Source organism: Esox lucius, chromosome 20 (genome assembly GCF_011004845.1).
Source record: "Esox lucius isolate fEsoLuc1 chromosome 20, fEsoLuc1.pri, whole genome shotgun sequence".
NCBI classification, from domain to species: Eukaryota; Metazoa; Chordata; class Actinopteri; order Esociformes; family Esocidae; genus Esox; species Esox lucius.
Genome location: NC_047588.1, coordinates 1,985,798 through 2,129,976, shown reverse-complemented (window position 1 = coordinate 2,129,976; position 144,179 = coordinate 1,985,798).

Sequence of the window (144,179 nt, the reverse complement as noted above, 5' to 3'; positions counted from 1 at the left end):
TGGGGGAAGACAACATGTCCCTTGTGTCAAGCCCAGGACATGTGAAAGAACAAAGGGTATGTGTTTGATTGACATGAGACCGATGGGCAACAACTTACCACACCCCTTTTTCTGTATGGAGTTAGAGACTCCTCGGATGATTATGTCTGTAAGCATTTGACGCGTCTCTCTCATTTGCAAATGATTTAATAAACTGTTAATTTGTGCCAAGAGTATTTAGCCTTCTTAAAGAGTTCTGATCGATAAAATTGCCATCACACACCTCAGCATCACTGACAACTGGAACACTTTCTTTATCCTGCAGTCAGTAACATCAAGAAGCCAGAAGTGCCAGACTACACTCACCCAATCAACACTTTTCACTGTTGAAATAACTTTTTTTTGTATTTTAACTTGAGTATTGGCTAACTTCATTCCGTCAGTGCTTAACGATTCTTTTATAGTTTGTAAATCCTATTTCATACCTGTTACTTGATATTGCACATTACCTGGTACCAAATATTCTACTTACTCTGTTTTTAACATTAGATTTTTTCATTCCGTCACAGTGCTTAACTTTTATTGTATTGTTTAATATAGCTTGTAAATCTTTGTGCCACAGGTCAGCATTGCAGTTATAATGGTCTGTTCTACTACTGTTTTTACCTCAGTATTTTATACATATATATGTCAAGTTGTTTATCACAGATACAAGAGACATCTTATCACAGCACAGTGTAAATCTTGCGCCCCAGGTCAGCAATGCCATTATAAGGGTCTATTCTACTCCAGAGCTTTACTCTAAATTATTACTACTTATCCTATTGTTAGAAATGGCTTGAAAATGTGATGTTATATCGATTTATTTGGTATCCTGCACATTCTTTGGTACCAAATACCCTTATTACTTGTTATAATGTTTACTGGTAATTCTTTTCATCCCAGAGCTGACATCTTTATATTATTAACAATTATTGTATTTAAGTGTTATAATTTGCTTGTAAGGCAGTTTCTTTTTTTTACCAAAATGTAATTGGAAACCTGCATGTTCTGTGTGTTTATATACACTCACCTAAAGGATTATTAGGAACACCATACAAATACTGTGTTTGACCCCCTTTCGCCTTCAGAACTGCCTTAATTCTCGGTGGCATTGATTCAACAAGGTGCTGAAAGCATTCTTTAGAAATGTTGGCCCATAATGATAGGATAGCATCTTGCAGTTGATGGAGATTTGTGGGCAGCACCAGAAAATTTCCCTCAGTGACTTCAATTCACTGTGCCTAACCTTTAAACACCGAAGCCCTCCTTTAGCGTGTGTCATCGACCCCAGGCTCCTCTCTCAGCTAGCTGGACAGCAGATGAGATGTACCTGGTATGGACCAAATCAGCGTGGCATGATGTCATGCAGCTGGTCTTTCCGCGCCCCCGTAAACGTTGTCCAGAACCGGAGCTTTCCTTAGCCTCCATCCTCTCGGTTGGAGGTTGCCATCACATGGCAGGATCGTCAGGACTAGAATTAGTCCAGCTCACAGGAACCCGGCATCCTGTAGACGTGCGGCGCATAGACGTGCGGCGCCCCAGAGTAGACTCCACTCGTAGCTGTAGGACAGGACAGTCTGTGTGTGTATGAGATCCATCTTATCTCAGCCCACCTCACAGTTGTCCTTTAAGTCAAACTCAGTCTCTCTCTGGGCTCCAACAAGTCCTCTATTGCCGAATCGCTTTCAAGTGTCCTGTACCTGAAGTGTGAATTATCCTTGAGAAGATTAGTTGCAACTGCACAGTACATCATCACGAATAGGGCCATTACAATAGCTTGTTGGATCTTGTTGATGCATTAGAACCAAACACTATTAAACACTCAAACCCTATAGTTCCTATGTCTTTCCACTTCCCCTGTCCAAACAGACCAGAACAGCTGCAATCAGTAACAGTATCGTTAAAACATTAACATTTTTGGTGCTTCTGTTTTGCCACTGTAGCAAAATAACTCCACTCTTTTCTATAGTTGGTTTAACAACCAGAAGAACACAATTTCTCATTTCCCGTTACTGTTTCAATTACTCATCAGTTAAGATAGTTTGCTTACATTAAAGTATCACTCTCAAAGAGTAGTTCATGAACAATTCTCAGTTCACCATCTAACCAGATCACAGATGCTATATAAATGACATCTGATTGTATTGTATCGGAACTACAATCAAATTCACCAATGTTTCACAGAAATGTTCAAATACCTTATTGCAAATCAAAACATTTCACACCATCTTGAAGGTCAGCTAACATAACTTATTTAGCCTAATTTCTCTACAAGATGAAAGTCAGTGTGAACTTCTCCAAATCTCTTCTTATTGTCCTAGCACATCAAAGACACTCTGAAATCCTGTCATAAATCATGACCCCCCCCTTTTACGCCCTATCCCAAGAGCTCAACCTGGAGTGGGGGATGGTCTATTAACCTAAGAACAGATCCAAGCTCATAGGACAGAGTGGTGTTATCTTGAGGCCAGACAATAGTAAACAAACTTTTTTTGTCTCATCATTCACCTCACAGAAACATCTGTCAACCATTAACATTCCAATGATTGCCTACTAGGACAGAAATTAAATTAGAATTAGAATACCAAATTTTGATAGTGTAACTTGGTTTCCTAGAAATATAACTTGATGCAGAATTACTTTCTCAGTATCAATTAAAACATGGCAAAATTTAGTAAACATGTAAGGAATAACAAAATGTACTCCCTGCACGTTTTTACCCACTTATTCCATAATGCATGAGATTATTATGATTAGTTCTAATCAAATATTAAACAAACTGAAAAGTTACACAAAATTAGTTATTTGTTAGCTAAATCAAATTAGTTATTTGTTAGCTAAACCATTTCAAAATGGTAAGGTGTATTCTACTCAACCAGATTTTGTAGAAAACATACTTTTCCAAAACCCAATTAGACAACCACTGTGAATGGACACTTAAGGGATGTTCCAATGCTATAACTATGGAAACAGAAAAACAAAATACTTCATGTAACTCTCTAAATATCTATTTAATTCGCTTTGAACTCTAAGTTCAACTCTTTTTCATCATAGATAATTTCATAAAGTCCCCCCCTGCTTTCATGACTGAGTCAACGTAAAATGACTCCAAGCGGGAAAGCAGAACAATTACAGGAAAGAAAATCGATAGTTGGAAGGAATCTAACATCCATTCAGTAAAAGTCGCAAACTGAACATTTAACAAAAACAAATGTGAAAATGATAAAAACATCCACAAAGAAAATCAAAAAACAACTGTGCCACACGGTCGCTCGTGTGAAGGAAGTATATTGAAACAACTCCCAAATTAGCATATCAAAATTAGGATTTCCACAGGCAACGGCCAAACCAAGGTGAAACAGAACAAGCATCATGACTCAATTTACCTCCTAAAGTCCAGGGAATTATCTCAACTTGAAATGTATGTCTATGTTACACTAAATAGTGGCGGACAGCCGTTCAAGCAATTAACAATGTTGGATGACTTAAGGTCTCCACCCTCACAACAATCTGTCTCAAAACTATAAATTCCAACATTAAAGCTATTGAGAGGAAAATGTATGTGGCTTCCACTTAATGTTTGATTATCCCAAAACGAAACATACTCATGTAGGGGAAATGACCACTTATACAATATATAAGGAGAGCGAAAAACACAATACGTTAACCTTTTGTAAGACAACCATGAGACTATTTTACCAGATTAAAATCATTGTACCAAATTCTAATTCCTCATTAGGTTTCAGACCTACCCACTTGTGCTAGCGAACAACCGGGTACCACGTGGTGGGCCTTGTTGAAGGCCTACCTACATCATCGTGAGACCCCCCTTGAGGCCTTACGGTTTTAACATCATCATCAACGCAATAAATACGTTTGACACAAAATTACATACATAATTACATACTTATTTCCTTGATAAGTTCCAGCTTCATTTAATGGTTAGGCACGATAAATTTTAGGAAATAAACATTTAAGAACTCTGAATCAATGATTATGAAAGCTCACGTCAGTTCCTAGTATCGTCCATGATTCCAGGATTCCATGAGAGACTCCATCTTGAGACTACCGTCTTCCAGCCAGGTCTGTATCCAACTCCATACAAGGAGAGAGAGAACACTATTTGAACCCCCATTACGAGACCATAGTTTACCAAATTAGAGAAGCAGCATTATACCAATTACCAATCTATCCCATTTATAAAATTTAGGACATTACTTTCGCATACACCCCAGTGGACACCAAATAACACAAAACCTTGCGATTTCAAAACTTCCAGGGTAACAACAACCTTGAACAAATACACATATCCCACCTAGGAACACACAATGCAGCCAATCGGAACCCCCGTGCACAGGGATTACCAAAATGGACAAATGCATTTACTAAGTTGACCATAACCAGACAGTGACAAACGCCCGTGACTCGGGCCATAATCACATACAGAACAAACACAATTGGTGCACGCACACATACAAATTCATTAGTACAACTACAGATTTAAACCATAAGCTGACCAACAACTTTGGCAATTTACAGGAGCAATCCCTACTCCTTCCTACAGACTCTGAAATTGGTGGACATAGAGCCTTGACAAAATCTGCGAGGTCCCCCGAGCACAGCAGTAGGCATAGACGCGGAACAGATATAGCCCCTAAGCCATCAGTGCCCTAGCTACGTGGTTGGAAACGAACCCGAGGCCTGCTCACCGCTAGCCCATAGGGCCGATTCTCCCATACCCATAATACAGGTTGCACGGGGAGACATAGGGGCACAATTCCCCTACAGTCGAAAAACAAACGAGACACCCTTCTCACATTCCGCACAGACAGTTGCACAGAAACCAATTCCACCAACAGAGAGCAATTTAGCAATAGGTTAGCTGCATGGGAATGGTTGTCAGGACATGGAACAGAACGACATCTTCCTAACTACAGGCACTATAACCAAAACACCTCAAAAATAACTTTCATTTACCATACTTTCTCAAATCCATCTATCAACTTCCACAAAACCATCAAATCTGACATACAAAAATCAACCACATAGTTTACTAAAGCATATGAAAGCTGTATTTAGGAATGACTTGGATGCCCACGCTCTGGCTGTCTCCTGTCTGACCGTCAGCACCCCTCCCTCAGTCGGTTCAGTGTTCCTGCGTGTTCCTGTGTACCTGTCTCTATTCTTGCAGGAACAATACATATGTACAGCCGATGTCTTGAGACCCAGCGTTCGGTCCGGCTGAACTCCGCGGGGTGGTGACGGGCGGTCAGAGGGAAACGAGCCATCCAACCTGCCAAAAGGACCACAACACATAGATCAATACACCCCACACAACTTACCCAAAGCTTCCATCAGTCAACACTTTCTACACATCGTAGCCTACACCTTCCAAACAACTTCACATTACGCCTTCAGCAACTTCCATACATCACCACGTCCATCTACCTCCAATCAGCCCGGCGGGCCGCGCATCCGCCACCGAACGAAAACGGCAGGCACCGGAAAAACCTAATAACACTCAAAGAAACATTTGTTCGGAAAAATATATACAGAATTATAAGATGAAAATACAAAAATAAAAAACAGATATGAATGATCATGGAATTAAATAAATAGGGAAATAATATTGATTAATATATTTATTATTAAATTTTTTTAAGTATACATATTTATTGATACATTCATTTATTTATTAATTTAATTCTGATTTTGGCAGGTTTGTTCCTCCGTAGTATTGTAGTTCCGTGAGCAGTGACGCAAGAGGGCTACAGTCATAGGTGAAAGTGCAATTCCTGCATATGACCTGTGACAGGTACAAGCTAACTACCTAGATACTGTAGGTTTGCTAGCTAGCTAACACTGCCTCTTCTGAAAGAAATCTGCTATCTTAGTTTGTTTCAAACAGTTGTAATCATACTGCCCCAATATAAAAGTGGCGGCTATCAAATATCAGTGTTTCAGCATGTTATCTACACAAGAGCTTTGTTGTGTTAGCTGTGCAAATTTAGCAGCAGCTGACAGGATTTGTAGCAAGAGCCAGCTACTTTGAGAAAACCTACGTTAGCCAATTACTAACTCAGCAACAGTAGCTGGCTTCTGATGGAACATATTTCACATGTGTCTGCTTCACTGGTTAGCATAATCTCCAACCCTATTTTCTTTCGTTTCATGTGAAGTTTGATTGGTAGGCTCTGCCATTTTTGCTAGCTCAGCTGACGTTAGCTAATTTAGCTAATGTTCACTAATCTAACTTTAGAATAGTGAAAAAAACACCTTCCACATTATGTGCAGTGCTGATTTGCAGCATCCCTACTTCCCTATTCGGTTTGACTAGCTGTCTGGATTAGGCTATTTTAGCAGATGTTAGCTAGCTAAACTATGTTGGAAAATTCAGGGCATGCTACTTTTCATGACTATCAAAGTTTCTGCACATTGGTCCCCAAAACACTTTAGCTAAATGGAAAAGTGAAATTTATTGTCAAGCATGCTTGTTCATATTTTAGTGTCCTGATCAGCTTGGAAACCATGTTTTTGTGAGTGAAAGGCATAGTGGGGAAAGGCAAAGCCATGTTTTTACTAAGCCATGTTGGTACAATGTCCCCGTCACATATATTTACATATTATTTATACTGAAATGTACGGTGGCCGAGAAGTGCAAAGCAACATTACAAGAATAAAACACTTTTACAAAGCCCGACACAAAATTACATTTTGGAAAACATTTTTACCTACCATAAAACACAAATACATGGGCTAAACACTTTTACCAAGGACAAAACAAATTGACATTTAAGAAAACAAATTATCATTTTAGAAACCAAATTAACAAGACGCAAAACACTTTTACCAGTCCCGAAACAAATTTACAAATAATAGATTCTTCACGGAAAGGGAATGTACCACATACCGGAAGTGACTAGGTGAAAGCGGGTGATAGGTGTTGCTGGTGAGCGCGGTCAATTCGTGTTGTCGTATGAAGTTGAATGAAGTTTGTGGTGACCGAACATGGACTCCGGCCGAGGAATGTATTGCCCTTTTTGTGGCAAACACATGAACAGCATAACGCGGTTCTGCTTTGCGTGTGGTCGTTGTTTGGAGTTTTTAAAGGACGTGGACCAGACGGAAACACCAAACATACTGCATCATTGCGTTCACTATTTTAACGAGGGCCACTCGTACGCTGTAATCCTGGACATGATGTCAAGTCTACATGGTGTAAACATCAGCTTGAGGACTCTTAAAAGTAAACTGAACGAAGCAGGGTTGTACCGCAGGTAGGATTATTCCTCTCCAAACGCCATGCGTAACGCTATCAGATCTGAACTTCGTGGACCTGGACAACTGTTTGGTTACCGCTTGATGTGGCAAGTACTTAAACAAAAATACAATCTTCGAGTGAAGAGAGATGATGTGATGAATTTCCTCCGGGAGCTTAATCCTCGAGGGTGTGAGAACAGAGCACTTAGAAGGTTTACAAGAAGAACCTATCACTCAATGGGACCTAACTATATGTGGCACGCAGATGGTTATGACAAACTTAAGCCATTCGGTTTGGCCATTTCGGGATGCATAGATGGATTTTCACGTAAAGTATTGTGGCTAAAATGTGGACCAACAAATAACAACCCAACAGTGATTGCTCACTATTTCATGTCATGTGTGCGAAACCTCTTGTCATCCCCATGAGACTGAGGACTGATTGCGGCACTGAGAATGGCATAATGGCTGCAATTCAATGTACCCTACGCCACCATCACAGTGACTACTACTCTGGAGCGTCCAGCCACATGTACAGCTCCTCTATGAATAACCAGTGTATTGAGTCCTGGTGGTCTATATTTAGAAAGGGAAGGTTGTCTTCATAAAGGGTCATTGTATCTTTAGTCATTCGATTTTTCTTCTCAGGAATGAGTGATGAAAAATGAGCACAATAAAGATCAATACAAAATGTAAAACAAATCCTTCCCTTCAGGAAAAGTAATTGTTTCTGAAAAAGAAAATTGAATGACCAAAAGATGCACAGACCATAAATATCATTACAACTAAACTTTGATTTTATTATTCAAACATGTATATACTTGAAGGTATAACTGAACATTTTATCCATTTCTATAGGTCTCAGTTCTGGTTATTTGCAGACCTTAGAGATGCTGGATACTTCAACGGGAGCCATGAGCATCAGTGCCTATTGAGGTATTGCTTCGGTGACGTTCTTCAGAAGGACCTGGATGAGTGTGTGAAATTGTGGAACAGTCACAGGATTCGCCCTTCCAGAACAGCAGCATGTCCAGGAGGAGTGCCCCATGAACTCTACTACTTACCACACAGGTGATACATTGGTGATAAACAGATCAAAGTATTAATATAACATTAACTTAAATTATGTATTCTATTTAACATAGGTTTGGCTCCAGAGACTGTGGATTTCAAATTGAACAGGCTGAACTGGATGCCCTTACTGAGGCTAGCCTGTCAATGACTCCTTGTGGGGACCCAAACATGCAGGAGTACCTGGACTCTGCCATGGAACACAATCAGTTACAGAAGCCTGAGAACTGGGAGTCTGCATCAGAACTGTACATGAGACTAAAAGAAATGGCTCATCTATGAAATTATCAAAACGTTTTTTTCTTTAGTGGTGAAACACTGAATTGTGTTCAGACAGGCAGCAGTGTATTACATTTAATATAAATATTAAATTTAAGTGTGAAGTAAATGAATCATAGTAAAAAGTATTTATTACACTTTCTAGTATAGAAAACAAAAGTTATTGTTTCTTTATCTAAAACAGCAATTCACAAAGTGAACATGAACACTATATTCATAATATAAAACATATAATATAACATATATAGTATACAGTATACATGTATACTGTAAGATAGAAACAAATTAAGCAACTGCACTTTAAAGTGCATCTTTAACAACTTTTTCAGGATTAGTTCACCTCAAAATGAAAATGTCCTAATAATTTACTCATCCCAATGCCATCCAAGATATCCATGTGTTTCTTTCCTCAGTGGAAGAGAAATTATGTTTTTTGAGGAAAACATGTCTGGATGTTTCTTCGAATAGTGGACTTCAATGGACTCAAACTTTTTGCAGTCCAAATCAATGCCGTTCCAAAGGTCTTTGAAGAGCTTCAAAGGGCTGGTGAACGATCCCAGCTGATCTAGCAAAACGATCGATCATTTTCTAAAAACAATTATAATTCCTATACTTTTTAACTGCAATTGTTCAGATTGAGTATATATATTATAATTTTTTAAAGAAAATGACAGATCGGTTCGCTAGATTTGCAGTCCAAATCAATGCCGTTCTAAAGGTCTTTGAAGAGCTTTGACGGGCTGTGCACTACCCCAGCTGAAGAAGAGGGTCTTATCTAGCGAACCGATCTGTCATTTTCTTTAAAAAATTATAATATATATACTGTAGCCTCTTGAAAAATCAATAGCATAACTACTGACTTTTATTCACATGTCCTCAGGTAGGTAGCCTTTTGCTACACTTAACAAGTGACTCCGGTTTCTCCAATGTTTCCGTCTGGTCCACGTCCTTTAAAAACTCCAAACAACGTCCACACGCAAAGCAGAATCGCGTTATGTGTTTGCCACAAACGGGCAAAACATTCCTCGGCCGGAGTCCATGTTCGGTCACCACAAACTTCATTCAACTTCATACGACAACACGAATTGACCGCGCTCACCAGCAACACCTATCACCCGCTTTCACCTAGTCACTTCCGGTATGTGGTACATTCCCTTTCCGTGAAGAATCTATCATTTGTAAATTTGATTCGGGACTGGTAAAAGTGTTTTGCATCTTGTTAATTTGGTTTCTAAAATGTTAATTTGTTTTCTAAAATGTCAATTTGTTTAGCCCATGTATTTGTGTTTTATGGTAGGTAAAAATGTTTTCCAAAATGTAATTTTGTGTCGGGCTTTGTAAAAGTGTTTCATTCTTGTAATGTTGCTTTGCACTTCTCGGCCACCGTAGAAATGGCATCCAATAAGTTTGCGTGAACAGTTCCTGAAAGACATATTCTGGGTACTGGGTATTATTGTAATAATAAACAATGATTTCTGTTTTTTAATGAGATCCACAAAACAAAATATGCAGAAGTACTTTAAATACATATGTAAAATATTGTCCATCGGTTTTGTCATGTTGACAAGATACACAAAAATAACTCACTATCCCAACCACCATGTTCTGGTGTCCAGCCAAAATGAATCATAGAACCTGATGTTAACACTTCATAGCACTTACATTAGAGTTGCAACTTTTCAAATACTGTCTACAGCAAATATACTAAAAACAAATATATTGTGTTAAGAGTGATTAGCCAGTCTAGTTGTCTCTGCAACACATCTTCCTCAGGCTGCTTCTTCTCACAGATGTCTGGCATCTCAGCAGTTCTATGTCTTAGTGTGGTGCCCGGACCTATATTTATTTATGACCCCTGAAGGAAAGTAATCTGTTCAAATAAACCCTGAGACTGTTCTGCAAATAGGATTTGGGTGTTTCTTAAACAATCTGTTGTTTTATTGGAATTCCTACAGGCTGCTGGGTAAACAAGCTATTATTTTAGCTGGAGTCACTGAATAGGGATGCACAGATGTATGTGTGGGTATTTCTGTGTGTGGGTGCGTTGGGGTATATTCATATGTATGTGTGTTTATATGCTAAATTACCACCTTAAGAGTTTCTAAGAACGGGTGCTTTACATAAGGATTATTTCCCTGCAAACGAAACAATGCAATGGTAAAGTGCATCCCTTAACCTATAGAATTATAATATATCCTCTCCTGTAGAATGCACAGGACATTTAATATAAGCCAAATAAGATAATCCCAACAGAGCTATTGTCTGAAACCTCACCGCTCATGTGTACAATATTACTGACGACACTGGGGGTTTTTAATATCTAGGATATGAAAACCCCCTACTTCCAAATCAAGACCTGCATGGAACCAAAGTCCACAATACATACAGTACATGCATGAGGGAAAAGGTCTTTCACTGTCCATAGAGAATATTCATCTTAAAATCCAGGTCACAGGCTTTGTGTATCCACAGAGGTTGTAATACAATTAATGTTCTTTAGGGTGCAGTGTTGTCATAGACCACAAGAGTTCAGGGTAACTGTGAAAATTGAGACCCAGACTCAGGATCATAGTATTAGTGCACAGCCATTTGTTTTACTGCGGCTATTTGTTTTAGTGCTCAGTTATTGTGTGGCCCCTATAATGCCTTATTCTTCGTTTTGGACCTGAGTTCTGATTACCAGATCACAGTGTTCTGATCCAAAACTTCCCACAGGAGATTAACCAGGGTGACCTTGCTGTCTGCGCTAATCCAACCCATCATTGTGACTTACTGCCCTTAATACAGCCCTGCACCCTCCATCCCCTATGTCCCCTGACCCCACTGACCTAATGTAGAGGGAGGAAGGGGCCAGGGATGGGGCAAATTTCATACACCATGAGAAAGTAGTGCTATTGAGATAAAAGGATGTCACGCCTGCTTTCCTAGGATCTACTTTTGAATACAGTACAATCCACTTCAGCTGAATGTTGGCCTGTTTGGATTACATTTATGTTGTGAAGTTACTGCATTCTTTGCAGCAGAGAGCCATGAGGTCATGGGTATATAAAAGGGTAATGTATTCGGAGTACTGACTATACAAGGCCTTGTGTCACACACAATACAACAACCATGAGGATTTGTATTAATTGACGTTGCTCTCTTTTCCTACATTTGCCGTGTCTTCCTTGAAAGATAACAATGCTGTCCTCTTGCAAGTCTTTTCAATTGATCCTGTATCCATAAATCTCAATAGAAACTGACACTGTTGAGTTTAGATATTGATGTCATGCCGGAGATCAGCATCGCATTTGTATTATCTCGGTAGGGTGAGAAGTGGATGGGGAGTTTTGTGTATTTTGTAAGAAAAGTTTCTATGAGGACATAAGTTCCCTTACAGTAATAACCAGTCAGTGCAACCCAATCCTGGCACCGGAGTCACTGCGAATTTAACTCAGTGATGAAGATGGACACTCCAGACTCGACCGCCGGCACGTACCAATTAACAAACTCAAATGATCCATTACATAAATCAATTACAGCCAACAGTACAATTGTCATGCTTTGGTGGACCCAACTCCAACAACACAGCCACAGTAAATAGTAAGCTGAAATAACTCCATTTTGTTTAACCTCTAAGGGCGGGAGGATGTCACTCTGTGGGTGGCCTGGGTATATCAGATTTGGTTGGAGACGGCTGTCTATCATATACACCTTAGCATACACTCCAGTAGACAACCTCTTCCTTTATGAATGGGTCTTTCAGTTTGCCCAGCAGTCGCTGCTCTTGAGTTGTGGAGACAGCCTTGGTTAACCCAGCCCCCCCCACCTCTCACACCCTAACCAAGCCTTTCCCTGGGCCTGTGTCCAGGCATCTACATGGGCAGCTGCACGTTGCAGCAGCTTAAGTCCCTTGGTGGCGTGGGGCCAGCCCGTCAGCTGCCTTCTAGCTGGTGGGAGTAGGTCAAAGTCTGAGCCACCTGCCATTAAAAGGTTCAGAGAGCAGCTATAGCAGGAAGCAAGTTAGCAAAACCAAACCACACAGCGCATTTTGTAACCCTAGCTGAGAGCATGCTAACAAAATAGTGCACACAGTAGCATGCTTGTAAAGTAGAATCAAACGTGCTGGCAAAACAGTAACCTCCTTGAAATGCAGCAGATCATGCTAGCAGTGCAGCAAAGAGCATGTTAAGAAAAGTTCATGTCCCAGTTTAGTTTTTTATCTTGTTATTGTGATCATGTTTGAAATTTGAAATGATTACCATTTGAAGTATGCAGAACAAGGGGAATAATTTATACACTAATGGAGGATTTGGACGATTCAGATTAAACCCTGTCTGTGTCCGTGAAACCATGCACAGCAAAGTAAACCACTGCTCAGGGCACGCCATGTCTATGTTCCCATTGCAGAAAAAAAATTCTACAGTCACTGGAGGAAAAAGTTAAACTAAATTTATCAAATCCCAAACGTTGATATATAGGCTATCTACAGACTATAGGTCACATGTCACGGCTTCAGGGTTTGGGAACAAGGAGGAGCAGGAGAAGGCGTGGTAGAAGGATATTTAATGGTATCCAGAAGAAATATACAATATATATAGTACGAAGCGTCGCACAGCTCTTTGTCACAGTCGGAGACAATCACACACAAAGACAGGGGGAGCAGAGGGAACATATATGCCGGGGGGTAATAATGATGATGAGGAACAGGTGCACTAAACAGGACACAGGTGAAATGCGGTGGTGTCAGAAGGCCGGTGACGTTGACCGCTGGAGGTATTGACATCAAAACATTACATCTTCAAACATGACACTGTACAGATCAGCAGTTTTAAAAGAGTACTGTAAACTAGCAGCAATGGGTAGTATTACTGAACATTTAGAAATGGCAGGTATGGCAGTAATATACAGTACATACAGTGTGAACTAGCAGCAATTGGTAGAGTTATTGAATATTATAGATACATAGTGCAATAAGCTTATGAATGATGGCATAGCACACTACAACTACGTAGCGAGAATTAAGAAGAAAAATGTACGCACAGCAAAAATATAGCAAGAGGATAAAGCAATAAAATACACTCACCTAAAGGATTATTAGGAACACCATACTAATACTGTGTTTGACCCCCTTTCGAACTGCCTTAATTCTACGTGGCATTGATTCAGCAAGGTGCTGAAAGCATTCTTTAGAAATGTTGGCCCATTTTGATAGGATAGCATCTTGCAGATGGAGATTTGTGGGATGCACATCCAGGGCACGAATCTCCCGTTCCACCACATCCCAAAGATGCTCTATTGGGTTGAGATCTGGTGACTGTGGGGGCCATTTCAGTACAGTGAACTCATTGTCATGTTCAAGAAACCAATTTGAAATGATTCGAGCTTTGTGACATGGTGCATTATCCTGCTGGAAGTAGCCATCAGAGGATGGGTACATGGTGGTCATAAAGGGATGGACATGGTCAGAAACAATGCTCAGGTAGGCCGTGGCATTTAAACAATGCCCAATTGGCACTAAGGGGCCTAAAGTGTGCCAAGAAAACATCCCCCACACCATTACACCACCACCACCAGCCTGCACAGTGGTAACAAGGCATGATGGATCCATGTTCTCATTCTGTTTACGCCAAATTCTGACTCTACCATCTGAATGTTTCAACAGAAATCGAGACTCATCAGACCAGGCAACATTCTTCCAGTCTTCAACTGTCCAATTTTGGTGAGCTTGTGCAAATTGTAGCCTCTTTTTCCTATTTGTAGTAAAGATGAGTGGTACCCGGTGGGGTCTTCTGCTGTTGTAGCCCATCCGCCTCAAGGTTGTGCGTGTTGTGGCTTCACAAATGCTTTGCTGCATACCTTGGTTGTAACGAGTGGTTATTTCAGTCAAAGTTGCTCTTCTATCAGCTTGAATCAGTCAGCCCATTCTCCTCTGACCTCTAGCATCAACAAGGCATTTTCGCCCACAGGACTGCCGCATACTGGATGTTTTTCCCTTTTCTTTGTAAATGCTAGAAATGGTGGAAACCCAATAACTGAGCAGATTGTGAAATACTCAGACCGGCCCGTCTGGCACCAACAACCATGCCACGCTCAAAATTGCTAAATCACCTTTCTTTCCCATTCTGACATTTAGTTTGGAGTTCAGGAGATTGTCTTGACCAGGACCACACCCCTAAATGCATTGAAGCAACTGCCATGTAATTGGTTGATTAGATAATTGCATTAATGAGAAACTGAACAGGTGTTCCTAATAATCCTTTTTTTGGCTATGAATTTTAAAAGAGTACTGTAAACTAGCCACAATATTGGCAGTATTATTGTAATTTTTTTTACATACAAATGTAGACTAGCATCAATTTTGAAAGAGTGAAATAGGGGGATATGAACAGTATGCTAGAAGCATTGAGTATTATAGATGCATATGAGTGTAATATGCTTGTAAATTTGTACATGCAAAGGAATATTCTAATGCACATTATAAGTACCTGAAAGGACATCAGAGCATCTGGGATGTTTGTGTGGAATCAGTATGATCATGGATCAGTGTTGCTGATTGAGGAGCCTTATGGCCTGTTTTTGAGTCTGGAAGTGCGTGCCCCAATACTCCTGTAGCGTCTACAAGACGGCAGCAGTGTGAACAGATCATAGCCTGGGTGGCAGTAATCTTTGATTATCTTCCGTGCTTTCCTCAGGCATTGTGTATAGTAGATGCCTTGCACAGAGAGGAGATGGCAGCTGATGATGTGCCCTGCAGACTAAACCACGATCTGGAGGGACTTGCGCTCTGCAGTGGAGCAGCTGCCGTACCAGGCAGTAATGCAGCCTGAGAGGATGTTTTCAATGGTGCACCTGTAGAAGTTGGTGAGAGTTTTTGCAGACATGCCACATTTCTTGAGGCTCTTCAGGAAGTAGTTGTTTTTGGGCAGTTTTCACTGCAGAGTTCGCTTGTCTGGACCAAGTGAGGTCATACTTGAACACACTGAGAAACTCAGTCAATGTGTATGGGGGCATGACCCCTCCTCTGCCGCTTCCTGAAGTCCACGATTATCTCTTTAGTCTTATAGATGTTGAGAGAGGTTATTCTCCTGGCACCATGTAGCCAGGTTCCTTTCCTCCTCTCTGTAAGTGGTCTCATCGTTGTTGGAGATCAGACTTAGAATGGTAGTGTCAATCCGCGAATATGAGGATGATGTTGGAGCTGTGTGTGGCCACACAGTCATGCATGAACAGGGAGTACAGGAGGGGACTAAGTATGCATCAGGAAGTCCTGGATCCAATTGAAGGTGTTAAGTACCAGGGTCCTGAGCTTAGGAACAAACTTGGAAAAACAAGCAGTATTTCAGAATACAAATAAATTACTAGTTAATTTTTTTTTATATACATAACAGTACAGAAGTTTGGGATCATTTAAAAATGTCCTTGTTTATGAACGAAAAGCACAGCTTTTACAGGTTGAGCAGTCTGTTCGGCCTTCACATGGAGCTCATGCTGGAGACATTGCTTGCATTGCTCCTCTCCCAGCTTGGTGAAGCTGATGTTGCAGTTTTTTACTGCTTTCCGGTATGTTTCGTACGGACATTGGTGGTTTGCAGCAAACTCCTTATACATCAGCTACACAGTTATATAACTTGGGAGATATCTTCGTTTGGGGGCATGTTCTCTTCTATAATGGCTAACTGTTGGATTGAATTATATAATGTGTTTGTAAATTGGAGTCAAATCTTTTTCGTCTTCCATGATGCTCTTAAGGGGGTGTCAAGTTTGATGGGGAGCTGTTCCCAATTAGTGTTTGGATGAGCCTGTCATTCTTTAGATGGTATCCCAGAGTTGTGAGAAAGAAGGTCTTGCACACCTCTTGTGACTGACCCAGGTCATTTGTACAATGGTACGACAAGGACTTGCTACATCTGCTGGGACCAGCAGATGTGAGACGTGCAATCTAGCATTGAGAGACTGATGAAAATAAATGCCCTTTTCCCTTGGTAGGTCATGTTCCAGTACATGGCATGCACTGTCTCCCTCCTTTCTTCCGTACATTTTCCCCAGCACTTCCGACATGTTGGTCCACATGGTTTCCCCATCCTGTGTTTTTGGTTCTGGTGACCTGGTTCCTCCTCCTGAATATGTGCCTGATGAGCTTGGGGATAGGTGTCACCCTCCTGGTCTTCACTAAATTCAGATATACCCCAAGCTCATCAGGCACATCTCCAGGCACATCCTTAGGCTCAAATTCAGCTTCTAGGGATGCAAACAGCTCATTCAATATCTGGCTCGAGGACCTTTTTTGGGAGTACTGTGTACAGCAACTACAGAATAAATATTAAATTATTAGTAATTACAAGTTGACCTACATGACAACATCTTCACTGGTCAATTCATTTCATTTGATAGGTAAGAACCTACAGTACATCAATTAGGCCCATGGCCAAAGTAATTTGTGAATAGGCTAACACTTAGTAATAATAGATAAATAAATGTGCCACGCTACTTTGACTAATAACTTAAAAAGGTGCAGTATGCGATTTCTGACCACTAGTTGGTGTTTAGAGACTCCAGTATGTTACCCTCATTTGACACGGAACAGTTTGTTTATGTTATCAGCATTTATATTTCAGTAAACAAGTTGGGATACTACTGAAATTGGGAACATATGGACATTATCAGCCTGCTGGAAAAGAAAATATTGACGATGATGGGAATTTACAGAGGTGTTAGCTAATGTTATCAAACATTGCAGTTTTCAGTGAGTAGGTAAGCTAATGCTAGCTAGCTAAACATCACCTATCAGTATAGCAAAGCTGATAGGTAATAACTGTATAATGTGATTACTATTTTCTCAATGTTAAATGTTATTGTTAACATACTTTCTTTTCAACACCAGTTCCACTATTGTCTTTCCCCTGGATAGTGCCTCTAGAGATTTATGTTTGATACATTTGAAGAAAGTGAAATTTGAAAAGCAAAGCACAACTATAGATTTCTCCCATACTTCTTATTCTTTTTATTAGGTGTGCTTGCCAAAGGCAAAGCACAATTATAGGTTTCTCCCATTCTTCTCCTTCTTATTCCTCCAGCTCTACAGCCTAAACGGTAAAAGCTATATAAAGGTTTGAGGCTATCCTAAATAAGAATTCTATTACATGTTTATGTAATGTATGTACTATTGGGCATCATCATTCTTGTGATAAGCCTGCCACCTTGTGGTGACATCTAATATGTACGAGTTTGAGTGCAGTTTCGGTTCAGTAAAAATGTACACGTGAAGTACATAGCAGACGCTTGTGTCGAGTCTTTCTTTATTAGTAACAAACACGACAAATTGGCGACAAGGTCTGGATCGACAACCACGGATGTGGGTAATCAATCACGAATAGAGCGTGTGAGTTACATGAAAAGAGTGTGAAAGCCAATTAATGTCTAAAGGAAAGTGCAACTGAGCAAAAATGTCAATGATCGGAACTATCGCCGCATTTGACACTAATGCTGAGGATTGGGGAACTTATGTGGAAAGAGTGGAGCTGTACTGCAAGGCTAACAGTGTTGAAAATGATAAGAAAGTTGCTGTTTTGCTGAGCTTGATGGGAGCGAAAACGTATGGACTGCTTCGTAGTTTGTTAACCCCTGAAAAGCCGGCGGATAAAACTTTCACAGAAATAGTGGACATTCTAAGTGAACATTTGAACCCCAAACCCTTAGTAATTGCGGAAAGATTTAGATTCCATAAACGGAACCAAGCTAAAGGAGAAAGCATTTCTGAATACATAGCTGAGTTGCGCCGATTGTCAGAGCATTGCCAATTCGGAGGGGGACTGGCAGATGCATTAAGAGACAGACTTGTGTGTGGAATGCATAATGAAGGCACACAAAAAAGACTGTTGACAGAAAAAGATTTGACACTTGAGCGTGCACTGAACATATCAATATCCATGGAGACAGCAGCAAAAGATGCATTGGAATTGCAACAAAAATCAGTAGAGTGTGCAGCAAATAAACTGTCACTGAAATCAGAGAGAAAACTGAAATGTCATCGCTGTGGGAAAATGTCTCATGATGGAAATGACTGCTGGTTCAAAGATAAAGAATGTAGAAAATGTCATAAAAAGGGACATATTGAGAGAGTGTGCAAAACAGAGAAAAGGAAAATGCACAAGGACAAAACGTATAAAGTGAAACACAAACCCGCCACTGTACATCAAGTAACTGAAAATGATTCGAACACAAGTTCAGGTACGGATGACCTTTCATGTCTGGAATTGTATAATATTGAGGAGACAGATCGAAGAGTTATTTGGCTCACACCTGAAGTGTCAGGAGTTAAACTCAAAATGGAGTTAGACACTGGATCTGCTTTATCAGTCATCTCAGCAGCTGATTACAAGCGACTGTTTTCAGAAATACCACTGCAAAAGACATCAGTGATATTAAAGACTTATACTGGCGAAAAAGTGTCTCCGAAAGGAAAGTTACCAGTAACTGTGAAGTACGAAGATAATCAGCAGCAGCTGAACCTGTATGTGTTGGAAAACGGAGGACCTGCATTGTTCGGACGTGAGTGGCTGAGTAAAATACCTCTGGATTGGCATGCCATAAAAAACCTGGATGTGTCACAACAAATTGCAAACAAAGAGACACAAATGACTTTAGCGCAAATTATACAAACTGTGGAACCCGTGTTTCAGAAAGGAATAGGGACACTTAAGGGAATAAAAGGGATTCTGGAGTTGAAAGAAGACACCTCTCCAAAATTCTTAAAAGCTCGCCCAGTGCCATACGCAATTTGTCCCAAAGTGGAGGCGGAGCTGGACCATTTGGAAAAATTGGGAATCCTGACCAAGGTCGAAAGAAGTGAATGGGCAACACCCATAGTACCAGTAATAAAAAAAGGGAAAACAGGAGATGTGCGTATTTGCGGGGACTTTAAAGTGACCATTAATCCAGCGCTTCATGCTGTACAGTATCCCTTACCACGCATTGAAGATATTTTCGCATCCTTGTCTGGTGGTGAACACTTCTCAAAAATTGACCTGGCTCAAGCTTACCTCCAAATGGAAATGGATGAAGAATCCAAAAGTTCTTGACCATCAACACACATAAAGGGCTCTATCAGTACAACCGTCTAGTCTTCGGAATCGCCTCAGCTCCTGCGTTGTGGCAGAGAGCGATGGACCAGGTGCTGCAGGGCAATCCGGGAACGCAGTGTTACCTGGACGATATTATTGTAACGGGGAAGGATGATTCAGATCACCTCCAAAACTTACAACGAGTGTTGACTCGATTGTGTGAGTATGGACTGAGAGCTAACAAGGAAAAATGTGAGTTCTTCAAGTCCCGGATTTCTTACTGTGGACATGTGATAGACAAAGATGGTCTTCATAAGTCGCAGGACAAAATTGAAGCTGTGTTAAATGCACCACACCCACAGAATGTGTCCCAGCTCCGATCATATCTCGGACTTGTGAACTATTACCACAAATTCCTTCCGAACCTCTCGACTGTGTTACATCCATTGAACGCACTGTTGCAAACAAGGACACAGTGGAATTGGTCAGACAGTTGTGAACAAGCTTTTCAAAAGACCAAAATGCTTATAACTTCTGAGGTAGTGTTGGCACATTTTAACCCATCCCTGCCCATCAGGTTGGCATGTGATGCGTCGCCGTATGGAATCGGCGCTGTGCTATCACACAAGTTTCCAGACGGCACAGAAAAACCAATCGCCTTCGCATCGAGATCACTGTCGGCAGCAGAACGTAACTACGCACAGATAGATCGAGAAGCACTTAGTCTTGTGTGGGGGGTTAAAAAGTTTCACCATTATCTGTATGGTCAACGGTTTACCCTCATCACAGACCATCAGCCCTTGGTCTCGATCTTCAACGTACGGAAGGGTGTTTCAGTGATGGCCTCAGCACGGCTACAGCGTTGGTCACTCTTCTTGGGTGCTCACCAATATGATATTGAGTACAAGGGCACTAAACTACATGGTAATGCGGAAGGGTTGTCGCGTCTTCCATTGAAGTCTATGGAAGAGTCACATGCTATGGATCCAGCTGATGTGTTTCATACCACAATCGTGAGTCAGCTACCTGTAACAAATGCCACTATTCAGAGAGAGACCCGTAATGACCCAACATTGTCCAAGGTCTATGACATCACAGTACAGGGATGGCCAGCGCATGCTTTATCCAGCATTTTCAGTGAGGAGAGAACAGCTTTCTGTGTGTCAAGGAACTCTGATGTGTGGATTACGAGTTGTAATTCCCTCCAAATTGCACAGTCAGATGTTGGACACATTGCACGAAGGACATTTAGGCACTGTAAAAATGAAGAGTCTTGCACGCAGTTATATGTGGTGGCCGGGAATCGACAAACAGATTGAGGATCTAGCTAAGGCTTGCCCTGGATGTCAAAGGACCCAGAACTCTCCACCATTAGCCCCCTTACATCCCTGGGAATGGCCGTCAACACCATGGCAAAGAGTGCACGTCGATTTTGCTGGGCCATTCAAGGAATCCATGTTTTTGATCGCCGTGGATGCGCATTCGAAATGGCCTGAAGTTATTTCAATGAAGACAACCACATCTGAAAAGACTGTTTCTGGGTTGAGGACAATATTCTCCAGGAACGGGTTGCCAGAGCAGATATGTACGGATAATGGACGGCAGTTCGTCTCAGACGAATTTCAAAAATTCATGAAGCTGAATGGAGTCAAACACATCACTTCCGCACCATACCATCCAGCCACTAACGGCTTGGCGGAAAGGTTTGTACAGACTTTCAAGAAAGCAATCAAGGCAACGGACAATGACAACATCTCACTACAACACAAAATAGACAACTTCCTTTTCATGTACAGAAATGCAACACACGCCACAACTGGCCAAACACCAGCGATGATGTTCCTTAAAAGAAACTTAAGATCTCGCTTGGATCTCATCAAACCAGATGTTCGACGTGATGTGGAAAACAAACAATTCGCGCACATGAATGACAGGCACACAAGAAACTTTCAAGTTGGACAAGAAGTCTTAGCACGCGACTATAGACAAGACAAGTGGCAACCAGGTACTATTACCACTAGAACTGGACCCTTGTCATACACCGTGAAGGTGGGAGATAACACATGGAGACGTCATGTTGATCAATTGGTGGATCGCCAGACAAAATCCTCACCTTTATCTGCCCCTGATCCAAATGACATGGACATTGAGGTTGTTGGAACTACCCCTTCTACCTCAGTAAACGTGAATGACTCTGAATCACACGAAGACAAGCCAAGTGTTACAAGTTCAGTGGCACCAGAACCTCACCCAGGCTTACAGAGACGTTATCCTGAGAGATGTAGAAAACCCCCACAAAAGCTTGATTTGTAGCTATGTTTAATTAGCAACACTGTTTGATTAACTGTAATGTCATGCAGTATGTTAAGTTATGCGTTTAAGTTTTTTTTGTATGAGTAATCTAGTGGGGAAGGAAAGTGTAATGTATGTACTATTGGGCATCATCATTCTTGTGATAAGCCTGCCACCTTGTGGTGACATCTAGTATGTACGAGTTTGAGTGCAGTTCCGGTTTAGTAAAAATGTACACGTGAAGTACATAGCAGACGCTTGTGTCGAGTCTTTCTTTATTAGTAACAAACACGACAGTTTATAAACAATTTATTGTATAATTGCTAATTTACATCGTTAGGATATAACTGAGAATGACACTTGAAGTGTTCGTCCTACAGACACGAAACCAACTTTGTTTCACACGTGTAGCTTATGCCCGGGTCATATGATGGAAGGTTTATTGATTTTACAGATGCAAATTAGCGTAATTAGCATAATTAGTGATGACTAGATATTTGACTGTATCTTTAGCTATGCTGATTAGCGTATTCAGCATTAATTAGTTTTTAGGCTTTTGTTTTGTTTGCTTTGGAAGGACTGTATACTTCAGCTGGTCTTTAAAGGGTTGTGGCCATCAAGGGGGCATCGATCAGAATGCAGACAAGATGTTCCCTTTAGATGATTTATTAGTATAAATGTTTCAACGGGCATTGGTGAGTGTGGTTCTAAAACAAAGATACTGATACAAATCAGTAAATGAAGACTACATAAATGCCAACTAGCCATTACATGCCTAGCAAGTATATAATAAACAAACACAATCAAGAGATTAAATTAGAGAGTTTCGTTATACAACTTAAATGCAGTAGTACACTTTCTGCCTGTTCAAAGCTTAAGTGCTGCAAATTCACTGCAACAATACCCAACATTCTAAATAGCTAAAACATAATGATAAGATTCAGAATTCCTCCTTGATGTAAACAACGTTACACATAGTGCAAGAACAACCTAAATATTTCAAATGTAGAGATATATAATATATATATGCAATTAAACACGTGGGCAGTACGAGGCTCCGCCATTATACAATAAGGAACAGCAACGTGCTGCGAACTCGTTACAGCACAATGAACAAAGCGTCACTTTATAAGGTAAACGAACAACACCCGTTTTACTTACTGGTAGTTGCACGCACACAATTGTAAGGACTTGGATATAATGCCAGTAACACTATATAATAATAACTATAAATCAACCGCACAGTTTTCCAACGTCAGCTCCCTCTTCCTGGTTTTCTTGAAACTGAACTTAAACCATCTTCCTCAGCTAAAAGCCGAGCGCAGTGGCGCTCCTGATTGGCCAATTCTAAAACAGCCAATTTACCTGCCTACAAGGGTCGTCCTTCGTAACAGGCTTTATTTTTTTAACCGTTGGTGCTACAGACATGAAACCAACTTTGTTTCACACATTTAGGTTATACCCACTGCAATTTATGAAACGGTATTTGGTTTTATGTATGCACATTTGCATAATTAGCATAAATTAACTACTAGCCTGTATCTTTTTAGCTCTTTGAGCTACAGACAAGAAACCAACTTTGTGACACCAGTTTAGGCTATCCCTACTTCAAATTACGAAATGTTTAACCTGTCAGGGAGAGGGCAAAAAAACTAAATTTCTGCCTAAAATGATGTACCCAAATCTAAATGCTTGTAGCTCATGACCTGAATATAGTAGAATATAGCATAAGATAAAACAAACCAAAAACATGCGTTTTTTGTAAAAAACTAAATTCTTCATCATGTTTGAGTTGTAGTGGGGAAGGCCAAACATGGATTAGTAACCTGGAAGAACTTTCCACTTGATCTACAAGATGTCAGCAGGATCTGGGAAAAGTTTCATGGCCATTTGATATACAATTCAGTGATCTAATACCCCTTTTGAAAAGCAAGGCCAAAGTGTCCTTTCCAGATTGGCCACTTTGTGCCAAATTGGACAATTTGGACACATTATGAATTTTCAAGTTCATACATACCCAGAACATACAACAGTGCGAAAGTGATTAATATAGGGGTTACACACTCCCAGGAATGTTACACATGATGGAAAATTTGCTTTCCTTCATAAAGGTACTAACAGGAGGCGCCACAAGGAGGCGGGACCAATGATCTAACGTGTGGTGTTTGCATCATATTTGGTGATCTAACAGCATAATTGGTGTTTGCATCATATGTCGTTTTTGCATCATATGTGATCTAACATCATATGTGGTGTTTGCATATTATGTGGTGATCAACCATTATATGGGGTGTTTGCATCATATGTTAGATCACCACATATGATGTTAGATCATATCTGGTATCTATGCCTCCTTAAACACATTGATAGTAAGCAAACAGTTGGCAGGAGTAGAAAGGAAAAGTGTAGAAGGGAATAGGAGAAAGAAGGGGGAGACTTATCGACTTCTGGGACATCTCTGAAATGGCCAGTGAGATGATGACGTCACAGTGGGGGTCAAGAGCCAGAGGGACCTCCTGAATCACTGTTGGTTATTCAGGGAGTAATATGGGGATGAATAGGCTATAAGAAACAGCCACAAAATGTCATAGCCAAATCACAGACAATTGGTTACATATAAGGACATTATGAACTGAAATCTACTATAAATAACATGACCCAATTGACAGTAAATGCTCAGAAACTATATGGCATAGCCTAACATAGCCAAATATGCTAATGGTAATATACTGTATGTATTGGGTAATCTATCTCATTGTACTCACCAAGTTGCTTGACTCACAGTCCATGATTTCTTCCAAAAATCTAGTCCAAATTGGTCTCCTATGTTGCTTTTCCACTTAGGAGTAGCCATTTAAACTTTAAATGCAGAGTATAGTTTTGTGAGCAGCTACAGCTATGCGTCTTGCGCAATAGTCAAGTTTGGTTGAAGATTTGTGGGGGTGGTGTGTCCTTTATGTGCGTCTGACGTGATCGTTCAAAAATTGCCGTAAACCTAGCAAGTTTCAAATCCATTGGTCGTCATTTGAGGGAGCTACATGCTCCCAAAGACATGCGCTCACGCGTAACCGGTGCCAGACTGCATGTCTTTGCTTATGTGGTGCAAAGCATATAGGCAACGCAGAAGGATAAACTATGTCTGGTTAAATGCTAGAGACTCTTCTTTTCAGGAATACCAATTATTGCTGTGTTAAAACCTAATAAGGTTTGAATATCATGAATAGTTTTGTGGATGTTGACTATAATCAAAACCTTGCGAAAAGAGTCAGTCGCCGTAATAGCTACTTTAAATTGTGTACTGCTGTTAGATTCACGAGATTCTAAGCTTTCTGCACATATGTAATATGCCTATAACACACTTTGTGGCATAAACGTTTGGTGTCCTGGCGCTGGGACGGTTGCATCTCAGTGGAGGCAACAGGTTAATGATTTACCATATGCTAATTTACGTCATTAGCATTAATTAGTAATTAGGCTGTATCTTTTCAACCGTTCAAGCTACAGACATGAAACTGATTCCCATTCAACAGTTTTGACTGTTTCTATTTAATGTACTGACAGATTTATTAATTTTACGTTTGTTACTTTGCATAATTAGTGTGAATTAACTATTACGTGTGAATTAACTATTATTATGCTCTTGAACAGTTGGTGCTACAGACATGAAACCAACTTTGTTTCACACATTTAGGCTATAGCCACTGCAAACTATGAAACGATAATTGATTTTACAAATGCCAATTAGCGTAATTACCGTTAATTAACTGTTTTATTCTATCTTTTAAACCGTTCGAGCTACAGCCACGAAACCATCTTTGTGACACCAGTTTAGGCTATCCCTACTTCAAATTTGGAAACGTTTATAGATTTTACATATGCTAATTTGTGTAATTACAGTTAATTAGCAATTAGGCTATATCGTTGCAACCGTTCGAGCTACAGACATGAAACCAACTTTGCTTCAGTGTAATTAGCATTAATTAGTTATTAGGCTACTTCTGTTGAACCATTCGTGCTATAGACACAAAACCAACTTTGTTTCACACGCTTAAGCTATCACCACTGCAAATCAATGAACGTTTAGTGATTTTACATATGCTAATTAGCATAAATAGTGTTAATTAACTACTAGGCTGTATTATTTGAACTGTACGAGCTACAGACATGAAATCTGCTATTGGTAAAACTTTGAGGTTTAACTGTCATGTATGCTAATTTATGCTAATTACCCTCACCTCATCTCTTGAAACTTTAAAAATGCAGACTCCAAACCTTTCGATAGGTAAACACTATTTCAAACCATAAATAATTTTAAACAGCTAGCAAACCCACCACATTTTCATCTGGAAATGAACTTATTATTATTTTTCTTCTCCAGGGCCATTTTCAGAGTCCCCCCTGGTTCAAAACGCTTCAAACTTTGCCTGTATGTAGATGGCCATTATGGTACTCGTTAACGACAACTCCGAGACCGCTGAAAGGATTTGCATGCCGTTTGGTGTGAAGGACCTTTGAACCATTATGTTTAAAAATTATATAAGGGAAGTCGATATCTCAAACAGTATGGCCGAAATCAGCAAATGAAATTGAGCTGGGCGGGTCTATGATTTTAGAAGTCCCTTAATCCCAAATGGAATATCAAAGAGCTACGAAATGAAACATACTCGTATATGTGTCTGCTAGGAATGGACAGAAAAAGTCCCATAAAGAAATACCTCTTGGGGGTGCTATAAACATCACTGATGTTTCTCACGATTTTGCCGTTAATGAAAACATACTTAAACGACATCTTAGAAGAAACCGCTGAATGGATTTGGATGACAATTGGTGTGAAGGACCATTGTCTTTGAAAATCTATCAAAAGGTTTATAACTCAAATGATCTGGCCGCAATCCGCAATTTAATTTGACCTAGTATATATAACATTTTTATAAGGCTATAAAACCTAAAAGGATTATCCATGAAAGATGGTACTTGCTTTACAGATAAACACCAAGGCTAGGAATGAAAAGGTACAAACCGCTAGCTGTCATGGTGGTGCTATAAACCTCACTGATTTTAAGAAATTCCCCTATACACAATGTAACAGCTTTATAGTGGCTATAAATGTCACAGAATTCTGCCATACAAGTTTGACACAATTTGCTGTTGAAACAAGTCAGTACATGATGTTTCTTCGATACTTAATGTAAACTATCTCCACTTTCTCGACACCCTACCCCATACACCCTCCCCACACACTCTATTTTCTCTTTCAACAAACAAAAATACATCACAGTGTCTTAGATACTTGATATCCATCATCTCCTCTGTCTCCACAAGCTCCCAAACACATTCTCATTTACGCCCATACACACTCCTCCCTCCACACTATCACACAAATTATATTCTCTCTTCACACACAATCCACACTCTCTTCCCCCCACTCCTCACCAAGACACACTCCACATAAAATCACACACACATTCCGTTTTCACTCAGCATACAGACATTCCTATTTTTGTCCAAGAAAACACACTCCTCCCTGACAAACACTATGTCCCATATCTCAACACATAAAACATACACACATTCTCCACTCTATACACACATGGTTTTAGCCTGAACGTGTAAGCGAAGCTGAGAAGAGTGAATGTCTCTTACTAAGTAAGTGAGGGAGTGATTGACAGGCTGTCCTTATTTAAATAGCATAGAGGTTAGAGTGTTATGGAAATGTTGAACTAAGGTACATTTGAGAAATGTCTGTCTTTCTATTGGCTGGTATGTAAATCTTTACTTTGATTGTGACACACATGTCTGTATAATATCAGAGGATTATTAGGTATTTGGGCCATGTCCTCCTGCCTAGACAAAGAAGGTGTCAGTCCTTTCTGTTCTTTAGGAACGTAGGAGAGAGGGATCTGGTATATGTCTTAGGGGTCATTCTTGATTTGTCACAGTAGGTTGTAGGGTTAATCATCTGCCGACCTGGAGGTTGTCTAGACGCTTTAAGTTTCCCTTAAGGGTTGAGAAAGTTAACCACATGAGGGAAGACACCATGTCCCTTGTGTCAAGCCCAGGACATGTGATAGAACAAAGGGCATGTGTTTGATTGACATGAGACCGATGGGCAACAACTTACCACACCCCTTCTTCTCTGTAATAAATACGGATTGTTCATGTATGGAGTTAGAGACACCTCAGACGATTATGTGTGTGTAAGCGGTTGACGTGTCTCTCATAATAGTCTCTGTGCATAATAGTTAATAAACGGTTATAATGTACAAAGATAATTTTGTCTCTGTGTCCCTTACTCCGAGTGTCGATACATTGGAATTTCCATCACAAGAGAAAGACTGCTGTGCTGCTGACCAGTGATTGGAGTCATTGTTTTCATTATAATTAGGCTGTATAGCTATGAGCTAGCCATCTACGGTAATCTTTGTACAACAGTTCACTTTAGTTCCGTTAACAAACATTCTGTTGCCCACTTAATCTCAGCAAAAGGTTAATTGCTGGGGTAACATTTCCATTTGGAGAGGATAGAGAGCTGTAGTGACTACCTGCTACCCCTGTGGTGTAGTGGGAACATCCCCAACCTTCAAATCTGTGACTCTGGTTCTATTCCCCTCTCAGACATTCCAAATTCTGTATTTCAGATAGGTTTATCCACTTGGTACTTTTCAGCCTTCACACAAATATATATCCCCTCTGTATGTTGTATCATGATTCTCATATATTTAAGAGAATATTTGTTTTTACGTGACCCTTTTATACTGTTGTTTTTCAAAGAAACAAATCAGCCATAGAGTGATTGGAGTCATTGTTTTCGTTATAAGTAGGCTGTATAGCAATAAGGTATCCATCTACAGCAATCTTTGTACAAGACTACTCTTTAGGTCCGTAAAAAAAAAATCTGGTATTTCAGCAAAAATGTAACGACTGAGGTAAAAGTTGCATTCTGCTGCTTAAATAGCATAATGGTTAAAGAAAGTCTACCACAAAGAAAACCAGTGATTGAAACCTGCCAGTGACAACAATATTCATCTCTTTTAATTGGCTGAACTAGGGTTGCCTGGTTCCTTTTCTAGTTTCAAGGTCTTTTGATTTCCTCTTCTTCGATTGGACATCCTGACTTCTAGCGCTATTGGGCATTTTTAAATAGCAAAAATTATTTCTCTAGTAAAAGCATATAGTGAGATGCTACCTGTGCCCCGCTTGGCACCCTGAAATGCTGCCCGCAAATTTAATTATTATTATTAGGCTTTCAGCAGTTCACTGGTGAAACCCTATTGTGTTCGTTCCGGTTCATTATTATTAGGATTTCAGCAGTTCAGTGGTGAAACCCTATTGTGTTTGTTACGGTTAATTATTAGGGTTTCAGCAATTCACTGGTGAAACCATATTGTGTTTTGTAGCGTTATTATTAGGGTTCAGCAGTTCACGGGAGAAACCCTATTGTGTTTGTTACGGTTAATTATTAGGGTTTCAGCAATTCACTGGTGAAACCATATTGTGTTTTGTAGCGTTATTATTAGGGTTCAGCAGTTCACGGGAGAAACCCTATTGTGTTTTTTCTGGTTCATTAGGGTTTCAGCAGTTCACTGGTGAAACCCTATTGTATTTGTTCTGCTTAATTATTATTAGGGTTTCAGCAGTTCACTGGAGAAACCCTATTGTGTTTGTTCCGGTTCATTATTATAATTATTAGTATATTTATGATAAAAAAGCGTGTTTTTTGCAAATTCCCATGGGATAAAATGGCGTGCATGTCGGCCTCATGGTGACCCTGTCACAAGCCTCCAATTTCGCACTTTTGGCAAAGCTGACCACACCCACCCATTGCAACCTAGAGTCTTGAAAATTGGTACATAGTTGTATCTCCTCATGATGGAAATGTTTGCCTTTGGGACCCATAAAGTCTGCCATGATGGATTTTCCACCATTTTGGATTTTTGGAAAAACACAAAAAATTACAATAATGACTGCAAATATTGCAACCACATGGTGGCGCTATTGAGGTTCCCCACATTTGCAAGCTCACCACGCTCACCATGTTTAAAATAAAATGAAAAGAGGTATATATGTCCATCTCCTCCAAATTAACATATTTGCAATTGGGACCCATTAAGTCGGGCATAATGGTTTTTCAGCAATTCTGAATTTGAAAAATGCTTCAAACACTACTTCTGTTGCATCAAATGACAGATGTAAACCTTTTCACAAGTACATGTTAAAATATCACTCAAGGCCCCTCAGCGTGATTTCTTAATGCATATTATTTCAATATGCACTGACAATTCCAGAATTGTATATTATCACAACAAAAATTGCCACCACAACAGCCCATAAACACCATGTTGTTTATTAGATATGGAGCAGTATTCTGATTTCAACTGGATAACATTTTATTTTGAAATTATTGATAGCAGTAGTACTGTTAAAGAGTATACTGAATATTTATTGAGCAACCTTCTGTGTGTTATTTTCCTGAGGATCACTCCACTTCACTCCACTATCAGTAAAACATATGCTAACCAGCAGACAATGGTTTGTGTTAATAATGCCTTTATTTACGTAATTATTCACCATTTCACTAAAGATAGTGTACATTTTTGATTTCCGATTCTTGCATATTTATTAATGGACAAATACGATCAGTGAAAAACTCCTTTATGAAGGTTATGTGGAGCTTGTTTGAAAAATTACTGTTTACGTGCACAGCCATTTTAGTTTTCATTCCACTGAATTCTGGGACCAAATGTCTCTGCGATCAAAGATGGTTGAATCAATCAATCAATCAATCAATCAAATGTATTTATAAAGCCCTTTTTACAACAGCAGTTGTCACTAAGTGCTTTTACAAAAACACCCGGGCTTAAACCTCGAAGAGCAAACAACAGTAGTGTTTAATTTCAGTGGCTAGGAAAAACTCCCTAAGAAGGCCGAAATTTTGAAAGAAACCTAGAGAGGACCCAGGCTCAGAGGGGAGACCAGTCCTCTTCTGGCTATGCCGGGTGAAATATTAACAGTCCAATTGGAATAAAGAAATGCATGTTGAACAAGACAATTCACCAATCGGAATCAAATCTTGATTACCTTCCTGTCTCTGAGTCACTCATCTTGTCACCTGTAACTGACTTTGTTTGATAAACAATCTTTAGCAGACAATTGGAAATCATGAAATACCACATGTGCGAAAGACCAGACATCATATAATGTAAAGTTGATCCATCTTTTTTCTTTGACGACTTGATAAAGTTATTATTTTGTATACAAGAAGATATTTTTCAAAACTGCTGCTGACCAGGCCTTTTTTGCTGGCCTAGTGATGTTAGATTTAGAAAATTATATTTTTATAATTTAATATATATTTTCATTAACGCTAGATGTATTTTACAAAGTTCGTTCTCATCAGTCTACTGACGTAGTTTCATTGCTTTTCTCTCCCTCAGTTGAGCTGTTTCCAGTGAAGCTGAGATAAATCAGAGCTTTTATCCAATTAGATTTTCCACATGTGCTGTCTCCGTGTGAAAATCCATCCTGAGGCCTATAAAATTTCGAGTTAATCCCATCTTCTGTTGTTGCAAATGGGGAGAAGGTTGTTGTCATATTCTTCAACCAATACGACTGAGTTCCCCATAATGAGCCTGTTCTTTGGCACGTAGCAGTATTCTCGTTTGCCTAGTTGCCTACGTGCGCATTTTTCAGGTGGTGTGATCGGAGAGCCAGCTACGTAACTGAGATACAACTATTTAGGACGTAATGTAGGAACATCTAAGATTTATTTTAACTTTCTGGTGGTGTAGAGAATTTTAGATGTAGTGCTTTCTGTTAGATTTTTTGTTTAGATTTGTACTGAGCCCTGTTGTCTTTTTAACGCACAATGGAGGAGAAGAAATGCATTTGGTGGCGGATTTCTGGCAAATACTTTTTCGAGAAAACATGGAAATTGTGAGGAAGGGTCAACCAAACCCCCAACTAGCAAACGTATAGGGTAAGGATGTAGTAGGATTAGGCAGCCATACAAAATAACCCTCTGAGGAATCTCAGACGTAAATACATGAACAGTCAGTATTTATTACATTTAGAAGGGGTGTGGTAAGTTACTGCCCAGCTGTCTTATGTCACACAGGTTTATCCAAAGAGCAGGCTGTCCCCACCTTATCCTTCCTGCCCTAGATGTTTACTGTTGTGTTTACGCAAAGGGGCCAAATGCCCCAACTTCCCCCAAGGGCCACATTCCTAGGAACAAAGGACAGATACCCTTATTGGTTTAAGCATATAAACAGAAAGTCAGAGTACCTAATAACCATCTGATATTATGCAGATGTGTGTCACAAAGACCAGAGTTACATACCAGGTAATAGAAAAGCAGGCATTTCTCAAATGTACATTAGTTCAAGAATTTCCATAACAATCCATCCTATTGATACCAAATCAACCCTTGGTAACAATCCTTTAACAATTTACTCATTAGGATGTAGACTGCAAAAAAATACTACTCTTTAACAACATGACCATGTTGATATCATTACACTAATGATTAGAGAATGGAAACAAGTCTGAAATGGCTGTCTGAAACATGCTTCTGGATCATTACCTGCATCGTAACTCCAAGACCACACATTTTCATTACACAGAACTATAACAGTACAGCAACAGCTTTTATGTTAAAAACACTGTTCTAAGGAAGTAATTTCAGGTGACACATTTATACTGACAGTATGGGGTAAGTTGCACCGACACATGGGTGTGTAAACACCAATCATACACATCCTTCAATTTGTTGCTGGTACAAAGTCCTCTTATGCCAATTGCTCGATTCACTGAAAAGTCCTCTTGTGGTTCCAATAAGATGTACTTTCAAAGTCATCACAAATGTTCTGCTCCTCCTAACGTCAGACAGTCAGTTATGAACTATTTCTTGGCAGACCGATGTAAAAGTCAGATGTATATTCCAAGGCATTGTCCTTCAATAGTGCAAATGCAAGTAACGATGACACAGCTCTATTTGTCTCCATTCTAGCTGCTTTATCAGCCAGGTCAGGAGAATCTGTGTGCTCTCCCTTTTGAATGCCAAGATGACCAGTTTTATCTAAGAACTCTATAGCTGCAGGCCGGGTCGGAAATGATGGTTACTAGTGCCAAAAAACTCACTTTTCCCTCAGTGACTTCAATTCACTGTGCCAAATTTTTAAACAGCGAAGCCCTCCTGTAGCGTGGGTGGCGTCGTCCCCAGGTTCCTCTCTCAGCTACCTGGACAGCAGATGAGGTGTACCTGGTATGGACCCAACCAACGTGGTATGATGACGTGCAGTTGGTTTTCCGCACCCAAATAAACGCTGTCCAGAACCGGAGCCTTCCTTAGCTCCCCCCATCGGTTGGAGGTTGCCTTCTTAGTTTCGAGGCAGAATCATCAGGACTAGAATTAGCCCAACTGTCAGGAAACAGGCATTACTGTAGACGTGCTGCACCCCGGGAGTAGAATCCGCTTGAAGCTGTGGGACAGTCCGTGTGTGTGTGGGTGTGTGTGTGAGATCCATCTCATCTCAGCCCACCTCACAATTGTCCTTTAAGCCAAACTCAGGCTCTCTGGGCTCCTACCACTCCTTTACTGCTGAATCGCTTTCAAGTGTCCTGTACCTGTCACTGAATTCACGTTGAGAAGATTAGTTGCAACTGCACAGTACACAATAAAAAATATGTCCATTACATTAGCTTGTTGCTTCTTATTAATGCATTAGAACACAGTCCTACCAAACACTTAAACCTGTATATCCAATATCTTTGTTTTCTTTGTCTAAATAGATTAGAACAGTTGTAAACCTGGTGGTGAGTTGGATCCGATGGCGGGAGAGGAAGCTGGACAGACTCGGCAGGCCCAAGCGTACTGTAAGGGTCTGCTGGGAACGTCTGGCCGAGTCTCCTGTCAGAGAGATCTTTAACTCCCACCTCCGGCAGAGCTTCGACTGGATCCCGAGGGAGGTTGGAGATATTGAGTCAGAGTGGAACATGTTCTCCACCGCCATTGTCGAAGCAGCTGCTCTGAGCTGTGGCCGTAAGGTCTCCGGTGCCTGTCGAGGCGGCAATCCCCAAACCCGGTGGTGGACACCGGAAGTAAGGGATGCCGTCAAGCTGAAGAAGGAGTCCTATCAGGCCTGGTTGGCTTGTGGGACTCCTGAGGCAGCTGACAGGTACCGACAGGCCAAGCGGACTGCAGCCCGGGTGGTTGTGGAGGCAAAAACTCGGGCCTGGGAGGAGTTCGGTGAGGCCATGGAGAAGGACTATCGGCTGGCCTCGAAGAGATTCTGGCAAACCATCCGGCGCCTAAGGAGAGGGAAACAGTGCCCTACCAACGCTGTTTACAGTAGAGGTGGGCAGCTGTTGACCTCAACTGGGGATGTCGTCAGGCGGTGGAAGGAGTACTTCGAGGATCTCCTCAATCCCGCCGTCACATCTTCCATTGAGGAAGCAGAGGATGAGGGCTCAGAGGTGGACTCGTCCATCACCCGGGCTGAAGTCACAGAGGTGGTCAAGAAACTCCTCGGTGGCAAGGCACCGGGGGTGGATGAGATCCGCCCTGACTACCTCAAGTCTCTGGATGTTGTGGGGCTGTCTTGGCTGACACGCCTGTGCAACATCGCGTGGCAGTCGGGGACAGTGCCTCTGGGATGGCAGACCGGGGTGGTGGTCCCTCGTTTTAAGAAGGGGGACCGGAGGGTGTGTTCCAACTATAGGGGGATCACACTTCTCAGCCTCCCCGGGAAAGTCTATGCCAGGGTTCTGGAGAGGAGAATACGGCCGATAGAAGAACCTCGGATTCAGGAGGAACAGTGTGGTTTTCATCCAGGCCGTGGAACACTGGACCAGCTCTATACCCTCTACAGGGTGATGGAGGGTTCATGGGAGTTTGCCCAGAAGGCAATTTGGAGAAGGCATTCGTGTCCCTCGCGGCATCCTGTGGAGGGTGCTTCGGGAAAATGGGGTCCTGGGTCCTTTGCTAAGGGCTGTCAGGTCCCTGTACGACCGAAGCAGGAGCTTGGTCCGCATTGCCGGCAGTAAGTCAGACTTGTTTCCTGTGCATGTTCGACTCCGGCAGGGCTGCCCTTTGTCACCGGTTCTGTTCGTAATTTTTATGGACAGAATTTCTAGGCGCAGCCAGGGGCCGGAGGGTGTCAGGTTTGGGGACCACACGATTTCGTCTCTGCTCTTTGCGGATGATGTTGTCGTGTTGGCCCCTTCAAGCCAGGACCTTCAGCATGCACTTGGACGGTTTGCAGCCGAGTGTGAAGCGGTGGGGATGAAAATCAGTACCTCCAAATCCGAGGCCATGGTCCTCAGTCGGAAAAGGGTGGCTTGCCCACTTCAGGTTGGTGGAGAGTGCCTGCCTCAAGTGGAGGAGTTTAAGTATCTAGGGGTCCTGTTCACGAGTGAGGGAAGGAAGGAACGGGAGATTGACAGACAGATCGGTGCAGCTTCTGCAGTAATGCGGTTGATGTATCGGTCTGTCGTGGTGAAGAAAGAGCTGAGCCGCAAGGCGAAGCTCTCGATTTACCGGTCAATCTACGTTCCTACTCTCACCTATGGTCATGAGCTTTGGGTCATGACCGAAAGGACAAGATCCCGGATACAGGCGGCCGAAATGAGCTTTCTCCGCAGGGTGGCTGGGCGAACCCTTAGAGATAGGGTGAGAAGCTCGGTCACCCGGGAGGAGCTCAGAGTAGAGCCGCTGCTCCTCCACATCGAGAGGGGTCAGCTGAGGTGGCTTGGGCATCTGTTTCGGATGCCTCAGGAACGCCTTCCTGGGAAGGTGTTCCGGTCCCGTCCCACCGGGAGGAGACCCCGGGGAAGACCTAGGACACGCTGGAGGGACTATGTCTCCCGGCTGGCCTGGGAACGCCTCAGTGTCCCCCCGGAAGAGCTGGAGTGTCTGGGAAGAGGGAAGTCTGGGAATCCCTGCATAGACTGCTGCCCCCGTGACCCGGCCCCGGATAAGCGGAAGAAGATGGTATGGTATGAGTAGTTAGTGTAGGGTATATTGTATCAGAATGGTGATTTATGGCCCTGGGGGGCGGGACTTCCATATTGATGTGACAGGTGGGCGGGACATCCGGTTTGTATGGTGGGACTTCCGGTATGACGTATGTTAGGGTGGGACTTCCGGTATGACGTATGTTAGGGTGGGACTTCCGGTATGACGTATGTTAGGGTGGGACTTCAGGAGTGACGTATGCATGTCCGGTGACTTTGTTATTTATGATTACATTGATGTGTCAGTGTTTGATGTTTTACAACGCCTGATGAGCAAACCAGACTAGTGTTATAACAGGTGGGCTATGTTTGATGATTAACAAATGGGGCTTAGGGTTCCGGAATGTTAAATTCCCAGGCAGTAAATAAGTGTTGTGTCAGCGGCAAGTTGTTTGGTGTACAGCAAATGGTGTTCGACAAATATAAAACCCTGGTGTTTTATCTTCTGACAAGTGTTGCAACAGCTGGCATACAAACGGTGTTTGTTAACCTTTCATGTTTTATGGGTTGACTGGCGTGGTATGTGTATTTAAACCACGCCGACATCGGGGTTGGTCATTCAGTCTTGCTTGAGCGAACTTACCTACACATTACATAACATGGAGGATTGTGCTGCTATCAATGTTTTGGGTGAAACACCGGTGAAAGCTAACAGCTTAAACGCAGCTCAGCAATTTGGTAAGAAATTGCAAATGGACCGCAGAGATGCAATCAACATGCCAGCCCTGAAGAAACCGATGCAGAGTTTAACCCGAATCCATCAATTACACCCGGATATGGTGGCACAGGAGTGGAAATTGGACGATGGTCGGATCGGGGGATACATCTTCAACCCAGAGCAACCGGAGGTTGCATTTTATGAATTACCCGAAGGCCAAGTGTTTAAGGCTGGTGTGACTGATCAAATGGTTTTTAATGCCAGTTTATGGGCCACTTTTCGAAAAGTGTTTTATTTGGGGCCAAAACAAGGCCCACATAATACAGTAGATGTACTGTTTAAAGTTGTCGAGGGGCTGAAAGAGTATGACTGTCAGATTGGAGTTATTTCCGGAAAATATCGGCGTTAGTTTGTGACTGCGGACTGATCGACTGACCTAAGACCCTGAAGCCCCGCCTTAAGCCAACACCTTCATCAGCACAGCATAAAAACCGACAGACCGCCGGTGACATTCAAGCAGTCGGAAGAATTTACAAAACGTCTCAAGATTACAACCAAGCGGTGATTGAAGAACCCAAGGCTGAGGACTGGCTGTGTGACGCCTGGGATGACAACGCTGAAGCCTTCTACAGAACCCCTGACCCAGACAGCTCGATTCCACTGGCATACCCAACAAGAAACTACCATTGGATTGACAGGGTTGGTGATCAACTAGGTCCTCTTAACCTGTCATACCTTTCAAATGCTAACAAGAGTTATCACAAAATGGACAAACAACTTGCACCAAAAATTTTAAAGATCATCAAAGCAACAATGGGTATGATTCTGGAAAACGTTGTTGGGGCTATTCTACACAAAGCGTGCATCGGATGCGAAGTGGACCACCCGAGCCAGACAAGACATTCATGTCTCGAACCGCCTGAGTATTTTTTTGAGGCCCATTATGATGACATTGTGGCGACAGTTTTAACACCGCGACTGAAACATGTGTTGGTCAAGGCTTTGAACGCATCTGGTTTTCACACACCGATGACTGATATTCACGAGGCCGCTGAGAACTTTCTGCACAAGCTCAAGTTGGAGCCGAACATCACACAGAGACTGAGTGAGAACAGGGATGAATACATGGACAAATTTAATGAGGATGTTGTATGCGACGCAGCGGGGTCATAGTGTGATGAAAGCAAAGAGTCTGTTGTCTAAGGCTAGGGTAGCTTCAGTTCTCATGTTAACATGTATATAAACAAAGACTATGAGAAATCTGAATGTTTGTGTAACTTTTCTGAATATATTGGTTGTGTAATTTCGAAAACTCAAATAAAACATTGTTGAACATGTATTAATTCTCATTATTGCTCGAACACTCTACAATGTATGAACAGGTTATGAAAAGTATTTACTATGACCCGGCAAACCCTGGTGCTTATGTGGGTAGAGAGGGTTTGAAAAGAGCATACTTGGAAAAAACCGGGGAGATCCTCAAAAATGGTGAGGCCGATGACTGGCTGCTCGCCCAGGATACATACACGCTACACAGGCCTGTAGCTATACATTTTAAAAGAAATAGAGTTATTGTTCATGATATAAATTCACAATTTCAGCTGGATTTGGTTGACATGAGTGCTTACAGTGTGGAAAACGATAACATGAAATTTATGTTAACATGCATAGATGTATTAAGCAAATACGCATGGATTCGCGTGCTGAGAAATAAAAGCGCTATAGAGGTAAAGCGAGCATTTGAAGACATATTAAAAGAAGGAAGAACACCACAAAAAGTCCAAACGGACAAGGGGAAGGAGTTTTTTAATTCACATTTTGAAATGTTGATGAAGAAGTACAACATAAAACATTTTGCTACAGGAAATAATGTCAAAGCGAGTATCGTTGAGAGGTTTAATAAAACAATTAAATCACAAATGTGGAGGTATCTGACAGCAGCCAACACTCACCGCTATGTTGAGGTTATTCAAGATTTAGTTTGTGGGTACAACCATAGCTACCATCGGTCTATTAAGATGAAGCCTGCTGACGTTTGTGAAGAAAATGTTAGATTAGTTCTCAAGAACCTGTATGGCACAACATTAACGAGAAATGGTAATCAAAACTACAAGTTCCAGATTGGGGATACTGTGAGACTCTCAAAGCTGAGAGGTGCGTTTACAAAAGGCTATGAAAAAGGGTACACAGATTAATATTTTACAATAACAGAATGCATTCCTCGGGTACCTCCTGTATATAGAATAAAAGATTACGATGGTGATGTGATAGTTGGGACCTTTATGAACAGGAATTGCTGAAAATAATCATGGCTAAGGATAAAACTTTTAAAGAGGAAGCAGTTTTGAATGAGAAAGTACAGAAAGGGAGGAAAATGGGTCTTGTGAAGTGGCTTGGTTGGCCTGAGAAATTCAACAGCTGGATACCATCGGAACAAGTGGTTGACCTAGAAACTGGATAAAACTCCAGGATTTACAGGATCACGTCATTTACATTGACTGCGATCAGCATGGGTGACGGTGGCTTCTACATAACGCTCCCCAGTAACTCATCGAGACATGTCTATCCAAGCAACACAAGTTCGTGCTATACCACTAAATTTGCCAAAGGTATAGATTTGAAAGGCGATTGGGAAGTATCTTTGATAGAGTTCCAATACCTGCATACGTGGAAAACTTTTACACGGGGCGAAAAAGCATTTGAACTACTTGACTTGAAAAAACTTGGAAATATGAACTCGACACCGGTTATTACACCAGCATATTAAAACTACTGATAGAGCTCAACAGTCATATAAAAACACATGGTTTATCAGTGGGGTACGATGAATTTAAAAATAGAGTGTTTCTAAACGATGAGCCCCAGTTTAGTTTGAAATTTAGCGCAAAACTGGAACAGATATTGGGGTTAAAACCAGGCGAGTGGTGGTCCGCCACATGGTACGGAACATACCCCACAGATATTCTGGCGGGGTTTAACACCCTATACATCTACACAGATATAATTGATTATCAACGTGTTGGTGACAGTCATGTCCCACTGCTGCGAACTGTACATATTACAGGGAGAAAGAATGAAGTTGTCACTGTGACGTACGACAAGCCACACTACGTACCTCTTAGTAAGAGACAATTTGATGAGATCTGTATTGAAGTAAAATCTGATCAAAACCAGCTGGTTTCATTTGTAGTGGGGAAGGTGATTGCAAAATTACACTTCAGAATCATCAAACAATCTTTTAGAGTTTAAGATGCAGCCGCAGAAGCTCTATGATGTTCCTCGAAGGTATGTTGAATACTACACAACACAGGCCGGTAACGGTTTACCAGGGTATCATGGTAGCTCAGCAATGTATGGGGCCGGTCTAGGGGGCCTTTTCCGAGGGCTTTTCCGGATGGCAATACCTTTGTTGAAGCGCGGGTTCTCCATAGCAAAACCACATCTGAAGAGTGCGGCTAGGAATATAGTCGGCGATGTTGTCAACAGTGTTATGTCACGACAAACAAAACAGCAGGATGGTTCTGGATTGATGGTTATGTCTCGAGGTGTTAGGAAGAGACCACCTGGTAGGCGGAGCCTACCCAAGAGTAAAAAACGCAAGAATGAGACAAAAACAAGAGCCAAGGTTAAAAGAGGACATACACCCCGGAGGACACTCAAAGGGAACACAACAAATCTGATTAAGAATATATTTTAGAGAGATGGCACTCCTACACCGTATGTATGGCGAATGTATGAAGACAGAGTTGGATTTATTCACAGTTCCATTCACACAGACATCTATTGAGAAAAATACATACATTGAAATACCGACCCTATCAGCAATATCAGACGCAGCCCCTCTGGAGTTCTTTATTGCCGGGAATGGCGAAGACTACGTTGATCTAAACAATACTTTGCTGTACCTACGTGTAAAAATCACTAAACCGGACGGAACTAATATTGATGCCGGAGCACGTGTTGGGGTTATCAACTATCCGATAGCCACCCTATTTTCACAAGTGGATGTCTCCTTGGGTGATCGTTTAATTAGCCAGAGTAGCAACACATACCCCTACAGAGCCGTTATAGAGAGCATTCTGAATTATGGATGTAATACATTAAAGACACAGTTTTCAGCTGGGTTGTTTTACAAGGATGCCGCAGGTCACATGGATGTTACGGACCCTGCAGGCGAGAACGATGGACTTACGAAAAGGGCAGCCTATTCGGCGGATAGTACAACATTTGAAATGATCGGCCCTGTTCATAGCGATATATTCTTTCAAGAGAAACTTATGTTAAACGGCGTTGACATAAAGGTTAGGATGGTGCGCGGTAAAGATGAGTTCTGCCTTATGGGGGTTGGGGATGTGCTTATCGTTTGCATATACTATCAGCATCACTATTTGTCAAGAAAGTGTCTGTATCGCCAGCCGTGAAACTTGGCATTGGTTGAGAGTAGCGCTTGAGCGTGTCCAAATACCCAATTGAAAGAGTGTGTATGAAGACATTTAGTTTACCGGCTGGGGGTCGTGTTTGTAACCAGGAAAACCTATTTTTAGGACCTCTGCCAAAATGTATTGTAATCGGATTGGTGGACAATGACAGTTTTACTGGAAGTTACACAAAGAATCCATTTAATTTCAAACATTATAATTTGGAGTTTATGGCTATGTATGTAGATGGTCAGCAATTTCCTAGCAAACCATTCCAACCAAATTAAACAACAGGGTCAGCAGTGCGTGAATTTTACCAATTGGCCTTAGCTTCAGGAAAACACCTAAAGGACCAAGCCTTGGCTATTGACAGGTCGGACTTCTTACACGGCTATGCCCTTCATGCATTCAACTGCGCGCCAGACGAGGAATGTGGTCAGCACCTATCATTGATCAAGTCAGGGAATGTACGACTTGAAATGAGGTTCAGACAACCACTACCCCACACAATTAATTTGGTTGTTTATTCAATCTATGACTCCATTATCGAAGTGTCAAACCGGCGACAAGTCATTGTTGACTACAATTAGGAGAACTGTGTGGAAATGAATACCGCAGAGTTGACCAGTGTGGTGAACCAATTTTCATCTAGGACCCATTTCTATGGTGTGCTGGCAAGTGACCAACTACCTAGGGTGCCTGTCCGAGATGTTGCATCAATGATGATTGTTAATACACACCCAAGCAATCAACCTGGGGAACACTGGCTGGCTATTTACATAACGGATGATGGCAATGGAAGGTTTTATGACAGTTTTGGAAACCCCCCGGGTTTTTACATATTTTCCCAAGTCAATCAACGCCTTTCTGAAAACCTGTGAGAATGTGGAATACAGTTCAAAACAAGTACAGGACCTGGTTTCAACCACGTGTGGACAGCATTGTTTGTTCTTTTTCTTTCTAATGACAAAAGGTCTGAGTTATAAAGATTTTATGTCTTTTTATGCTGATGATTTACGAGAAAATGATGCCCTAGTCTCAAAGTGTGTAGCTAAGATGTACCAGAGTAAGCGTGATAAGCAAATGTTTAATTGCATACAACATGCTCAATCTTGTGAAATGTTTAATTTGTGCCATGGTTGTTGAAGAAATAGAAAAGCCAATCACGTGTATGTCAACTTTATTATTCAAAAATAAAACCATTTGTAAAACCACGTTAATGTTTAAATATTATTTTTTATACAACATTTATTCAAGATAAAACAAACATACAATGTATCACAAATAAAATAAAAACACATTAAAACGGAAGCCGTTTTTGCGGGGTCCGTGGTATGAGGTTCAAAGAAAGCTTTGGTTGTTTGAAAACCAGTTGCTGGTGTTGTGGCTAAATCATCCATTGTGTCACCAGACTTTTGTTTATACAAATTGATTTTACATCTTACATGCGCATTTGGAATAGTTGTAAAAGGCATGTTGAGACATGCCATGGCCTCTAAAAACACACCCCACCCCAACGGTCTTCTATCGTCAGCAATTTTATTCGTAACTGTCACACTTTTAACAAGATCCAATAGGTGCGAGCCCTTGATTATCTCTCCTTTGAAAACGAATTCACCATTTGAATTCCATGAAGTCAAATCTTTAGACCTGTGCATTCTATTAAGAATATATTCAACATTCTTTCTACGCCTCGCAGGCACATTATCCAAAATTTCATCAACAAGGTGAATATTTCGGTCAACAGTTTGCTTATTCTCAGTCACGTTTACTACATCAGACCCTGTCTCAGACCCTGGTAGACTTAAAGTCAGTGTGTTTGTATCAAGCTCACCCTGGCGCACAACAGTCAAAAATCTTTGTAAAATGGCAGAGTATCTTTTAGCTTTCTCATGTAAATCCATATCAGGCTTCAACAGTATATTTCGAATCGATGAGTCCAAATCATTTTCTACAGAATGTCTTACATCGGTGTTAGTCGTTTTGGATTCCCGCAGTTTTTCTAACTGATGTTAGGAACGTACATCAGTTAGAAAGTTTTTCAAACTTTCTTAGGAACGTACATGACAGGCCAATCCCCTGAAAATAACCCTGTTCTCAGACGGTAGTCTTCTGGTGTTGTAGCTTTAAAGTCAATAAGTAAATAACCAAAAGGAGGATGTGTTGCATCTTTAAAACTCTCCATGAAGAATCGAGAAAGACCGGGGTATATCTGTCTGCCTAAAATACTAATCTGCTGATTGTCGCTGGGGTTTTTGAACAAGATGAGGTAGTTTGTGTTAATAGTTCTACTAGATTTGCCTTTAACAAACATGTTTTGGACGAGGTAAATTGCACTCAGGTTACGGTGGTGTGAATATTGTGTGAAAACTCTCTCCATCTCCAAACTCTCTGATGCACTTTTCATTAAATCGTCAATAATTAAAAGGTTGTTTTTCTGAATCGGTAGCAGATTGTCATCACACAGCGATGTTGGTAGACCTTCTATAAAATGTATCTCCCTTACTTTAAACAGTTCGTCATACAGCGGTTGCCAACATGAATAAACCCAGACAATATTTTGAATTTCTTTGGAGAATACAACCTCTGCATTATCCAACAACATCTTCACAAAATATGTTTTACCAGAGTTACTGGGGCCACTAATGACACAGCTGAACGGGGGTTGTAGTCGCGGGTCAAAACCGCTATCCATCCTAGACTGTGGTTTAGTACCCATACGGCCTTGTGCTGTAATCAGGGAGCAGTACACGCTTGTTGTACACAACTCTGAAACGCTTAGACACTACTCGGTTTTTCATCGTGAATGTTCTTTTATCTCTAGCAATTGTGTCTGCATTAGCAAGGACATGATCATCATCACCATCCTCGCCTCATACAAAGTTATCAACCAGTTGTGTTAGAGTCTCCAAGTTAACAATGGTTGTGTTGTAGCTGTTGAGTGTAATGCCTTTTGCTTTGAGACAGGTCAGCCCTTTAACGGTTTTGTAACCATATGTCTTTGGCCCACCACTAACAAATTGAGCTATGCTGTCACCATCTGGTAACTCATCGGTCAAGTCACCCAAGAACGGGCCCAGTGGGGGCACCCAATCCCCATGGCGTGTGACAAAGATCACGGAATCAGTGTGTGTGTGTGTAGAGTGCACGTCTATCCAACATCTCCAAGAGTGAATACAACTCGAGTCTAGCATAAGCGGTTGTGAACGCGGCAATAAAAATTTTGCCGTTACGTGGTTTGATTGGTGTCTATTTTGTGTAATGCCACTGTACCATCGCAACATTGTCTGAGATGAACGAGAAATAACCAACATCTATTTCACTGGAAAAAAGGTAGTGGCTAAACTCCTCCGGATCTGTAATTAACATTGTGTTCATAAGGTTAGTCCGCTCACCCATCTTTCTGAATCAGTATGTGAACAATCAGTTACCTGGTTTCGGTGGACACACTGTAGCCTTAACAATACCAAAGTAGTTGTCTAGTGGTTTGAAATCTCGAAAGATTATGTCTGGATGCCCAATTGGATAAGTCTTTGTCTTGTTGCAGAATGGGTAAAGACTACAGACATCGTTATACTGAATAGTCTCCCCTTCTCGAGCCGTAAACTTCAGATGAATCGCATTAGTACGACCACCAAAAAGAGCATCCCGAGGGTCAAGGCGCTCTGGAGAACCAAAGGTCTTCAAGAAAGCTTTGACATCTGCGGATGTGTTTTTAAGCCGGTTCCACTCACACTCCCATATGTATTGAACATGTACGTTGTGTTGTTCTTTCAAAGCTTCTAGCTTTGTCAACCATTGCTGGTGCATCAACCCATACTGAATATTTGTCATTGGATTGATGCTTGTTGAACAATGACACTTTGGGTGACTGTGCCAGAAACAACATAGAAATTCATAGACCGTGCTAAAACCATCGCGTTCAGCATATCCATCAACGTAGTAGGCTCAGATTTTCACTTCACCCCTGTTCAGGGCTTGCTGTATTGATATATTCTTATCGGAGGCCACATATTCAAGCCATTGGATTGAGCTGTTTGAGAATGTCTTCTGACAACGGTTGTAGTTGTCTGAGGGGACCAATGCAATGGTGTCCTTGGTGAGGAATCAAAAGACTTTCATGCAAAAGACTTTCATGCAAGCTGAAGCAATCGTTATTGACCGGAATGGGTCAACACCACCACACTCCAGGAACTCCAGTCTGTAGCGCATACAACCTTCTCTCAAGATGACCACATCATTCACGCAGTAAGCCTTTATTTCATCCTGCATGACAAAGGGGTCTGCGGAAACAGTTGCATACCATTGCAGAAACTCATCTTTTTCTTTAACCATCATGGTATTCACACCATAGTAATGCGGTTCCGGATGGGGGCCAACATAGTTCTCATTCTCCTTGATGTTAAACTTGTAAGGAAAGTAGCCTTTTTTCGAATCCTTAAAACCCATAGCACGTGGCAAGGCTGACAGCTTCATAGGTAGAAAGCAATGACTATCAATGTATCTCTGATTGAATGTGCCGTCTGTAAAAATCATGAGCTTGCTACCATTAGCAATAAGTGTCGTGCCAATACCATTGTTAACAAGGTAATGCATCAAGATGTAACCATCGAAACCTTTAGAGTTGTGTGCTATAAATGTGTAGTCATTATATTTCGGTTTCCTAAACTTTTGAAAAAAAGCAGTGACACAACCATCTCCGGCTGAACACCACGTCTTGTTATCAAAGCTTATTGCACACACAAAATTTGCAGTGTGTACACCATTCACCGGATTGGCAATTGTCTCAAAATCATAAAATATGTAGCGCTCACTAGGGTCCTCGGGCTTGGCAGGTTTTATAAAACACTGATGATTCATTTCAAAAGCCAGATCCACATTACAATTGTGGCACATGTTAGCAATGCACCTGTGTGCTTTATAGTTGGCAATACTGACATTGTAATAGCGACCACAGTCGACACAGTATTTCTTCTGGTCACACCTGCTAACCCAACGATCCACACTTTTGTGGTGCTTCAAACGTTTATGCTGGCTATAACAAAAATCTGAATAACATATCCGTTTACAGTCAGGGCACTGCTTTGTGTTACGGTATAGCACCAGTATGACAATCTTCATGAAGACAGACACTACAGCTATGTTTACAACCATAGTGTGTTGAAACCGGTATAGCACCAGTCACAAACATAAGACACACCCAGAAAACCCTTCAGATTCATGATACCGTAGAAATGGTTATCGTGTAAGTACATAAAGACAGTTCTAGGGTGGGTTTCCTCGCTGTTTTGAAACTTGGTAAAGTGACCATCCCGTGTTCGGTGAAAGACAACAATTTTACACCCTGTCATTTCTTCAAACCGAACAATATCTGTGAATGACACACATTCATATAACGCTAAACCAGCCCCCTTATGTAGCTCACGACCACTAACCAGGGCCTCAGGATATGTGTACTGCGGGTTCAACATACCCATCAAACAAACAGAAAAACACGTAGAATCATTATTCACAGCCACATATAAATGTCTTCTTTTTTTATTGATAATCTGATCTATCAACAATGTTTGAGCTTTACGTCGCGGGGCACCACCCTCACGGTTTTTGACAATTTGTACCACCAGTTCTAGTGATTCATCAATCATAATCTCGGCATTACTCTGCATAACACTTTCAAGTAAATTACCAAACGTGCGTTCATTATATTCATCCGCTCTCATGGTCACATGTACGGGGTCTATCAGAGATTCACCAATCAACTCAATCTGCAGACGATCACCAGGCCCGTGTACAAAGTCTGAAGCTCTAACAATCAAAGTATCCAAGCCTGCCATAATACTTGCGTAGAATGTGCCAAAGTCACCAACTTCACCAGTATTTTGTAAATACATCAACTGTCGTAATTCAACATTGTCAAACGCATTACGTTGTATAACTCTAACATCGCCATCACTGCACTGAGTTTGCATCAGAGAGCTCGAAGGAGTGTCAACTAGATCGTGTGAAAAATGGGGGCTACTAAACTCGGTTAACAAGCCTTGTATCTGAGGATTATTGTGCGCATCGCTGTGTAACAAAGTAGCGGTTGGTTCATTTGTATTTTGGGGTATGGTCGATTGATTATTTGTAGAGGTTGTTGGCTGTTCCGTGTCTAGTCTGTTGTTAGCATTATCTTTCGCCATTTCTCTGGTTTAAAATGAAAATTACAATCCACTTTTCAGATTTAAATATTCTAACTCAAACATACATTTACATACAGCTCAGTTTTGAAGAGTTGGCTGTATTACCTTCAGCTTTCAAGCCTGAAAGAAAACAAAACAAAAATGCCCTCACGCTGTGCAGTCACAAGGAAGGGTGTCCGTAACTGACCCCATTGTGGTAATGTACTTTGTATCATCACCCGGCTGTCCTCAATCTGTTGGAATATAGAATGTTGTACCAAGGGTCAGTATGCATAGTCATAATTGTTAATAACACTTTAGAAAAACAAAAAATGTCTGTAAATAATTAAACTTACACAAAGTATCTGCTCAGGTTGTGTAAGATCACAGTCTGACCACCCAGTCCAAATGACGCAGATGCTGGTCACTTGAACTAAATACAAATAGGATTAACAAGCGTATACAGGTAATTAAAGCTGATTAACAATAATGTCAAAAGTCTACTTACCAAGATTTGGAGGTCCAAAAATGTGTTTACCAAACACGGTCGGTGTTCAAATCCGCTCAACCTAAACCGGAGATTTAAACAGGCAATATGAAAGACAGCTAAAAATTAATGGATTGCGCAATCGTAAAATTGATTTACAAAAAAAAAAAAAAAAAAAAGTTGCATCACAATTCAAATAAATTACTTCAAATAAAATAACTTGTACTTACAACAGAAACGATATACTCCACGCTTGATACAACCGCTGCCTTTTGTGGACGCTGCAGGGTTTAATTACTGTCTTCACATCGCAGCCGGGGCTCCTCCAGCAAGTCACGCCTCTTAACTTTGTCATTGGTTACATGTCATCGTTCTTCACGTTAGATTCAAATTGTGTTAGAACTATACATGCTGCAATGATACAAATTCAGGATAAAACTTAACTATTTAGTTCTGATTTTTGTAGCCATTTGGCAACCAAATAAATTGCTATATCCTGTCTGGTAGAACAGCTGTTCTCGTTAATTTTCGCGGCTCAGCCGTGACATCACATCATAGAATTGTATATATTAACGATAAACTCATCTGCTTACATATAAACGCTTGCTATTGTCACCATATCGCCATTAATCAGTTCAACATTTAACATACACAGGACCATAATACAGCAATACAAAATCAGATTTCACAAGTTGGTCATTAAGAGAATGCAGCATCTTCACCCGGAAGTGACAGCATAAGCCCATACTAACACAAATACTATAGTATTTTTTTAACCAACGTTGCCTATTATTAAACATTTCTACCAATGTGTGGAAAACAATCTTGCGTTGATCTCTGTTGTACAATTTCAAAAGACGGCTTTACGAATGTTTTAATTACCTGAAATAACCTATCCTTACCTGTCAACGATTCGCCGTTGTTCATGCAAATTTATACGCGACCTTGCTGGTAACTTTGTAACGTTTTGCCATATAATGCAATTTAGAAGTTAATGCTGACTCAACCATTTTTATTACAAAACTCAACATTGCTCATACATACACTTGCTTTTATTTATAACAATATTTTAAAACCCCAACCGCGACACAATCCACCTTTGCGAAATGTGTGGTTGGCCCTGGGCCATGGATGCTCCTTCAAAATAATAGCATTGCTCATGCGATGTTAGCTTGCTGTAATGCTGTGTTGGACTACAAACCGTGAGACACGGGATGGTTTCTAACCTGCATATACTACAGTTTGTATTAGTGGTTATTTAGGGACCATTACTACTGGGCAGATATAACCTTGAAACCCATCTCTTGTTAAAATGAATGTTGGGCTGAAAACTATCCAAAATCGTAAGTCCCTCCCCAATCCCCTTCTTTATATCTTATAGAAAAACATGTCTCTCACGTGTAACTCTGTGCTTGTGGAAAAACACCATGTTACAACCACATTGTAAAACATGGAAGTTAACATCTGTACCACAAGGCATTGGAACCCTGGCCCCCTTTTGTTTAACACCAAACACCTTACCGCTGACACAACACTTATTTACTGCCTGGGAATTTAACATTCCTGAACCCTAAGCCCCATTTGTTAATCATCAATCATAGCCCACCTGTTATAACACTAGTCTGGTTTGCTCATCAGGCGTTGTAAAACATCAAACACTGACACATCAATGTAATCATAAATCACAAAGTCACCGGACATGCATACGTCACTCCTGAAGTCCCACCCTAACATACGTCATACAGGATGTCCCACCCTAACATACGTCATACTGGAAGTCCCACCCTAACATACGTCATACCGGAAGTCCCACCCTACAAACCGGATGTCCCGCCCACCTGTCACATCAATATGGAAGTCCAGCCCCCCATAAATCACCATTCTGACACAACATACCCTTACACTAACTACTCACAAGCTAAAAACTGAACCAGAACGAGAGATAATTCACTTTCTGTATCACAGTGCTGGCTTGCTAGTAAATGATACATCTAACATTTTGCATATAGAATTGATGAAATGAGGTGTGTATTATATGTTAGTCTCTATGATGTAAATTTATTTTAGAAAAACCAGGTCTGATTATACCTAACTAGCTACCATCAATGTAAAATAAATCTACAAACTAGGCAACATTTACAGTCATCTTCAGTCTCACATGGTTTTGTATCCTGGCATCAGCACTTGACATTAACTTTTTTGCTCACCAGCCACTGTGGCTAGTGGTTTTCCAAAGTTTCTAGCCACTCAGCATTTTCACTAGCCACCATTTTGTTGATGGGGAATTATGTTTTATTTGATCAAATTTGACTATGGTGTGCTACATCTTAGCTTGTCTTGTTCACTGGTTCAGTCAGTATTGGGCAAATGAGGTACCCCACTCTACCAGACACCTCTCTGTGAAATACTTTATTTAATGTGGCTATGCACTTGAAAAATACTATTATAGTGTTAAATCTGACCTGTTGTCCTTGTCCACTTGAGCAGCTAATGCACACTACAATGTCCTCTGTGATGGCAATTTCTAAAATCCAAATAATTCTATGAAAATGGTAGGTAAGACAGGAGAAATCAATTGCGCAATAAACGGTTTTAATGAAACTTGCAAGGAGAAAGTATACAGGTTACAAAGTAACGGTGGATAGTCTCTAAATAAAAACATCATTTCGACAGTATTTATTACATAGGAAAAAGGGGTGTGGTAAGATGCTGCCATCTGTTTCATGTCAATCAAACACCTTTCCCTTTGTTCTATCACACAAGTCAAATGCTATCTTAACAGTGGGACTCAGTCCTTTACTCAGTTAGAATACATTGTGCATAGAAATTTCCACAACACCTCCCTACTATGAACCAAAATATGCAAGCAATATATTTATTCTTAACATAACCTAGAAATATTAACATGTTATTTAAAAATAAATATGAAATCACCCATCAGTTTTATAATTAATGACAGTCAATATTATTGTTGTCTATTTTTGTTATGCTATGTTCTGTTAATATAAACTTGCATAAAAAAATGAAACAGAGCTGTATTTATTACAGCCTTGTCAAGTTTTTTCCTCATCCTTGCTACATCGTTAATCTCCCTCAACTTCATTCAGCTTTACTAGGCTCTGCTGCTGTTGCTGATCCAGCGTCTTCACATTCATATATTTATATTGTTAGTAACTTAAATATGTTAGTAATAATTGTTTTTACTGTATATATTGCATATACAGTGGGGAGAACAAGTATTTGATACATTGCCGATTTTGCAGGTTTTCTTACTTACAAAGCTTGTAGGGGTCTGTAATTTTTATCATAGGTACACTTCAACTGTGAGAGACTGAATCTAAAACAAAAATCCAGAAAATCACATTGTATGATTTTTTTAATAATTAATGAGCATTTTATTTCATGACATAAGTATTTGACCACCTACCAACCAGTAAGAATTCCGGCTCTCACAGACCTGTTAGTTTTTCTTTAAGAAGCCCTTCTCTTCTCTACTCATTACCTGTATTAACTGCACCTGTTTGAACTGGTTACCGGTATAAAAGACACCTGTCCACACACTCAATCAAACAGACTCCAACCTCTTCACAATGGCAAAGACTAGAGAGCTGTGTAAGGACATCAGTGATAAAATTGTAGAACTGCACAAGGCTGGGATGGGCTACAGGACAATAGGCAAGCAGCTTGGTGAGAAGGCAACAAACAGTTTAGCTATCCAACCATCCATCATCTTCCGCTTATCCGGGGCCGGGTCGCGGGGGCAGCAGTCTAAGCAGGGATGCCCAGACTTCCCTCTCCCCAGACGCTTCCTCTAGCTCTTCCAGGGGGACACCGAGGCGTTCCCAGGCCAGCTGGGAGACATAGTCCCTCCAGCGTGTCCTAGGTCTTCCCCGGGGTCGCCTCCCAGTGGGACGGGACCGGAACACCTTCCCAGGAAGGCGTTCCGGAGGCATCTGAAACAGATACCCAAGCCACCTCAGCTGACCCCTCTCGATGTGGAGGAGCAGCGGCTCTACTCTGAGCTCCTCCCGGGTGACCAAGCTTCTCACCCTATCTTTAAGGGATCGCCCAGCCATCCTGCGGAGAAAGCTCATTTCGGCCGCCTGTATCCGGGATCTTGTCCTTTCGGTCATGACCCAAAGCTCATGACCATAGGTGAGAGTAGGAACGTAGATTGACTGGTAAATCGAGAGCTTCGCCTTGCGGCTCAGCTCTTTCTTCACCATGACAGACCGATACATCGACCGCATTACTGCAGAAGCTGCACCGATCCGTCTGTCAATCTCCCGTTCCATCCTTCCCTCACTCGTGAACAAGACCCCTAGATACTTAAACTCCTCCACTTGAGGCAGGCACTCTCCACCAACCTGAAGTGGGCAAGCCACCCTTTTCCGACTGAGGACCATGGCCTCGGATTTGGAGGTACTGATTTTCATCCCCACCGCTTCACACACGGCTGCAAACCGTCCCAGTGCATGCTGAAGGTCCTGGTTAGAAGGGGCCAACACGACAACATCATCCGCAAAGAGCAGAGACGAAATTGTGTGGTCCCCAAACCTGACACCCTCCGGCCCCTGGCTGCGCCTAGAAATTCTGTCCATAAAAATTACGAACAGAACCGGCGACAAAGGGCATCCCTGCCGGAGTCCAACATGCACTGGGAACAAGTCTGACTTACTGCCGGCATTGCGGACCAAGCTCCTGCTTCGGTCGTACAGGGACCTGACAGCCCTTAGCAAAGGACCCAGGACCCCATATTCCCGAAGCACTCTCCACAGGATGCCGCGAGGGACACAGTCGAATGCCTTCTCCAAATCCACAAAACACATGTGGATTGGTTGGGCAAACTCCCATGAACCCTCCAACACCCCGTAGAGGGTATAGAGCTGGTCCAGTGTTCCACGGCCCGGACGAAAACCACACTTTTCCTCCTGAATCCGATGTTCTACTATCGGCCGTATTCTCCTCTCCAGAACCCTGGCATAGACTTTCCCGGGGAGGCTGAGAAGTGTGATCCCCCTATAGTTGGAACATACCCTCCGGTCCCCCTTCTTAAAAAGAGGGATCACCACCCCGGTCTGCAATCCCAGAGGCACTGTCCCCGACAGTGCAGAGTACCCGAAGAAGGTCGGGTACTCTGCACTGCCGTTCGGCCCGTAGGCACAAACAACAGTGAGAGACCTATCCCCGACCCGTAGGCGCAGGGAAACGACCCTCTCTTTCACTGGGGTAAACTACAACACATGGCGGCAGAGCTGGGGAGCTATAAGCAAACCCACACCAGCCCGCCGCCTCTCACCATGGGCAACTCCAGAGTGGTGAAGAGTCCATCCTCTCTCAAGGAGTGTGGTTCCAGAGCCCAAGCCATGCGTAGAGGTGATCCCGACTACCTCTAATCGGAACCTCTCAACCTCACACACGATCTCAGGCTCCTTCCCTGCCAGCGAGGTGACGTTCCACGTCCCTAGAGCTAGTTTCCGTGTCCAGAGATCGGGTTGTCTAGGCCCCTGCCTTCGACTGCCGCCCGATCCTCTTCGCACCGGCCCCTTATGGTCCCTCCTGTGGGTGGTGAGCCCACGGGAAGGCAGCCCCACGTCGCTCGTTCGGGCTGAGCCCGGCCGGGCCCCATGGGGAAAGGCCCGGCCGCCAGGCGCTCGCATACGAGCCCCAACCCCAGGCCTGGCTCCAGGGTGGGGCCCTGGCTGCGCCATACCGGGCGACGTCACGGAACTCAAAATTGTACGCATCATTAAGGGGGTTTTGAACCGCTCTTAGTCTGACCCGTCGCCTAGGACCTGTTTGCCATGGGAGACCCTACCAGGGGCATATAGCCCCAGACAACATAGCTCCTAGGGGTCACTCGGGTACTCAAACCCCTCCACCACGTTAAGGTGGCAGTTCATGGAAGGGAGTTTAGCTATCCTCACTTCAAATTAGAAAAGATTTATCAGTTTATCGACCGTATGCTGATTAGAGTAATTAGCATTAACTAACTACTCGGCTGTATCTTTTTAACCGTTCGAGCTACAGACACGAAACCAACTTTGTTTTACATGTTTAAGCTATCCCCAATGAACATTTTGCATATGCTAATTAGCATAATTAGCGTTAATGAACTATTAGGCTGTATATTTTGAACCGTTCGAGCTACAGACACGAGACCTGTCCTTGGTGAAACGAATGACGTTTAACTATGCCATATATGCTAATCTATGCAAATTACCCTCACCAACAGTATCTCTTGAGCCTACAATACCAAAGCTTTCGATAGATAAACACTTATGAACCATGAATACTTTTAAACAGCTATAAGATCAGATTAGATTCAACTTTATGTATTAAGTATATGTATGTACAAGTGGAATGTATGTATGTACAGTTAATGCAAATGCAATTCTAAATGTGCAGTGTAAAATGTAAAAATGTGCAGGAAATGTACAAGTCTTAGGAATAATGTATGTACAAGTGGGACAAATAGTTGTGAGGGTATAAGTGGCAAATGTCAATGGCATTCTGAATGTGCAATTGAAGCAAACTGAAGAAGTAGGTTAGCTAGCAAGCACACCACATTTTCTTCAGGATATGTACTGCTAGTTTCATGTTGGGTTTTTATATTGTTTGCCAAGGTCTTACTTTTGCTAAAGTACTTATGGCCAACCTTTGGGGGTTACTCTGCAGATGCCTTGTTTATTCCTTCTGTTGTTAATTTTTTTGCCCTTAGTTTTTGCACTGACTTCTCTACTCCCATTTTGGTCCTTTTTTTTTTTTTTTTTACTACTTTCCTATGGTGTGTAATATATTTTAATTTCTATTGTTTTTATTTTGTTACTTACATAAATGTTTTGTCTTTTTTATACAGCTTATACTGTTGTTTATTTTTTTTGCCCTTTCTTAGTTTTTGCACAGACTTCTCAATCTGTTTCATAAACATTTTTGTGTACAGTTTCTATGGTATTCTATGTCCTGTTGTTTTTACTATGTAATTATTTAGTAAATATCTGCTTCCCTCTGTTCTGGGAAATTTTGTCTTTTTTGCAGAAATGCCTTCTTGGAGGTGTGAATTTTTTTTGTGACTTAACAAACTAGTGTGCGAAGTGTAAATACAAATAAAATAAAAAACTCAAAACCTTGTTTAACCAGCGGAAAATACAGGACTTTTGCTAGACATGATTGGCTGAGATAATAGATTTAATAGTTTTTCACTGAAACATGGCTGGAGCCCTCAATCCTAGATGTGGCCATTCTTCCTAAAGGGCTATCCATTCATCGGCAGGATCGAACAGCAGAGTCCAGTAAAAGCGGGAGGGGTGGTGTCTGCTTCATGGTAAACAATCTTTGGTGTCTAGATGTGGAATGTATCTCTTCTGGATGACCTCCTGATCTGGAGCATGTTACAATTAAATGTTGCCCTTATTATTTACGCTGGGAGTTTACATCAGTCATTTTAACAGCTGTGTACACCCCCATTGCTGGGGCTGCGCTCGACAAACTCGAGTTACTGTTGCTGGCGATTTTAACGGCGCCAATCCAAAGAAAGTCCTACCAAAGTTTAAAAAAACACATCAACTTCCCGACACATGGGAAAAACACTCTAAACAATGTCTACTCTCGCAAATCAGACCACACGTCGGTACTGTTGCTCCCTGCTTACAGGCAGAGGCTAAAACAAGAGAAGCCAGTGACAAGGTCCATTCAACGATGGACGGACGAATCGTACGTAACTGTTTCCTCACCACAGACTGGGAAATGTTCCGAGGGGGGTCTGGAGGCAATATCAGTGAATACACAGAGTCAGTGACCGGTTTTATTAGCAAATGTATTGACAACGTTGTACCACATACAACTACAAAATAATTTCCTAATCAAAAACCGTGAGTCAACTAAAGGCACGGACTGCAGCATTCAACTCCGGCAGCAAGGACAATTATAAGAAATCCCGGTATGATCTCAGGAAGGCAATAAAAACTGCAAAAAGTCAATACAGAGTCAAAGTAGAATCTCTCTACCAGGGCTCCAATACCAGAAACATGTGGAGTGGTCTGAGAACCATCACTGAAGATAAAATAAATACAGGTAGTGGGGGGGGGGGGGGGTGCCAGCTTCTCTCCCAGAGGAACTGATCTCTTTCTATGCTTGCTTTGAGAACATCATCCCTGGCATGGATACTCAAATGACCTGGTCAGACGTCTGTAAAGTCCTAAAAAGGATTAACACCCACAAGGCTCCTGGACCAGACAACATTTCAGGCTGTTTTCTCCTGGTCTGTGCTGACCAACTTGCTGATGTCTCTACTGATATCTTCAACCTATCGCTACGTCAGTCAGTGGTCCCCACCTGCTTAAAAAATCCATCATTGTTCCTGTGCCAAATGAGTACCGCCCTGTAGCACTCACACCAATCATCATGAAGTGCTTTGAGCGGCTAGTTAAAATACACATCAGAGACTCCATGCCTGCAACACTTGTCCCGCTACAGTTTGCCTACAGGCTGTAAGGCTGCTGAACTCAGGAAACCCTCTTCCCGTCCATCCATAGTCCATGCATGCCTGTCACCTTTACATTGCACTACAGTTGTATAGTTGTATAGTTATTACTGATGCATGTTTTTGTATAGCGTTATTACTGATTGACTGTTATCTTATTTTTTAAATTATAATTATTGTTACTTTTTAACTTTTAACTGCACTGTCGGGAGTAGGAAAATGCATTTTATTGCTGTAAATTGGTAAAGCGAATGACAAATTAACCTTTGAACCTGAACTGAGTTCTGATTGGTCTGCCAAGTCACAGACTTCTGTCATAACACCCGTACTTGTTCAATAGTATTGCAACCCCGGTTGTGAGATACTACTTTCTGGAATACAATGATGCCATGACTCAGAAGATTAATCGGACAATGACGAGGGAACCCATTCCCAGACTTTAATACTGTTCAAAACATTCAGGCAAAATTGAGGCATTTCATTGCAGTACCATTGGTGGAAAGAAAACGCTGGCTCGTCTTCTATAAAACAACTGTCCACAGATTACATTTACAATAAATGGACAACCATGGTAGTTATGATAGCGACAATGAAAGATGCATTTCGATTCTTGGAGTACTGAACGCCTTGAGTGTGAATGGTAGCAAAAAGATGCGTTGTAAACAAGATCAACAGACTAAATGCAAACAACAAAGGACTTTGTTTGAAATCAGAGGATATTCAGTATGCCGCGAAACATTCCTACATGTATAAGGGTACGTTGAACGTTAGCTAACTAGCTACAGATAATTCATTTTCAAAAAGTTGACAAAGTCGTTGGTATTGCTAGTTATCTAGCTATAGCTACGTTACTGTTAACGTTAGTTAGCTAGAAAACAACATTAACTTACCAGCTAGCTAACATTTCCTGGTTTCTAGCTTGTTCGTTGGTGAGCTAGCTTTTCTTCACAAAAGTGAGCAATTCAGTTAGTTTGATAATAATCTACCTGATTGACTGGTCATCCATCCAGGTATGAGTGATTATGCCTAATCGGCTCAGTGGCTGTCCACCTGCACTCAAACTATCTGCACATTGCTGCTACTATTTTATGAAGCTTGCTGCTATGCTACTTTACCTTTCATTGTAGTGTTTATACCTGATGCATCAAGTCCATGTGAATTTTATCTTATTTGGTTTGAAGTATCTTCATTTTTATACTTAAATAGCTGGGTGGGGTTAAGGCCAAAGAGGGTGTGAACTATACTGAATGGATGTAAACAAAGGCCAGCTCTCTATATACCATTACAAAGCTCTGAATCTGGACCTTTATAAAATAAAATGCCAAACAAAAATTTTGCAAAAGCGCTCCAAATCTCCTGTGCACAGCCCTCTTCAGATCACCCCACAGATGTTCAATTGTATTCAGGTCTGGGCTCTGGCTGGGCCATTCCAAAATGTTAATATTCTTCTGGGGAAGCCATGTTTTTGTGGATTTGGATGTGTGCTTTGGGTCATTGTCATGCTGAAAGGTGAACATCCTCTTAATCTTCAGCTTTCTAACGGATGCCAGAAGGTTTTGTGCCAAAATTGCCTGGTATTTGGAACTGTTCATAATTCCCTCCACCCTGACTAAGGCCCCGGTTCCAGCTGAAGAAAAACCACCCCCAAATCATGATGCTGCCACCACCATGCTTCACTGTGGGTATGGTGTTCTTTGGGTGATATGCAGTGTTGTTTTTGCGCCAAACATACCTTTTGGAATTATGGCCAAAAAGTTCAAACTTGGTTTAATCAGACCAGAAAACATTTCCCCACATACTTTTGGGGGACTTTGTTTTTGCAAACTTCTGCCGGGCTTGGATGTTTTTCTTTGTAAAAAAAAAGGCTTCCGTCTTGCCACTCTACCCCATAGCCCATTCATATGAAAAATATGGGAGATTGTTGTCACAAGTAATTGCCAGAAATTTCTGCAGTTCCTTTAATGTTGTTGTAGTCCTCTTGGAAGCCTCCCTGGCAAGTTTTATTCTTGTCTTTTCATCAATTTTGGAAGGACGTCCGGTAATGTCCTTGGTAATGTCTCTGTTGTGCCATATTTTCTCCACTTGATAATGACTGTCTTCACTGTGTTCCATGGTATATCTAATGCTTTGGAAATTATTTTGTACCCTCCTCCTGACTGATATCTTTCAACAATGAAATCCCCCTGATGCTTTGGATGTTCTTTGTGGACCACGGCTTTTGCTCTGAGATGTAACTAAAAAAATGTCATGAAAATAGCTGAACTTTGTGATTAATCAGAGTCACTTTAAATGATGGCAGGTGTGTAGGGACTTCTATTTAACATGAGTTTGAATGTGATTGGTTAATTCTGAACACAGCAACATCTCCAGTTATAAGAGGTGTTCACACTTATGCAACCAGGTTATTGTAAGGATTTTATTTTTCATTTTTCCCCCTCAAAGATTTCAGTTATTTTTCAATTGAATTGTTCACATTATAGGTCACATTAAAAGTGGAAAAACTTCTGACATTATTTATCTTTGTCTCATTCTTTTAGACTTTTTATATCCACTGTAAGTCTGTAGTGTTCAAACCTAACATGATGAACTTGACTTACATTGACACTAACAGGTTCCATAAAAATATAGCCAGAATCAAGGGCTTGGTGTCCCAGAAAGACCAAGAGAAGCTCATTCATGCTTTTATCTCTAGTAGGGTTGACTACTGTAATGGTCTCTTTACTGGACTACCCAAAAAGACTGTAAATCAACTAGAGCTCATTCAGAATGCTGCTGCTAGAATGTTAACCAGGACCAAGAGAACAGAGTACATCACACTGGTACTTAAATCTTTGCAATGGCTTCCAGTCAGTTACAGAATTGATTTTAATGTGGTGCTTTTAGTCAATGAATCACTGAATAATAATTTAGTTCTACTATTATGTTATGTATTATTATGTTTTATTGTATTTTTATATTTTATATATGTTTTTATGTTTTATTCAGTTATGTTTTATTTAATTTTAATTCTATTTTTAATTCTATATTTTACCAAAACATTTATTTCTGTAATGCAAGTTCTTGTGCTATCAGAGAAATTACCTCTGTGTATATGTAACACTCTGCTGATGACGCATAATGCAAGTTCAAGTGCTGCTGTTCAGACATCGATGCAGGATATTATCTCACAAAAGGACTGATGAGTTTATCTTGAGCGCGAGGTTTGAGATACCGGGGTGGTGCAGTAAACAGTTTTGGGAACTGTAATTAATCGAGGATGAATATAAAATGCTTGTACAAACATGGCATAAATGTCTCCCTGGAGACAGCTGGGTAAGACGTCGATGCAGAGATCTCACGAAGGGACATACGGGTTCATCCTAGCACTGGAGTGCAAGGATTGAGATACTGGAGTGGAGAGTCCCTCTGGAGGGTGGTTAGAGAACTCTAACAATCTGACTGTTTTTTTTCTATTGCATTTTTCTGTTTTTCTTTTAATTGTAAAGCACATTGAATTGTTTATATGTATGAATTGTGCTATATAAATAAACGTCCTTGCTAAAAGAACTTGTCATATCCAGACTCCAAGAAGAATCCACACCTCGAGTTTGATAACTTGCCGCCACTATGATACATTATTACAAATTACTAAATGTAACCCCCTTTACACAGGGGTCATCTAAAGACATTTTCAGGAGGGTTCAAGGAAGCTTTTTCAAGTGGAAAGGTTTAGCTGGTGTGGCATCTAAAAAAGCTTCTCCCAAGCAGCTTATTTCTCAGGACTCGCAGTGGTTCCTGATTTAAACATTGATATTAAATGCACCCTGTGGCATTAGTAGAAATCGAATCCAAAGTAAATGAGTAATGCATTCAACACCTCAATTGGGCTGACGTATATTATTTTAATTATTTCAATGTGTGTCATTATTAATATAAAGCATTTATGCCTTAGACACAATTACATGTTTATCAGTTACCACAGGTTTCTGGTTATCTGATTTAATATTGGCCTTTGTGTGCGTGAGTATGCAAGTGTGGGTGTGATAGTATTTATTTGCACATTTCCATTTCCGTAATCTAAAACCCAATGGTTCTCAGAATTTATGATTGTGCTGACCCATACAAATACTTATAACATTTCTGGTGAACAAACACAAACCCCCACTCTCAGCACACAGACACAGTGTCTGCACACAAAATACATTTTTGTAGATGTATTTTGTTGCCATTTGTATCAGTTTGTTTTATTTTTTGTTTTCTGAGGACATAATGTTATCTGAGCCACTGTTTAGATAGGGGCTAATGGGGATTCAAATAAATTAATATGGTAATTTAAGGCAGTAATAATTGTTCTTAGTCCTGTGACTGGGACCAAAGAGGAAAACACAGCTTGTTGCCCTCTCCCATCATATATCGGCCATATCAGTCACCATGAAGTTGATATCTTCAGACTTTAAACATCAACCAAGCAGCAGCTGCCTTTATCTCAGAGCTCTGGCAGGAATGTGGACTGGGGATTGATACAGCGTTAGGACAATGACCCATGCACTATGTGACACAAGAGGGTATCCAAAGTGGCTCTCACTGAACAACAATCTGCCCTGCATCCCTGCCTTCCACAGTTACAGGGGCGTGTCATTCACTTTCTGTTACACTAACCAATCACTGAACATCCAAACTGGGTTCTCGGTGGAAGGTCGACCAATTACAATTCGACTTCATTAACTGATGACCTTTATGTGTCTTGTCTGGAATTGTCACCATGTTTACTGCCCTTTCCGCAATAATCAACAGGGACACTCCAGTGAAGTTGTTGCATTTGTCAGTATCTGCTGGCCGATCACAAGAATCTTGCACTACAGATACATTGGGCACCAAGGCATTCAAGTGCTTGTGTTCATATATTTTGCATCAGATGTCCACACTAAATGGTGGTGTGTATTTGTAGCCTATGAAACATTTATAGAGAGCAGCTGATCTCTGCCATTGATCTATTGATTAAGGCATCTCCCCACCACATAAATGTACTTGTTAAGCTACTGTATGAAACACATTAGTCCCTCCATATGGACAGTTGCTGAGAATCCAGGCATTTGATTCAACCATAAACCTTTTCAACAAATTGTCCTGTAAATTATAGTTAGGCTTCAATGTTGTTAATGTGAGCAAAAGCCATTGGATCAATCGGCAAACTTAACCACTACACTACAGTCCGTTATATTAAGATAGCGAAAAGAGAATACAGCATAGTGTTTTGGATTGCCCAAGAAATTTTTTGGCATTGACCAATGCAGAAGCCAATTGCAGGGCCCTGTAATGGAATAACGGAATGAAAGTTACTGTGGTTGAATAGTTAGTTTTGTTAATACCGTAGCTCCCCGTTTATAACCTACACCGTGTATAAACCTCACTATAAATGTTATAGCTTTGTGTGTATAAAAACCCAAGTTTGAACCGCACCCATATATAAATCCCCGGAGAATTATGACTCATACATACAGTATCTCACAAAAGTGAGTACACCCCTCACATTTTTGTAAATATTTGAGTATATCTTTTCATGTGACAACACTGAAGAAATGACCCTTTGCTAGAATGTAAAGTAGTTAGTGTACAGCTTGTATAACAATGTATATTTGCTGTCCCCTCAAAATAACTGAACACACAGCCATTAATGTCTAAATCGTTGGCAACAAAAGTGAGTACACCCCTAAATGAAAACGTCCAAATTGGGCTCAAAGTGTCAATATTTTCTGTGGCCACCATTATTTTCCAACACTGCCTTAACCCTCTTGGGAATGGAGTTCACCAGAGATTCACAGGTTGCCACTGGAGTTCTCTTCCACTCCTCCATGACGACATCACAGAGCTGGTGGATGTTAGAGACCTTGCGCTCCACCTTCCATTTGAGGATGCCCCACAGATGCTCAATAGGGTTTAGGTCTGGAGACATGCTTGGCCAGTCCATCACCTTTTCCCTCAGCTTGTTTAGAAAGGCAGTGGACGTCTTGGAGGTGTGTTTGGGTTCGTTATCATGTTGGAATACTGCCCTGCGGCCCAGTCTCCAAAGGGAGGGGATCATGCTCTGCTTCAGTATGTCACAGTACATGTCGGCATTCATGGTTCCCTCAAAACTGTAGCTCCCCAGTGCCGGAAACACTCATGCAGCCCCAGACCATGACACTCCCACCACCATGTTTACGAAACATGTCTCAAGATTACAACCAAGCGGTGAAGAACCCAAGGCTGAGGACTGGCTGTGTGACGCTTGGGATGACAACACTGAAGCCTTCTACGGAACCCTTGACCCCGACAGCTCGATTCCACCGGCATACTCAACAAGAAACTACCATTGGATTGACCCGGATTGGTGATCAGCTAGGACCTCTTAATCTGTCATACCTTTCAAATGCTAACAAGAGTAATCACAAAATCGACAAACACCTAGCACCAAAAGTTTTAAAGACCATCAAAGCAACATTGGGTATGATCCTGGAAAACGTTGTTGGGGCTATTCTCCACAAAGTATGCATCGGATGTGAAGTGGACCACCCGAGCCAGACAAGACATTCTTGTCTCGATCCGCCTGATTATTTTTTTGAGACCCATTATGATGACATTGTGGAGACAGTTTTAACACAGCGACTGAAACATGTGTTGGTCATGGCTTTGAAAGCACCAGGCTTTCATGCACCGATGACTAATGTTCACGAGGCCACTGAGAACTTTCTGCACTAACTCAAGTTGGAGCCAAACATCACACAGAGACTGAGTGAGAACTGGGATGAATACATGGACAAATTTAATGAGGGTGCTGTATTTGACGCAGTGGCGTCATGGTGCGACGAAAGCAAAGAGTCCGTTGTCTAATGACGGGTAACTTCAGTTCTTGTGTTAACATGAATATAAACAAGCCCTATGAAAAATCTGAATGTTTGTGTAACTTTTCTGAATTTCTTGGATGTGTAATTTCTAAAACTCAAATAAAACGATGTTAAACATGTATTACTTTTCATTATTGCTCGAATGCTCTACGATGTCTGAACAGGTTATGAAAAGTATTTACTACGACTTGGCAAACCCTGGTGCTTATGTGGGTAGAAAAGAGCGTACTTGGAGAAAATCGGGGAGATTCTCAAAAATGGTTGGCTGCTCGCCCAGGATACATACACACTACACAGGCCTGTAGCTATAAATTTTCAAAGAAAGAGTTATTGTTCATGATATAAATTCACAATTTCAGTTGGATTTGGATTTGAGTGCTTACAGTGTGGAAAACGATAACATGAAATTCATGTTAACATGCATAGATGTACTAAGCAAAAACTCATGGATTCGTGTGCTGAGAAATAAAAGCACTATCGAGGTAAAGCGAGCATTTGAAGACATATTAAAAGGAGGAAGAACACCACAAAAAGTCCAAACGGACAAGGGGAAGGAGTTTTTTAATTCACATTTTCAAATGTTAATGAAGAAGTACAAAATAAAAAATGTTGCTACAGGAAATGATGTCAAAGCGAGTATCGTTGAGAGGTTTAATAAAACAAATCACGATTGTGGAGGTATCTCACAGCTGCCAACACTCATCGCTATGTTGGGGATATTCAAGATTTAGTTCATGGATATAATCATAGCTACCATCGGTCTATTAAGATGAAGCCTGCTGACGTTTGTGAAGAAAATGTTAGATTAGTTCTCAAGAACCTGTATGGTAGAATATGGAGAAATGGTAATCAATGCTAAAAGTTCCGGGTTGGGTATACTGTAAGACTCTCAAAGTTGAGAGGAGCGCTTACAAAAGGCTATGAATAAGGGTACACAGATGAATATTTTACAATAACTGCAATAAATGCATTCCGCAGGTAACTCCTATTTACAGAATAAAAGATTATGATGGTGATGTGATAAAGTGGAAGCAGTTCTGGATGAGAAAGTACAGAAAGGGAAGAAAATAAGTCTTGTGAAATGGCTTGTCTGTCCAAACAATACGAGTTTGAGCTATACCACAAAATTTGCCAAAGGTATAGATTTGAAATGTGCTTGGGAAGTATCCAATACCATACGTGGAAGACTTTTACATGGGGTGAAAACGCATGTAAAAGTGACTCGAATCACAACAACTTCGGGCATGACTCGAATCATAACAAAACTTGGAAATATGAACTCAACACCGGTTATTACAATGGAATAGTAAAACTAGTGGCAGAGCTCAACAGTTATATAAAACCACATGATGTATGGGTGGGGTATGATGAATTTAAAAATAGAATGTTTCTAAAAGGCGAGCCCATTTCAGTTTGAAATTTAGTGCAAAACTTGAACAGATATTGGGCTTAAAACCAGGTGAGCGGTGGTACACCCCATGGTACTGAACGTTACCCACAGGTATTCTGGCAGGGTTTAACACTCTATACATCTACACAGTTATAATTGATTATCAATGTGTTGGTGACAGTCATGTCCCACTGTTGCGAACTGTACATGTTGCAGGAAATAGAACAAAGTTGTCACAGTGACGTACGACAAGCCACACTACGTAGCTCTTGGTACGAGTCAGTTTGATGAGATCTGTATTGATGTAAAATCTGATCAAAACCCACTGGTTTCATTCATAGTGGGGAAGGTGATTGCAAAATTACACTTCAGACCGGTCAAACAATCTTTTAGACTATAAGATGCAGCCTCAGAAACTCTACGATGATCCTCAAAGGTATGTTGAATACTACACAACACAGGCCGGTAACGGTTTACCGGGGTATCATGGATTGCGCTGCAATGTATGAGGCTGGTCTAGGGTGCCTTTTCCGAGGGCTTTTCCGGATGGCAATACCTTTGTTGAAGCGTGGGTTCTCAATAGGAAAACCACATCTGAAGAATGCGGCTAGGAATATAGTTGGTGATGTTGTCAGCAGTGTTATGTCACGACAAACAAAACAGCAGGACTGTTCTGGATTGATGGTTATGAATCGAGGTGTTAGAAAGAGACCACCTGGTAGGAGGAGCCTACCAAAGAGTAAAAAACACAAGAATGAGATAAAAACAAGAGCCACGGTTAAAAGAAGACATACAGCTCGGAGGACACTCAAAGGGAACACCTCAAAGTTGATTAAGAACATATTTTAGGAAGATGGCACTCCTACACCGTATGTCTGGTGAATGTATGAAAACAGAGTTGAATTTATTCACTGTTCCCTTCACATAGACATCTATTGAGAAAAATACATACATTGAAATACCGACCCTATCAGCAATATCAGACGCAGCCCCTCTGGAGTTCTTTATTCCCGGGAATGGCGAAGACTACATTGATCTTAACAATACTTTGTTGTACCTACGTGTAAAAGTCACTAAACCGGACGGAACTAATATTGATGCCGGAGCATGTGTTGGGGTTATCAACTTTCTGATAGCCACCCTATTTTCACAAGTTGATGTCTCCTTGGGTGATCGTTTAATTAGTCAATGTAGCAACACATACCCCTACAGAGCCATTATAGAGAGCATTCTGAATTACGGATGTAATACATTAAAGACACAGTTTTCACTTGGGTTGTTTTACAAGGATGCCGCAGGTCACATGGATGTTACGGATCCTGCAGGCGAGAACGATGGACTCACGAAAAGGGCTGCCTATTCAGCGGATAGTACAACATTTGAAATGATTGGCCCTGTTCATAGTGATATCTTCTTTCAAGAGAAACTCATGTTAAATGGCGTTGACATAAAGGTTAGGATTGTCTGCAGTAAAGTTGAGTTATGCCTTATGGGGGGCGGGTATGTGCGTTATCGTTTGCATATATTATCAGCGTCACTATTTGTCCAGAAAGTGTCTGTTTCGCTAGCCGTGAAACTTGGACACGCTCAAGCGCTACTCTATACCACTGCCAAGTACCCAATTGAAAGAGTTTGTATGAAGACATTTAGTTTACCGGCTGGGGGTCATGTTTGCAACCAGCAAAACCTATTTTTAGGACCAAAATGTATTGTCATTGGATTGGTAGGCAATGACAGTTTTACAGGAAGTTACATAAAAAACGCATTTAATTTCAAACATTATAATTTGGAGTTTATGTATGTAGATTGTCAGCAATTTCCTAGCAAACCATTCCAACCAAATTACACAACTGGGTCAGCAGTGCATGAATTTTACCAATTGGTCTTAGCTTGAGGAAAACACCTAAAGGACCAAGCCTTGGCTATTGACAGGTCTGATATCTTACACGGCTATGCCCTTGTGTGGAAAAGAATGGTGTGGAAAAGAATACAGCAGAGTTGACCAGTATGGTGAACCAATTTTCTCCTAGGACTCATTTCTATGGTGTGCTGGCATGTGTTAAGAATTTTACGTGTATCAGAATTTCTGAAGAAGGACGAGTCTCCGGTCCAATTGGAAATTTAGCACAAGGATTTATTAATATGAACTGATAAGTCAAAATACATGAAATACACTGCAGCTGTCAAATATTTGCTCAACCCTCGAGCTTCCACAAAATATTCGCCCCGAATCAAGATCGAACATTGGTTTTGATACTCCTGCCACAGGGGCGGTTACTTTTCACTCTCATGAGTAAAACCCATCCTTATTGGCTCTTCGTTGGCATGGTGACATGTTGGACGAATCTCTTTGTTTTCGCTGTCCAATGAAGAAGGACATGCTCTAACTTTTTCCCATTTGGGGGTTACTCTCGGTCATAGATCAACAGGTTCTTTGCATACAGGTGTGAAATCTTAACCAGGTTACAGTAATTTACGTTCTATTGTCCTAACCTAGACTAGAACATCAGGGGGCTGGAGACAGAAGGTCTCTTTGTGCTGTATAGGGGGCAGTTTCATTTGTAAGTTAATTGTGGGGTTTTAATCCTGTCTCTCTATCTGAGCCAGGTGTAAAGTCTGAGTGAGTGTGGCTGAGTGTAATGTAAGGAGTTCTAAACTTTTTATGGTTATTGTATTCAATCATATTTCCTTATCCTGGCTCCAGCATACAGTTTAATGAAACAAAAACATAAGAATACATTGTTATTAAATCAGCATTATTTAAACTTCATTTATCTCAACACATGCAACCAACTACCAAGGGGACCAGTCCGAGATGTTGCATCAATGATGATTGTTAATACACCCGAGCAATCACCCCGGGGAGCACTGGCTGGCTATTTACATAACAGATGATGGTATTGGAAGGTTTTATGACAGTTTTGGAAACCCCATGGATTACATATTTCCCAAGTCAATCAGTGCCTTTCTGCAAACCTGTGAGAATGTGGAACAGTTCAAAACAAGTGATTTCAACCACGTGTGGACAACATTGTGTGTTCTTTCTCTCTCTAATGACAAGAGGTCTGAGTTATAAAGATGTTATGTCTTTTTATATTTATTTATATATGCCTTAGTCTCAAAGTTTGTAGCTAAGATGTACCAGAGTAATAGCATACATGCTCAATCTTGTGAATCATTTAATTTGTCTCATGGTTGTTGAAGAAATTGAAAACTAAATAATGTGTATGTCAACTTTATTATTCAAAAATTAAACCATTTGTAAAACCACTTCAATGTTTAAATAGTATTTTTCAATTAGTACAGGAAAATCACCAGTATATAAGGAAGGAAAAAGGGGTGTGGTAAGATGCTACCCATCTGTCCCATGTCAAGAAAACACATGACCTTTGTTCTATCACATGTCCTAGGCTTGACACAAGGGACATGTTGTCTTCCCCCATCTGGTTAACTTTCTCAATTAAAGCATCTGGGCAACCTACCTATAGGTAGATGATTAACCCTATAATCTACTGTGACCAATCAAGAATGCCCCCTAGGACAAAAACCAGATCCCGTCTCCACACAAATTTCCCTGACAGGACACTATTGTCAGTCTGGAAAAGCTCTAGTAAGAATGACTCATCACTACGATGACATGATCAAGGGTGCAGTCAGTCTTTCACTGAAACATAAAACACTAGTCTCAATTTTATTTACATTGGCACAGACTATTGTGTGGACCTGAATTTGAACGATCCACTCAAGCCATCAATTTAACAGTAACAAAGGAGTTTAAAAACAGCAATGAAAAGATCTTTGTTTTCGGCGATGTACAATTAATCGGACTGAACCCGGTTCTTTCTGTACACATTTGTATGTTTTAAGAAAGCATTGAGCAAATTATATTAGTTAAATTATCTAAAATTCCAAGTCTCAAAGCCCATTGTTCTTACTACCGACCTGTAGTAATGCAGTCATTAAAGGATAACTAAAGGTGACCTGGGCCATGGAGAACCTAGGAGGACATATTTTGTTACCCTTTCTCATCGTATGTCACCCATATCAGTCCCCATGAAGTTGATATGCTCTACCTTTAACATTACCCTAAGCAGCAGCTGCCTTTATCTCAGAGCTCTGTCAGGAATGAGCACGGGGGAGATGATACAGAGGTAGGACAATGACCAAGACATATTACTATAAAGGGTATGCTCAAGTGAATTGTTGAAGTAATTGACACTTGTCAGTATTTTCTGGCGGAGAACCATAGGACAACATCTCTCAGTGCAGATAGATTACAGCTTACATGAGAATTCAAAGTGCATATTTTACTGTGTTCTTTGAGTGTACATTTATGTGTAGCTAGGTATCATGCAAATATTACATACAGTGCATTCGGAAAGTAGTCAGACCCCCCTAACGTTTTCCACTTTTGAATTTGAAAATTGATTAGATAGACTCATTATCGTTTCATGCCTCCATCATTATCCACACCTGGTTTAATTTACCCTAATCACTGTTTGTATTTAATTTCCAGTTGTTTGTAGTGTCTTGGCGGATTATTGTTTCATGTACAGTGAGTGCTATCTGTCGTTGTCTTTTGGCTGAGATTATCAGCGCTTTAAACTGCGCGCACAATTATTAGGCAAGTGAGTTTTCTGATCGTATTATTATTTCTATGCACATTTTCAAACTCCAAACCATATAAACTTGAATGCTCATTGGATTTAATCATTTTCTGTTGATATGTATTTGTGTAATGAAGGAGGGTGTGGCAACAGTAACACCTTACATCAAGGTGTACATAATTATTAGGCAGCTTCATGACCTCAGGTAAAATGGGGCAAAAAATAGATTTAACTTACAGAAGGATGGAACACTCTTGAAATAGCTAAACTATTGAGGCGTGAACACCGGACACTCAAACGTTTTGATGCAAATAGTCAACCGGGGTGCAAAAAATTTTATGGAGAAGTAAAGACGCAAATTAACTGCAAGACTTGAGAAGAATTAAACGTGAAGCTACCAGGAACCCATTATTCTCCAGTGCCACCATATTCCAGAACAACAACCTACCTGGAGTGTCCAGAAGTTCAAGGTGTCAAGTGCTCAGAGACATGGCAAAGGTCAAGAAGGCTGAAAGAAGACCACCACTGAATAAGATTCACATGCTGAAACATATAGATTGGGCAAAGAAATACCAGAAGGTTTCATGGACAGATTAAATGAGAGTGACTATTGATGGACAAAATGGATGGGCCTGTGGCCATCATTAATGGACAGAGGGCACAACTTCGAGTCAGGCGCCAGCAATGTGGAGGAGGGGTACTGGTATGGGCTGTTACCATTAAGGATGTGGTAGTTGGACCTTTGGGTTGAAAAGGTCCAACTCAACTCCCTTACCTAACTTCCAGTTTCTGGAAGATACTTTCTTTAAGCAGTGGTACAGGAAGAAGTCCTTAGCATTCAAGAAGGCCATGTTCTTTATGCAGGACAATGCTCCATCACATGCATCCAAGTACTCCACTGCTTGGCTAGCAAGCAAGGGCCTCAAAGATGCCTGAATAATGACCTGGCCTCCTTCCTTACCTGACTTAAATCCTATTGAGGATTTATGGACCCTTCTCAAATGTCAGATTTACAGTCAGGGAAAATCATACACCTCTTTGAACAGCATTTGGGAGGCTGTTGTTGCTGCTTCAGCGAAAGTTAATCGTGAACAGATCAAGAAATTGACAGACTGCATGGATGGAAGACTCATGGCAGTTATCGGTCACTGAATATTTTGAAAAACCAGAAATGTTATTTAATTTCCATTTTGTGTTACTTATTTGTTGTACTTACTCTAATAAATGAGAATTAAGTGAGTTGGAGAACTTATTTTTGTAATTTAGTTGCCAAATAATTCTGCAGACTAATTGTGTCCTAATAATTGCGCACATTTATGTATTCCCCTGAGAAAAGTCAAAACACATTTTTCCTTTGTTAAACATTCAGGTTTGAGGTTTAATTATATTTTGGATTGACTGAAAGCATTGTGTTTGTTCAACAACAAAATAAATCTTGAGGAATACGATTTGCCTAATAATTGTGCGTGCAGTGTAATTTGTACCGTATCTACGTATATATTTAGGTGATTGTTGAATAAAATTCCAACATCGAAAATGCAGAACCTGTGACTAAGTATCCTCTCGTTACAAAGAGAGGAAAGTTGCCTGAAAACCTTCTCCAGCCTGACAAACAGCTGCCTTCTCCAGGGGACTGATGAACATTCAAAATGTCCCCTTGAGGTTGACCACCCTCCTGCCAACCACACCCATATCCATCCTTAAAAATGTAAAGCCTAAAACAACCGGAGATTCTCTACATTCACTGTTTTATGTGTATTAACATTATTATCCATGGCTTTCCTGTAGTTCACTGGACCTAACTTCACTTGCCATGAACATGGTTTTGGCATCTGAAAGATGGTGCAGTCTGATCTACACTTTCCCTGTAGTGTCAAACTTAACCATTGGGCACATTTTGTGACATATTTTCATCACCTGTAGTAGGATCTGCTGATTTAGCTTGATCATGGTGTAGGCTTTCTGGTCTGGATCTAGAGGCTGAGTCAGCATGTGCTCCATAGGACCTTTAACTTCATTCTTTGGTAGAATTTTACCTGTGTTGTCATGGTAAGCACTGTCAATGCCAAAACGTAATTGACCCAAAATAAAAATCCTAGTTCTGGTGAAGACAGTTGACATAAGATGCAAGCATGGACTTTATGGTATGGATAAAACTCTGTCAGATTGGTTTGGGGTGGTAACTGGTTGGTTAGTTTTCAAACAAGCTTCCAAAATGTTTGTAGAGCATATTCAACCACTAACTTGTGAACAGCGGACCCCGGTTAAATAGGAGGAAATTTGAAATTCCCCATTGAAGGAATATCTCTTGTCATAGTATTTTGACTATCTTGGGGGTCTTTACATCCAGCAACAGGAAGTGCTCTACCCATTTTGAACCATAGTCAACAACAATGAGCAGATAGTGGCTGCCCTTTTTGAAGTTGAAGTATGGGCAAATGCTCAGAAAGTGTCTCATCAAATTCGAACATTTCACCATGCTTCTTGTTTGTATGGCATCGTTGGCAGATAATTTCATTAGTATATGCCCATACACCATTTCTGACCTGGGGCCAGTAGCCTACATCAAGGAGCCGCAACAACATCTTCAGCCGTCCCATGTGCATACTCGGATAACTTTCACGAAAATACAAAAAAAGTCATTGTTGTTTTTCCCTATGTACCATCATCTGAAGTTGGATTTGCCTGAAAAATAAATAATTTTCCAGGACTTATTCATCCAAATCTCAACCCTCTCCCCAAACGCCTGCTACAAGAGTTTGTATCTCCTTGTCAATTTCTTGAGCATCTGCAACCTCTGGCTGGTCAGCTGCAGGGCCTATTAGCAATGGAAACTTGTGGGACCTGTTAGGCTGACTCCTCATACTCATACAGGCAGCAGCAATTGGTGATAAGAGAGAGTGGAACAAAGCATCCTTATTGTACGCCACATTAATGTCAAAGCCCTGCAGTCGGATTTTCCATCTGGTGAGCAGTAAGCTTGGCTTAAGGTTGTTTTAAGGCCACACCAACACTGCATGTTAAACCAGTGACCTTCTTGCAGAACATGCCACTTCTCTGCAGCCCACACCCATGCAAGATATTCTTTTTTGCAGTCAGATTTGTTGACTACAGCAGGATTGCCTAGTCTTGACCCATATGCAATAATGTTCTTGGCCATCTCTTTGCTGGGTTATCCAGATTCCAAATGTCCTGGCATCCATCCAGAGCTTCAATGAAAGGTTTTAGCCTGGCTGTTGTAGAATTTGTGCTGCTGGAAATGTCCTTCAAGTCCTCAAATGGCATCTTCTTCAAGGCATTCAGAGAAGTGAATCTTTCAGCAACTCTTGGAATAAAATGTTGATAAGCACTCAGCCATACCTACGAAGAATTTAATTGATTAAGTAAAAGTTTATTACTATACGTCAATAATCAATTAATAGTTGTTTATAATCAGTTTATAATAGTAATATGGCACTCCAGGATTTGTGGAGTCTGGGCCCACTCAAAGCCTATTTCTTCAATATATTGCGTATTATATCACCTGCACTTCCAGAGGCATTAACAAAGGCTTCCAAACTAACCAAAACTACATGGAAAAATGTGTTTAAGGTTTAAGACTAGCTGTCACTCCAACTGTCTACCATAACTTAACATATAAAGGTATTCGGGATGGCATCTGTGTGTCAACGATCATTTGGGTCACACAAGGTGAGGATTTGCTCCCCTCATGTAGAGGTTCTTGAAGTAAGTTGTCGGCTCTACTATATACATAGATAGTTCTATTACTTGACAATGGTTGTTATTCCATCTTCCACTAAAGCTACACTGGACAGACACTTACCATAGACCTACTCAATCAATCAATCACCAGAGTCTGAGGTTCTCGGACGATTTCAACCACTGTTCGTTGTCAGTGGTACTTTCTACATTCAAGCCAACTCTTCTGAAAAAGACCATCAACCTTCTCTTATCCAATGTGAAAGGTGCCTACTGTTCGACTTCTCTTCCTCTGCTGGGACTTATTGACCACAACCTCATCTAACTGATACCAAAGTACCATCCACTGGTGCAGAGGCAACACTTCATTCAAGTGGCAGTTAATACATGGACACCTGAAGTTGAATAATTTCAACAGGGCTGCTTTGAAGGTGTAGATTGGAATGTATTTATGGAAGACTGGGGAAAGCATCTTTCTGAGCTCATAACATATTACATTCATTTCTGCACTGACAATGTTGTACCAAGTTAAAGAACAAAATCTTGTGCAAATAATGAACCAGACACAGGTTACAAAATAAATCAAGGAGGCACTGAATAGGAAAAAGTTAAAAAATTTTAGTGTTTAAAAAAAAAATCTAAACAGTGGAAAATCCATCATGGCGGACTTTATGGCTCCCAATGGCAAAACACTCCATCATGAGGAGATACACCTATGTACCAAATTTCAAGACTCTAGGTTGCAAGGGGTGGATGTGGTGAGCTTGCAAAAAGTTAAACTTTGGAGACTTGTGACAGCACCACTATAAGGCCGACATGCATGCCTTTGGCCCTTTAATACCATAAATATTTGGTTACCTTTAAGCCATTTTATCTCACGGGAATTAGCAAAAAACACCCTTTTTTCCAGAATAACAATAATAATAATTAAAGCTGCAAGCAGATCGGTAATTTGGGGCAAGAGGAATGAAGTTTGGGAGTTTTTACATTTTCAAAATGATGGAGTTAATGGGTTCCAATGGTAAATATGTTCTATGTAAAGCGATGGAGTTCACTACCTCTATTCAGGGCTCTAACTCAAGCGGGGTGAGCATCGTATGGTTGCACATACTCAATAGTGCCACTGTGTGATTAAATGAAAAGTGCTTGCACACATTGTAGTCTGAAGATTGAGAAGTAAAAATAATTCCTGAACGCTTAATAAGGTTTCATGTGGCTATATGCGCAAAACCACACATCTATGCAAGTTCATAGGTCAATAGCAGCCATGGTTTTTTGTCTTACTGACCTGGTATATATACAATTTGAAGACCTTTGACCATAGATGCCATATGTTAAGGCAAGTGAATATCGGCCTTTTAGTTCCATGGGAGAAGTGTTTGAAGTCTTTTTCACAAATTTAAAATGGCCAAAAAAAAATAAACAGAAAAGTTAAAGGATCCCAATTGCAAATATGTTTCATAAGAGGAAATGGACTTATCCATCTTTTCAAAGCTCTAACTGAAACGAGGTAAGCATGGTTCGGTAGCATATGTGGTTGATAAAAATAATTTGCAGTCATTTTTGTTCTATCATCTTTGTCAACATATGGGCAAAGTAGAATTATAATATCATTATCCTTGTAGTAGTTGTGTGCATAAATGGGCAACACCACACCACTGCACATGTTTATTGGTCAATAGCAGCCATGTTTTTTAACCTACTGGCCTGGCTTATATAGCGTTTGATGGCCTTTGTCCATAGATTCCAAATATAAATGTATGTGAAGATCGGTCATTTGGTGCCATAGGAGTAGCGTTAAGTGTTTTTCACAAAATCCAAAATGGCCGAAAATGGGTCCCATTTGCAAAAATGTTCCTAGTGAGGAGATAGACCCATAGGCGCCGATACCGTGGGTGCTCCGGGGCGCGAGCACCCACGGAAAAAAGGGAGCACCCACAAAAAATACCGAGCACGAGCACCCACGTGTGCCAGACCGCCAGTAGGCTACATTCATTTAAAATTAAACTTGCCGTTGGTGATATGTAAAGCGTCTGTCACACTGTGATCGGTTATGTCGATGTTAGTGACAGCGACATAACCAGTCGCCTGCTCCGGGTGCTCCCTATCCACCAATCACAGCGTTTCTCAGATGAAAAAATGCCACTATCAAAAACTCGTAGCAGAAATTAGGGAGAAACTCCCAGAAACTTTGTGTGTCATTTTTTTTAATCGATATTTAGATAATAGCGCAAAACATTAATTTCCCACGAACTGATCGCGGTTAGGCCTTCGTGTCAGTTAAACTTTTAATCTCCAATCCTGTATTTGTGATAAGTGGTACATTTTGAAAGATCTACTTTACGGCTTTATTAATAAGTAAATGAATAGGTGTGCGTAGTGCGTTTACATATGTTTATATATAGGTATATATAGGTGTGTGTGTATATATAAATGGCGTGCGCCTATGAGCACCCACGGAGTAAAACATAAATCGGCGCCTATGGATAGACCTATATACCAATTATCAAGACACTAGCTCACATGGGGTGGGCATGATGACCTTGCAAAAAGTATAGGCCAAATTTAATGGCATTGCATCAGAAGTTGTGGGCCATGGGTCTGTACTAGTCCAAATTTGAGCCCATTTGCGCCATTTTATCTCACGGAAAGCTGCAAAAATCACCTTAAAATGGCAGACAAAATGTTATAATAATTAAATCAATCACACAAAGTAAAAACACAACCCAGGTCTGTGCAGTAATCTCACTGAGTGACAAAGAACAACAGATATTGTTTTATGGCTATTATGGCGGCATTGTTTGGCCAAACTGAATGTACTTGCATGTTACATTGCAATAGTTTTCAGGACATTTACCTCAAATTTTATTATAATACAATATTCAGCATCAGATAAATATGGATACTTCAAATGTCTGACACTATCAGAGCAGTTAACACCTTAAGCACCAAACAATTTAACGAGGTAGTTGCTTGACATTTTCAGAATGTAATGAATGTAGCTTAATTGCATGGTAAAAATAACTGAATGGATGTTTATCAGTCTTCCCCAGCGCAGAGCATAATAATGAATTCACTTTTTGCTTGTTGTATGATAATGATGGGGTCAGAAGAGAATTATTATTATAAAAATATATTTTTTTAAAGGTATTTTTACTTAAGTATGTGTATTAACATGAATGATTGAGCAAATTATTTATTTTAGAATTTTTTTATTTCCATGATCAAAAGACAATTACAGGTGGCAACAATAAATCCAATACCTTTCCAGATGTTAATTTATCTGGAAAATGCCCTCCCTATTCTTACTGTAAAAATATGTTGTCTTTTGACGGGTGAATATGTATACTGGTCTTCGGAAGGTTTTTATGCATGGTTTGTGCAAAATGTGAGAGAGGGATCTTGCTTTTTCGAAGTGGAGGGGTCGGACCCCCATGACCCCCTTCGCTAAACCTGTGTTTAGTACATGGGAAAACTTGGGTCCTTGGGTGAGGAGGTGCAATGAAGTAGTGGGTCCCTTGTCACATGGTGGGAGTGGAATTTTCTATAGCAGCCCAAGCCTATAGAGAAAGGTTTGGGTGCACTGTTTTGGTTAAGTACATCTTGTTCCGCATGACGCCTGGGTCTGTCAGGTCTGTGCAGTCCAGGTGGCTGCTACAGATACTAGATTAGCGGAAGTTCAACCCTCCTTGTGGGCACAGCATAAATATGATGTTGGGCTAATAAACAATGCACAGCCTCTTGTAGTTACACCTAGAGGACCCCATAGACTATGCCAGGCTCAATACCCACTGAAAGCAGAGATTATTCACTGTTACTTGGTATCCTGTGTTCACTCTCCTTGCAAGAGTAAACTGTTTATTGTGCAATTGAGTTTACCTACATTTTCGTTAATTGTTTGGAAATTGCCATCACAAATAGCTCAACTGACTGACTGATATAATGTTCACGTTATCAGAATAATTTTAGATGGAGTAACTAGCCACACTAGATGCTAACTAATGAGGCTATATGAATTCCATGTAGAGTATAATGTGTGGCATTGGGGGTTAAAGACAATATATTATTTTGCTGGATGTAGCACAGTGCCCCATGATTTTGCGTTATATTTGATATTTTACATACTCTCCTGAGTATTTCGTAAAATACATTCACAACGGTACTGAAAAGGTTTTCCTCAAAAAGTATCCCGTCTACATTAAAATGGGGGGATGGGAAATAAGGCCTTTCCCTACCATTTTACATTCTATGATAAGCTGCAAATGTTTTGTTCTCTCTCGCATCCGAATAATGTTACTGTAGACTACATCACTGACATATGATCAATGTTACGCTACCACAATTCAGTTCATGACATCGACTGATCAAAACTTGGTCAAAACTACGCAAAGAAAGAGAAAAATGTTAGTCAACCTTAATTCTTTAGTAATATTTGCTGGATTTACATCAAAAGCAAGCTGCAATAACTACTTCGCTAAGATTTAGCAGGTATAATGAAACGACAAAACTTTGCAGAGTGAAAGGAATAAAACAGACAGAGCTGTCGATAACGGTGCGCGTCACCAGCGTATGTAAATTAAGTGAAAGGGCAGCTTTTGTGATTGGACAATAAACGTTCTATGGTTTGTTCTTGACCCTGTTTCACACTACTTATTTTGTCACTGTTTCTGGGGCTAGCCCTGAAAAGTCAGTGCTAACACTGCTCCAGAGCATGGCCAGTTAGCCTGAGGCTAAGGGGGGTGCATTCCCACTTCAAAATATGCAAGTGTGAACATTAGAATCGAAATCGGTACACCCCTATATCCGCATGTCAGTGTATTTTCTAAGCCCATATAGCGTAATTTAAATGACAAAGGAATCCTCTACTCTTGAAAGTCATTCACCCCTGGACAACTTTTGTACATGGCAGCTACATTTATCTACTATCTTGCTGGTTAAAACAAACTATTAGCTGGTTACAGTCCTAACTGGCTTACCTGTCTAGCAGATACATGTCAGTAACCAAAACCAACATATTGGAAAGGCATTTGATTTCCAAATTGGGGCAGTTTATCCTACTTAACAATAACGATTAGTAACGACAGCACGATGGATGCAAAGCTAATAATACTAGCATATATAGCTGCCTAATCCTATGGGCTATTAGGCTATTGTCATTCGACGTAACCATCCCATATTCACGGTGACAGTAGAATAAAGCGATTTACTAAGGCTTATAACACTAGTAATTACAGAAACATGAATACATGGCGAATGAAATCATCAAAGATGTACAGTACCATTATGCAGTATGACAGTACACAGCAACACAAATATATATTGCAAAGCCCAAATCAATGACATTACAGGTACCAAAGAAACAAGAACGTACTCACAAAAACATTGTTCCTTCGACGCTGTAAGCCAGGTGTACTTTTCCCACTCAATCAATTGAAAGTGCCACACAAAGCCTTTCCGTTTCTGGAACAGGGCTGCTAGGTTGGGGGTTGGTTCCTCGCAATTTCCAGCTTTTCTCGAAAAAGGCTTTGCCAGTAAATCCGCCACCAAATGCATTTCTTCTCCTCCATTGTGTGTTAAAAAGACAGCATGGCTCAGTACAAATCTAAACAAAAAATCGAACGGAAAGCACTACACCAAAATTTCAACCTCACGAAAGAAAGTTACAATAAAGCTTAAGTGTTCCTACATTACATCCTAACTAGTTTTACCTCAGTTAGGTAGCTGGCTCTCCGATTACACCACCTGAAAAATTTGCACGTAGGCAACTAGGCAAGCTAGAAGACTTCTACGTGCCAAAGAACAGGCTCATCATGGTGAACTCGAAATCGTATTGGTTGAAGAATATGACAATCAACAACCTTTGCTTCAACAGAAGATGGGATTCACTCGAAATTCTATAGGCCTCAGGATAGATTTTCACCCAGAGACAACACGTGGAAAATCTTTTTGGATGAAAGGAATGAAACTACGTCAGTAGACTGATATATAAATATAATTTTCTGATTCAGACATCACTAGGTCAGCAAAAAAGGCCTCTGGCCAGCAGCAGGTTTGAAAAATATCTTCTTGTGAACCAAAAAATTACTTTATCAAGTCATCAAATGTTTGTAATTATTTGCGACATAAAATGTTAACTATCGTGTCATTAAGTACCATTTCTGAAATTTCCAACATAGTAAAAAAAAAAAAACTCTGTTCTCCCAATTATCGTCTACCTTACTATTTTGTTCATTTGTATTATATTACATTTTTATTGATGTTGCAAATGACAGACTAGAGAGTTTTACCTACTTAACTTGCCTTCCGGTAGAGAAAAAAGATTGATCAACTTAACATTACATGATGTCTGGTCTGTCGCACATTTGGTATTTCACCATTTGCAACTTGTCTGCTAAAGATTGATCTTCAAAAAAAGTCAGATACAGGTGACAAGATGAGTGACTTAGAAACAGGAAGGTAATCAAGAATTGAACTTCCGGTCAGATTGGTGGATCGTCTTGTTCAACCATCTTTGATCGCAGAGACGTTTGGTCCTAGAATTCAGTGGAATGAAAGCAAAAATGGCTGCGCACATGAACAGTGTTTTTCACTGATCGTATTTGTCCATTACTAAATACAGTGGGGAGAACAAGTATTTGATAACCTGCATCGGCAGGGTTTCCTACTTACAAAGCATGTAGATGTCTGTCATTTTTATCATAGGTACACATCAACTGAGAGAGACGGAATCTAAAACAAAAATCCAGAAAATCACATTGTATGATTTTTAAGAAATTAATTTGCATTTTATTGCATGAAATAAGTATTTGATACATCAGAAAAGCAGAACTAACTCCGTCTCCCCATTGTATGCATGAATCGGAATTCATTATTTTTCACCATCTTTAGTGACATAGTGAATAATCACGTAAATAAAGGCATTAATGACACACAAACCATTGTCTGCTGGTTAGCATATGTTTTAGTTGAGTGCTCCTCAGGAAAATAACACATCGTAGAAGGTTGCCCAATAAATACTCCGTATACTCTAACAGTACTACTGCCCTAAATAGTTTCAAAATATAATTTTAACCAGTTGAAATTTGAATATTGGCAACATGGTGTTTATGGGCTGCTGTGGTGGCAATATTTGTTGTGATAATATATAATTCTGGAATTGTCAGTGCATATTGAAATAATATGCATTAAGAAATCACGCTGAGGGGCCTTCAGTGATATTTTAAAATGTACTTGTGAAAAGGTTTATATCTGTCATTTGATGCAATAGAAGTAACGTTTGAAGCATTTTTCACAAATTCTGAATTGCTGAAAAAACATTACGGCTGAATTAATGGGTCCCAATTGCAAATATTTTATTTGGGAAGAGATGGACTTATACACCTCTTTTCAAGATTTTATTTTAAACGGATTGAGCATGGTGAGGTTGCAAATGTGGGAAACCTCAGTAGCGCCAGAGTGTGGATGATAAAAATATTTGCAGTCATTATGGTATCATCTTTGTTAACATATGCACCAAGTAGAATCATAATACCATTATCCTTATAGGAGATGTCTATATATGTGCAAAGCCAGGCCCCTGCACATGTTCATCTGTCAATGGTGGCCATCTTTCTCAACATACCTGAATGATTTAACTTTTGAAGACAATCGTCCATAGATGCCAAAAATCAAAGTGCGTGAAGATCAGTGCCAGAGGAGTAATGTTTTTCGTATTTTTCACAAAAGCAAAATGGCCACCAAACCAAAGCAAAGTTAATGAGTCCCAATTGCAAATATGTTCCTTGTGAGGAGGTGGACTTATCCAACTCTTTTCATGGCTGTATCTCAAACGGAGTGAGTATGGTGACCTTGCTAAAGTGAAATTTTTATTTTTTTCCCATATGGTCTTTGTCAACATATGTACCAAGTAGAATTATTATACCATTATCCTTGTAGGAGATGTGTGTATATATGTGCAAACCACACACCCATGTTTTTTGACATACTGGCCTGGCAAAATTAACTTTTGTGGACCTAGATGCTAAAAGTCAAAGTACGTGAAGATTGGACATTTGGTGGCATAGGAGTTAATTTTTCCAAAATGGCGGAAAATCCATTATGGCGGACTTTATGGGTCCCAGTGGCAAAAATTGTCATCATGAGGAGCTACACCTATGTACGAATTTTTAATACTCTAGGTTACAATCGGTGGGGGTGAGTTTGCCAAAAGTGCGACTTTGGAGGCGTGTGACAGCTCCACCATGATGCCAAAATGCATGCCACTGCACCAGAAGCTGCGGCCTTTGGCCATTTACAACCATACAAATTTGGGCACCTTTAAGCCATTTTATCTTATGGGAATTTGCAAAAAATAGCGAACTGCTGAAACCCTAATAATAATGAACTGGAACAAACACCATAGGGTTTCACTAGTGAACGACTGAAACCCTAATAATGAACCGGAACAAACATAGGGTTTCACCAGTGAACTGCTGAAACCCTAATAATAATGTAACGGAACAAACAATAGGGTTTCACCATTGAAACCCAAGTCTTGAAAAGATTCTACTTAAGACTATACAATGATGCCAATTTGCACAAAACACAGTTAGCTAGCTACTTTGGCTGTCGCATCTACTCTTCACATTCCTAGTATTTAACAATCGAACGTTAACTACCAACATGTGTGCCAAATGATAGCTTGCCAAGTTTATGAGCCACAATAGCTATAACAAGAGTATGAATGCTTGAAGTATCAATGCCTTTCACACTACATGCCAATTGAGCCATTTAGCCTTAATTAGCTACAGCTGACATTTGACATAAAAAATACAAAAACCGCAGACCGTACTCTCCCATGTACGTTAATAGATATTGATATTATTTGCTTTTGTATTTAGAATATTACCTTACTTCTGACATTACATTATATCTAGCTAGGAAGTCAAGAAAATGTCAGTGGCCTGGTGTCCGTAATGTAATCTGGACTGGATGTCCATGAATAAACGTATATCTTAACGCTTATTTGAAAGCTAGGGACGTCTTCAACCAACCGTGAGGTAAGAGTCCTTAACTAAGGACAATTTTAAATAAAAGCCAATGTTGATGTTAAACCTCTCCAGTGATAGATATTGGGCATGAAAAGTAATTGAATTAAGCTTGACACAATGTATGACAGTACTAACTATCTCTTTCCAAAGGACACTAGGTAGGAAACGTGATGCCCCATTACTGATAGGTCCCAAAAACCCTGTCCATACCACCCTGTCCAAATCTCTTATAATAGTCTGTGTAATGGTTGGCTATGAACACTGACGTCCTGGCATGAAAGACTGTTAACTTTGTAATCACTGGAGAACATGTAAGAACTATGGAAGATCAACATTTTGGACTCATGCTCATTAAAGATTCACCCCTGACTTGTTTGTTTAAAGACTCTGTTCTGTCCTCACTAAGTGTTGTCCACACGAACGTATCCTCAGCTATACAGACAGCTAAACACTCTCCTAATCAAGCTCCAAGGAACAGGCTCATGTGTTGATTTTGACAGTTTAATCAGGTTTAAGTGTAAAACTGTGGACAAAGAAAAAATTAGTATAGAAATGAAAATGTTGCACGATAATGCAATATCACACAAAGCTTAGCTTCAGAGTTACAAGAAATATTGCACATGGTAAGTGTAAAAACAAAGCAAACTGTTTTCCATATACTGGTACAACATACACCCCAGGTTTACAGTCCTAAATAGTGGATAATTAAATCAACCATGTTAGATGACTTAGGAAAAGACAACTTTCTAACCAATACATTTTCCAACAAATATTGATGTATGCATGTCTCTTCTAGGATGATAAACAATATAACTTACAGATGATGCCATGTACAAACTGTGGAAGCGGGATGGCACTAGATTGAAGCCAGCAGGAACATGTGGCTGTCTTAGGCAATATCTAGAGAAAGAGTGAGGTACTTCCTGTTTCCTCCCTTAAAGTGACAGTTCACAAAACAACCATCATGGGTCCCAAAACAATGCAAACATATGTGGCGCCATAACAGACTCTGTTCATAGATCAAACGTGGACAGATGCTAACATGGTGCCAAAACTCGGATGGATAAGTTTGACTGATTTTACTGAAAATATTGTATAGAGCTAAGGGGCTCATTTTGCAATCGCAATGAAGCTGTATTGGTTGCTGAAAACAACGGAACAGTGAGCCGTAAAACTAAACCATTAAACAAAATTATTCTTACAGCATGGTGCTGTGAGTACGGATAGTTTGAATTTTGATGTTGAGTCAAACCACACTATCTGAAAAAAACAAGTCAGTTAAAAGATCATGAGTATCCAGATTAACACATCTGGAACAAGAAGACCTAGAAATGTCGCCTTTTCTCTATGGAAACCTGTGGTGAGGACATGTAAGACTTATGTTGACACTGAAAGATGTGTGCTTAGCCTTAGTCCAAAGATTTCACAGAAGCTAAATCCTTTTAGGCCACTTACATTGATGAAACAGTGATGAAAACGTCCTCATGTTATCTGGATGTCATTGATAGAAGAGTAACAAGGGACATGTGTATAATATTTGTACAAATAAAGTTAAAGAAAAAACTATGTGGTACAATCCAAGACTGCAGCCCTGATGTTGTAATTTAGAAAATGGTAAAGTTATTGGCTGATGATTTCAAAAAGAGCTTGAAAATAGAGAACTATCAAAAGATTGGGATTATATTCTCATGTGAAATTATAGCTTGAATTTGATAATTTAAGTTTTGATCTAAAACTTGAAAAATAAAACCATAAGTGTACCAATTTTTCTTTCAGTTGGAATTATTTTGAATAAATTATAAATGTTAATTATTCACTTTTATATTTGTTTTCAGTTCCACATTTCATGTTGCAGTGGCAACGTAAAAAAAATAAAAATCACCCTCTGCTACAATGAAAGTGACGTTCTTTGGGGAGGCAAGAGTGTAAAATAATTTCTCACAGGTAAAACAAAAACAAGCATTTGAATCCATTGAACAATCTCATATTTTAAATCATGAATAATGCCCTTCATACTATAGTTAAAAGGGCAGCTCACCCAAATCATGAAGAAATGTTATACTTTTATTTGTAATATGTCCTACTTATCTAAGGTCTGTCCTTGAGTGTGTTGAGATTTTCTAAAATAAAAAATAAATAAAATATTGTCTTCTCACTACCCTTTAATGATGAGTTACATTTCGAGCACCGTGACGTCGCCCGGTATTGCGCAGCCGGGGCCCCACCCTGGAGCCAGGCACGGGGTTGGGGCTCGTATGCGAGCGCCTGGTGGCCGGGCCTTTCCCCATGGGGCCCGGCTGGCCTCAGCCCGAACAAGCGACGTGGGGCCGCCTTCCCGTGGGCTCACCACCTACAGGAGGGACCATAAGGGGTCGGTGCGGAGAGGATCACGGAAACTATCTTCCATTGAGGAAGCAGAGGATGCGGGCTCAGAGGTGGACTCGTCCATCACCCGGGCTGAAGTCACAGAGGTAGTCAAGAAACTCCTCGGTGGCAAGGCTCCGGGGGTGGATGAGATCCGCACTGAGTACCTCAAGTCTCTGGATGTTGTGGGGCTGTCTTAGTTGACACGCCTGTGCAACATCGCGTGGCGGTCGGGGACAGTGCCTCTGGGATGGCAGACCGGGGTGGTGGTCCCTCTTTTTAAGAAGGGGGACCGGAGGGTGTGTTCCAACTACAGGGGGATGTGATTTCTAAAGTCCAACTAGTTCTATGAAAATTGTAGGTAAGACAGGAGAAATCAATTGCGCAATAAACGGTTTTAATAACTTGCAAGGAGAAAGTATGCAGGTTACAATGTAACAGTGAATAGTCTCTAAATAAAAACATCATTTCGACAGTATTTATTACATAGGAAAAGGGGTGTGGTAAGATGCTGCCATCTGTCTTAGGTCAATCAAACACATTCTCTTTGTTATATCAAACAAGTCAAATGCTATCTTCCCCCACATTATCCTTCCTGCCATAATGTTTACTGTTCTGTTTACCCAAAGGGGCCAACTGACCTTACTCCCCCTGTTGTATCTTCTCCTATCCTGTCCTAAAACCCATTGATCTGCATCTGGACAGACAATAGATGCCCCCTATGCAAATACCAGATCCCCCACATTCCTCTACCTATCTTAACAGTGGGACTCAGTCCTTTACTCAGTGAGAATACATTGTATAAAGAAATTTCCACAACAGGGATCACACTTCTCAGCCTCCCTGGGAAAGTCTATGCCAGGGTACTGGAGAGGAGAATACGGCCGATAGTAGAACCTCGGATTCAGAAGGAACAGTGTGGTTTTCGTCCGGGCCGTGGAACACTGGACCAGCTCTATACCCTCTACGGGGTGCTGGAGGGTTCATGGGAGTTTGCCCAACCAGTCCACATGTGTTTTGTGGATTTGGAGAAGGCATTCGACTGTGTCCCTCGCGGCATCCTGTGGAGGGTGCTTAGGTCCCTGTATAACCGAAGCAGGAGCTTGGTCCGCATTGCCGGCAGTAAGTCAAACTTGTTCCCAGTGCATGTTGGACTCCGGCAGGGCTGCCCTTTGTCGCCGGTTCTGTTCGTAGTTTTTATGGACAGAATTTCTAGGCGCAGCCAGGGGCCGGAGGGTGTCAGGTTTGGGGACCACACAATTTCATCTCTGCTCTTTGCGGATGATGTTGTCGTGTTGGCCCCTTCTAACCAGGACCCTCAGCATGCACTGGGACGGTTTGCAGCCGAGTGTGAAGCGGTCATGGTCCTCAGTCGGAAAAGGGTGGCTTGCCCACTTCAGGTTGGTGGAGAGTGCCTGCCTCAAGTGGAGGAGTTTAAGTATCTAAGGGTCTTGTTCACGAGTGAGGGAAGGATGGAACGGGAGATTCAATACCGTCAATCTACGTTCCTACTCTCACCTATGGTCATGAGCTTTGGGTCATGACCGAAAGGACAAGATCCCGGACACAGGCGGCCGAAATGTGCTTTCTCCGCAGGGTTCCTGGGCGATCCCTTAGAGATAGGGTGAGAAGCTCGGTCACCCGGGAGGAGCTCAGAGTAGAGCCGCTGCTCCTCCACATCGAGAGGGGTCAGCTGAGGTGGCTTGGGCATCTGTTTCGGATGCCTCCGGAACGCCTTCCTGGGAAGGTGTTCCGGTCCCGTCCCACCGGGAGGAGACCCCGGGGAAGATTTAGGACACGCTGGAGGGACTATGTCTCCCGGCTGGCCTGGGAACGCCTCGATGTCCCCCCGAAGAGCTGGAGAAAGTGTCTGGGGAGAGGGAAGTCTGGGCATCTCTGCTTAGACTGCTGCCCCCGCGACCCTGCCCCGGATGAAGTGGAAGAAGATGTATGTTTGTATGTATGTATGTATGTCTTCTCACTAACCCAACTTTGTCAAACCCTACTTTTACTTGACATAGGAGACCCTAGACCAACACAGTAAATGCTGTTTGTACTTGTGTCTATAGAGCAGGAATTGAAAGCCGTTCTTTTGAAGGGGCCAGCGCACCAGAGGAGCCCACGACACTCTCTGACTGACTTTGACAGTGGCCTGTACAAGTGGGTTTATTTTATGCAAGTTGGGAAAATCTGTTTCATTACGTGAAATGTTTTCCAGCACAAGTAATACATTCAAGCTTAATTTGTGTAAATAGGACTGTTGGAGAAATTTTGGCAGTTAGTTTGGCTAAAGGTGGCCCAGCCCCTGCCTTTTTCAGCCCATGGACTTACAGTTACATCTGTAGTGGGCAGATAAACCCAACGACTCTTAACAGTGATTCAGTTGTTGATGTCCAGTTGCGAGGGTGGACCAGGTAAGACCTCTGTATGATGGAAATGCTGGGTTTATCAAAAATACCTTGTCAAATAATATTTTCATGTGTTTACATGGGATAGACATTTTCTTTCTGTTTTTTATTTTCAGGTTGTGTGGATACACTGAATGAATAAGCTGTTGAACTGTTGTGAGCAATGAGGCAAAATATTAAGTGTCTGTAGCATGAGCTGAAACTGAAAGTTGCAAGTAGGAGAACAGGAAATCTTATTTAGGCTGTTTGCTGGGCAGAGAAAGATTTAGCATGTCTGTCTTTGACAAACAGGAAACAGATTAATAACGCACACACATTCTGGACAGGGCTGAATTAAGAATAGACAAGACAGAAACCACAAAGTGCAAAGATGACGCTTGTGCTGCATTTACACATATAAGGTATAGAACATAAATTGGACCAATGGCCCACATGCTTGGTATATTTAACCCCCCACTTTTTAGGCTAGTTTGAAGTATAAATAATGCTGATGTGACTATTGAATTTCAGACATTGTGTGGCAACACTTTTGTCTCCAAAAGCTTTTGTAATAAACGGAATATGCGGTACAGTAATTTACCTGACTCTTGGTGTGTTATTCTCCTTTCCAATAAACCAACTCGGGGAAGTGTTAGACTTCAACCATTTTGGGGGCTCGTCCGGGATTGGATAAAGGAGAAGGAATTCGATCTGGTCCAGTTAACCTACACGGGATTCACAGGTTCCAGCGCCGGCACATCAAAAAGGTAAGCAGAGCCTGTTATATCTAAATCTGCGTATTGGCTGTGAACCAAATTGTGAACCTGTGAAGAACGTAGTGGGACTGGTTTAAATTCAGGAGGGCGAGGTAATTGATTATTGTTCTCGGGTTGACTACCCCAGACCACTTCCCGACGGGGACGGTGGAGATCGTAAATAAGGGACTTGACAATCAGTCGGGTGAACGGCCCGAGGAGATAGGGACACCTCGAACATAACGGGTGAGTTGGGAACTCACACATAAATAAAGACTAATAAGGAAATGGACGGGGAATTTGAGAGAGAAGTAGATGATGATGGGTGGGGTCCAGGTACGGGAAAATGGAAGAAATTGGGAATACAGGTGGCAAATGTACTGACAGTTGTAGGCAGGATGGACCCAACTCAGAAAGAAAAGGGAAAGATAGAAGAGAAATTGCGGCAAGTGGTGAGTGAGGCAGGACTAAGGATGGATGAAAGGAGACCATTACATGTAATTTTGTGGGATAAAGAGAAGGATTGTGCTAAGAATCGAGATAGAGTTAGGGACAAGAAGGAAACAGCAAATTTGGTCAAGAAAAGGAGATATAAAGATGAGGAGAAAGAATGGGAAAAGCACAGAAAAGAATGGTGTAAGTTTACAGTGTGGTGTCAGGGAGTAGAGCATCTGAATAAGGAGAAAAAGGAGGAGAAAATTAAGGAGGAGAGGAATGAAGGAGAGATAGAACCCCCAGCATATGAAGACGACCCGGTATCGCCTAGTGCACCGCCCGCACCACTGTATCCAGTGCTGCGCATAGAACAAGGAAGGTTGAGCCTAGACACAGAGAACAGCAAGCCCGTACCTCAGTTTACAGGGAAGCTAGATAAGAGGAAGTTGAGTAGGAAGGCAGAGTCAGAGAGCGAGACAGACACTGAGGAGGAAGTGAAACCGTTTAAGTCCAGAGCAGAGAGAGAGTACGGGAGGTAGAAGGTGAGAAGGTGAAGAAACTAGGAGAGAATAAACAGAGTGAGGTTAAAGGAATCAGGTCAGGCAGTGCTAAAAGCGGGTTAGGTGAGGACACGGGGTCGGGATCTGATGGGAGTGACACAGTGAGAAAGACAAAAAATAAGCAGAAAAAGGGAAATTCATACAATGGAAGGGTGTTACTCACGGGGAAAACAGTAGGGAGATGGACTGACTCCGACGAAGACCCCGACTCAGACAGTAGTGGAGATTGGAGTAAGGGAGACGTAGATGTAGACCCTCTGCCGCATTCGCCCCCATCAGAACAAAAACAACACCATGACGCATTAGAATCGGTTCAAAGGACTAAAAATAAAATGTATATGAGGTCACAAGCAGGGGAAGGTAGTTGCGTTGGGGTTTACCTTGGGAAAAAGACCAACACCCTAGACAGTATCTAGAAGCATGTAAAGAAACATGGACCAAACACACAGTGCACCACCCGGGGGAGGGAGGTCTGCAGCAGGAGTGGTTTAGAAGGGCGGTCTTAGAGGGACTTCCAGAGAAAATAAAAGAGGCAATGATGGCAAATCCTGACTTGCCGGGCAGTGAATCACACGTATGGGAAAGACACATAGTGCATCATTTACAGAGGGCTAAAGATGAAAAGATAGAGAAAGAGAAACAGAGAGAGGAACTGAAAGAGAAACTGCTGCGCTTACAGCTGGGCGAAGCCAAAGTGAGGGTCAATGAAAGGAAAAAGAAACACAGACAGATGGCAGCCCTAGGCTCGGGAGAACCTGACACACCCGACTTATACCCTGTTCCCACATGGGCACCCCAACCTCATCTGTGGCCAGAGGGCATTCACCACGCCCTATCGACCAGGGACTCCGAGGGGAGGTTACGGTAGGGGGAGGGGGCGGGGTAGAGGCAGAGGGGCTCCAGGAGCCCAAGTCCCATACGGTGCCTGTTTTATGTGTGGGGACCTGAACCACTGGTCCAGGGAGTGCCCACAGAATGCCGGAAGAGGCAGAGGATACCCAAACTAAGGGGCAGCGCCAGTCCCCAACCCACACGCCGTCCCACCACCTAGTGCGCCTGGCCAGTACCCACTCTATTACATCTATGACATTTCCTCTTAAAACGATACTGGGTAAACAGGCCCTCAGCCATCCGTATGTGGTGTCGGCAAATACACCAGTGAACTTATTGGGTAGAGACTTGTTGATAAAACTGGGGGCTAATATCTTGTGTTCTCCAGATGGACTAACTGTCACGTTACCAGACGGGAGGTCGGCGGTGTGCGGACCTGAAACCACACGCAAAGGGCAGTACCTGGTACAACCGGTGAAGGGTGAAATAGCGGAAATATACTGGGGACTATTGATATCGGAAAAGCCGGACAAACAGGGCATTTTGTCACAGTACTTCAAGTGGAGGCCGTGGATCTCCCTCCTCGAGCCGTACTTTCCTCCGCCAGACCCCCCTCATGTGACCCTATTTTATGATTGACAGGGCGACGAAGTGTTTAGAGAGGGGTTTGGGGATGCAGTGTGTGGGGACACGTGGCAGATCGGGTCTAAATTCATATATGTAGGCCCTGAAGGGGTAGTGGCAGATGTACAGTTGACTGACGAGCAGGAACAGTGGTACATGATGGCGGAGGAGTCCGTCCCGCATGTGTCACTGGCCCTGCATCCTAAACACCAAGCACAAGACCTGGGGCCCATGGTTAAAAGGGCGGTCGAATGCACTGATTGGACAACCACTCAGGTGTGAAACGTATGGTACTCACGCAGCTGTAAGACATATCGGTTAGGGGCACCAGGGACCGATTGGGTATATTTAGAGCGAAGGGAGATAACCCAGGATCATGGGAACAAAAGATGGATCACCCTGCAGCCACGGCAAGACTCAATGAGTTGCCGGACTCACTGTGGTCCAAGGGCTGAACGTTTCAGAAAAAAATTATAACCTAAAGCTAACCTAACATACATCAGAACTAAAGAGGGGTATGCAACAAAGACAACGCTCACTGAAACACGTTTGAGAAATAATACAAGGTGAACACAAAAAAAAAGGTTCTTCCTAAGAAGGCATTACATGAGTGCATTACAACTAATCTACACACAACATGTTTGGCTGGTATTAAAACGTTAAAGGCATTTTTCTTTGTTTCGATGTTTGTGTAGTTACTGCACTTTAAAGGACCCTGACTTTTCATAAATGTGTGTATATTTTAGCAAGCAAGCACGTTTATTTATATAGCACAATTCATACATCAAAGCAATTCAATGTGCTTTACAAAAATAAATGAAAACAATAACATAAAAACAAATATTCAAATGAAAACATCAAAGCAAAGGAATACATCATAATAATAAAAAATAATTAAACACAGCTTCTCCATGTTTAGTTTGGACTCTGGGCTCTACTAGCTGACCTGTGTTCATGGATCTAAGAGCCCTGCTCGGGTTATATTCTGCAAAAATATCAGAAATATATTCGGGTCCTAAACCATTCAGAGATTTTTTAACTAAAAGCACCACTTTGAAATCTATTCTGTAACTGACTGGAAGGCAATGCAAAGATTTAAGAACAGGAGTGATGTGCTCTGTCCTCTTGGTCCTGGTTAAAATTCTAGCAGCAGCATTCTGAATGAGTTGCAGTTGTTTTACAGTCTTTTTCGGGAGTCCAGTTAAGAGGCCATTACAGTAGTCAACCCTACTAGAGATAAAAGCATGGATGAGCTTCTCTTGGTCTTTTTGGGACACCAAGCCTTTGATTCTGGCTATATTTTTTAGATGATAGAATGCTGTTTTGGTGACCGCTTTGATTTGACTGTTAAATGTGAGGTCTGAGTCAACTAAAACATCAAGATTACGCACTTGATTCCTGGTTTTAAGGGCCCAAGAATCCAGCTCTTTACTAATACTTGTTCTTTTATTTTTGTTGCCAAACACAATAATCTCTGTGTTTTATCTTGGTTTAATTGTAGACAATTTTGGTTCATCCAGGTATTTATGTGCTTTATAGAGTGACACAGAGAGTCTATTGAGCTGTTGTCATATGGTTCGAGAGCCATATATATTTGAGTATCATCAGCATAGCTGTGGTAGTTAATGTTGTTGTTCTGTAGAATTTGGCCCAGAGGTAGCATATAGAGATTGAACCGAAGCGGTCCGAGAACTGATCCCTGTGGAACTCTGCATGTCATAGCCACCCTATCAGATTCATGATTACCAATGGTGACAAAGTAACTCCGGCCATCTAGATAAGATTTGAACCAATCAAGGACTGTCCCGGAGAGTCCTACCCAATTTTCCAGCCTATCTATAAGTGTTCTATGATCTACACTGTGAAATGCTGCACTGAGATCTAATAGAACCAGAACTGTTATTTTATCGGAATCAGTATTCAGGCGAATATCATTTAAAACTTTAATCAGGGCCGTTTCAGTACTGTGGTGAGGTCGGAAATCTGACTGAAATTTGTCTAAGAAACCGCTTGAGGTCACAAAATTGCTGAATTGATTGAAGACAACCTTCTCAATGATCTTGGCTATAAAAGGGAGATTTGATACAGGTATAGTTGTTCATTATAGATCCATCCAGTGTTCTCTTTTTTAATAGGGGCTTAATTCCATGCCGTAGGTCCATTTTTTATAGAGTTAAAAATTGTTTTTAAAAAGTCAGATGGCAGTGTGTTGAGACAGCAAGTGGAAGCTTTAAGATGTCGAACTGTTTCTTCTAGGGATTTTTGATCAATTGTATTAAAATGCGACATAATAACCAAGTTAAGTCTTGGTGGTCGTGGTGAAGTTACAGAGTCCTTGTTAGACTGTGTGGTTCTGATGGTCCGTCTAGAACATTACATTTTTTCCCGAAAGAAACACGCAAATTCATTACATTTCACATTGGACATGAGTTCTGATGCTATCTGCTTTATTGGGTTTGTAAGCTTGTTGACCATGACAGATAGAGTGTGGGTATTGTTGATATTTTTATTGATCATTCCCGATAAATGTTGTTGTCTGGCCCTGCGTAACTCATTGCTGAAGCTACCAAGGCTTTGTTTATAGATATCATAGTGAATTTGAAGTTTTGTTTTCCTCCACTTACGTTCCACTTTCCTACATTCTCTTTTCAGGGCGCTTACCATCATGGTGGTTCTCCATGGTGTTTTCTGTTTGCTGATTTCTTTTTTTTCTTTTTTTCTTTTCAGTTTTCTTTACCTTTACCAGTGCAACCCGATCCATAATATTCAATACATCAATTGACTCAGCACTTATTGTTGGAGAGATAGCAATGGCTTCAATAAACTGAGCATTGGTACTCTCATTAATGTACCTTTTCTTAACAGAAACAGAGTTTATTGGACATTTGGGGTGATAAGTGAATCAAAAAAGACAGAAATGATCAGACAGGGCCAAGTCCTTAACCATGACAGAAGAAATATCGAGACCTTTAGAGATAACCAGATCTAGAATGTGGCCTTGAGTGTGTGTACGCTCTTTCACATGTTGAGTGAGATCAAAAGTGTCAAGTAGTGCAAAATGTTCTTTGCCATTTTTATCTGTACTATTATCTATGTGGATGTTAAAATTCTCTGCAATAATAAACAAGTTATAATCAATGGATATAACAGAGAGTAGTTCAGCAAAATCTTCAACAAAATTTGCAGAATATCATGGAGGTCTGTCAATGGTTAAACAGAGGTATTGGGGGTACCGTTCAATGTAAAACAGAGGTATTCAAAAGAAATACAATTACCTAGTATATTTTCTTTGCACTGGAATGTATCTTTGAATAGGGCAGCTACTCCTCCTCCTTTCCTACCATTTCGACACGTATTCATATAGCAAAATTTTTCGGTTGCTGTCTTGTTAAGAATTGCAGCACTAGAATCTTCTGTTTCAGTGAGAAATATACAATCTAGGTTGTAGGATATTATAATATCACCAAGAATGATTTGTTGGCGAGAGATCTGATATTAAGTAAAACTAGCTTAATAGATTTATTTAGGGTTCCTGGACTAGTAGGTTGACGTGTTACAGTTAACAGATTAGACACGTTTACTTTATGGGTTGTATGCTCACGGTTCCTTCTATTTCTAATTAACACAGGAATAGAGATACTAGGTCCTAGCTTGTACTCAAAACAGTCGGCATTGCTATTTTCACAATAGCAGGGACCCGAAGCACATCACTGAGTATATTCTGTGCTCTGTGGAAATAAGCAATCGTTTTAAATGGGGGGGCGAGGGGGGGGGCATAGGGAAAGATGAGCTCTGCTCTCTTGGGTTAGAACTAGCTCCCTGATTGGTGAGTGTGGTGGAGGGGGAGATAGTGAACGGGGGAGAGGGGGAGTGTGATAGAGGGGGAGAGGGTGGTTGTGATTGAGGTGGAGAGAGTGAGTGTGGTGAAAGGGGGGTGGGAGTTGTTGTGCCCCCATTTGGGACAAGGACAACTTCTGGAAGCATTGGGTGATTTTAGTTTAAGGGTCAGGATAGGGGGGTGAATACTTTGCCTATGAGTACTGTCCTTCATGCTTATCTTGTTTGGGAATGGCATTCCAAGAGCGTGATGTAGGTTGGCACCAAGCAGCTGGCATCCCATGATGTTTGGATGAAACCCATCAGGTTTAAAGCGATCTTTACAGTTCCAAAAAATCTGGAAATTGTCAATAAACCTTATCCTGAGGCATGCCGATGTCAGCCATGTATTCAGCCCAAGATTAAATTCCTAAAACATTCAATTCCTTTCCCCAAGGTTGGAATGGGGCCTGAGATGAAAACATGTTATTGAAAGTTGTTTATTTTCTCCAGTAGCATAGAAAAATATTTTTTCGGATCTCAGAGCCAGTTTTCCTTTGTAGAATGTCAAAAGACCCAGTGTGGATAATAATCTGCATGTTGCTTGGATGTGCAGAGAGAATAACTGGCAACATTTCTGTTCTCTGACCGATGTGTCAGCCATGGTTAGGTTTTCAGTCTTTGCCATTCTGATATGCTTGGTTATGTCTTCCCCAATCAAGGTAGTATCTGGCTTATCAGATGTGGAGTTAGCAATGTTTCTTCTTTCCCTCGTCCTATCAATGGTTTTAGGGCTATTTCTTGGATTTTGGTTAGCCCTAATGCTAGTGTTGGGGTTAGCTTCCTTAGGTTCATTTACACACATTTTGTTCCGGGTCAGTGGATCGTACCTGTTTTGCAGTGTGAGTTCAGGTGGTGGATTGAGGGTTGGTGCTCTCCTATTTGATTTCTTGCTGGATTTGCCTCTGTGGCACACAACGTCAGACCAAGTCCCCGCTGGAGTTGATTCCTTCGGTCTAGCCCCGGTGATGTGCCAGTAAGATGTGTCATTTAGGAAGGCTGGTTTGAAAGCCTCTGCGGTTAATCCAGTGGCATTTGCACATGTCCAGAGGAGAGTGTCAGTCAGGTCCGTGACAGAGTGGTCTAGATTTGAAGTAATCCCTGTGTCTGTCCGTTAGCATTTGGTTGCTCAACCCCTAGAGTAGCTGCTACGAAGTCAATGAATTGTTCACTCTCATGTATTTCAAGCTGTGTTATCGTCACATTCAGCCGTTCATTCTGAAATTGCTCTGATCTGTTCACCAGTTTTGACTGCGTTCTATCAAGTATAGGGAACTCTTTAGAACTATCTAGCCTTAGGTTAGCCTGTTGTGCTATGTTAGCATTAGCATTTGTTGATTCACCTGCGGGACAAGACCCGCAGTCTGACCAGAGGAACGCTCTGGGGACTAAATCTTCTTTGCGGTTGATCCGTTCTTCCAACAGCTGTCTTTGCTCCTCCATCATCAAAAATCACTCGAATAGAAAATAATTATGCTGAGGTCCTTTTTTAGAAATTACATGAAATTGTAAAAATATGATTAAAACAAATATAGAACAAAAATTAAACAAAGGTAAAAGATTTAAAGAATATTAAAAGAAAATGTAAAAGTAAGAAAGGAAAGAAAGGCTGGCAAAAGGCAGGAAGCAGTAGAGTTGCATTATGCGACTAACAGGCATGAAAGCAGGAAGCAAGTTAGTCTAACATAGATAAAATTACATAGATAAAACATAAAATTGCAAAACAGGTTTTTCTAGCTTGAATGGCTATAACTGTCATATTGAAGCATTAGGCTATAAACAGTGTATAATTTCCGTGTTTGCTGCATTTTCCTGCTTTTGAGAATGCATGTCACCAAAACGAAGGACACTTTTGACAAATTTCACAAAGTAGGCTAGTGTGTGGGAGCTGCACATATAAGGTAGAGATTACCTGTGTTGACTGTAGTTAATTCACAAGCATCAGTGGAATTCATGTGCACTGTTTGCCCCCAAATCAACCCAATGCCTTGTTCAAGTGAGCCCAGTTAGAGGAAAATATTTTCATTATAATTTTACAGCATTAAAATTTTTACTCACTAAAACAAATATTGCTTTCTAAATCAGTTTGTTTTGCCACAGTTTAGTGTGTTTTCATATTATTTGTCATTGACTGTTGGATTAACGTTTTTTGGGTATATTGTATTTAGCGGTAGAAGTAAAAAAACAAAATCTCTAACATATCCTTTGTTTCAACTACTTACTGAAAGTCAGCCACCAACAACAGACTAAATTGTTACCTGTATAAAAGACACCTGTCCCCAGAAGCAATCAATCAATCAGATTCCAAACTCTCCACCATGGCCAAGATCAAAGAGCTGTTCAAGGATGTCAGGGACAAGATTGTAGACCTACACAAGGCTGGAATGGGCTACAAGACCATCGCCGAGTAGCTTGGTGAGAAGATGACAACAGTTGGTGCGATTATTCGCAAATGGAAGAAACACAAAATAACTGTCAATCTCCCTCATTCTGGGACTCCATGCAAGATCTCACCTCGTGAAGTTGCATTGATTATGAGAACGGTGAGGAATCAGCCCAGAGCTATACGGGAGAATCTGGTCAATGTTTTAAAGGCAGCTGGGACCATAGTCACCAAGAAAACAATTGGCAACACAATACGCCTTGAAGGATTGAAATCCTGCAGCACCCCTTGGCTGAAGAAAGCACATGTACAGGCCCGTCTGAAGTTTGCCAATGAACATCTGAATGATTCAGAGGAGAACTGGTTGAAAGTGTTGTGGTCAAATGAGACCAAAATCGAGCTCTTTGGCATCAACTCAATTTGTCGTGTTTGGAGGAGGAATGCTGTTTATTAATTCCGTTTATTAATTCATCCCCACTGTCAAACATGGGGGGGACATTATGCTTTGGGGGTGTTATTCTCCTAAGGGAACAGGACAACTTCACTGCATCAAAGGGACGATGGACAGGGCCATGTACCGTCAAATCTCGGATGAGAACCTCCTTCCCTCAGCCAGGGCATTGTAAATGGGTCATGGATGTGTATTCCAACATGACAATGACCCAAAACAAACAGCCAAGGCAACAAAGGAATGGCTCAAGAAGAAGCACATTAAGGTCCTGGAGTGGCCTAGCCAGTCTCCAGACATTAATCCCATAGAAAGTCTGTGGAGGGAGCGGAAGGTTAGAGTTGCCAAACGTCAGCCTCGAAACCTTGATGACTTGGAGAAGATCTGCAAAGAGGAGTGGGACAAAATCCCTCCTGAGATGTGAGCAAACCTGGTGGCTAACTACAAGAAACATCTGACCTCTTATTACCAACAAGGGTTTTGCCACCAAGTACTAAGTCATGTTTTGCAGAGGGGTTGGATATTTATTTCACTTATTAAAAAGCAAGTCAATTTTTGACAGGCATTTTTCTGGATTCTTTTTTTTTTTCGTTATTCAGTCTCTCACTGTTGAAATAAACCTACCATTAAAATGATAGGCTTATCATTTCTTTGTCAGTGAGCAAATGTAAAAAATCAGCAAGGGAACAAATATTTTTTACCCTCACTGTATGACTTAAATTCTACCCATTTTCTTACAATAGGTTATTAAAGTCAAGCAATGCTACTGTATCTCCTCTCAGATAAGTTGCAGAAGACTAAGTATGTTATTCAAGTACTTCATAGATTCCATAGACTTCCTCACAAACATGGCAGTATATGAATAATTTAATAATAAAGACCTTACTGAGAGAGTGAGAGAGAAGAGAACACATATACAGAAGATTATACCATATAATCTTTTTTATTACAATTTCACCCTACTGTTAATTTTGTCTCAAAATTAACACTGAAATTCAAACAAATAAAGAATATTAAGAGGAATATAATATACACTGGCAAAATCAAACAAATAAAGTAATTTGTTTTCAAATTTAATTAATTTAGTAATACCATTATTGAACTAACTACAACATACTAATGACATCTACAAACAATGTGTAATGAATGGGGAAAGGGAGAGGGAGAGAGGCTGGCTCCAATCGCGGAGCAGGCGGTTTACAAGGGAGACAAACTCCCATTAAGGCAAGGTGAAGGACAGTCGTACAGGCTAGGGTACAGAATCAAGAGATACGAAACAATCCAAAATCACAGGGCTAGAGACGAAGTCGAAGAGCAGATCAGGCGAAGGTCAAAACATGAGAATCGATATCGGGATCACACTAGGCACCGGCGAAAAGCGAAGGCTCAATAATGAATGACGGAGTGACAAACAATACCTGAACTGAACCAAACTAAATAGGGGCATTAACTAGACACAGGTGGTGGCACAGGTGCTCAGAATGAGGGTGATTGGGATCTGATGACTGGGGTGCGTTCGTGTGCCGTGGAGTTAGGGGTGTGCGTTCGTGTGCCGTGGAGTTAGGGGTGCGTTCGTGAGAGGTGGAGTGCAGAAGCGGGTCTACGCTGGCGGAGGATGTCACACAATGCCAGCAAAGACTCCCAAGAACAAATTACTGTAATCAAAAACCATCAAAATGTTAACTTATTTCTTCTTAAAACATTATTAGTTATGTAATTACTTTTATGTAAAAAATAACTGATGATTATTATTTTATTATTATTTTACAGTTCATTTGCATATAGTGTAATGTATATAATTTTCTTTAATACAAATTGCAGTATCAAGTACAATCCACTAGTACTTAAAAGCTAATTTACCATCCTTTGATTCTGGTATCATTTGGTTTTCAGTAATTTCAAGTATACATTATTTGTATTATATTTATATGTTGAAACCAACAAGTGGTCATTTTGACCCCATTATAAAATAATTGAAATTAAATTAGATTAGATTCAACTTTATTGTCAGTGAACATGTACAAGTACAGTACAATGAAATGCAGTTAGCATCTAATCAGAAGTGCAAATAGAAGAGTGCAAAACATTTACAACTGAAACAATTAAGAACAATGTATGTTATAAGCAGAATGTATAAATGTGCAATGAAGGCAAATGCAAGTACAAATGACAATTATAAATGTGCAATGAAGGCATATTGAAGATGCAAGGTAGCATGCGCAACTGAAATAGCAGCAATGAGGTTCCCGAGGTAGACGTGTGACGGTGAGGTGAAGGACAGCTCCATCATCTCCCACTCTTCCCGGATTCCCGTTGCACATGAACTCACCCCGGACTCCTTCATTTGTCTAGTCTCCAATTATCGCTCACACCAGGTCCCAATCAAGTCATTAGTATGTGTTTAAATGTTTCTCCTCTGCTCCCATCACTTGTCTGTCATTGTTGCATGTCTACGTTTGTTCACGTTAGTGGTAACTTTCGTTTTTGCTGCATAGCCAGCCGTTTTGTTTAGTGTTGTCAGTGCTATATTAAAATGATGATACGACTACCACTCTGCTTGCGCCTGGTTCCTTCCTCTCCACCTCTACGCCAATCCGTGACAACATGTACATGTACCAACTGAAAACACCCTTATCAGTCTTTGCAAAGCAATGTCAGAGTCCAGTAGTACAAAGAGAATAGTGCAACAAGGTCCCTGAGAGGCAGTACTAAGAGGTGGGCGCATGGTTATGGTTCACCTAACACTTCACCTAACACTAACCATGGTTATGGTTAGTGTTAGGTGAGTTCAGCAGGGTTACATTAGCTGCAAAGAAACTTCCTGAGACTGCTAGTGTGGGAACAAAGAGACCTGTACCACCTGCCTGATGGTAGGAAATCTGTGTCTGCTGCATCTTTGTCTGTGTCCTTCAAAAGGACTGCAAACATATCTTAACTATAATAAATGGCTGCTGCTGATGCAAGATTATATAATTTTGTATCGTATATTTAGTAAACATGCAGCAGTACCTTCCTTTATTACTGCTAGGCTAGTCTAGTGCGATTATGACTGCTCCATTGCTTAGAGTATAGTGATGTTACGTTCGTGAACGAATCGTTCTTTTTGAATGAATCTTTTAGGTGAACGAATCATTCTCGTTCACGTAATCCATTGACTCATATTTCCCGTTCACTGAAATTCCTCCCTCCACCACAGCACACCGCTATTGCGCCCATGCGCAGCTCAGTGAACCGTGTAGCTCTGTGGACCGGTTCATCTGTCAAAGAATGACTAAACGTCGAGCCAATAGCCTTCGAAAATTATACGAGGACGGAGCATGTGAATCTAGTGAACGAATACGCCCTTCATTGAGTTGATTTGAGTTTGAACAAGTCAAATGAACTGTTACATTACATCTCGTTCGTAATCGTCAATGAAAATAACCAGTTGTTCGAACGTCAAGATAATAATGACGCGAAGTTAACAGTGCAAGCTGATGGGTTAATTTAATAAGAGTCAGCTTAAAATTGTAGTTTTTCCTAAAATCCACAAACTACATTAGATAATCTGCTAATTTCAAAATGAGTGGCACCAGAAAGAGAAGTGTATTATGGGATTATTTTAATGAGGTGTCTCCAACACAGGCTTTGTGTACAATTTGTAAAACACAGTTGTTTAAAGGAGGAGAGGAGAGAGCGCAACACCCCGCTACGCGTAAAGCACCCTAGGACTTGACAGAATGGGTATGGGGTCATGAGTGCGAGTATGGACGACAGAGGTAGGACTACCGTTCACAGGACTATTTAATTAACGTAACGGTAATTCAGGAAAAAGGGGCTGGACGGAACCAAAGCAAAGAACATAAAAGTTAACCCAAACCCTCTAACCCTACCTTACCTGCCAAACAGAGATCTAACCTTACTAGCACCACTTGCGCCGGTGCTCTCACCAAACTACAGGGGGTGGTCCGCCCAGGTCTTACCTAGTGGTTTTAGACAGAGTTTAGCTACGGGAGGTGTATGCCCCAGGGCCTCTTGCCTAAAGCACAGGAAGTTTCTTTGCAGCAGGTGTTACTCTCCTGTGAGATACCAGAACTGTGACTTATATGCAGGCTAACCCAGCTGCAACCACTGATGAACGGGCGTAGGGGCTCTTCAATCAGCCCAAAACCGACCAATCAGCTGCAACCGGCGATTAGGAAGCCAATTAGCCTGCAACCACCACATAGAACACCAAGGGACAAAAACACACACGAACACAGAGCAAAAGAAAGCACTGGGGATGTAACAGAGGATCTACAGCTAACCTTAACAGGCATCTAAAAGTAAAGCATCCAACTGTGCATCTGACACAAAGGGGAAATGAACAAGCTGAGGATCCTGGAACATCCAGCAGTACCAGTACTGCTCAACCTCCTCCTACCTCACCTGCCACTACCAGCACATCTTAAACAACTGTCCCACACAGACGACGAGCAGGACAGGCCACCCTAACACATTTTGTGGCTCGGCCAATTGACCCACTAAGACAAAAGAAAGTAGATGAGGACCTGGCAAGGATGATTGCATTGGATCTGCAACCTTTTTCCATTGTGGAGGACAGAGGTTTCAAAACATTTACAAAGGCCTTAAACCCCTCCTATATATTGCCCAGCAGGCAGACCCTGTCAAAAACAATCCATCCAAAACAATCCATCCAGCTATCATCTTCCAGCTTATCTTCCGCAGAGATGCCCAGACTTCCCTCTCCCCAGACACTTCCTCCAGCTCTTCCGGGGGGACACAGAGGCGTTCCCAGGCCAGCCAGGAGACATAGTCCCTCCAGCGAGTCCTAAGTCTTCTCCGGGATCTCCTCCCAGTGGGACGGGACCGGAACACCTTCCCAGGAAGGCGTTCCGGAGGCATCCAAAAAAGATGCCCAAGCCACCTCAGCTGACCCCTCTCGATGTGGAGGAGCAGCGGCTCTACTCTGAGCTCCTCCCGGGTGACCGAGTTTCTCACCCTATCTCTAAGGGATCGCCCGGCCACCCTGCGGAGAAAGCTCATTTCGGCTGCCTGTATCCGGGATCTTGTCCTTTCGGTCATGACCCAAAGCTCATGACCATAGGTGAGAGTAGGAACGTAGATTGACTGGTAAATCGAGAGCTTCGCCTTGCGGCTCAGCTCTTTCTTCACCACGACAGACCGATACATCGACTGCATTACTGCAGAAGCTGCACCGATCCGTCTGTCAATCTCCCGTTCCATCCTTCCCTAACTCGTGAACAAGACCCTAGATACTTAAACTCCTCCACTTGAGGCAGGCACTCTCCACCAACCTGAAGTGGGCAAGCCACCCTTTTCTGACTGAGGACCATGGCCTCAGATTTGGAGGTACTGATTCTCATCCCCACCGCTTCACACTCGGCTGCAAACCGTCCAAGTGCATGCTGAAGGTCCTGGTTTGAAGGGGCCAACACGACAACATCATCCGCAAAGAGCAGAGACGAAATTGTGTGGTCCCCAAACCTGACACCCTCCGGCCCCTGGCTGCGCCTAGAAATTCTGTCCATAAAAATTACGAACAGAACCGACGACAAAGGGCAGCCCTGCCGGAGTCCAACATGCACTGGGAACAAGTCTGACTTACTGCCGGCAATGCGGACCAAGCTCCTGCTTCGGTTGTACAGGGACCTGACAGCCCTTAGCAAAGGACCCAGGACCCCATATTCCCGAAGCACCCTCCACAGGATGCCGCGAGGGACACAGTCGAATGCCTTCTCCAAATCCACAAAACACATGTGGACTGGTTGGGCAAACTCCCATGAACCCTCCAGCACCCCGTAGAGGGTATAGAGCTGGTCCAGTGTTCCACGGCCCGGACAAAAATCACACTGTTCCTCCAGAATCCGAGGTTCTACTTTCGGCCGTATTCTCCTCTCCAGTACCCTGGCATAGACTTTCCCGGGGAGGCTGAGAAGTGTGATACCCTGTAGTTGGAACACACCCTCCGGTCCCCCTTCTTAAAAAGAGGGACCATCACCCCGGTCTGCCATCCCAGAGGCACTGTCCCCGACCGCCATGCGATGTTGCACAGGCGTGTCAACCAAGACAGCCCTACAACATCCAGAGACTTGAGGTACTCAGGGCGGATCTCATCCACCCCCGGTGCCTCTGTGACTTCAGCTCAGGTGATGGACGAGTCCACCTCTGAGCCCTCATCCTCTGCTTCCTCAATGGAAGACGTGACGTTGGGATTGAGGAGATCCTCAAAGTACTCCTTCCACCGCCCGACGACATCCCCAGTTGAGGTCAACAGCTGCCCACCTCTACTGTAAACAGCGTTGGTAGGGCACTGTTTCCCTCTCCTGAGGCGCCGGATGGTTTGCCAGAATCTCTTCGAGGCCAGCCGATAGTCCTTCTCCATGGCCTCACCGAACTCCTCCCAGGCCCGAGTTTTTGCCTCCACAACCTGTCGGTACTCGTCAGCTGCCTCAAGAGTCCCACAAGCCAACCAGGCCTGATAGGACTCCTTCTTCAGCTTGACGGCATCCCTTACTTCCGGTGTCCACCACTGGGTTTGGTGACCTTACGGCCACAGTGTGTTTTAGCTTGATTTAACTTTACACTACTTTTACCTGTTTTTCTTATATTTTATTTCATACTTAAAAAAAATATATTGCCCTTCTTTTGTAGTTTTGCACTACCTGTTTTGTATTATACATTGCATTTTACCTGACTATGGTGTTATGTGTGCATTTTGTATTATTTATTCTTATTATAGTGGTTTTATGTTTGAACAATTTTATACTTTTAAATAAAAAAGTATTTCATTATGTTTGAGTCATGTCATGCACTTTTGAGTGTTGATTTTGTGATGGTGATTTCCAATATCTAGCAATTTTAAGCAGCCTGTGCAAATGTAACTATATACTTGAAGAGTACATGTATTTATCACATTTGCACTTTTGTACAGCCTGTTTTAGTCCTTGCACTGTATGTTTATAAGACCAAAGCAAATTCCTTATATGTAGTCCTACATGGAAAAAAATCTGATTCTGATTCTTTGTGCTATACTGCTTAAAGTGATATAAAATAAAATAATGTAATTATTATACGAAGTAATATAACAAACTATAAAGTGATTATACAGATAAAAAAGATCATACAGTTGGTCTATGTCTGTATTTGTGGGGAAAGCGCAGGGTGCCTGTGTATGGTCGGTCAACATTTACAATGGTTACCTTTGTAAATGTTCTCCATGAGCAGAGTATGGCCTACACAGTGTTGCCTATATAGGGGACCAGAGCCAGGGCATTATCCTGCCACCAGTAGCCAGGAGAGCGTTGTCCTATGTGGGGTCTGATACACATTTTGAAATACATTTGGTGACTGTACAGTGGATATAAAAAGTCTACAAACCCTGTTAAAATGCCAGATTTTTGTGATGTGAAAGAATTAGATGTCAGAACTTTTTCTACTTTTAATCTGACCTATAATGTGAACAATTCAATTGAAAAACAAACTGAAATCTTCGAGGGGGGGAACCCTAACCCTAACCTTACAATAACTTGGTTGCATAAGTGTGCACCCCCTCTTATAACTGGAGATGTGGCTGTGTTTAGAATTAACCAACCACATTCAAACTCATGTTAAAATTTATGAAAAGACAAGAAGAAAACTGGTTAGGGAGGCTTCCAAGAAGCCTACAGCAACATTAAAGGAACTGCAGGAATTTCTGGCAAGTACTGGATGTGTGATACATGTGACAACAATCTCCCGTATTCTTCATATGAATGGGTTATGGGGTAGGGTGGCAAGACGGAAGCCTTTTCTTACAAAGAGAAACATCCAAGCCCGGCTGAAGTTTGCAAAAACAAACATCAAGTCTCCCAAAAGCATGTGGGAAAATGTGTTATGGTCGGATTAACTTTTTGGCCATAATGTTTGGTGCAAAAACTACACTACACATCACCCAAAGAACACCATACCCACAGTGAAGCATGGTAGTGGCAGCATCATGCTTTGGGGCTGTTTTTCTTTAGCTGGAACTGGGGCCTTAGTCAGGGTGGAGGGAATTATGAACAGTTCCAAATACCAGGCAATTTTGGCACAAAACCTTCAAGTGTTCGTTGTAATGGCCCAGCCAGAGCCCAGACCTGATTCCAATTAAACATCTGTGGGTGATCTGGAGAGGGCTGTGCACAGGAGATGTCCTTGCAATCTGACATATTTGGAGCGCTTTTGCAAAGAAGAGTGGGCAAATATTGCCACGTCAAGATGTGCCATGCTAATAGACTCATACCCAAAAAGAGTGTTGTGATAAAATCAAAAGGTGCTTCAACAAAGTATTAGTTTAAGGGTGTGGACACTTATGCAACCAGGTTATTGTGATTTTCTATAGATGTTTTTTCCCTCAAAGACTTCAGTTTGTTTTTCAATTGAATTGTTCACGTCATAGGTCACAAGGTGGAACATTTTCTGACATGATTTATCTTTGTCTCATTCTTTTACATCACAAGAACCTGGCATTTTAACATGGGTGTGTAGACTTTTTAAATCCACTGTAGGTCAAAGGTGTTCAAAGATCTGTTTATGCACTGTAGCACCACCTAAAAAATACTGGCTAAGGGTTTTGGCGGTTGTAGTCCTTTTAACTAAACAAGTATCATGTCAGTGCCCCATATGTCCCATCACTTTCTATGAAGCTGTTGGTCACAACTTGTCAGTTAGTTTAATGTCACCCACTTGACACCTCATCAACATTCTGACTGTTTAAGATTATGTCCACAGTGGCATCATTCCATTAATTTTGAGAGCATCCTCTCAGGCTGCATAACTTCCTGATACAGCAGCCAATCCGATTGTCCCTCCAGAGGGTGGTGACGTCTGCGGAGGGCGTCATCGGCTGACATCATACCTTCACGCAACGCATCTACCGTACACAATGCCTTAGGAAAGCACAGAACATCAAAGACTACAGCCACCAAGGCTATGGTCTATTCACATCGCTACTGCCATCTGGTTGACATGACCTAGAAGGCCTATGAGACCTAAATGGCTTTTAAGTCTTAAAGGCTTTCAGAGGCCATATGACCTATCAGGCCTATTCAACGTAAATGGGTTAAAAGGCATATGAGACCTAAAAGGCATTAAAGGCCTTAAAGGGGCTAAAAGGCCTATAAAGCCTTTATGCCAATGTCTGAGACATTAAGATCACCTCGTACACAATGATATGCCTACACCTCTAATAGCTTACTAAGTATGTGTCTGTTCCTAAGCATGAGAGATTAGGGCTAAAATGAGTGTAATATGGCTATGAAAGGTACATACAAAAGAATATTCTGATGCACATTAAATGTAGAATAGAATGACATAGAATGACATCAGCATTTGGAATGTCCATGTGTGATCAGTATGATCATAGATCATTGTTGCAGGTTGAGGTGCCTTAAGGCCTGAGGGAAAAACTGTGAGTCTGGAAATGTGTGTGCCAATGCACCGGTAGTGTCAACCAGACAGCAGTAGCGATGTGAGTAGACCATAGCCTTGGTGGCTGTAGTCTTTGATGTTCTGTGCTTTCCTAAGGCATTGTGTACAGTAGATGCCTTGCGTGAAGTGGTGATGGCAGCCAGTGACACACTCCGCAGACCTCACCACCTCACCCAGTTATGCAGCCTGAGAGGATGCTCTCAACAGTGCACCTGTAGAACTTGGTGAGAGTTTTTACAGACATGCCCAATTTCTTGAGTCTCCTCAGGAATTATTGTTGTTTTTGGGCAGTTTTCACTGCCGAGTTCGCTTGCCTGGACCAAGTGAGGTCATCTGTTTACGCAGGTGCAACCCAACAGGCACAAAACGCACTTGGCAGCAACTGAAGATGAAATAAAAAAATATACTTCGAACAGGTAAAGTATAATATCAGTATAAACAATTGTGATGCTGTTCAGCCTTCCCTACCTCATTCAACACCTTTCAGTGGCTACATGCAACATATATTGAAGTAGTATGTGCCATATTCTAGGCAGAAAATAAGTACAATTCTCAAAAGAATTACAGATCTTTATTGGCCTATCTGCACATTAATGCTGTGGAAAGACTTCCTGTTCACATACTTTCCTTCATTTACTGAAAGAGCTGTGATAGGAGTATGAGTGCCATCTATGCAGCCAATCACCCCTGGAAATCTTAAAATCTTAAATTATTTGTGCTTCAAGTCTCAAAGCTTCATACTAAATAAATTGATCATTCCTTAGACAGATACCTGCCATTCTGTGGATTTCTTTTTCATGAGTCTTGTGTGTCTGTGATTTAGGAACACTACTAAAGTGTACAGAAAACGTTTCAGTGCAAGAGTCACATCACTGACAGCCCGAAAGAGACAGTTGCCTTAGACATATGCTCAGTGTCACCGATGTTGTATAGAAAACTGCAACACAAAGAATTGTTCTGAACTGAGAGCAAGTCCACCATGTATCATAGGAACAATATGAGGGCTGAGAAAATTTTTCAGATAAATGATTGATTGTGCAGAGAAACTGTAATTCTCAAACAGATAATCATTAGGGACTGATAAAACATCCAAGGAGGTTGTGATCACTCTCTCCCGACTGAGATTTCTGCTGAGAATTTGTGCTTCTACTGGCTCTTCAAAAAAAGGACACACCCTGTCTGACACATTCAGATAGCAGGTTTCAGTGAAAGAGTAGGACAAACCCAGGGTTAAATGGATAAAACCTGCTAGCGAGCAGGTTATCTCCACAGAGTATGTTGCCGTAGTAACTGACTCAGAGAAACGCTGAACTGGCTCTTTGAAACCGTAAAATCAGAGTTTCCATCAACTCTGAGTCAACTAACTCTAGGTTTTCACTAAACTAAATGTTGGTCATTCAGACTAGCCTGAGTAAACCTACATGTTCATTACAAAACATGGCAGATTCTACAGTGATGAACACTGGGTTTGAAACACTGGTGAAGATTAACAGCTTAACAGCTGCACTGCAATTCAGCAAGAGAATACATTTGGGTGGCAATGACACGATGAAGATGCCACCCCCGAAGAAACAGATGCAGCGTTTAGCTAGGATTCATCAACTACACCAAGATATGTTGGCACAGGAATGGAAGTTGGAAGACGGACGAACTGGTGGATGCATTTTCAACCTTGAGATACCAGAAGTCGCATTTTATAAATTGCCCGAAGGCGAGGTGTTTAAACATGGTTTGACTGATCAAAAGACCTTCAGTGCTAGTTTATGGATCTTCTTTCAAAAAGTGTTTTATTTAGGGCCAAAACTGGGCTCACATAATACGGTAGATGTGTTGTTTAAAGTCATCGAAGGAAAGAAGCAGTATAATTCTGTTAGATTAGAGCTATTTCCGGAATATGTCAGCAAGTTAGAGAGTGACTGCGACTGTGCACTTTTGGAATGACGTACAACCCTGAAGCCCCACCTTAAGCTAACACATTCCTCAAAACAGCATAAAAACTGACATGTATAGATGTATTAAGTAAATATACGCCTGGATTTGTGTGCTGCAAAAAATAAAAACGCTATCTAGGTAAAGCATGCATTTGAAAACATACAAGGGGAAGGAGTTTTTTAATTCACATTTTGCTACAGGAAATGTCAAAGCGAGCATCATTGAGAGATTTAATGAAACAATTAAATCACGAATGTGGCGATATCTCACGGCTGCCAACACACATCGTTATGTTGATGTGATTCAAGATTTGGTTTGTGGTTACAACCATAGGTACCATCGGTTTATTAAGATTAAGTTGGTTGATGTTTGTGAAGAAAATGTTCTCAAGAACCTGTATGGTACAGCAATGAGGAAATATTTTAATCAAAGTTACAAGTTCCTTGTTTGATATACTGATAGACTCTCAAAGTTGGGGCGTTTACCAAGGGTTATGAAAAAGGGTACACAGATGAATATTTTCAATAAGGGAATGAATTCCTAGGGTGCCTCCTGTGTATAGAATAAATGATTATGATGTGATCGGCAGGATCTTTTATGAACAGGAATTATTAAAAATAATCGTGGCTAAGGATAAAACTTTTAAAGTGGAATCAGTTCTGGATGAGAAAGTACAGAAGGAAAAGAAAATTAGTCTTGTGAAATTGCTCGGTTGGCCTGAGCATCAGAGCAAGTCCTTGACCTACAAACGGGATAGAAACACTCAGATTTGCGGGACCAAGTCATTTACAGCAACTGAGATCAGAATGGGTGACAGCGGTTTCTACATAACGCTGCCCAGTAACTCGTTGCGCCATGTCTGTCCAAACAATTTGAGTTTAAGCTATACCACAACATTTGCCAAAGGAATAGATTTGAAAGGTGATTGGGAAGTGTTTTTGATAGAATTCCAATACCTGAATACGTGGAAGACTTTTTTACATGGGGTTAAAAACGCATTTGACCTAGATGACTCGAAACCCAACAAAACATGGAAATATGAACTCACCACCGATTATTACAATGGCATGGGAAAAGAAGTGGCAGAGATCAATCATTATAAAAACCACATGGCGTATGGGTGGGTTATAAAATGGAACGTTTCTAAAAGTCAAGCCCCATTTTATTAAAAATTGTAGTGCAAAGTTGGAACAGATATTAGGCTTAAAACCAGGCAAATGGTGGTATGCCCCCTGGTATGCCCTATTCCCCCATTCCCCATATACACAGATATAATTGATTATCAAAGAGTTGGGGACAGCCTTGACCCGCTGTTCAGAACTGTACATATTACAGGGGGAAAAAACTAAGTACGTCACAGTGACGTACGTCAAGCCACGTACCTCTTAGCAAGAGTCAGTTTGATGAGATCTATATTGAAATAAAATCTGATCAGGATCGGTTGGTTTCATTCGTAGTGGGAAAAATGATTGCAAAATGACACTTCAGACCAGTCAAACAATCTTTTAGACTATAAGATGCAGCCTCAGAATCTCTGATCCTCAAAAGGTATATTGAATACTATACAGCGCAGGCTGATAACGATTTGACAGGTTATCATGTTAGTGCTGCAATGGACAGGGCGAGTCTAGGGGGCCTTTTCCGCTGGCTTGCAAAACCACATTTGAAAAATACAGCGAGGAATATAGTAGGCGAGGTCGTCAGCAACGTCATGGCATGCCAAACGAAACAGCAGGATGGATCTAGATTGATGGTTCTATATCGTGAAGCTTTGCCCATAGGGGCTTCGCTCCTATTGGTTTACCCCTCTGCCAATAGGCAGGCACTGAACATTTTTTAAATTGCACAGGCATACCGGAGCAACGGACAGACCCATGTCAAATGCACCATCCCAGTTGCTCAACAGACCCAACTCACACCCCAGACTCAGCCATACTGAGCACAGAGTGAGCCAATGTGCCCGCAGCCATGTCATGCAAGTAAAACCGGACAAAAAGCGACGACGTCCCCCAAGATGTGGCAGCACAAATGTCCTTCACCCCCATGCCCCTAAACAGAGCGGCCGAGGCCCCAAACCCCCGAGGCGTAGGAGTGCCACGTGACTTGTTGGGCAGATCAATCGCCTCACACAACCAGTGAGACGGACGCTGTTTTGACAAACGGCTGGCCCGCTTTGGGGCCAACGTGACACACAAAGAGCTAGGGCGCGGTCCGCACCGCGGCCGTGCGCTGCACATACTGTGCCAAAGCGCGCACCAGACACAAACGATGCAACCTCTCCTCCCTCACACCTACATGGGGAGGAGGAGAAAACGCCCACAACACCATCTTCATGGAACGAAACAACGGCTTGTTCACCTTGGGCAGAAAGGCTGGGTTAGTGAGTAACAGGGCCCTGCTACCACCGCCGTTGATGGCGAAACAGCCAGGCTGTGTCTACAGCGCACCAAGGTCACTGACCCTCTTAGCAGAGGTCATAGCCATCAAAAGCGCTGTTTTAAGGAACAGCATATTCAACGGTATCTGATCAATCGGCGATGGGCCTGAGCACTTGGACCGACAAGCGCCCAGCCCTGCTGTGTGAGGCGGTGTCCCTAGTCCTGTTGGGGCAGAGGGAGAAGGGGCTATACTCCCCTTACTTCATGGTGCCCAAAAAGACGGGGGGCATGAGGCCGATTCTGGACCTGCCATGGTCATGGCCGATCCCATACTGCCACAGGGCGTTGTCACAGGTGAACGGCTCGATCGGGCCGGCCTGGCTCCTGCGCCGGCCTGGCTCCTGCGCCGGGGACTGACTGAGGAGGTGGTCGCGACCATTCAGGGCGCAAGGGCGGCCTCCACGTCGTCTAGCTATACTAGCCGTTGGGGTATCTTTGCCCACTGGTGTGAGGACGCGGGGGTTGACCCCCTCTGTTGTGACGTAGGCAGTGTCCTGTCATTCCTGCAGAGTCTCTTTGAGCAGCAAAGGACCCCTGGCACGCTTAAGGTGCACGCATGTGGGATCTCAGCGTGTCATGAGGGGTTCAATGGAGTGTTTAGTCATCCCTTGGTGAAACAGTTTCTGGGCGGCTCCTGCCGTCTCCGGCCGGTGGCCCAGCAGACGTTGCCGCAGTGGGATTTGGCTTTGTTTCTGGAGGCGCTGTATGACGCGCCGTTCGAACCAATTGATCAGATACCGTTGAAGATGCTTAAAACGCCCCTTTTGATGGCTCTGACCTCTGCTAAGCTTTACGATATAGAACCATGGTTACTTTCGTAACTCCAGTTCTATGAGTGGAGCGTCGCCCATAGGGTTCATACCCTGACTGGTCACCAACTGCTTTTCTCGTGAAGAAGGGTATGTCGGGAGACAGAACAGAGTATGACAACCTCTTTTATAGCCATGGGGCATATGGCCATGAGAGGTGCGATTTGCATATTAAAATGTTCAGTGCCTGCCTATTGGCAGAGGGGTAAACCAATAGGAGCGAAGCCCCTATGGGCGAACCAATGAGGGCTCACTTCAACAGAAAGGTGGTACAGCGGTTCTTCCTCTGGGAAAACCTTTTGATTACTTTGGGAATTAAGTCATGTAGCTGCTGAATCAGCTGGCTTTCGATGGACAACATGGCAAATGCGTTGAGTCGCGGCTGTCCCATGGTATTGTGAGTGAAGGTTTTTACCCTCTTCAAGTGACGGTCTCAGCAAAAGCCTCCTCTAGGTTGTTCTCATGGATGGATCTTAACAGAGACAGGGCCGTCTTACCAGTGTGAAGCTCAGTGTGGCGGTACAGAGTGGTCAGCTCAGACTTAAACTTTTCCTTGTTTCCTAGAGGCCATAGTTTCACCGCACAGTCAAGCTCAGATGTAGGGAATGACAGGACAAATTGTGGGTAGAGCGTGCTGTCAACCAGCTTGGCAGCGATCAGGTGTTCACTTTGTGAAAACCTCTGCTCCACCTGGGAGATGACTGTGTCGCATGCCTCCATCACCGGCGCTCTGTTGGTTACTCGTCGGCCTTGCTCGTCTGTTCCACCGTGAACGTCTGTTCCACCATTCATCAGTTTGCTTCTGCATATTCTGGACATTCTCCTTGAAACGGGTGAGCACACCACTAATTCCAGATGCATTGATGCTCCGTTTTTAAGGAAGAAAAAGAATTCCAGCAGCTGCAGAATGGCTCATTCCCTGAGTTTTTTTGACAGGTCGTATGCCTCACTTATGTTGGCCTCATCCCATCCTGGTTGTGTGCGTATGTCCTCCATACGCAGTGCGGTTTTCCCAAACTGCATTGACAGTTCTACTTTTAAAGTTCCATTGTACAGCGGGTGGCCTTGGAATGCATATCTGTGTTGCCTCAGCAAGTGCTGCAACACCTTTTGGAGCTCCAGAGAAAAAGGTGGCAAAAGCAGTTAAATCTGCAAATCTGCCGTTAAATCTTCAGGATTCTCATCCTTACTGAACAAAGTTGCCGCAAGGTCAGGTTCAGCTGGTGAGCATAGCCGTGAACAAACTGGGCAGGTGGGTATGTCTCTTTCATTAGCGTCTGTACCCCTCGGACGTTTCCACTTATTAAAGCTGCACCATCTTAAGTCTGAGTGTTCAGTTTTCTCCCAGCTTCAGTGGTTCCAGCACACCTTTGATGCTGTTAGAGAGGTCGAGTCCAGATGTATCTTTGACTTCCACAAACTCCAAAAACCTCTCTGTCAGGCAACATGTATCGCAACACAACCACCATTTGTGATTTCCAGGAGACATCAGTTGTCTCATCTGCCTGTATGGCAACAAATGATGTCTCGTCCACTTGCTTGACTATCTCCTCTCTGTACACTTCATACATACAGTCTAACATATTGCCTCTGAATTCTCGAATCGCCCTCACACAGTCTCGAAAATGCATCTGAATATTCCAGGATTCAGGGAATCCACCGACTCGTCATGCCCGCAGTATGAACCGGTGCTCGAGTATGAAATCCACAGAAATCCTTCTAGCTGTCAGCCCCACTTGGCATCATATTCATGTGATCTACATTGATCACACTAACATTTTGAGCATGCATATTAATATTTTCACACGTACAATGTACATTGCATTGTGAGAGAGGCGCTAGCCCCACTTTCACGCTTAGCCTATGGCCTACAATTGCGAACTTGCAGAACGCAGTCTGGAGCAGCAAGGCAGGGACCAATGAACATGAAATAAAAACCTAACACAAATTATATGCAATTACGAAGATGCTATATTCATAGATAATAAATTATAGGAAGTAATCTTCAATAAATAAAAATAATTTTGTTGCAGTTTTTTCTGTTGACAACAGGTGGGGCTGTGCCCCACCTGCCCCTAATGACCAGTCGCCCCTGGTTGTTTATCACATTTTTGACTCCATTATCGAAGTGTCCAACTGGAGACAAGTCATGGTTGACTACTATTAGGAAACATTGCTCAAACAGATGAGAAATGAATACGGCAGCGTTGACCAATTTTAATCTAGGACTCATTTCTACGGTGTGCTGGCATGTGACCAACAGATGGACCTGTTCGAGATGTAGCATCAATGATGATTGTTACTGTGCACCATCTAATCACCCCGGAGAACATGGCTGGCTATTTACATCACAGATGACGGTGTTGGAATGTTTTATGACAGTTTTGGAAATCCCCAGATTTGATCTATTTTCCCAAGTCAATCAAGGATTGAATTCTGACTGTTACGGGACGTGGGACCTGTTTTTTCGGGGTCAGCGTCTCTAACCACTATGCTATTTAAGACAGGCACCGCTTATGTGGTCTGGCAAATATAATTTTGTCACAGTTCTAGCAAAACATTGTGACAAAACTCTGAGCGTCCCCGTTTTACATTGGCAAATGTTATTACCATGATTCGAAATATCAAGTATGCAAATTTTTTATACAACTACAAAAGTAATGACTAGTTTGGAGAGATTTTTTACAAGTGTGCAACATATCTTTCAAATAAAAAACCAATGTTGCTGTTTTACCTTCGTAATTTTGAATTTATCCTAACACCTTTATCTTCCTTAAATGTGAAGAGTATGACTTGCTGTAATGTTTGGACCGCTCTAGATTTTTACAGTTTGACATTGTACCATTTTGTACCATCAATTTATTGTCTACTGTACTTTCACAGGCTTTGGCTGAAGAGAAGTTGCAGTTTGCCGGGGCACCTGAGGACTTGACGTCTGATATGGAGACTGGACCCCGGTGGAGTTTTGGTTTCCTTTCCGAGCTTGCACTCAGCTGAGTTTGAATACCTGATCAAATCAGCTGATGAAAGAAGGAGAGCCATCTACTCTTATGGGGAGAATAGGTGTCGCCAAAACGAAAACTGTTCCACTCGTCCACGCCCACCACAGCCCTACCTTGGCCACCTGATTGCTCAGAATATTTAAAGACAAAAGTAGCTGTGGTTTACCTGGCAACTGAGGATATGAAGTCTGATGGGGATACTAGATTTTTGGTTTCATGATCAAAATAGCTGACCAGCGAAGATCACTTGAACTGGACTGATTTACACACACACACACACACACACACATTCAAGTCTCATTTGCTGCTACCAGACTCTCCACTTTACTATACACTTTGTATAGTTTTACATTTTTTATCTCTCATTAGTGTATAGTTATTTTGTTGTCCATTGGCCACTTAAAATGTTTTATTTGTTTTTAGCCTTTCTATATGTGCGTTGCTATGAGGGTAGCATTGCGTAAAAGGTTTTATTCACATTTATTATTTTCTATTGTTACTTTGCTGTGTGGGAACCTGCAAGTAAGAATTTTCACTTAGAACTTTACTGTTTTTAGTAATGTGTCCTAACATTTATTTGATTTTAATTAAAATAAAAAATATGAAACATATAATCAAAATATATGAAACACACACTGAACAAAATTATAAATGAAACACTTCAGTTTTTGCCCCCATTTATCATGAGCTGAACACAAAGATCTAAGACTTTCTCTATGTACACAAAAGGCCTAGTTAGTTAATCTGTGTTAGTGAGCACTTCTCCTTTGCCGAGATAATCCATCCACCTCAAAGGTGTGGCATAACAAGATGCTGATTAGACAGCATGATTATTACACAGGTGTGCCTTAGGCTGGCCACAATAAAAGGCCACTCTAAAATGTGCAGTTCCATCACACAGCACAATGCCACAGATGTCGCAAGTTTTGAGGGAGCGTGCAATTGGCATGCTGACTGCAGGAATTTCCACCAGAGCTATTGCCCGTGAATTTAATGTTCATTTCTCTACCATAAGCCATCTCCAGATTTTTGAACAATATTTGAGAGAAATAGGCCTTTTGTGTACATAGAGAACTTTGTCTTAGATCTTTGGGTTCAGCTCATGATAAATGGGGACAAAAGTGTTGCGTTTATCATTTTATTCAGTGTATTTTCTTGTTACCTTGTAACCCTGTTAAATTGTTTGAATACTTTAGAGAACGTTCTGTTGTTGCATCACTGTGAGGGTACATACAAGCATTTTCTCGTCTGACTTGTTTACACTACTTTAACAATTGTACATCTGTTTATTTGTACACATTCATCATGAAATACTGATTTTTTGCACTTAAAAAATAAAAGCATTTTACTGGTATACGCTGTGCCTCAATAAACATGGGGGGGTAAGAAAAAGAAGGGGGGGGTAATGGGGGGTTGAAAAGAAGGGGGCGTAACGGGAGGGGTTACAGGGGTAACAGTCTTTACTGGTGGACAAAAAGTGAAGGTTAAAAGTGAAGGTCTGGAATCATTGCCAGTCACGATCGGTCCTCCATTGATACATTAATACCTCACAGCAGGGTGTGGGGTTGTAACAATGGTGAGGTTTGTGTGTTGCAATATGTCCTAATGTCCAGTGGTGGGGTTTCCTTAAAGTAGGGAAGAGTAGAGGAATGTCCCACGCTTGAGCTGTTGCCAGTCAGGATTCTAACTGTTTTTGACTGTTGATAGTTCCTTTGCGGTTCCTCTTCGTGAAAAGTCGTGACATAAACCGGCTTTGGAGTGTTGAGTAATAAAAGACTAGTTCTCGCAACTGTTCTGGAATTAGCAACATTCATAAGAAGTGTAAAGATAACTAGGACTACGAAACAGGGATATTTGGCACAGTGAGTATTTATACATGTATAAGGGGTGTTTAAAGATTGCTCATTCATTCTCTAAAGACAACATTTGTTCCCTTATCCCTTCCTCTATCCTGTCCTGGGTGTTAACCAGATCACCTCCACTTCCCCTAAAGGGGCTAGGGGATCATCGTAAAAGACAGTCGGCCACATTCCTGAAGAACAAAGAACAGATACTCTTATTGGTTTAGGCAGATTAACAGATGGTCAGCGGACCCAATGATCCAATGATATCATTCAGACATGTCACAAACAAAGACCAAAATTACATACCAGGGAAAAGAAAAACAGACATTTCTAAAGTGTACATTAGTTCAAGAAATTCCATAATATTAATCAGCAATGCACATAGAGGTACCAAGTGGCTCCTCTGCAGTCAGGCCCTGTTCCAGCAATAACAAAGATAATAATAGCTTGTGTTGGTAAAACGTGAGTGCTGATTTAACTTTTAATGTGCGTGATGTTTACAAAGTAATATCTCTAACATTTGACAATTCTTCACCTCATATGACCTGGTAAAGAAGTGCTGCGACAAACACTGACCATGGCAGGCATAGTTTTTATGTTGTGTGTGTGTATGTGTGGGTGTATAAGTGTTTTGAGGTGTAGTAAGGTGTAGTTTCCACTCTATATCTGCACTGATTTACAACATGTTTTCATCGGTTCTCCACCACCGGGTCATTTTGATCCTAACATTACGAATGTAAAAATTTAGGCCCTTGAAACTGTTAAATTTGGTTGCCATAAACACAATTTTAGTGATATCATCAAGTTTCATGCAGATCAAAATAACCTAAATATTATTATAATATTATATATCAAAGTGTTAAAACGGGTCAATTTGACCCTAACATAACTTAAGGGTTAATTGCATATTTAGTATTGTCATTTGTACTGCATTTGCTTTGAATGCACATCTATACATTCCACTTGTAATATACATATACATAATACTGGTAAATACTTGTACATTTTCTGCCCTATTCAATTGGCACTTCTGGTTAGATGCCAACTGCATTTTGTTGTACTATACTTGTACGTGTTTAATTACAATAAAGTTTAATCTAATCTAATCTAGGAAAAACTCACTAATAGGGTCAAACATTGAAATAAACATAGAAAGGAACCAGGCTCTGAGGGGTGGCCAGTCCTCTTCTGGCTGTGCCGGGTGAACAAGAGTACAAATTGTAATAATTAATAGATGCATGTCAGAGCATCTCCAAAACTGCAGCACTTGTGGGGTGGTTCCAGTCTGCAGTGTTCAGTACCTATCAAAAGTGATACACGGAAAAGCAGTGAACCGGCGACAGGGACATTGATGCACATGGGGAGCAAATCATGTTTCCTTTAACATTACGTGCATGGCCGGGTACATGTGCGTTGCTTACCTGAGGAACACATGGCACCAGGAGACAAGCCGGTGGAGGCAGTGTGATGCTTTGGGCAATGTTCTGCTGGGAAACCTTGGGTCCTGCCATTCATGTAGATGTTACTTTGACATGTACCACCTACCTGAGCATTGTTGGCAGACCATGTGCACCGTTTCATGGCAACAGTACTCCCTGATGGAATTGGCTTCTTTCAGCAGGATTATGCGCCCTGCCACAAAGCAAAAATGGTTCAGGAATGGTTTGAGGATCACAACAACAAGTTCAAGGTGTTGATTTGGCTTCATAGAGGCCCCACCTCACATATTACAGGACTTATAGGATCTGCTGCTAACGTCTTGGTGCAATAGGGGGACCTACACAATATTAGGCAGGTGGTCATAATGTTATTGCTGATCGGTGTAGTTTCTACTACTATGCACTTAGCTGGGACCCCAAAGGAGGACTATAAAGCATATACTCTATTAATGCAGTGAAACACAGCATGACACTAACTGACCGAAAGGCACTACATAAAGGAACAAGGTCTGTCTGATCCAAAGCTTTAGGTGGCGTCTGTAACCTTTTGTAATTGAGTACTTAAAAAAATGCCCCAATTCATGAAAACTGTCGAAATACATGTTTGCATTCATGGTTTCCTCAATGACCTGTAGCTCCCCAATGCCGGCAGCACTCATGCAGCCCCAGACCATGACACTCCCACCACCAATGCTTGACTGTAGGCAAGACACACATGTCTTTGTACTCCTCACCTGGTTGCCGCTTCACACAATCTGAACCAAATAAGTTTATCTTGGTTTCATCAGACCACAGGACATGGTTCCAGTAATCCATGTCCTTAGGCTGCTTGTTTTCAGCAAACTGTTTGCAGGCTTTCTTGTGCATCATCTTTAGAAGAGGCTTCCTTCTGGGACAACAACCATGCAGACCAATTTGATGCAGTGTGTGGCGTATGGTCTAGCACTGACATGACGCATTACTATACACTCACCTAAAGGATTATTAGGAACACCTGTTCAATTTCTCATTAATGGCAGTTGCTTCAATGCATTTAGGGGTGTGGTCCTGGTCAAGACAATCTCCTGAACTCCAAACTGAATGTCAGAATGGGAAAGAAAGGTGATTTAAGCAATTTTGAGCGTGGCATGGTTGTTGGTGCCAGACGGGCCGGTCTGAGTATTTCCCAATCTGCTCAGTTACTGGGATTTTCACGCACAACCATTTCTAGGGTTTACAAAGATGGTGTGAAAAGGGAAAAACATCCAGTATGCGGCAGTCCTGTGGGCGAAAATGCCTTGTTGATGCTACAGGTCAGAGGAGAATGGGCCCACTGATTCAAGCTGATAGAAGAGCAACTTTGACTGAAATAACCACTCGTTACAACCGAGGTATGCAGCAAAGCATTTGTGAAGTCACAACACACACAACCTTGAGGCGGATGGGCTACAACAGCAGAAGACCCCACCGGGTACCACTCATCTCCACTACAAATAGGAAAAAGAGGCTACTTTGCAAGAGCTCACCAAAATTGGACAGTTGAAGACTGGAAGAATGTTGCCTGGTCTGATGAGTCTCGATTTCTGTTGAAACATTCAGATGGTAGAGTCAGAATTTGGCGTAAACAGAATGAGAACATGGATCCATCATGCCTTGTTACCACTGTGCAGGCTGGTGGTGGTAGTGTAATGGTGTGGGGAATGTTTTCTTGGCACACTTTAGGCCCCTTAGTGCTAATTGGGCATCGTTTAAATGCCATGGCCTGCCTGAGCATTGTTTCTGACCATGTCCATCCCTTTATGACCACCATGTACCCATCCTCTGATGGCTACTTCCAGCAGGATAATACACCATGTCACAAATTGGTTTCTTGAACATGACAATGAGTTCACTGTACTGAAATGGACCCCATAGTCACCAGATCTCAACCCAATAGAGCATCTTTGGGATGTGGTGGAACGGGAGCTTCGTGCCCTGGATGTGCATCCCACAAATCTCCATCAACTGCAAGATGCTATCCTATCAATATGGGCCAACATTTCTAAAGAATGCTTTCAGCACCTTGTTGCCACGTAGAATTAAGGCAGTTCTGAAGGCGAAAGGGGGTCGAACACAGTATTTGTATGGTGTTCCTAATAATCCTTTAGGTGAGTGTATAATACAATGATGCAGTATGAGAAAAAAACACACAAATTCACATATTGCCATAATTCTATACAACAATACACAGCATGTTCATAATCATAACCTAGTGTTTCAGAATTACTGATCACCTTATTCTTGCATTATTGTTAATAATAAAATGTTCTTCATTGGACAGCACATTATTCAAAACCTAATCCCGTAGAATAGTATACTTATACACCACTTCAAACTAATCTTTCATAACTTAAGAGTACTAAGATTAATTGCCATAGACAGACTGATATCATATTACAGATCCTCGTATCCAGTTCAGCTTAGATGGGACAACAGTGCATCCTGATTTTATGGTACCACAAGTATTTGGACAGTTAGCTATTCAGCTGTTTATTATTTGGCAGTTATGTTTGTTTGCATTATTAGTGCACACACAAGAGAGCTGTCAGTCTTGTCTTGATTCTAGGCTTTGTATTTGCAACTGTTGCTGTTGAATAACCAAAAATCTGCTTGTTCCACAAAGAATTCCTAAAATCTGAGTACTGTACATGATTTTAGCCAAGCATGGACCATCTAAAGGCTATAAATCCATCCCTGGAGACTTTGACATTCCTGTTTCGACCTTAAGTAAATGTATCAAGAAGTTTAAGGCCTTAGCCATGGTAGCCAAACTCCCTGTTCAAGGCCGCAAGAGTAAATTTAATTGAAGGTGGCAGCAATGCATAGTTTTAGAGCTGGAGCAAACACCTTGATCTACTGCCACCAAGATTCAAGCTGAGCTTTAGACACAAGGTATGTTAGTTTGAAGTCGCACCATCCGTCGCCAGTCAATGAATGGGGTTGTATGCTTGAACAACTGCGGTGAGACAGAAAGAAGAAAGCCAGATAACAATTAGCAAAAGCATACCTTAATGTACCACAATTCTTCTGGGACAATCTCCAGTGGACAGATGAGAACAAATTATAGCCTTTTGGTAAAGCACACTGTCTATGTTTACAGAAAACAAAATAAAACCTTCAAAGAAAAGAACATCTTACTCACATTCAAGATTTAAATAATTTGGTACATATTTCTGGTACTTATTTTTAGAGAAAGTGTGAGTTATTTGAAGAAACTACAATTATTGTTTATGGGTGCCTTTATGTTCATGTAAAATATGACCAGGCTCAGATGTATTTTATCCATTGATTTTAGACATCCATTAAAATAAGTATTGTGGCAAAACAATCCATTGTTTTAGTGGCTCTGAAACTATACTCAGGGACACCCAGATGTTTCACAGTTTTGTTGTAGCTCTGGTCAGCACAGCTTATTCAGTTATCAAGGAGTTGATCAGTTGACAGGTTGAATGAGTAGGTGTGCTAGCTCTGGAATATTTCAAGTACATGAAATGATTGAGGACAAACAAGGTTTTAGAACAAGCTGGTATGGAAAGTTTGCAACCTGTATATTGGACAGTGAGGTGTGGTTGGCTCACCTACAGTATCTCAGAAAACTAAGTACATCCCTCACATTTTTGTAAATATTTGATTATATCTTTTCATGTGACATCACTGAAGAAATTACACTTTGCTACAATGTAGTGAGTGTACAGCTTGTATAACAGTGTCAATTTGCTGTCCCCTCAAAATAACACAAAACACAGCCATTAATGTCCAAACAACTGGCAACAAAAGGGAATATACCCCTAAGTGGAAATGTCCAATTTGGGCCCAAAGTGTCAATATTTTGTGTGGCCACCATTATTTTTCAGCAATGCTTTAACCCTCTTGGGCATGGAGTTCACCAGAGCTTCTCAGGTTGCCACTGGAGTCCTCTTCCACTCCTCCATGACGACATCACAGAGCTGGTGAATGTTAGAGAACTTGTGCACCTCCCCCATCCGTTTGAGGATGTCCCACAAACCTCAATAGGGTTTAGGTCTGGAGACATGCTTGGCCAGTCCATCAACTTTACTCTCAGCTTCTTTAGCAAGGCAGTGGTCGTATTGGAAGTGTGTTTGGCGACGTTATCATGTTGGAATATTGCCCTGCGGCCCAGGCTCCAAAGGGAGGGAATCATGCTCTGCTTCAGTATGTCACAGTACGTTTGCATTCATGGTTCCCTCAAGAACTGTAGCTCTCCAGTGCCGGCAGCAATCATGCAGCCCCAGACCATGAAACTTCCACCACCATGCTTGACTGTAGGCAAGACACATTTGTCTTTGTACTCCTCACCGGGTTGCCGCCACACACACTTGACACTATCTGAACCAAATAAGTTTATCTTGGTCTCATCAGACCACAGGACATGGTTCAAGTAATCCATCATCTTTAGAAGAGGCTTCCTTCTGGGACAACAACCATGCAGAAAAATTTGATGCAGTGTGTGGCATATGGTCTGACCACTGACATAACGCATTACTATATAATATAATGATGCCCTTCCATGAACTGCCACCTTTACGTGGTGGAGGGGTTTGAGTACCCGAGTGACCCTAGGAGCTATGTTGTCTGGGGCTATATGCCCCTGGTAGGGTCTCCCAAGGGAAACAGGTCCTAGGCGACGGGTCAGACTAAGAGCGGTTCAAAAACCCTTTAATGATGAGTTACATTTCGAGCACTGTGACGTCGCCTGGTATGGCGCAGCCGGGGCCCCAACCTGGAGCCAGGCCTGGGGTTGGGGCTCGTATGCGAGCGCCTGGTGGCCGGGCCTTTCCCCATGGGGACCAGCCGGGCTAAGCCCGAATGAGCGATGTGGGGCCGCCTTCCCGTGGGCTCACCACCTACAGGAGGGACCATAAGGGGTCAGTGCGGAGAGGATCGGGCAGCAGTCGATGGCGGGGGCCTCGACAACCCGATCCCTGGACACGGAAACTAGCTCTTGGGACGTGGAACGAGAGGTTCCGATTAGAGGTAGTCGGGATCACCTCTACGCATGGCTTGGGCTCTGGAACCACACTCCTTGAGAGAGGATGGACTCTTCACCACTCTGGAGTTGCCCATGGTGAGATGCGGCGAGCTGGTGTGGGTTTGCTTATAGCTCCCCAGCTCTGCCGCCATGTGTTGGAGTTTACCCCAGTGAAAGAGAGGGTCGTTTCCCTGCGCCTACGGGTCAGGGATAGGTCTCTCACTGTTGTTTGTACCCGACCTTCTTCGAGTCTATGGGAGGGGTTCTGGAAAGTGCTCCGACTGGGGACTCTATCGTTCTACTGGGGGACTTCAACGTCCACGTGGGCAACGACAGTGACACCTGGTGGGGCGTGATTGGGAGGAACGCCCCCCCTGATCTGAACCTGAGCGGTTTTCAGTTATTGAACTTCTGTCCTAGTCACAGTTTGTCCATAACAAACACCATGTTCAAGCATAAGGGTGTCCATCAGTGCACGTGGCACCAGGACACCCTAGGCCGTAGGTCGATGATCAACTTTGTTGTCGTTTCATCTGACCTGCGGCCGTATGTCTTGGACACTCGGGTGAAGAGAGGGGCGGAGCTGTCAACTGATCACCACCTGGTGGTGAGTTGGATCCGATAGCGGGGGAGGAAGCTGGACAGACTCGGCAGACCCAAGCGTACTGTAAGGGTCTGCTGGGAACGTCTGGCCGAGTCTCCTGTCAGAGAGATCTTTAACTCCCACCTCCGGCAGAGTTTCGACTGGATCCCGAGGGAGGCTGGAGATATTGAGTCCGAGTGGACCATGTTCTCCACCGCCATTGTTGAAGCGGCCGCTCGGAGCTGTGGCCGTAAGGTCTCCGGTGCCTGTCGAGGCGGCAATCCCCGAACCCGGTGGTGGACACCGGAAGTAAGGGATGCCGTCAAGCTGAAGAAGGAGTCCTATCAGGCCTGGTTGGCTTGTGGGACTCCTGAGGCAGCTGACGGGTACCGGCAGGCCAAGCGGACTGCAGTCCGGGTGGTTGTGGAGGCAAAAACTCGGGCCTGGGAGGAGTTCGGTGAGGCCATGGAGAAGGACTATCGGCTGGCCTCGAAGAGATTCTGGCAAACCGTCCGGCGCCTCAAGAGAGGGAACCAGTGCCCTATCAACGCTGTTTACAGTAGAGGTGGGCAGCTGTTGACCTCAACTGGGGATGTCGTCGGGCGGTGGAAAGAGTACTTCGAGGATCTCCTCAATCCCAACGTCAAGTCTTCCATTGAGGAAGCAGAGGATGATAGCTCAGAGGTGGACTCGTCCATCACCCGAGCTGAAGTCACAGAGGTGGTCAAAAAACTCCTTGGTGGCAAGGCACCGGGGGTGGATGAGATCCGCCCTGAGTACCTCAAGTCTCTGGATGTTGTGGGGCTGTTTTGGTTGACATGCCTGTGCAACATCGCGTTCGGGGGACAGTGCCTCTGGGATGGCAGACCGGGGTGGTGGTCCCTCTTTTTAAGAAGGGGGACCAGAGGGTGTGTTCCAACTACAGGGGGATCACACTTCTCAGCCTCCCCGGGAAAGTCTATGCCAGGGTACTGGAGAGGAGAATACGGTCAATAGTAGAACTTCGGATTCAGGAGGAACAATGTGATTTTTGTCCAGGCCGTGGAACACTGGACCAGCTCTACACTGGAGGGTTCATGGGAGTTTGCCGAACCAGTCCACATGTGTTTTGTGGATTTGGAGAAGGCATTCGACTGTGTCCCTCGCGGCATCTGGGGAGGGTGCTTCGGGAATATGGGGTCCTGGGTCCTTTGCTAAGCAGGAGAAGCAGGAGCTTGGTCCGCATTGCCGGCAGTAAGTCAGACTTGTTCCCAGTGCATGTTGGACTCCGGCAGGGCTGCCCTTTGTCGCGGGTTCTGTTCGTAATTTTTATGGACAGAATTTCTAGGCGCAGCCAGGGGCCGGAGGGTGTCAGGTTTGGGGACCACACGATTTCGTCTCTGCTCTTTGCAGATGATGTTGTCATGTTGGCCCCTTCAAACCAGGACCTTCAGCATGCACTGGGACGGTTTGCAGCCGAGTGTGAAGCGGTGGGGATGAGAATCAGTACCTCCAAATCTGAGGCCATGGTCCTCAGTCGGAAAAGGGTGTCTTGCCCACTTTAGGTTGGTGGAGAGTGGAGGAGTTAAAGTATCTAGGGGTCTTGTTCACGAGTGAGGGAAGGATGGAACGGGAGATTGACAGATGGATCAGTGCAGCTTCTGCAGTAATGCGGTCGATGTATCGGTCTGTCGTGGTGAAGAAAGAGCTGAGCCGCAAGGCGAAGCTCTCGATTTACCGGTCAATCTACGTTCCTACTCTCACCTATGGTCATGAGCTTTGGGTCATGACCGAAAGGACAAAATCTCGGATACAGGCGGCCGAAATGAGCTTTCTCCGCAGGGTGGCTGGGCGATCCCTTAGAGATAGGGTGAGAAGCTCGGTCACCCGGGAGGAGCTCAGAGTAGAGCCGCTGCTCCTCCACATCGAGAGGGGTCAGCTGAGGTGGCTTGGGCATCTGTTTCGGATTGCCTCCGAAACAGATGCCTGGGGAGAGGAAAGTCTGGGCATCTCTGCTTAGACTGCTGCCCCCACGACCCGGCCCCGGATGAAGCGGAAGAAGATGTATGTATGTATAATGATGCAATATGAGAAAAAACACACAAAGTCACATATTGCCATAATTCTATACAACAATACACAGCATGATCATAATCATAACCTAGTGCTTCAGAATTACTGATCACGTTTTTCTTGCATTATTATTAATAATAAAATGTTCTTCATTGGACAGCACATTAATCAAAACCTAATCGTGTAGAATAGTATACTTACACACCACTACAAACTAATCTTTCATAACTTAAAGTACTAAGATGAATTGCCATAGGCAGACTGATGTCATATTACAGATGCTCGTATCCAGTGCAGCTTAGATGGGACAATCTAGTGCATCCTGATTGTATGGTACCACAATTATTTGGACAGTTAGGCATTCAGCTGTTTATTATTTGGCAGTTATGTTTGTTTGCATCATTAGTGAACAAACAAGAGAGCTGTCAGTGTCATGTCTTGTTTCTAGGCTTTTTATTTGCAACTGTTGCTGGTGTATGACAGCATGAGGAATAAAGTGGCCATGCAATTCAAGCTGACTATCATGAGGCAGATCAATCAAAATCAGTCATTTAGAGACATAGCCGAAATATTAGGCGTGCCACAATCAACTGATTCATATTAAAGACTTTATGATAAGTTTATTACTCCATTCAAGTGTGTAAAGTGGTAGGGCAACATTTGAATCAGTTGTGTGAGCTCTAGGGCTAAAACATAAACGTGCACCCCTTGGGGTCCCCAGGACCAGGATTGGGAAACACGGTCATACAGCAAGAGAATGACCCCAGCATTTTAGTTTTATTTTAAACATTTATATTTTCTAATTAATGCAAAAGGGGTTAGGGTTGTTTGATCTTTTAACAAACAATTACTGAAGGTGGCTGCAGGACACAATGCATCATTAAAGAAATAACCAGATTCTGGTGAGGTCAATGGGTTGCATAGTTCAGGCTGTTACTGCATAAAAAGTTAATGCAACAAAATATCCTCAAATAAAAGCTGAGAATCTAAACTATAACTTTATATTAATAGTTTGATGTTAAAATCCAAAGTTTTATAATATCAGGCAAAAAGATTCAAAATAAAAATGGCTTACATTGTTATCAAGGATTGTGCAATGTCTACATTCAACCCTAATCAGATATTGCCATGTATTATATTTTATTTTATACTTATTATCGTGGGTTTCATTTCCCCTTTGCATTGACAAGGTGGCTTTGGAAATCAAGTTAGGGCATGCTTAACGTACCCTGGAACTGATTCAGGGTTCACATTCCATTTGCTGGACTGACGTGGACAGCTGTTGTGTGGTCTGTGGGTGTGTATTACATCATGACTCTTCCAGAAAGGGTGTGTGAGATTGTGTGTGTGTGCATGCATGTGTGAGGTCCTTTGTGACATTGTGTGAGGTCTGTAGCATTTGGCTTTGTGCTACTGTGTGTGTGTGTGTGTGTGTGTGTACACGTCTGTGTGGACTTCTGACAGTGCAGTCATTAAGTCACATGAGGCCAGGGGGGTATGGGTGGTGTTGATAAGTTGATGGACAGCCAACTCAGACAGCAATTTTGAACACACAGGAGGACGGCAGCAGGGTGAATGACATAACTCATTTATACTTGGACTAACAAAGTTAAGCGCATTTGTAATTTTGCTTCCCATAAACCTATTTCTTTATTAACTGATATAAAAACTTTGTGAGGTAAACCAAATGTTCCATCAGTGTCATGATGTACTATGCCATGTTCTTTGCTGATGTGAATTGCATTATTGATAGGACTACATATAATATACTCACCTAGTTTTTTTATTGAAGGTCCATTCAAGTCAAAAATTTGATTTATATGTGTTGTTGATGACATTTCCAAACTTGAGTTCAAAATAAAACATGATGATGACTTTTTTGTGTAAAAGCTGTGGATAAAATGCTGTGAAACTCAAATGTAGTCTGTTCAGAAACTTTAGTCCTACTTAAAGGTTGCAAATCTGAAATGATTTTAATAGAACATGCAATAGACCAATGCTAAGATTCAGTTTGTGTATTCATATTTGTTATCATTAAAAAGTATACAATGATTAGACACAGGGATGATTTTCAGAAAAAAAAAATATAGAGGGCTTTAACAACTACAATAACAAAACCAATGAAAGATTGATAAGGGTTTGACTGTAATGTGTTTCCTTGGGCTGAGTACAGTGAGAACAGGCAAACCCCCCTGAGGGATGTGCCACAGGCAGGACCTTCCTGGGCACCTGTACAGCAAGGTCACATAAAAAATTAACACAAAAACATAAAAAAGCCAAAGACAAGAAAATAAAAAACATAGAATAAATTGGGGCTGAACCAGTCAGGATCATAACACAAAAGACACAGGAAACAGGTTTCACCTCAACATGGCACATTATCAACTGCCCCATGCCAATGTATGCACAATGTCTTTTATCCTGCCTTTCCTCTTTAAAGCATGCAAAAGCTACATGTTGCAGTCCGGCTGTTTAGGTTCTGTGTAAATGCAATTTCCAGGCTTTGAATAGTTGGAGAGCAGAGACATATGCATAGAGCAATTACTAATCCAAAATATATGTTCCATTGAAAAGTATTTCTGTGATTGCATTGGGAAATAAGCTGGCAACATTACGTGGCTTATGTTCTGTATGTCTGACAAAGCAAATTTGTTTGGCTCTGAGGTTGTCTGTCTGAGGTTGATGTGTGACGTGGGTGACAGCTCACCCGTCTTCCACCTAAACAGTCTGTCATTACCCTACTCTGGAAAACAGGCATTTTTCCCAAATCCATGCTTTCACTTTCTTCTAGTGAAAATTATTGCCGCCTGCGCAAAGGCACGCAGACTCATTTAGACTTAACTACATGGTTGCTCTTCTAGCCTTGCATGGCTCCTATTTTAGACAGTCTCTGAAAGATTGTAGCTGTGTGCGACAGTCAGAAATAAATGCAGCCACCAGAGACTTCTACAATGCCATGAAATTTGCCTTTCACTTGTTATGTCTGGGGAAAACTAAAGAGTATTGACCCCATATCACAAGACCAATATTGTTTTTGTGATACATAAGAACTTGGAAGACCATAATAAAATAAACACTGTATCACAGAATTCAAACATTCTGTCAAGCATATTTAGATAAAAACAAGTCCATGTGAATTGGCATGTTTAGCTTGTTGTCATTCAATCACAGATCAATCAAAGTTTGCAGCTACCAGTTTTACTAGTACCAGACTGCAGATATTGTTGTGGTTGTTGGTTTCACTAGGCATGTTTCCGGTCTGCCTGTCATCAACAATTTATGTGTTTCCCGCAAATTGTTAGGACTATCTTGTTTTTTGGCATCTGCAAATTACATAGACTTGCTGTCCCCGATTTTCTGATTCTGTGTTTTAACCAGAAACAGACATATTTCCAGTGCCAGTATCGGATGGGTGCATCCTTACTAAAGATGTTGTGGAAGGTAACACCTTACTAAAGTGTTACCTGTGTAAACACAATTTAAATCATGTAAAATAAACACTTTTTTGGAATATAGAATATTCAGTAGCTGATAGCGTGTAATTTGAGTAATTTTCATGTATCTATATTTTGGTCTCTTTTTCTAAATCCTTATCAAACGTTGCCAATAATTTGGGACCTTGACTTTACCGGACTAAGCAGATTTCTCTGGCTCTCAGGTTGACTAAGGTTGACATGCAATAGGGGTGACAGCTCCCCACATTCCACCCGAGTGGCCTGTCATTACCCTCCTTTTCCCGAAATCCATGCATTCACTTTCCTCTTGTAATAAAATGTGCCGCCCACGCAAATGGAACTAGACACATTTAGACTAAAATATAAGGTTGCACATTTAGCAAAGCATGGGTCCTGAGGAACTCTATGGGACATAAAGAAATAAAGCCAAAGAGAGTCACCCAAAACTGGTAGGACTGAGCTACATTTAGCATGACAGTTCATTCAATTTGTGGATTGCAATATAACTATCTACACAGGCAACCCAAATCTGATCTTTTGCCCAGTAATTGTCAAAAATAAGCTCTACTGATTAGTTTAAAGAGGAATTAATAGTTGTAGAAAACATCAGAAGTGGGATGTTTGTGTAGAAATGTTAGCCAGTGTGTGTTTTTACAATCATGTGTTAAGTGTGCATTGGTACTAAATATGGTAGCTTCTGCACTGACGGTCAATTTGTGAGTAATGGAAATAAACTTCTCTGAAGGTTTCGGGTTAGGCAGCGTCGATATTTACACCACAGATTGCAGCCACAGTCAAACTAGCTTGTCTCTCATATTCTCAAACTTAAAGTGTTACAACTGAGCCAGGTTAGCAGAGCTCATGGTCATACCACCTACCTTTAATAATATGGAAACTTGCCAGATGGCAGGTTAAGGCAAGGGCCAAAGTTCCATTCTGAAAGCACATTATCTGGAGTTGGTACTGCTGCTTAACTGTGTTACAGAATTCTAAATAAACAACTTTAGCCAAACTTTGTGCACTTAATATCCATTAAATTATTCACACAATGGTGTTGGTGAGATTGAAGTTATTAACATTATAAAATTAACCAATCCCAGCCATGTTTTTTCAGTGTCATGCTTAGGCTGTGCTAGTACAAATGCAGAGTAGTCCCTGTAAAGCAGATAAACTAGGATTTAGAAGAAATCGACATATGCAATCCCAAGAAGAAAACATGGAGAACCATGGCTGGCTATATTGGAAGTTGTCTTCATTGGATGTTTACCCATTCTTACATGTGATCCTATTTTCACTATATTCTGTTCTGGTCATCCCCCAAAATGTATTGTCAGATTTTGCTGAATCATTGCCTTACATAAACTAGAATGTAATATGAAAATATCTAATGGCATGTTATGTAACACTCCAAACCAATTCATATTACATCAGAATAAAATGTTATATTTTTATGGGAAATTTTGGAAGCTCTCATACAAAATCATAAGTTACTGTGACCGTTCATTTATGTCATGTACATCTGTTCATGACATATTTGTTTTGGGTAATGCGCTTAAGTTGCTTCCCAAGATGACGGCCAAATATTGGGCAAGAGATCCCAGAGATAACACTGCACTGAGACAGAAGATTGATGACTGTGTAAAACCACATGTGGGGAAGACGAGGACTTTACAACACAGCATAAAAAGTACACTCCTAAAAAGTCTTCCAATGAAAAGAGAGGGTTTGACCAGGGGCTGGCAAATGAAACCTACAGTGGATATATAAAGAGTACACACCCCTGTTAAAATGGCAGGTTCTTGTGATGTAAATGAATGAGACAAAAATAAATCATGTCAGAACTTTTTCCACCTTTTAATGTGACATATAACGTGAACAACACAATTGAAAAACACACAAACAAACAAAAACAAACAAACAAGGTCCAGAAAAAGAGTATTGAGGTGTAAGCAACCAATTATTGCCTCTTTGTGTGTGTGCCGGGGGAGAGAGAAGACATGATCTTAGTATCAGATGCCTTAGCCTATACAATATTGACAGACAACAGATAATATAGTCAATAAAAACTTGTAGCATGGCCAGTTTTCACGCTAGATAGTTACAATGAACTGATGCTGTTGCCACTCCCCTTTCCGTTTGTACTGATGACAAAAAAATCACAATTTGAATAACAATTATATGGATAGTCAACTCTTAAAACAGTAGCCATGTAGTTGTAGTTGTGACAAAGAAAAATTTGTATATATATATATATAATAACTACCTTGTTGTGCATATACTGTTAATCTTTGCTGCAAAATGTTAAACAAATCTGAAAGTTAACCACCCAGCTTTCAAGTGACCTGCCTTATCATTCCCTCTTCATTAATGAAATATTTGGTTGTAATGTTGCAATATGATCTATAAATGGAGGCCAACTAATTACCAGGATAGTTACTGTGAGTGCCTCACTCTAACCACAGACATTCAGGACAAGACCTTGAAACATGTAGGTTTCATTCAGACGGACAATATTCCAGCACAAAAATATTCCAGCACAACAAGCAGATGTGTTTTGTACAGTAGTTTAATAGTGAAGTTATTCTAGTTAGTGGCGGAACGTGTCGTGATCAAGAGCACAGTGGCAGGAAATGGTAAAACTCTTTGATCAGAAACCAGTACCTTCCTACCTACTTTTCATTTGGTTATGCAGCGACTCCATCTGTATAAATGTGCAACTCCCCAGATGCCCTGACTCCTGCCCCAATCTTGCACCCTTGATCCAAAAAAATCAAGGGCTACTAATTGAATCAGTGTTGCAGGGCTGGATAGAGCTGTGATACCCTGATCTAATGGACCGACTTGGGAAAAGACAGCTCCGTCACCTCTTTCATCCAAAGTAAAGCAAGGTACTGCAAAATGTAATTAAACACAGGTTTGGCGGACACAAATTAAACATAGTCTGCCTTCACTCTTACCATACATTGTGACAACTCTTTCCATCCGCTTTGTGTTTTCCTTCTCTCCGTCTGTCCCATCAGTAAAAGTGGTGTGTACTTAAGCATTGTCATCCTGTGGAGCAAACAGGACTCACCTACAATGGGAACCATTAGTGTGTCAGGATCAACAGCAGAAGCACATCTCCCTTCACAATGTTCCTGGCAACGCTTCCTGTCCTTTTCCAGGCATCGGCCACAAATAGGCAATAATAAGGAGGAAATGAGGTGTGGTTGATTCTGGAGACAGGTTGTCTCTATACTAATGCAGATACAGATAAAGGGAGCATGCCCCCAACCACGGGTCTCTGCACTCCTCCTTCACATGTTCAGTAGTTTAACCTGAAAGGGAGTGATTTGACAGGGTATGAAAGTATTTGTTTTAGACATGATGTAGTCTTTTCACTGGGTTTGTGATACATAGTGTCTACAAAACATAATTAGCACTATACTTTGAAGGGAGTTCATACACAAAATAATAGTAATTTATAATTTTCCATCACTAACGGCAATGCTTTGATGATTATTGCATTTATTAGAACATTCCTTTGTCAGTGCTTCTTACTTGTGTGCAGGAGTTAATCTTAACCCATTTGAGTCTTAGCAACTATGTAGGGACTGTAAAACAATTGTCTTAATTTAGTAAAGAAATAGAGTGAAATTCACCTTACCTGTTATGGTTTATCATGGCTAAACAGTCCAAAGGTGTATCTTTAGGAAGTGTATTTTCTAAAATCTGAGAGACATTTTGAAAATAATTGCTGGCACAAGTAGTCTTCCATAAGCCATTTTGGAAAAACAAATGGAAGTCACTACCACATACAAAGAATGAATGTGTTGATGAAGGCTCTCTAACCCTACGGATATGTGTCTAGATCCACCTGAAGAAGCCCAAGCCCAAGGATACAGTTAGGTCCGGAAATAATTGGACACTGACACAAGTTTTGTTAGTTTGGCTGTTATATATTCAACTGTAAAATGGACAATTGACACAAACGTTTCATGGACAGGGGTGGGCTATTCCTTCGTTATTTTCTCGTCAATTAAGCAGGTAAAAGGTCTGTAGTTGATTCCAGGTGTGGCATTTGCATTTGGAAGCTGTTGCTGTGAACCCACATAATGCGGTCAAAGGAGCTGTCCGTACAAGAGAAACAGGCCACCCTTAGGCTACAAAAAAAATAATATAGCAGGAACAATAGCAGGAGATAGCAGGAACAATAGGAGTGGCCAAATCACATTCTGAGAATGCACTGGTGAGCTCTGCAACACAAAAAGGCCTGGGTGTCCATGGAAGACAACAGTGGTGGATGATCGTAGGGTCCTTTCCATTATAAAGAAAAAAACCTTCACAACAACAAGCCAAGTGAAGTACGCTTGGCTAACCCTAACCTCTCCAGTAGGTTGGCATATCATTATCTTAGTCTACCATAAAGAGAAGACTTCACAAGAGCAAATACAGAGGGTTCACCCCAAGGTGCAAACCATTCATAAGTCTCAAGAATAGAAAACATCTAAAAAAGCCAGCCGGTTCTGGAACAGCATTCTTTGGACAGATGAAACTAAGATCAACTTGTATCAGAATGATGGAAATAAAAAGTATGCAGAAGGCTTGGAACGGCTCATGATCTGAAGCATACCATATCATCTGTAAAAAACAGTGGAGGCAGTGTGAGGGCATGGGCATTCATGGCTTCCAATGGCACTGGGTCACTAGTGTTTATTGATGATGTGACAGAAGACAGAAGTAGCCGGATGAATTCTCAAGTGTACAGGGATATATTGTCTGCCAAATTCATCAAATTTGATTGGATGGCGCTTCACTTTACAGATTGACATTAACCAAAAACATACTGCGAAAAAAAACCCAGGGCAAAGAATTGGAATGTTCTTCAATGGCCGAGTCAATCACCTGATCTCAACCCGATCGAGCATGTATTTCACTTGCTGAAGACAACTTAAGGCAGAAAGACCTGCGAACAAACAGCAACTGAAAACAGCTGCAGTAAAGGCCTGGCAAAGCATCACAAAGGAGGAAACCTAGAGTTTGGTCCATGCATTCCAGACTTCAAGCAATCATTGCCTGCAAAGGATTCTTGACAAAGTATTAAAAGTATTAACACTTTATTTATGATTGTGTTCATTTGTCCAATTACATTTGAGCCCCGGATATAAGGGGACTGTGTATGAAAATGGTTGCAATTCCTAAACTTTCCACACAATATTTTTGTTGAACCCCTTGAAATGAAGCTGAAAGGCTGCACTTCAATGGCATCTTGGTTGTTTAATTTCAAATCTATTGTGGTGGTGTACAGAGCCATAATTATGAAAACTGTGTCAGTGTCCAAGTAATTCTGGACCTAACTGTATCTCTAGTCCTGTTAATACAATTCACACTTAATGATTCTCTGGTCATCTCCTTCCTGACACATGGACAACAAATGGTCAGATTGAATGGTTATTAAATCTCTTCCAGAACCATCTCTGAAGGACCACCACAATGCTATGTCATCACGTGTGTGAAATTCACTCTGTACAACTGAATGAATGTAGGAGCTCAGACCCAGAGATAGTTTTTGTAAAGCATTCACATCAAAGTAATTAGGCACAGCAAAAAACTCAGGGGGGTTCCTCCAGGCTGCCAACCACGACGGCATCGGATGTGGTATGAAAAACACATATCTTCACACAGCTCTCCTGGTTTAGCGTGAAGTTGCTGTAATGAAGAGGGACCTTAATTACAAATCGAATATTATGAAAATACATTATGAAATGCAACGGAAAGAGTGAACACGTTCACTTGAAATGTAAACAATGCCTGTTTCTTCAACTGAAAAGTAGGATGTGTAATGGACACCAATCAATCCTCCAGCCATTTAACACATTTAGTTTTGTCGTGCAGTCGCATGGCAACATGACACTTATCTGAGTCCCGCCTGTGCCAGTTGACTACACCACTGCTTAGGGGATAAGGATGGTGTAGTCCAACAATCCCCCCAAAACATTTGTTGCTGAAATTGTAAATGTTTTTATTATGTTATGTAAGCAAAAATTTTGCAACACTAATATTTTCGTATTTTTTTATTAAATTAGAATGATTACAAGAAAGATAACATTATAACAAAATAATCCAGTATACTAAGAACAAATTAATAAATATTACATACATAACATTATGCAATTTAGTTAATACAATAAATATTGCATTATGATGAGTAATACAGAGCTTCTCACCCTATCTCTAAGGGATCGCCCAGCCACCCTGCGGAGAAAGCTCATTTCGGCCGCCTGTATCCGGGATCTTGTCCTATCGGTCATGACCCAAAGCTCATGACCATAGGTGAGAGCTCTTTCTACACCACGACAGACCGATACATCGACCGCATTACTGCAGAAGCTGCACCAATCCGTCTGTCAATCTCCCGTTCCATCCTTCCCTCACTCGTGAACAAGACCCCTAGATACTTAAACTCCTCCACTTGAGGCAGGGACTCTCCACCAACCTGAAGTGGGCAAGCCACCCTTTTCCGACTGAGGGCCATGGCCTCGGATTTGGACCTACTGATTCTCATCCCCACCGCTTCACACTCGGCTGCAAACCGTCGCAGTGCATGCTGAAGGTCCTGGTTTGAAGGAGCCAACACGACAACATCATCCGCAAAGAGCAGAGACAAAATCGTGTGGTCCCCAAACCTGACACCCTCCGGCCCCTGGCTGCGCCTAGAAATTCTATCCATAAAAATTACGAACAGAACCGGCGACAAAGGGCAGCCCTGCCGGAGTCCAACATGCACTGGAAACAAATCTGACTTACTGCCGGCAATGCGGACCAAGCTCCTGCTTCGGTCGTACAGGGACCTGACAGCCCTTAGCAAAGGACCCAGGATCCCATATTCCCGAAGCACTCTCCACAGGATGCCGCGAGGGACACAGTCGAATGCCTTCTCCAAATCCAAAAAACACATGTGGACTGGTTGGGCAAACTCCCATGAACCCTCCAACACCCCGTAGAGGGTATAGAGCTGGTCCAGTGTTCCAAGGCCCGGACAAAAACCACACTGTTCCTCCTGAATCCGAGGATCTACTATCAGCCGTATTCTCCTCTCCAGAACCCTGGCATAGACTTTCCCGGGGAGGCTGAGAAGTGTGATCCCCCTATAGTTGGAACACACCCTCCGGTCCCCCTTCTTAAAAAGAGGGACCACCACCCCGGTCTGCCATCCCAGAGGCACTGTCCCCGACCGCCACGCAATGTTGCACAGGCATGTCAACCAAAACAGCCCCACAACATCCAGAGACTTGAGGTACTCAGGGCGGATCTCATCCACCCCCGGTGCCTTGCCACCGAGGGGTTTCTTGACCACCTCTGTGACTTCAGCTCGGGTGATGGACGAGTCCACCTCTGAGCCATCATCCTCTGCTTCCTCAATGGAAGATGTGACGGCGGGATTGAGGAGATCCTCGAAGTACTCCTTCCACCGCCGACGACATCCCCAGTTGAGGTCAACAGCTGCCCACCTCTACTGTAAACAGCATTGGTAGGGCACTGTTTCCCTCTCCTGAGGCGCCGTACGGTTTGCTAGAATCTCTTCGAGGCCAGCAGATAGTCCTTCTCCATGGCCTCACCGAACTCCTCCCAGGCCCGAGTTTTTGCCTCCACAACCACCTGGGCTGCAGTCCGCTTGGCCTGCCGGTACCCGTCAGCTGCCTCAGGAGTCCCACAAGCCAACCAGGCCTGATAGGACTCCTTCTTTAGCTTGACGGCATCCCTTACTTCCGGTGTCTACCACCGGGTTCGGGAATTGCCGCCTCGACAGGCACCGGAGACCTTACGGCCACAGCTCCGAGCAGCTGCTTCGACAATGGCGGTGGAGAACATGGTCCACTCGGATCAATATCTCCAGCCTCCCTCGGGATCCAGTCGAAACTCTGCCGGAGGTGGGAGTTAAAGATCTCTCTGACAGGAGACTCGGCCAGACGATCCCGGCAGACCCTTACAGTACGCTTGGGCCTGCCGAGTCTGTCCAGCTTCCTCCCCCGCCATCGGATCCAACTCACCACCAGGTGGTGATCAGTTGACAGCTCCGCCCCTCTCTTCACACGAGTGTCCAAGACATACGGCCGCAGGTCAGATGAAACAACAACAAAGTCAATCATCGACCTACGGCCTAGGGTGTCCTGGTGCCACGTGCACTGATGGACACCCTTATGCTTGAACATGGTGTTCGTTATGGACAAACTGTGACTAGCACAGAAGTCCAATAACTGAACACCACTCGGGTTCAGATCAGGGGGGCCGTTCCTCCCAATCACGCACCTCCAGGTGTCACTGTCGTTGCCCATGTGGGCGTTGAAGTCCCTCAGTAGAACGATAGAGTCCCCAGTTGGGTCCCCAGTCCCCTCCCAGAGACTCCAAGAATGTCGGGTACTCTGCACTGCCGTTCGGCCCGTAGGCACAAACAACAGTGAGAGACCTATCCCTGAACCGTAGGTGCAGGGAAACGACCCTCTCGTTCACCGGGGTAAACTCCAGCACATGGCGGCAGAGCTGGGGAGCTATAAGCAAACCCACACCAGCCCGCCGCCTCTCACCATGGGCAACTCCAGAGTGGTGAAGAGTCCATCCTCTCTCAAGTAGTGTGGTTCCAGAGCCCAAGCTGTGCGTAGAGGTGATCCCGACTACCTCTAGTCGGAACCTCTCAACCTCACGCATGATCTCAGGCTCCTTCCCCGCCAGCGAGGTGACATTCCAAGTCCCTAGTATTAGTTTCCGTGTCCAGGGATCGGGTTATCCAGGCCCCTGCCGGCCCCTTATGGTCCCTCCTGTGGGTGGTGAGCCCACGGGAAGGCGGCCCCACGTCGCTCCTTTGGGCTGAGCCATAGGGTCCCGGGAGGAGCTCAGAGTAGAGCCGCTGCTCCTCCACATCGAGAGGGGTCAGCTGAGGTGGCTTGGGCGTCTGTTTCGGATGCCTCCGGAACGCCTTCCCGGGAAGGACACGCTGGAGGGACTATGTCTCCCGGCTAGCCTGGGAACGCCTCAGTGTCCCCCCGGAAGAGCTGGAGGAAGTGTCTGGGGAGAGGGAAGTCTGGGCATCTCTGCTTAGACTACTGCCCCCACCACCTGGCCCCGGATAAGCGGAAGATGATGGATGGATGGATGAGTAATACGTTGTAAAGAGGAATATAGAATTGTGATAAAGTTCTATAGCATTTAATGACAATTTATCAGACAGGATCAGGATGACAGATTCACATAATTCTTGTAGTAAAGCCAAATTAGGCTGTTTCGTCAGTTTATAGCAGGTCATAGTAGGATTCTGTGCCTTGAAGGGAACATCATTTATGTTTTTAATGTTTGGGTAGCATACAGGAATGTCCCAATATATCCATTGTAATGCATTTGATGCATTTAAGATGCACAAGTTTCTATCTATAAAGCTTTCGATGTCAATCCGGTTGATTTTTAATGAATGATGCTATATTAAGGAGGTACAATTGCTTTTTTGTCTGTACATTTTCCAATGTACTGACAGCATTTTAAGAACATAATATTGATTAAAAAAAATTGAAATACACACAGTAACAACAAGATAGCCTTTGTATAATTTATTGCAATCCCATACAATACTAGAAGCCTTTTTGGACACACCTACTCATTCAAAGGTATTTCTTTATTTTTACTATTCTTCACATTGTAGACAATGTCACATTGAAGACAAAAAATATGAAATAAAACATGAAATCATGTAGTAACCAAAAAAGTTAAACAAGTCAAAATACATTTAATATTGTTGATTCTTCAAAGTAGCTACCCTTTGCCTTGATGACATCTTTGGACACTTTGATTTCTTTCAACCAGAAATGTATTTCCTTAATGCGTTGGATACAGTGGGTGACAAGGTAGGGCTTATATACATAAGACCATATTTATGTATGTATTGTAGTAGTCCATTTTATGGCAAAAACAGCTTAAATTAGCAAAGAGAAATGAAGGTCAGTCCATCTAGAAAATTTCAAAATTTAGAAAGTTTCTTGAAGGGCAGTTAACAAAATCCATCAAGCACTTTGATAATCTTGAAAGTGGAAGAATTTTGAAAGTTTCCTGTAGGACAATAATTGCTGTATTCTGTAGGTAGTCCTACAGGAATCATGCAAATAATGAATCTTCCGAATATCCAGCAGAGTCTTTTCACTAAGACTAGTGACGTTGTTTACCTCAAAGAACCTGTCAATGTTGTAGTCCTCAAAAGAAAATCGTTACCACTACAGAAATCTAATTTTCAACTGAACTGATAATTCTTATGTTTACCGTTCAGCTTTGTTCACAATGGTATCAATACACATAGTTTCTACCAGTTTTGACATAACAATCACTTAGCATTCGCTAGCTATCGATCATTACCGAATAACAGAGGCTGTGTGAGGTGGCTATAGAAAGTTGTTTGCATTGCACCAGTTTGAAGTCACTAAATTCTGCCAGTTGCTTCAGTATGCAGTCAAAAAATCTAGTGCAACCGATTACTAAATTTAGTTTGAAGTGTTCGAGTGTGTTTTTGCTTTCAGCTTTTTTTGCTCTGGATGCCCAGTTTCAATTCATGAATTTGGACGATGCTAATAATGCTAATTCCAGGCTGGAACAGAGGTGTTATTTCACCTAAATACAAATCTAGGACTAACTATGCCTTTAAGTTAATTTGGTGCAAATAAGAGATGAAAAGATAATGCAGTATAATTTTACAAGAGCTTTACTTATTTATTGTACACCATAGATCAAAAGTTTGGGGTCACTTAGAAATGTCCTTATAAAACAAACAAATCTTTTGTCCATTAAAATAAATAAATTGCTCAGAAATACAGTGTAGATGTTAATGTTGGAAATGACTATTGTATTTGGAAACAGCTGATTATCAATAGAATATCTAAATAGGCGTGCAGAGGCCCATCTAAATAGGTGTGCAGAGGCAACCATCAGTTCTGTGTTCCAATGGCACGTAGTGTTTGCTAATCCAAATTTTTCATTTTAAAAGTCTAATTGATCATTAAAAAACTGTAAACTGTAGTGCTGATTAAATAAGCAATGAAATTGTGTACTACTCCTTTCACAGAGTATCGCAAACTTCCTCTAACCAGAATAGAAGGATGAGTTGGAGGCGATGGTGCACAACTGAGCAAGAGGGCAAATACAATACGTGGAGATTGAGACGATCACCAGCGAAGTAGAAAGAAATAAAATTGTTTCATTTGGCAGTTTATAATATAAGCCTTTTATTACTGAACCCAGTTTGTGCGCAACTGCCGGGCCTAACCCTGAAACGTCATGTAAAGCGCACAGGCTCGCATCTGAAGGAATACATATAAATCAAATGCTTTGGTAAAGTCACACAAATTAAACCTTGAAGTCCATGTTGCACAAAAATAAACACTGAAGTTTGTAATTATGTTGTTGTTTTTTTTACAGTGGGTCATAATATATCATATCTTTTAGTTTGTCAGTGCATTAGGATTTTTTTTTCGGCGCATTTCCGCACTAACTCAAAACGTGCGTACACCACCTCCTGAGCTGGCGTAGGATTTGAGAGTGCCGTACACCAACGTCCATATTGATAAATCTCAAAGTCACCGTGGTTTTGGGTGTACGCTGGAAATTTGGTGTACGCACTTTTGATAAATGAGGGCCATTGGCAAGTTTGAGAAAGAGACGCCTCAACTGGCAGCTTCATTAAATAGTACCCACAAAGCACGTCAAAAGTGAAGGGGCAACTCCGGGATGCTGGCCTTCTAGGCAGTGATGCAAAAGAAAAGCCATTGCACAGAAAAAGCAAAAAAAAGAAAAGATAAACATGGGCAATATAACACACACTGGACAGAGGAAGATTGGAAAAAATAGTTATGAAGACAAATCTACGATTGAAGGGTTCGGATCACAAAGAAGAACATCTGTAAGACTCACATAAAATGAAATGATGCTTGAGGGGTGCTTGACACCATCTGTCAAGTATGGTGGAGGCAATGTGATGGTCTGGGGGTGCTTTGGTGGTGGTAAGGTAGGACATATGTACAGGGTAAAGAGATCATAAAGAGGGAAGGCTATCACTCTCATTTTACAAAACCATGCCACACCCTGTGGACGGCGCTTTATTGGAGCCAATTTCATCCTACAACAGGACAATGACACAAAGCATAGATCCTAACTACAAACCTGATTCCAAAAAAATTGGGACCCTGTAAAATTGTGAATAAAAACAGAATGCAATGATGTGGAAGTTTCAAATTTCAATATTTTATTCAGAATACAACATAGCTGACATATCAAATGTTTAAACTGAGAAAATGTATCACTTTAAGGGAAAAATAAGTAGATTTGAAATTTCATGGCATCAACACATCTCAAAAAAGTTGGGACAAGGCCATGTTTACAACTGTGTGGCATCCCCTCTTCTTTTTATAACAGACTCCAAATGTCTGGGGAGTGAGGAGACAAGTTGCTCAAGTTTATGAATAGGAATGTTGTCCCAAACTGTCTAATACAGGCTTCTAGTTGCTCAACTGTTTTAGGTCTTCTTTGTCGCACCTTCCTCTTTATGATGCGCCAAATGTTTTCTATGGGTGAAAGATCTGGACTGCAGGCTGGCCATTTCAGTACCCGGATCCTTCTTTTATGCAGCCATGACATTGTAATTGATGCAGTATGTGGTCTGGCATTGTCATGTTGGAAAATGCAAGGTCTTCCCTGAAAGAGACGACGTCTGGATGGGAGCATATGTTGTTCTAGAACTTGGATATAACTGTCAGCATTGATGGTGCCTTTCCAGATGTGTAGGCTGCCCATGCCACACGCAGACTCATGCAACCCCATACCATCAGAGATGCAGGCTTCTGAACTGAGCACTGATAACAACTTGGGTTGTCCTTGTCCTTTTTAGTCCGGATGACATGGCGTCCCAGTTTTCCAAAATGAACTTCAAATTTTGATTCGTCTGACCACAGAACACTTTTCCACTTTGCCACAGTCCATTTTAAATTATCCTTGGCCCAGAGAAAACGCCTGCGCTTCTGGATCCTGTTTAGATACAACTTATTTTTTGACCTATAGAGTTTTAGCCGGCAACGGCGAATAGCACGGTGGATTGTGTTCACCGACAATGTTTTCTGGAAGTATTCCTGAGCTCATGTTGTGATTTCCATTACAGTATCATTCCTGTATGTGATGCAGTGCCGTCTGAGGGCCCGAAGATCACGTGCATCCAGTATGGTTTTCTGGCCTTGACCCTTACGCACAAAGAATGTTCCAGATTCTCTGAATCTTTGGATGATATTATACACTGTAGATGATAACTTTTTCTCTGAGAATTTTTTCTCTAAATGCAATACCTGTTCATTGGGCATTCAACCATTCATTGTTCCTATACATGATTTTAGAATCATTTCAAATAAGGCCAGTGTTTTGAGTAGACTTCCACAACTTAATCATTTAAATCTCGTCGGAACAAGGTGACAGCAATGTTAATTCAATTGCAGCCACATCGTTTGAGTTATCAACTTTTTTTATAGACTAATAAAGAAAATGGTCCACAGATCCTTCACAGCAAATGGCACACCAATCCGTTCAATGGTCAACCTTAAGCAAGCAAGTTTATTCATATAGCACAATTCATACAATACAATGTACAAAGAAAAAATATAAAAACAATTACTCAAATGAAAACAACAAAACAACATCATAACAATAAAACATAGAAGTAGAAGAAAAAGGGGATAAAAACTTCGGAAGCTATAGAAGCTGTAAGGCTAAACAGTGCAGTTCAGTTTAACAGCTCAGTCAGTAAAAATGCTGCACTGAGATCTAATAGAACCAGAACTGTTATTTTATCCGAATGAGTATTCAGCAATATATCATCTAAAACTTTTATCAGGGCCATTTCTGGTTGGAAGCCCGAATGAAATTTGTCTAAGAGAACGCTTGAGTTCACAAAATTGCTGAGTTGAGTGAAAACAACCTTCTCAGTGATCTTGGCCATTAAAGGGAGATTTGATACAAGTCTATAGTTATTCAATATAGATGCAATCAGTGTTCTCTTTTTAATAGGGCTTCTCAATGACATTGGGCGTTATTCTGCAGAGAGTTATTCATTATTTGCTGTAGATGCATTGTTATAAAGTAAAAGCAAAATGATGTCAGTGTGTCAAGACCGGTGGAAGCTTTAAGATGTCGAACTGTTTCTTCTAGGGATTTTTTATCAATTGCATTAAATTGCGACATAATAACCTATGTTATGCCTTGGTGGTCGTAGTGACAGTACAGTGTCATTGTTAGACTTCTAATGGTCCGTCTAATACTTACATTTTTTCACTAGAGAAACAAGCAAATTCATTACATTTCACAGTGGACATGAGTTCTGATGCTAATTGCTTTGGGGGGTTTCTAAGTGCGGGTATTGTTGAAATTCTTGTTGATCATTCCCGATTAATGTTGCTGTCTTTCCCTGCATAACTCATTGTTGAAGCTACCAAGACTTTGTTTATATGGTGGATTTTAAGTTACATTATCCTCCACTTACGTTCCGCATTCCTACATTCTCTCTTCAGGGCGCTTACCATTGTCTAGGACATTTCTTTAACCGAGGTATACTTAGTCATATACATGTAGTTACTAGTTAAAAGTACTGAGTCCCCATCTTTAAATAAGAAAAGGAATGTGGGACAGGTGGATCTGTTTTTTTTTATGGTCATCATTGGATGGTCTCAGAAGATCATTGGGTTATCTATTAATCTGTCTATCAGTTTAAACCATCAGTTATCTGTTCCTTGTCCAGATGCTGTGTGTCCCTTTAGAGTTCAAAAGGTTACCCACAAGGTCCTTAGTTTAATGTTGGGGTTGACGGCCTGCCCCTTGGTTAAAACCTAGGTAGTGATAGAACAAAGGGAATGTGTTGTATTGACATAGGACACCGATGCAGCATCTTACCACTCCCGTTTTTCCCCTTTAGTACTGATGATTGTCCTGTATTAATTTAGAGATTACAGAGGTTACAAAGTAACAGTGAATACTCTCTCCTTGCAAGAATAACCTGTTAATTGTGCAACAGAGTTTTCCTCTGTTTTACCTACAAATTTCGTTAATCGTTTTGACTGTAGAAACTACTATCAAACCATCATGGTAGTTCTCCATGGTGTTTTCTGTTTGCTCATAGTTTTCTTTACCTTTACAATCCATGACATTCAATATTTTGGCAATATTCAATATTTTGGCAAGCCGTAAGCCTTTATTTTTACAACAAAATGACACAAAACATTGTGAATCCTTAGCCTAGGGTTAAGCCTTAGCCCAGTGTTAAAAATGATTGTGTGAACACAGACTAAGCTAACCCAGGGACAATGCAGTGTGTAAAGGCCTTATATTTTCCATCCCCACACTGTAATGTACATGGAATTAAAACTAGCAGAGTCAAAAAATTGCTAACGTTAATGATAAATGCTATCGACATTAGCTAGCGAGTAACGTTAACTAATGGAAATATATTTAACTAACCTCAGTTTAGTCCATCTACAATAATTTTGGTGACATGAACATTATAACATATGGTTTAGCTAATAATAATTTGACCATTTAGAGAAGTTGTCATATTTGCAAGCCTCGGTAGCTAATCTATGCTCATAATTGTTAGAAGAGTCTCAGTCTAAGCTAACGTTAGTTCACTTTAACACATAGTCGACATCCGCGGATCCGCGGACAGTGCTCATTTGCATAAATATTTAGAAA